The sequence below is a fragment of the Pinus tabuliformis genome, chromosome J (assembly GCF_031772625.1).
Source record: "Pinus tabuliformis cultivar Carrire ecotype Pingquan chromosome J, CPIR1, whole genome shotgun sequence".
Lineage (NCBI taxonomy): Eukaryota > Viridiplantae > Streptophyta > Pinopsida > Pinales > Pinaceae > Pinus > Pinus tabuliformis.
The window spans coordinates 1,493,838,346-1,493,982,524 of NC_142295.1; positions in this window are offsets into that span (position 1 = coordinate 1,493,838,346).

Below are 144,179 nucleotides of genomic sequence, written 5' to 3' on the forward strand. Positions count from 1 at the left end.
TTCCTGAAGAAGCCACTGATCCAATTAATCTCCATAACCTTCTCCATCTTGTATAAATACTTGTTTAATCGATGAATGGAAGCAAGTTGTGAAATTTTCTGAGTTCTGTGTTTATGTGTCTCTGCTCTCTGATATGGTATCAGAGCAATATCTAATATGGTATCAGAGCTCAGGTGAGGTGAGCTGTGAATAGTGGTGGATTGTGTGTCACTTGTGAGTGTGTTTGTCCTGTTGTTGCAGCTATCATCGTGAACTAGAGGGCAGAGATCTGTGAGGCTGGAAGTAGATGTGCAGAACCGTTCAAAGCCGCGGACTTGGTGAAAGCTGTCAGTAGAAAGGAGCCTGCACAGAGTATTCGCTTGGCCTGTGGATGTCCTGGCAGCGCTGTTCGTAGGTTGAAGATATAGTTAGTTTGAGCGCGACGAAAGAGAGGAGTAAAGCCTGCCGTGGACCAGTGTTGTGTAAACCGTGAGGAGGAAGGCACGCCCCTGTCTAGAGTGGTGGAGCTGTGTGCTCATCGAGTTGGGAGCTATGCGTGTGGCTGCGTGTGGTGGAGCTGTGTGCTCATATAGTTGGGAGCTGTGTGCTCAGCCAGTTGTTGGCTCAGTCAGGTGAGCTACGGGGAGATAAAGGTTCTTCTGTGAGGGTAAGTTGCAGAGAGGGCAGAAAACCTGCGTGAAAGGCGCCTGTGTGTGAGTAAAGGGTGTGCTGCTGAGAAATCAGGCGAGATCCTGCGTGTAAGAGCGAGTCAAGAAGCCGTGCAAAGGAGGGCTCGGTGGTGAGCTGTGTGCTGTGAGCTTGGAGAACGACGTACTGGTGGTAAGCGTGCCGAAGAAGTTTGAGCAGTGTATGCTTCTCCTGTTTATCCGCTAAATGTTTCATTTTTAATAAGGCCTTCTGTGGATGCTTTTGAGGGATTCCTTGTTCCTGTTTTTTTTTGCTGCCGACTACTATGCAAATATTTGAGCAAGAAATAAATAATGTAATGTACGAGTGCCTGCAGCCAGACTTGTTTTGAATGCAGGGGTTCGGAAGTGGTAATTTTCAGGGGAAGATGCTGAAAGCTTCTTGTGTTTGTTGGACTCTCTCGGAGTTCGTGAGGTGTACATATTCAATCTGTGTTCTGTAGGCTGTTGCCTCAACGATTTTAAGGGTTGTTTTGGTTCTTTATAATATATATTTGGTGAAGGTGAACAACATTGTATTGGATTATGTGAGAAACTAGTCGACATTAGTATATAGTAGGGTTTAATGCTTGCTAATTTTGTCTGAACTGTGTTGAACTAATGGTTCAATGTGCTTTTGTTGAAGCCTCTGCAAATGCAATCATTTGTAATAGAAGGGTTTGATGTTTCCTTAAAAAAAAAATTAATGCATTTACACAATGTCATTAAAGTTGTGAAAGCTTTGCGTGTTTAGTGTTTAGTGTTCGCTGTTAGTAAGCACCTTTTGTGAAAGCCAGCCTGTGTGGAGAGCCAAGTAGAAGGTCACTGGTCTGATTGGAGGCGCCTGGAGGGCCAAGGAGAGCCGAGAGAGGCAGTGGAAGAGGCATTTTGTTTGAAGTGTGATAACGCTAGCTGATATGTCTATCTTTTTAGACTTTTTTGACAATGATCCTTTCGATGATCATTTTCTCAAGAACCCATTTGGGATTAGCAGTATTTTTGAGTTCTTGGACAAACAATGTCATGTTGAGAATCATGTTGTTGAAGAAATCACTCATGTTGTTGAGGATCATGTTGTTGAAGAAATCACTCATGTTGTTGAGGACCATGTTATTGAAGAAATCACTTTGAGTAAAACTTGCTTCTCTCATAACCCAATTGTTAGAAGTTTCACTGCTACTGTGGAGGATACTATCATGGATGTTGTACGGAGGCCGCTCATGTTCAAAGATGACTGCATTTTGGTGACTTCTTCGTTGGTTCCTCATGGAAAATGGGGAAAACATGAATTAGATTACCTTGTTCAAGATCTTGCATTGCATCCCAATCCAGAAGAGGTTGTTGACATCAAGTATGTAAGCAAGGAGCAAAGGAATTTCATAAGGAAACCCAGGAAGGTGAAGATAAAACTGTACCAGCGAATGAACAAGCATGGACCCTTTTGCAAGAAGACAAAAATGAAATGTTTTATTGTAAGCCTAGCTGAGACTTAGACCAGCAGGCAAGTTAAAGTTTAGGTGATTAAGAGTATAGTGTCTTGTTTATTGTGTTATAGTATATTTGTTATATAGTTGGAATTAAGGGGGAGTGTTGGAAGAGTTAAAAATAATGCAGAAATGGTTATATGGTTGTAATGCATCTCCTTAGTTTAGGATTTGTTCCTAGAGTTTAGGAGGTTGTTCACAACTACCTAATTTTCAGTGATGTATTTAATATTGTAATATTCATTTGATGTAATGTAGAGTGAATGAGAGAGAGAGTCTCCTCTTTGTTTGAGTGCAGTCTCCAGGTGTTGTACACACCTGTGAGCTGCAACTCCTTCATTTTATTCAAAGTCTGATTTTTATCTTGGTATCAGAGCTTAGGGTAGAGATAGCCTCAAATTTTGTTTAGGGATGTATCATTAGCTACATATTTGTAGTGGTAGGAGAGCATGTAAATGTATCTATGTGATCAGGTGAAACTGCAGTAACACCTGGAGCGAAGGGTCTCAGATGACTGATCATCTCTAAGCCGAAGAAAGGGTTGACGCCTATTTTTTTTTAGTAGAAGTAGGCATTGGTGCGGATTTCTCGCACACAGTCACGCCATAAAAGAGTAGAAGCGTATTGGCGCGATTTTTTAGAGAACGGAAGCGCCCATTGGCGCGGGTTTGAGGCTGATAAGCGCGCCAGGTAAAAATTAACTGAATTGGCGCGGATCCGTGGCTGTTAATCGTGCCAATTTCGGTGCACTTCATAAATTTTTCTTTTCTGCAGTTGGCGCGGATCCGTGACTATTCGGAGCGCCAAAGAGCCAACCTCTTTCTCTTTGAAAACCTTCAATTTTTCATTGCAGATCGGAGTTTCCCGGTGGTGGCACATGGAGATTTCTGCTCGGTGGCAGCAGATTTGATTTGCCCAGTGGTGGCGAATTGAGGTTCCTTGATCCGCTCAGAGGTAGCAGATCGGACCTGCCCGGTGGTGGCGAATTAGAGCTCTGTGATCTGCTCGGTGGAAGCAGATCGGTTTTTTGCCCGGTGGTGGCGCAGTGCAGCTCCTCAATCTGTTCGGTGGAAGCAGATCGCCTTTGCCCGGTGGTGGTGTGTTGGAGCTTGTTTGTTGATCTGTTCGGTGGTAGCAGATCGGTTTTGCCCGGTGATGGCACAGTGAAGTCCCTGATCTGTTCGGTGGCAACAGATCGAACTTGCCCAGTGGTGGCACAGTGAAGTTCCTGATCTATTCGGTGGTAGCAGATCGGACTTGCCCGGTGGTGGCCGATTGGAGTGTTCAGTTGGATAGAAATGAATAACAGTATAGAATCATATCTCCACGAGTTTGGAAAACTCGATGGATCGAATTTCTCCAAATGGAAATTCAAAATGCAAACTTTGCTGGAGAGCGTAAATGCATGGTCGATCGTTGAGGGAAATGAACAGAGATCTGGAACAGTGACCCAAGAACAAGATTGGGATAAAAAAGAAACGAAAGCAAAAGTTATACTGAAGATGTTCGTTAAGGACAATATTATGCCACATATCAGAGATTCTAAGTCGGCCGCTGATATATGGACAACGATCAAGAACTTGTACGAGACTCAGAATACAAATCGTGTTCTGGCACTCAAGGGAAAACTGTTTGCAATGAAGATGGACGAGAATGAGTCCATTGCTGGATTCATGGCCAGAGTCAAGGATCTGAGTGACAAACTGGGAGCTATTGGAGAAAAGGTGTCCGACTCAGATCTAGTCACACTCACATTGAACACAATGACTGATGAATATCATACGTTTATCTCAAGGCTGTCAGTGAGGGAGAAAGCCCCTTCATTTGATGAGCTGACAGTGATTTTGCTCCAGGAGGAGGAGCGACGACATAATCTAAAAACTCAGAGCAATGACCTGGCTCTGATGGCAAAAAGACGACAGTACAGAGGGAAGCAGCACCAACACCAACATCAGCACCAGCAACCGCAACAGCAGCAGCAGAAAGGGGCCAACACATTTCAAAAGAGATCATTTAAAGGTATGACTGATAATTATGTTAAGAAATGTTTTTATTGTGGAAAACTTGGTCATCAGATTAAAGAATGATATAAGAGGCAAGCGAATGAAAGAAGAAGCAAACAGAGGAAACACCAGGGCTGTTTTGTTGGAGAAGAGGAGGACCACAGCCATGATCTTCGACTACTCACAGTCGATTGTGCTCTTTCAGCATCAAAGGGAGATGAGGACGACATATGGTATGTCGACTCTGGCGCATCCTCACATATGACTAGTAAGAAGGACTGTTTTGAATTTCTTGAAGAATCTACATGTGGATCAAAAATTTATCTAGGAGATGACAGTGGGTATGAGATCAAAGGATATGGAGATATTCCTGTGAAGCTACCTAGTGGCGAAGTTAAATATCTTAAAAATGTATTATATGTTCCAGGAATTAAGAAAAACTTGATCTCTGTCTCAATGATTACAGACCAGGACATACAGGTGCAATTCTTTAAGAATGGTTGTGTCATTAAGGATAGCCAGATGGAAACAGTTGCAACAGGAGTGCGCATGGGGAATTTGTACAGACTGGATGCAAAGAGTATGCCACGACAAGCAACGGTTTCAGCTGGATCAACAGTCGAAAATCTCTGGCATCAGAGATTTGGACATCTCAATTTGCAAGACCTCATCTTACTTCAGAAGAAAGGTATGGTCGATGGACTCCCTGTTTTTCATAATGTCAAGCTGGAATGTGATGGATGTGCATTAGGGAAAATGCATAGAGAAGAGTTCCCTTTGCATGTCAACAGAAAGGAAAGAGACATTCTAGAACTAGTGCATACAGATATTTGTGGACCTATGCAAACTAGGTCTTTAGGAGGAGCATATTACTTTCTGTTGTTTACAGATGATTGCACTAGGTTTTCATGGGTGTATTTTTTAAGTAAAAAGAGTCAAGCCTTTCGGTACTTTAAAGAGTTCAAATCTATGATAGAGAACCAAACAGGAAAGAGGATAAAGATTCTCTGCTCGGACCAAGGGGGAGAATACAGGTTAGGAGAGTTCATGAACTTCTGCAAGCAGCATGGGATTATGCAACAATTCACAGTGCCACACACTCCACAGCAGAATGGAGTAGCAGAACGGAAGAACAGAACCCTCGTGGAGTGCGCGAGAAGTATGCTTCAAGGTAAGGGTCTATCAAATGGTCTTTGGGCAGAAGCTACTAATGTTGTTGTTTATTTAAAGAATAGGAGTCCTACTAAATGTCTAGGCTTCAAAACCCCCTTTGAAGCATTGTTTGGACTCAAGCCAGTAGTTAGTCATTTAAGAATATTTGGATCAAAAGCTTATGCTCATATACCGAAAGCAGATAGGAAGAAGTTAGACCCCAAAGCCTTGAAATGTATATTTGTTGGATATGGCACAGAGTATAAGGCATACAAGTTATATAATCCTGTGACTCATAAAGTTTTTGCAAGCAGAGATGTTATTTTTCATGAACAGGCTGAAGATGGAAAGGAAGACTCTAACAGTGATAGCCACATTCCATTGCTGATAGAAATGAACAGTGACGAAGATGAAGAGCAGGAGCAGGAGCAGGAGCAGAAACAGGAAGAAGTAGTAGCAGATAGTGTAATAAGTGATGATGCAAGCCCGGAAAGTGCTGAAACAGATAGACTTGAGGTAAGTCCTCTACCTAGAAGATCAGGTAGGAAGACTAGACTACCTGCAAGATTGAAAGGCTATGCTTTAATGTCCAAAATTTTAAACATTGTAGAACCTTCAAATTATGAAGAAGCAAGTAAATCAGATGAATGGAGGGCTGCAATGCATGAGGAAATTGAATCAATATATAGAAACCATACTTGGGATTTAGTTGAGTTGCCTGAAGGAAAAACCCCCATAGGATGTAAGTGGTTGTATAAACCTAAGATAAATGTAGATGGGAGTGTAGAAAAATTCAAAGCTAGACTGGTAGCAAAGGGTTACTCACATCAAGAAGGAATAGATTTCGATGACACCTTTGCCCCTGTAGCTAAACTAAATACAATTAGAATGCTAATTTCGTTAGCAACAAAACATAAATGGAACCTACACCAGTTAGATGTTAAGTCTGCATTTCTGAATGGAGAATTAAAGGAAGAAATTTATTTAGTACAGCCTCCTGGTTTTGTGAAAAAGAGGCAGGAGCATTTAGTGTGTAAATTGCATAAGGCACTTTATGGTCTGAAACAAGCACCCAGGTCATGGTATGAGAAAATTGATTCATTTTTTATACAACATGGTTTTCATAGGAGCCTCAACGATCCAAACCTGTATACCAAGATAAATAAACAGAGGAAAATCATTTTGATTTCTTTGTATGTGGATGACATGATTATAACAGGAAATGCAAATAATTTGATCAAAGAAATCAAGCAGCAAATGTCACAGGTATTTGAAATGAAAGACCTTGGAGATCTTCATTATTTCGTAGGATTGGAGGTATGGAAAGATTCTGGTCAAACTTTTCTAACTAAAGGAAAGTATGCCAGAACCCTGTTGGAAAGATTCAGAATGGAACAGTGCAAAACAGCAGCAACACCATTGCAGCAGAATTTCAAGTTAAGCAGTGACGATGGCACAAAACAGGTGGATGCCACTTTGTATAGACAGCTAGTGGGAAGTTTGATATATCTCACGACAACTAGACTTGACCTGGCATATTCTGTTAGTGTGCTGAGCCAGTTCATGTCCAAACCACTTGAAAATCACTGGATTGCAGCAAAATGTGTGTTGAGGTACCTTAGTGGTACTTGTAATTATGGTATTTTATACACTGACATTTCTGATGTTACTTTAGCAGGTTATTCAGATTCTGATTGGGTAGGTGACCTGGATGATCGTAGATCCATCACAGGTTACGCATTTAGTATTGGATCCGAGGTTATTTCATGGAGTAGCAAAAAGCAAAGCACTGTAGCATTATCATCATGTGAAGCTGAGTACCAGGCGTTGTGTGCAGCTACATGCGAAGTCATCTAGTTGAGGAGATTGCTTAGCGATACAGGTGAAGGACAGAAAGAAGCAACCAGCATCAAAACTTACAACCAGAGCACAATAAAGCTTGCATACAATCCAGTTTTCCATAAAAATACTAAACATATTGGTACTCAGTTTCATTTTGTTCGAGAAAAGATACAGTCTAAAGAAATATGTGTGGATTATTGTAACACTTGTGATAATTTAGCTGATATATTTACTAAGCCTCTAGGGCGAGTAAAGTTTGAATTATTTAGAGGGATGTTAGGAGTGCAGAATAACCCTTTCTCCATTAAGGGGGCGAGTTAAAAATAATGGAGAAATGGTTATATGGTTGTAACGTATCTCCTTAGTTTAGGATTTGTTCCTAGAGTTTAGGAGGTTGTTCACAACTACCTAATTTTCAGTGATGTATTTAATATTGTAATATTCATTTGATGTAATGTAGAGTGAACAAGAGAGAGAGTCTCCTCTTTGTTTGAGTGCAGTCTCCAGGTGCTGTACACACCTGTGAGCTGCAACTCCTTCATTTAATTCAAAGTCTGATTTTTATCTGGAAGGAACTAGAACTAATTCCAACTACCACCTTTATTATAGCACTCAGAATTCAACAGAAGGTTTAAATGCAGGTTCTAGAGATCTTTGACAAATGACAAAGCTTCCTGAAGAAGCCACTGACCCAATTAATCTCCAGAACCTTCTCCATCTTGTATAAATACCTGTTTAATCGATGAATGGAAGCAAGTTGTGAAGTTTTCTGAGTTCTGTGTTTATGTGTCTCTACTCTCTGATATGGTATCAGAGCAATATCTAATAATATGTATTATTCCAACTAATTTTGATGTAAAGGAAGTCGATAGTGGCGATGTTTCTCCCAAAAGAAATCTGTAAAGGCCAGACTTGTGTGAGAATAAAGTCTCATAAAGAGCCCAATCCATTGCCCTGTTTGTCTTAAAATCATTAATCAAAGAGGTTTAATCGTTTTTTCTCTGTTTTTCTAGTGCATTGGTTTCCATATCGATGTTTTTATTGAAACAGAGCTTTTTCATCCATGTGAAGCAAGTCCGTCAGTTTTACTGGTCATTCTACGCTTTTTTCTAATCGTTTTTGCTTTTCACTAAATTTACCAATAACTCTTAAAAACGCATGAGCAATAAAACCTATATTATGGTTAAAAACAAGAGAAAGGAGATAAAGATAAAGTTAATGTTAAAGTTAAAATTAAAGTAAAAGTAAAAATAAACTGATACATCAGCCGCTATTTGGAGCTGGCTTTATCGACACTGAATCCAAAAGTTTGTGTAATGTTTCGTTCTTGTGTAATGTTTGTAACTTTCAGAACAAGGGCCTTACACTCTCTGTTAAGTAATAACACTTTGCATTTATCCTTGTAATAATCTCGATAATCATTAGTGTCATAATCCAGATAAGCAGTAGTGCCCATTATGAAAGAACTCGTTGCACAAGAAGATAGTGTAATGGTCGCGATTAGGATAAGACCTGTAACGCCTTGGAGGATTGTGGGAAGGCACGCGCCCCTCTCGCTTGAAAATCGACTAAGTGTTGATGCGAGCACTCCATAAACAACGAAGGCATAAGTGATAATGTGCGTGCGGTTATGGAGGGTGCTCGCCTACTTATAAGGCGGACAGGCAGCTCGCCTTATGTATTCAAGCCGACCAAGGAGCGAACCATATGTTGGGTGAGCCGACGATGGATGGAGCGATTGGTGGGCGAGTTTGATGAAGTTTGGAGGTCGGCCGAATGGGGAGGCGACATACCATACGCACATATAAATAAAAGAGGATGAGCGTTCATTTGACAACAATCTCATCGCAAGTCTCTTCGCACAAAGGAGTTGTGCGCACAAGAGATGAGCGCAAGTCTACCGCAGCTCGCACAAAGGGAATGAGCCCGCCGAGCCGGGCAGAGGTTTCGGGTGCACGGTGGAAGAGTTTGTGGTGGTGCGCACGGGCGCCCACGCCGGTTACGCATTTGGATTGGGTTGAGGTTTGGGCACGGGTCGTGCACGGGTGCGCCCGCCCACCCAACGCCAAGGTTATGTGTATGTATTGTATTTCGGTGGATTATTAAGGCAGACCGTCGTGCGCTCTTGCACGGGCGGGCGCCCACTTGTATTATTAACGCCGGTGGAGCGCGGCTCCCGACCATTGTAATTCCTCTTATATAATAAAAGATCGCTTCTTTTATATTATTGTTGAGTTATTATCATTCTTATATTGTTGATGGTTTCCGCACATTAATAATATGTAATTCATGTTTATTATGAATTGTTGAAGGCGTAGTTCGTAAAGTTAGTTAACGATGGAACGCGTTATTAACTTAGGCGGTGCCGCACCTGGCCAATTAAACAAAAAGGAATTGGGGACGTGACAGGTGGTATCAGAGAAGTTGATTCGGGTATTGAAGCTGCTACACACCTTCACCGAAGTGAAGGTGGTATCAGAGCGGATTCAGGGTTGATGAAGCTTGATAGAGCAGGTTCACAGGTGGTGAAGCCGTTGCTTATGACAGGTGAAGCTGATTCAGGGTTGGAGAAGCTTGATGAACAAGGAAGAGTTATGGAGAAATTGTGGATGAATAGTCTGGGTTTCGTGGACTTGATGGTTCATGGTAAGACCATTCAAGCTATAGTGGACACGGGGGCCACTCATAACTTCATGACGACACGGTTGGCAAAGGAGGTTGGACTGATGATCTTTCCATCGAATATGGAAGTCAAGTTAGTGAACTCTAGAGCTAAAGTGGCGAGTTTGGTACACGAAGTACCTGTGCAGATAAAATACTGGAAGGGTCAGTTGGACTTCACAGCGATGGAGATGAATGACTTTGATATGATACTCGGATAGGATTTCTTGAAGGGCAACAAGGCTATTGTTGTCCCCTTCTGTGATGAGGTGGTGTTGGTTGAACAGTCACAAACTTGGACTTTTCCCACTCATAGGGAAAGGAAGGAAGTCAAGGTGTAGCATGATTCGACACTAAGTTTGGAGAAGGCTATGAAGGAGTCAGATATGGAGACATATGCGGTGATGTTCAAGGATGTCGAAGGTGATGGAGTGGGGATGCCTGTTCCAGCTGAGATATCTGATGTGCTAACCAAATATGCGGATTTGATGCCTGATGAGATTCCGAAGAAGCTTCCACCAAGGCGTTCAGTGGACCATAGCATTGAGCTTGAGCCAGGAAAGCAACCCCCAGCTAAAGCACCTTATCGGTTGTCAGGGTCTGAGTTGGAGGAGTTGAAATGACAATTAAAGGAGTTAACTGATGCAGGTTTCATTAGACCTTCAAGGTCCCCTTATGGAGCTCCGGTATTGTTCCAGCGGAAGAAGGATTCGAATGAGCTACGGATGTGCTGTGATTACCGTGCATTGAACAAGTAGACGGTAAGGAACAGGTATCCTTTGCCATTGGCTGCTGATTGCTTTGACAAGCTTGCGAAAGCCCGAGTGTTTTCCAAGCTGGACTTGAGGCATGGGTATTATCAGGTGCGGATAGCTGAAGGAGACGAGAAGAAGACCGCGATAGTAACAAGGTATGGTAGCTTTGAGTTCCTTGTTATGCCATTCGGGTTGTGCAATGCTCCTGCTACGTTTTGCACTTTGATGAACGATGTCCTACGACCATACTTGGATTCGTTCGTAGTAGTATACTTGGACGATATAGTGGTGTTCAGTGACAACATGGAGGATCATAAGAAGCACTTGGCGATGGTGTTCGAGGCACTGAGGGCAAATTAGTTGTTCTTGAAGAAGTCTAAGTGTGTGTTCGCTCAAACCGAGATTCCGTTCCTTGGACATATTGTTGGTTAAGGGTACATATGGATGGAGCCGAGCAGGGTGAAGGCGATTGAGGACTGGGTTGAACCGAAGAATGTCCATGAGATGAGGGTGTTTTTGGGCATGACCAACTACCAACGGAAGTTTGTAGAGGGGTACTCCAAGGTGACATCGACACTGACAGACTTATTGAAGAAAGACAAGAGGTGGAGTTGGACGAACAAATGTCAAGAGGCATTTGATGACTTGAAGAAGAGGATGGTTACAGCACCGATACTAAAGTTTCCTGACTTCGGGAGACCGTTTGAAGTGCACACTGATGCTTCAGATTTTGCCATAGGAGGGGTTCTTATGCAGGATGGGCATCGAGTGGCATATGAGAGTCGAAAGTTGCAGGATAGAGAACGGAGGTATCCAGTCCATGAGAAGGAGATGACTGCCATCATCCATTGTCTTCATGTGTGGAGGCATTACCTGATTGGGAAGCCGTTTGTTGTCAAGACTGACAACGTTGCAGCAAGTTATTTTGCATCACAACTGAAGCTTTCTGCGAAGCAAGCTCTTTGGCAGGACTTCTTGGCAGAATTCAACATGACTATCGAGTACAGACCGGGAAGGCACAATGCGGTAGCAGATGCCCTTAGCAGGAAGGGACAACTTGCAGCATTGGAGGGAGAAGACTGGGCAGCAAGGAGTAGGAGTCGAGTTCAGATGTCAAAAGAGATGCAGAATAAGATCAAGGAAAGTGTTGAAACCGATACTTTGGCGTAGAATATAGTGAAGCAGATAAAGGAAGGGAAGACACGAAAGTTCTTTCTACGAGACGAGTTCTTGTTCTTTGGAAATCGACTCTATGTTCCAAAGTCATATGGGCTCAGGAGGCACCTTTTGAAGGAGTGCCACGACTCGCCATGGGCTGGCCACCCAGGGATGCGTCGTTCTTTGGCATTGTTGGAGAGAGGATTCTTTTGGGAAAACATGCGGGAGGATGTGGAGGAGTATGTACATACGTGCATCATTTGTCAGCAGGACAAATCGGATACTCAAAGGCAAGGAGGACTGTTGCAGCCTTTACCGATTCTAGAGAGGCCGTGGATGAGTGTGTCGATGGACTTCATCACTCAGTTACCACAGGTTCAGGGGTATAATGGGATTATGGTCGTGGTTGATCGTTTTTCCAAGTATGTTGTCTTTGTTCCAACAAAGATACCTTGTGGAGCCGAGCGGACTGTGGAGTTGTTCTTTAAGAACATAGTGAAATATTGGGGGATGCCATTGAGCATTGTGTCGGATAGAGATCCGCGTTTTATCGGGAGATTTTGGACCACATTGTTCAAGATAGTCGGGACGGAGTTGTTGATGAGTTCGAGTTACCATCCGTAGACAGATGGGCAGACCGAGAGGATCAACGCATTGCTGGAGGACTACTTGCGACATTATGTGATGGCTGATCAGAAGAGTTGGCCTGAACTCTTGGATATTGCTCAGTTTAGCTACAATATTCAAAAGAGTTCTGCGACGGGGTATAGTCCATTTGAGTTGGTGAATGGACAGATGTCGGTTGCACCGCATACCGTAGTGACAGGAGGGTTCTTGAGAAGTCCTCATGTGAAGAAGTTCATGAAGGTTTGGGAGGATACCTTAGAGTTAGCACGGTTACGCTTGCACGATGCTGCAAGGAGGATGAAAAAGTATGCTGATCGTGGGAGACGGGAGGCACACTTCAATGTGGAAGATATGGTGTTTCTCAGGATTACCGGGGAGCAGTTTCAGCCAGCGAAGGGGATGACAAGAAAACTGACACGGAAGTATGAGGGACCATTCCAAGTGAAGAAGAGAGTGGGGGAAGTTGCTTATGAGTTGGAGCTTCCACGCCATATGCACATGAAGCACCCAGTTTTTCATGTGAGTCAGTTGAAGAGATGTAGACTTGATTCAGACCATCCGGAGAGAGTTGAACCGACGAGAGGACCAGCCGGGATTGTGGACAGACCAGGACTAGAGTTGGAGAAGATTTTGAGTCTCAGAACTACAGGAGTTGGTTGCCACATGCGACGGGAATTTCTTTGCAGATGGAAGGATGCACCGGAGGAAGACAGCTGGGAAACGGAGGACTCACTTTGGAGATGGAAGAACAAGATCGAGAAGTACGACAGGAAGTTGAGGAGAAGAGCAGGATTGTCGAGGGCGACAATGATTTCCAGTGGGGGAGGATGTAACGCCTTGGAGGATCGTGCGAAGGCGCGCGCCCCTCTCGCTTGAAAATCGACTAAGTGTTGATGCGAGCGCTCCATAAACGACGAAGGCATAAGTGATAATGCGCGCGCGGTTATGGAGGGCGCTCGCCTACTTATAAGGCGGACAGGCAACTCGCCTTATGTATTCAAGCCGACCAAGGAGCGAACCATATGTTGGGCGAGCCGACGATGGATGGAGCGATTGGTGGGCGAGTTTGATGAAGTTTGGAGGTCGGCCGAATGGGGAGGCGACATACCATACGCACATATAAATAAAAGAGGACGAGCATTCATTTGACAACAATCTCATCACAAGTCTCTTCGCACAAAGGAGTTGTGCGCACAAGAGATGAGCGCAAGTCTACCGTAGCTCGCACAAAGGGAATGAGCCCGCCGAGCCGGGCAGAGGTTTCAGGTGCACGGTGGAAGAGTTTGTGGTGGTGCGCATGGGCACCCACGCCGGTTACGCATTTGGATTGGGTTGAGGTTTGGGCACGGGTCGTGCACGGGTGCGCCCGCCCGCCCAACGCCAAGGTTATGTGTATATTGTATTTTGGTGGATTATTAAGGCAGATCGTCGTGCGCTCTTTCACGGGCGGGCGCCCACTTGTATTATTAACGCCGGTGGAGAGCGGCTCCCAGCCATTGTAATTCCTCTTATATAATAAAAGATTGCTTCATTTATATTATTGTCGAGTTATTATCATTCTTATATTGTTGATGGTTTCCGCACATTAATAATATGTAATTCATGTTTATTATGAATTATTAAGGCGTAGTTTGTAAAGTTAATTAACGATGGAACGTGTTATTAACTTAGGCGGTGCCGCACCCGACCAATTAAACGAAAAAAGAATTGGGGTCGTGACAAGACCAGTCTTATGAAATCCTACTTTATGATGGTCGTATTTCACATTATTTGATTGACATTTCTATCGAATATTTGATTTTGTGGATTTTACATTATTTTATTTGATTTTTTTTTATCGAATATTTATGTGTGATTTTGTTAATTTACTTAAAATATAGTTTGAATAGGTTTTAAATATTAAACGATATGTTTTTTTAAGTTTGAGAATCTGTTTTCATGATTAAACAATTTTTTTTGTAAGTTTGATAAGACTATATTTTTATCATATCTATCTTCTCACTTGGAGATTTGTGATTTGGTGAGATTTTATTTCCGTAGCCATTGTCAATTGAGTTACCCTAAGCTGATCATGTTTAAACATGTTGAAATCAGTTGATTAATTAATATAATTAAAACTAAGAATAATTAATATAATGGAAATTATGTATTTATAATTATTATTATATATCTATTTAAAGTATGGATTTAACAAGTGTTGATAGGAATCAAATTTCTTGATATACAAAAGAGTCTAAAAGATTTGCACGTAACTAGATAGATGGTTAAGATGAATTTATTTTAATTAAGCACCATATGTAATATTTTATTATTTAAATAACATTTTTGAATGCATAAATTGATTTAATGCCTTAAAAACATTGAAATATTTTATTTATGAATTTATATTAAAATATTTTTTTGATTATTATAATATTTTTAAAAACATGTCAATATTATATAATCCAGATAATGAAACATGGTATGTAACTAACTTATATTTTATATATATAATTGATATTGTAGTTTCTTTCGGTTTTATACTGAATTATTTTAAAAATATAAAAGTTATTTAAAAATAGGAATTTTAGAATTTTAATTTAATTATTAATAATTATTTAGTGGATAACAAATATTCTAGAATATTTATAAAAGTATATAAAACTCAAAAATTGAAATTTATTTCTATAGTAGTTTGTTACATGTTTTTACTCAAATTAAATAGATTAATTAAAAAAATGTTATATATGAATATATGTTCCATGAAGTGAGTTATTATTTTTTTGGCATATGGTATTGATAAGCCATGGTATTAGCCCATGATACTGTAATAAAACTAACCAAATAAAAATCTTCAGCATAAGTGTTTTGATATTTATTATATGATTCTGTTAATCATATAAACAATAAACAATGAAATGATTGAGAATTTATAATAATTTTAATTAAAACTCATCAAATATAATAATTTTAATTAAAACTCATCAAATATGTATATAAATATATATATTAAAGAAGTTGATATTTTATTATTTAAAAAAAACAAAGACACCGAATAAATTAACAGTCTTATTTTTCCTTTGAAAATTTGGCAATATTTTGATAAAATATAGCAAGGATTTTTGTCCGACCCGCCACTTATTGCTCTCCCTCGCGATTTGAATGAGTGGGGCGGCTGGGAAATAAACGCAGGTTTGAAATGAATAACTGCTGACATGATTGATAGAAATTCCAAAACGTACGCGCTAGACCGATGACATGATTGATAGAAATTCCAAAACCTACTTGCTAGATCGCTGACACGATTATCACAATTTGAGCATAATGCATCCTCTCACTGTCACAGAATCTAGAGGATCTGTTTTCTTCGGAAACATGCATACCTTTCTCCTTAAGCGAGCCGTGACCTCCAAGTTGAGATGAGTTGTGACTGTCGCTGTTATAAATAGACACATCATCTATGCTTTAATAACGTTAGTTGCCACGTGGCCATACAACGTGATACGGTTTCAATATTTTCATGATTGTTTACTAATCTGGATTGTAAAGGCGATTCCTATTTCCACCATACATTCATATTTAATGCGTTTTGACATGCCGGGATGATAGCGAAATATAACGTGCACTGTCATGACGGGAGGAAAAAAAAAAAACGCGCGTTATATTTCGCTCTCACATTAAATAAAAATTTGTGATGGAAATAGGAATGGCCAATTATAATGGGTGTATATGATTGTCTCTAATGTTGGAATCTTAATGTTGGAATCTGAATTATAATAGCAGCGAATATCATGGGGAGAAACGTTCCTACCAGTCAAGCAACTTCTGGATTCCCATCCTTTGCAACATGGTCTAATCGGTATCGACAACCAGAAGAAAGAACCGTAGGCTCGTTCTACTTTACTATGCGTCAAATAGTACACGTTCATCTCCATAAAATCTAGAGGAAGTATCATTTTAAGCCCATTTTATTGCTAGAAAATTCATTTTAGGGATAATTTTTCATGACTTCTCCGAAAACTTCTATTTTTCTAATTCCACTATGGTAAGAGATTAAGTTGGTTGATACTCATTACCCGCGCAGACTTGAAGGTTGAATGTTTTAGTTATGGAGGCATAATCCAAATTTCCAGTACTAAAGTCAATTAAATAGAGTTGTTGCTTGTGCTACGGAACTCGTTATGACGAAGTATGACTTCGATATCCGAAACGTTCGAGCTGTTGCTTTGTAAGCTATGTTATGCACTTTAGAAGTCACGGGTTCTTGTTAAATCTAATAGACCTCAGTGCTAAAGAGACTAAACGTAAGATAGTGAGCTTGAGTACTAACGAGACTAAGAAGTATGATAGTGAAATCTTAACCAAAAACCGATCCAAGTCCTCCCTTCATGCTGCTGCTTGCTTTTGCTAATCATAACCTTAAGCCATGCGGCCGTGGAATAAGTAGAAAAAAAAGAACAGAAGTGACCTATGCAGACGTGGAATAAGTAGAAAAAAAAGAACAGAAGTGACCTGTATAGCATAGATTTATTTTAATTTTGATTTTTGAATCAAGATTTATTTTATAGTCTATCACGAAGAAATGTGTAAGTTTGTCTATTTGCTGAGTGTTTTTTAAATACAAAATAAAAATAAAAATTAAGTTATAAATAGAAAAATAATATCAGCTATAATTAAAAAAATGAATATGTTCTAAATTAATCAAAAGTAAAAAAAAATGTTTTCAAAAATATCTAGTAAAAAAAATGTTTTCAAAAATATTCTCGCTAGATATTCAAATAAACTATTTGAAGATCTATGTTAACTAATTTATGTCAATATCAACTTTATATATATCTATATGTAGAAAAACAAATAATTTTTTTTTATGGTTTTATATACACTCTATTTAGCATTCAAAAATACAATTTCAACAATGAAAAATAACACATTGTATTTTGCATTCTATAAATGTTTACACTCGAAGAAATTTGATCTTTCTCCACTCATGTTAGATCCCTACTTAAGATGGATATCTGCTAGTGGATTTATCAAAAATCTAGAGGAATCAAATTTGTTAAAGCTTTCTAAAGTTGCAAACATCTTTCACAAGACAAAACTTAAACAGTTTGCACGGCAAGAAATTTGATCCTCTCAACCATTCAAAGATCCGAAGTTAAAATAGATCTATAATAGTTATCTATCTCTATCTATCTATCTATAGATATAGACGCACATTGTATCGACTTCATATTAAGAATGAAAAGAATTACATATCTCCTTCATTTTGATTAACACACAAATAAAATGTTCTACATCTACAATTTTTTGTAAGATTATAATTATTATACATGTAATAAATATCAGATTATATACATTACACAACCTAAACTTAAAAAAAAAATTAAAACCTCTTTCATTGATATAATGAAAAAAGTTATACTTAGTTCTTTGATATAACATGGCCCCAAATTACCTCAAAATACTTAAAAAAAAACATGGCTGAAAGCAACCATATGGTAGCATAAGATAAGAACAGAACAAAACAATAACAAAAATATAAAAACAACAACAAAACATCCTTACAAAAAGTTAGAACCATGAAGTGCCCTGAATCATATGAGACTACGCGACCTAAACTTGCAACTATTAGAGATATTAACTCTCCTTGTCTTAGGAAGTTGTAATTTAATTTAGTGTTGTGTTTCGTTGAGATATATATCCAAGGAGTGGAGTTCCAGCAAGAGCGACAAAGGAAACCACCGATGGATGGGTGAGAAAGAATGGGAACCTGAGGAGCCCACGCAGAAACCACAATGCTTGATCATTGATTCGGCTCTCAAAGCCTTGAGGCAAAGGTGGGAAACGTCTTCATCCTGGATGAAAATAAAAGTATTGTAGGACTCCGTAACTGTCCCAAATGAGAGTCGGCAGATCCTTGACCGGAATCTTCACAACCTTAACAATTATTGTGTGTCTTTCTCATGGAAGTAAAGAGTCTTCATCCTAGTTTCTTTGATGGATCACTCGACTGCAACGAGATCCGTAGGCTGTACACAATTTTATTTTTGCGACATATTTGAAGCTAAAGCTGTGCTGGTGCTAGATTTATCATCGTGGTCACTGTTATTCATTTTCATGCGAGAGTTTCGAAAGTTACTAAGCTACCAACAGGAATCTATAACTTTCTCAAGGTGGTGGCCGTTAAGGAATATTCGGTTCTTCCTGATTGTGCAAACAACATTAACAAATATTGCGTGTCTATCTCAACGATGTAAAGCGTTTCATCCTAGTTTCTTTGATGGATCATTTGACTGCAACGAGATACGCAGGCTGTGCATAATTATTTTGTGACATATTTGAAGCTAGAACTGCGCTAGTGCTAGATCCATCATAGTGGATCAACATCGTCACTTTTATTCATTTTGATTCGAGTTTCGAAAGTTACTAAGCTACAAGCTGGAATTGACGAGAAATGAGAAGCAAAGAACTAGGATAACAATGAACTAGAAAATAGAAATGTAGCAAACAATCTTCTCATCATTCAGTAATAACTAAATAAATTATATAAATAATTGAACCTAAGACTAGCTATGATAACGGGTAGATAAAGATGGGACAGTGAGATTAATTATCTTAACATCATCCGGTAATGTCTTCTCTTACAAATATTCGTAATGTCAACTCTTACAAACATTGGCACTTACAATGAGCAAGTGTTATCTCTGAAATTCAAATACAATTTTTCCCAATGATTTGTGAGAATGTTTGGAAGCTAATCTCCTAATCCACATAAATCAATAAATATATCTCCGTTAACAAGTTCTCGAATGAAGGAATGAAGTGAATGTGTCTGTCAATATGTTTTCTCTCTTCGTGAAACACATGATTTTTGGGTAGGCAATAACTAAGTTATTATCACAGAAAATAGAAGTTGACTCTTTTTGAACATCTGAAAGATCATTCAATAGTATTTATAGCCATACATTTTGATAAGTTGTAGCTACATAATCTTCCTCTACAGAAGATATTGAAACAATGGGTTATTTCTTCCATGCCCATGAGATCAAATTTGTTCCTGTTAGAAATTCAAATAGTTTATAGTCATAATATTTACTTGTGACTATTTATATATTTTTTCATTTAACATTTACTTTATTCATTAGGTCACTACAACACAAAGGGGGGTTTTAAGACTATATTTAAGACAATTTTTTGGTAAATTGTCTTAACTTGAGACAAAAAACAATTGTGTATTGTCTTAAATATTGTCTTTAACTGGGTGTCTCAAATTAAATCATGTTAAAATTAAGTTGTCTTAAAATATTGTCTCTATAAAGATAATATATAACACAAGCATTTTTGTCTCTCTAGAGACAATTTCATTTTTGTCTCTCCAAAAGACAATTTCATTTTTGTCTCTCTAGAGACAATAGTTGGGATTAAGGACATATTCTCTTTCAAAAGACAATGTCTTTGATCCCAACTATTGTCTCTCTAGAGACAATAAAAAATTACATTCAAAGATAATACAACATCAATTTTGTCTCTTTAGAGACAATATAAAATAATGAATCTAGAAAAATATCTCACCATGGAAATAAACCAATATTAAAAGTATTTAATTAAAAATAAACTACAATATTAATTCATATTCATATTAGGACACAGTGGAATCGAACCACCAACCTCCTCCTCATAAAGGAGGTGCTCTTCCATTAAGCTAGCACCCTTTAAAGAATTATGTGAGAGTTATTAAATAGTTAAAATAAAAATACATCCAAATTAAAATCAAAACACTTGAAATTATATCATTAAATTGAAAATAATACTTTTGAATGGAATGGTTGAAAACACAATAGCTCGATTTACATTAAAGTTGGACCCAAAATAATAAAACAAAAAAAAACCTTGCAACATAAATATGCAAAACACAATAGCTAGATTTACATTAAAGTTGAACCCAAAATAATAAAACAATAAAAGTCCCTGCGACACAAATATGCAAAACGCAATAGCTAGATTTACATTAAAGTTGGACCCAATAACTTTGAAAATAATATAGGCATGATGACCCTTGATTTGTTGCAAATATGCCAATAACTTTGAAAATAATATAGGCATGATGATCCTTTATTTTTGGGGGCTCCTTTCTCGCTAATGGTGAAGAAAAACATCATCAACGTCTAAAACCTAACATAATATGGAAGAGAACAATACCTACTCTTGCTACAAGGTATTTGGGATCACCGTGCCCTTCCTACTAGCTTTCAAATCCATCCAAATATCCTCTTGGATACAATCATCCTGCATCTTTTCAATGTGAGGAAGGTTCTCATGATCACAACACCTTTGACAAATGGTTCCCATGAAGCTATGGATCCATTTAGTGCCATGTTCACTCGCTATAAATCTACAACCTTCTCCCCAACTATTACAAGTTGACCATGAACTTGCGTTCCCTACATAAGATAACTATTGACTAGGTCTGATTAGGTCATCTCTATGGATCTAAGATTGATCACAATATCACCTTCTCATTTATGTTCTCACTCTCTTAGAGGCCCACTAGGGCATAAAACATATCCTTTATTGTTTTCTTCTTGTATACAGATGTGATTAAATGATCCTTTACGACATCCATGATCATCCACTTGGACTTAACTTCCGTCCTCATGTGCACTGCCAACCACTGCAGATCTATAGGTGAAGGTATGATATCCGAGATATCAATCTTTTAATAAGAGCATAACCCTTGGTTTCTATAATAAAAAAATGAGGCACCATCAAGTTTATCCTCGAATCTAAAGCTAGATAACACCATCTTTGAGATCCAATATGCAAACTCCTAGATCTGAAAATTAGTGCTTCAAATAAATATGGAAACCATCTAAAAACTGGTCCATCCTTCTGACAATTGTTTTACCACTATAAATGCTGGAGAATTTCAATTAGAAAAAGAGCTATGATACCATGTAAATTTTTCAAGCCTATGTGATTATTATCCTAATGTTCTCATGCTCAATAACTGAAAACAAAGTTGATTTAATAGTAGAAAATTAAATTTCTGAACATTTCATGAATCACACAATAGCTGAAAAAATGAAGAGTGGAAGAAATAAAAACACATATACAGAAATTTCTCATTCAAATCGACTTTTCATTCATTTGATCAAAGCTTACAACGTGACCTCTACACCCTGCTTTGAACCAACAATTATACCAATGGGATCCTAGTTTCAATAGAAGCCAATGGGATTCACAGATCCTATTTTCAAATTTTATTTATTTGTAGTATTAGAAGTGGAAGAAGTTTTCTATTAGAATATGCATCCTACTGCATAATCTTTATTTATTCCTCGATTGAATCCTTTCAAGGCAGTCAAATTTTATAAGATTCCTCTAGGTGCAAAGTAAACATAGGTTATCTTAATCCATTAAAAACTAATACGAATACCCGTCCTTAGAAACTCTGGGTATGTATGCCAAGTTTGTGCTATAGCTCTTTCCATCTTTGTTGTTTTTCATCATGCCAAAACTTGAAAGTCTCGGATCCCCATCATAAGAAACAAAATAGAAACAACTGATGAATCTCAAGTTGAAATACAAAGTAAGTTAGCTGTCAAGAACTGCTCAAGTGCTTTAGGCTATTCAATATCATCAACAACAATGGTCATATTATGATGAACTATTGGACAAAATATAGCACCAAAGTTAAAGAAACCAAACTAAATTAATGTTTTTTAGGAACAGTCCCATCAATAAAGAAGCAAATGAAACACTCTCTAAAAACAATCATTTTTGGTGGGAGTTAGATTGCTAACAATAGCCTTTTACGAGTAAATCAATAAAGAAACAAATGAAACGATCTCTAATAACAGTCATCTTTGGCTGGAGTTAGATTTCTAACAATAGCCTTTTACGAGTAAATAGAAATGCAAGTGAGATGTTACCCATTATCTTCAATATGGTACAATTGCAGAGTACATGGAAATGAAAGGTTAAATTTCTCCTACTTTTATATGCAATGTGATATAAGTGCAGAATATCATGATCCAGGTAACTTATTTGTGAATATCATTTGGCATTATCTAAAAGTTCTACATTTTCTAAAAATGCTACATTTTGGAGTTTTTAGCCGAATTCTAACAAAAACAAATTGGCGGAGTATTAATTTTTTTGTTTAAAATGGCTTTTTAACTGCGTATATGGGTTCAGAACCCTGAAAAACCCATGGGGCACTTGGATTGTGGAAATTTTACAATTCAAATTTGTGATTATATCAAATCGCTGCTAGATTCTAGGCGAATTAGACGAGAAAATATGCCCGAAAACCCTCATAAACAAAGAACAGATTGACTAGCCTACTAATTGTGAGGTTGGTGGCATATGATGAGAAGCCTCATATTCACATACCATGCATCACTAAGAATTGTGTTGATAGAAAGGCAAGATACCATCGAGAAATCCTTCTAAAACTTGCCAACAAACTTATCCAACTAAGTTTCTATAGATTCTACTACCTACTTTCGTTGTTTCTTCCACTTACCCTTCTTCTAATCTAGATTCTAGACATTGTTGATGCAAAATGACCATGGTTATGAGGAATGAAGCACTTATTTTTACTCAAGTCCTTTCCTAACTATGACGTTGACTCCTCACTTTTTCCATTACCCTTGCTAGGTCCTTTACCTTTTCCCTTATTTGTCTAACCAAATAGAACAAGGTTCTCGTAAGTGCCCTTATTGTTAGCTTTCAACTCCATCCAAGTCTCCTCTTGGATACAATCACCTTGCATCTTTTCAATGTGAGTAAGGTTCTCATGATCACAAACACCTTTGACAAATGGTTCCCATGAAGCTAGGAATCCATTTAGTGCCATGTTCACTCGCTTTAAATCTACAACCTTCTCCTCAACCTTTACAAGTTAACCATGAACTTGTGTGCCCTACATAAGGTAACTATTGGCTAAGTCTAATTAGGTCATCTCTATGGACCTAAGGTTGTTTCACAATATCACCTTCCTATTTATGTTCTCACTCTGCTAGAGGCCCACTAGGGCATAAAACATATCCTTTATTGTTTTCTTCTCGTATACATAGGGATCAAATGATCCTTTACGACATGCATGATCATCCACTTGGACTTAACTTCTGTCCTCATGTGCATTTCCAACCACTGCAGATCTATAGGTGAAGGCACGATATCTCAGATATCAGTCTTTTAATAAGAGCATAACCCTTAGTTTCTATAACAAAAAAATGAGGCACCATCAAGTCTATCCTCGAATCTGAAGCTAGATAACACCATCTTTGAGATCCAATATGAAAACTCCTAGATCTGAAAATTAGTCCTTCAAATAAATATGGAAACAATCTAACTACTGGTCCATCCTTCTGACAATTGTTTTACCACTATAAATGTTGGAGAATTTCAATTAGAAAACGAGCTATGATACCATGTAATTTTATCAAGCCTATGTGATCATTATCCTAATGTTCTCATGCTCAATAACTGAAAACAATGCTGATTTAACAATAGAAAAATAGATTTCTGAACATTTCATTAATCACACAATAGATGAAAAAATGAAGAGTGGAAGAAATAAAAACACATATACATAAATTTCTCGTTCAAATCGGCTTTTCATTCCTTTGATCAAAGCTTACAGTGTGACCTCTACACCCTTCTTTGAACCAACAATTATACCAATAGGATCCTAGTTTCAATAGAAGCCAATGGGATTCATGGACCCTATTTTCAAATTTATTTCCAATATTAGAAGTGGAAGTAGTTTGTTATTAGAATATCCATCCTACTGCATAATCTTGATTTATTTCTCAATTGAATCCTTTCAAGGCAGTCAAATTTTATAAGATTCCTCTAGGTGAAAAGTAAACAAAGGTTATCATAATCCATTAAAAACTGATACGAATACATGTCCTCAAAAACTCTGGTGGTGTGTATGCCAAGTTTGTGCTATAGCTCTTTCCATCTCTTTTGTTTTTTATCAGGACAAAGCTTGAAAGTCTGGGATCCACATCCTAAGAAAAAAAATAGAAACAACTGATGAATCTCAAATTGAAATAAAAAGTAAGTTAGCAGTCAAGAAGTGCTCAAGTGCTTTAGGCTAATCAATATCATCAATAACAATGGTCATCTGATGCAGATTTATTGGAAAAACTATAGCACCAAACTTAAAGAGACCAAACAAAATTGATGTTTCTTAAGGAACAGTCCCATCAATAAAGAAACAAATGAAACACTATCTAAAATAGTCATTTTTGGTTGGAGTTAGATTGCTAACAATAGAATTTTATGAGTAAATAGAAATTGCAACCGAGATGTTACCCATTATCTTCAATATGGTACAACTATTGAGTACATGGAAATTTAAGGCTAAATTTCTCCTACTTTTATATGAAATATGATATAAGTGCAGAATATCATTATCCAAGTAACTTATTTGTGAATATCATTTGACATTGTTTAAAAATACTACATTTTGGAGTTTTTTGCCGAAATATGGCAAAAAAAATTGGCGAAGTATTAATTTTGTTGTTTAAAATGGTTTCTTAGCTACATATATGGATTCAACACCCTGAAAAACCCATGGGGCACTTGGATTATGGAAAATTTACAATTCAAACTTATGATTATATGAAATCCTTGCTAGATTCTAGATAAAATAGACCAAAAAAGTTAAAACCCTCCTAAACAAAGAGCAAATAAACTAGCCTAATAATTGTTGGGTTGGTGCCATATGATGAGAAGCTCCATATTCACATACCACACATCCCTAAGAATTTTGTTGATAGAAAGGCAAGATACCATCAAGAAATCCTTCTCAAACTTGCTAACAAACTTATCCAACTAAGTTTCTATAGATTCTACTACCTAGTTTTGTTATTGCTTCCACTTACCCTTCTTCTAATCTAGATTCTAGACATTGTGATGAATAATGACCATGCTTATGAGGAATGAAGCACTTATTTTTACTCAAGTCCTTTCCCAACTATGACATCGTGTTACACTAAAAAATGTCACCATGGCTATTTACAGTTAGTATGGCTCTATCAACAGTCATGCTATCCTCCTGGGCAAGTCTTATGCCTCTGCTCTCCATGTCAAACTCCAAAAAGAGAGAAAGTCTTAGTAAATGTGTTTATCTCTGGGTACGCAGATTGTCTCGGCCTTACCTGCGTGTACGCACCTAATGTTCACAAAAACTGCGTACTTGTACGCTCTGTATGTAAAGGGGCAGGTGCGTACCCCTGTAAAGGTCAAAAGGCGCGAGTTTCATCTTTAAAAAGTTACTTGTGGTCATTTCTAGAGCATTCTAGAAGGTTGTTCGACGTGTATTGATCGCCTCCAGATGGTTCATGTACCCCTATGAAAGAGGAATTTATCCCATCAAGAGAGGAGCTATCCCATCCAAAAAGGGGATTATCCCATTGATGGTGGACCTGATTAACTTCCTCTTGAGGACTATAAATACAGGCATTGGGCCAGAAGGAGAGGAGGTTGAAAGCTAAACATTTCTAAGGGTAGATGCTGCTGGAATTAGGACTCCCATTTAGAAGCTTGTGAGGAGAGATTCCCATCCTTTCTTGTTTCATTTGGAAGTGGGTGAGCTTTGTCAAAGTAAAGGATAACTCTTGATGGACCCTGGGAGGGACTTGCACAACACCAAGGCTCAGGTTGTAATTGTTCCTTTTGTTTCCTATTAATGCAAATGAGTCCATTCTTCTCAATAACTTGTTATTTATGAGTTGTTTCATGTACTCCTTGGTCTATATGTTAAATATGTTTTATTTTATGAGATTATCAAGTGCTATTTAATCGTTTGATTGTTAGTGAATGCAGGTTTCGAAGTGAAGGAGGAGCTCATCCGGATCGGCGAGGCTGGACTACTACAACAGCGTTGGACTACAGGTAGGATCTAAACACTTGATTTCTGGTATGGTAAATGCATGTTTAGAGAAGGATTCCTCTTGTTTGTCTTGTTTGTCACTAGAGAGTCTTAGGCTCCTAGGGAGGTTGGTTGTGTCCACACTATCGACTCTTTCCGCCTGACAAAATGGCGACCATACTGGGGACTCCATTGATGTGAAAGTTTTTTCCTTTGTATGCAACTTTGATCTGAGAAAAGTCATTTATTTTCTGGTTTTTGGCTGTGTGACTTTGTATTTGGGTGGGCTAGCTTAGGGTTAAATTAGATTTAGTTTTTCTTGGTTTTTCTAGTAGTACGCACCCTCTGAGTATTGCACAGTGCATACCTGTACACACTGTTACTGTGCGCATAGAGCGGGCCCACGCCTGTCTTAACAGGTTGCCTGCGTACCCTGCTAAAAATTAAGAAATTTCCATTTTTTACATTTTTCCTCTTAGATTTTGCTTTTTCTTAGTTTTTACTGCCCAGATCCATTAGTCTCCTGTCAAAGATCTTCACCTGAACTTGTTTCGATAGCATTGAGTGTTTTAGTGGATTTCATAGAAGTTTAAGCCCTAGGGTTTGATTTTTGAGTAGGTCCTGTAGTGACTTTGGCGGTAGAAGTTGTCAAGCTTTAGATCTCTCTGGTTTTGTCAGCCTTCTTAGGAGTCGGACCTGTCATAAAGTCTACCTGTGAGAGCAACTTACCTTTGAGTTGTCTCTTTGGCGAATTTCGAAGTGCTTGTTGATTGAGTATTGAATTCCATTTTACAAAAAGAACAAAAAGATTTGAGTTTTGTTTTGACTGGTTTTTTGATTCTGCATTAGGTCGTCCTTGGCTTGATTGTGGTCAAGTAAAACAACCTAGAATCATCCTTGTAGGCTTTTGCCTCGTTAGGTTTGCTTTAGAGTAAATTTCCTTTTGATTTGCTTGTGAGTCAATTTTTCATAGATTTTATAGATTTTGAGATTGATTTTCGTTAAAATAGATTTATATGCTTTATTAAATAAAAAAAAATACAAAAACATCTCCTTTGAAAAGTTTTGTTTCAAGTAACTTTTGGAGTATTTTGAAAGAGAAAGAAGTTTTCGTGCACGTAATGAGTGGTCATGTTTGTATGCTTGGAAAGATAAAGAGTTTTATTTCTTTGATTTTCGTTGCCAAGAGAGTTGTTTTTATATAAATTTGCATTCTCTAAACTTTCTTAGCTAAGAATTTCATTGAAAAAGAAAAGTAGCGTAAATCATCTTAGGTGCATCTTTGTAGTGGTTGCGAGTCGAGTCTACACACCATTGGTTTCATTTCCGCTACCTTTTGTCTTTAAGAAAAACCATAAAATTAACGCTTAAAGTAAAATCAACTTAGTAACTTTTATTTACTAGGGCTCTGAAACACCAATTTAGATCAGGCTAGTGTCTTGGAGTAGGAGAGTAATTAACTCTCCAAGACAACAAAACCAAACAAGTAGCTTATCTTGTGATAGAATAAATCCAATTGTCTCATTTGTACTCTGGGAAAGCTCCTCTTAAAGGAGAAGCACGAGCTCGTGTCCGAACGAGTGAGGGGATCAATCCTCCCTCGTTGGGAACGACGCCAGACACGCACGTATTACAAACGGTAAACCTCGGATTAACCATTGTCGAGGAGCCAGGGGTCACTTATCGGTAAACCTTGGATTATTGTCAAGGAACCGGTAAGGGGATTGAGCTTGATACTCTGCCCTTGCGTGCTGTCGGAGTGTAGACTGTTCCCCCAGGTGCATTTGTTGCGGTTGGTAACCTTAGTGACCATTATCTTTAGGATTCTACCGAGGTGACGGTGGAGGGAAAATCCCACTGTACCTGGAGCAGACGTCGGCTAGACTCACTTGGATTTTCCGGGGGGTTCACTTCACTCGAGATGGTTAAAGTGGAGGAACTTGTGCCAGTCTATTCATTAAGCAGGTTGCCGGGGTAACTGTTCCACCCGCCACTTCTGTACTGAATCCAGCGATGTTGGGTTTCATTTCCAACTAGAGTTTTCGGTCTGGAAGGCTACTGTTTGTGTTTGGTTTGACGCCCTAGATTCTTTAGGCGTATGATTCAAATTTGTTTGGTTCTTTAGAGACTTTAGGTGATTTGTTTTGAGATTTTACTTTGTTTGCGTGTGCAGTAGTTAAAATTTTTTAGCTGTGGCGGAATTCCCGAGACAGTCCCGTAGACTTTGGGGCAAGTCACCTGAGATTGTTACCGGAACTGATTTGTTGAGGAAACTCCGTAGATCGCGGGGTGGACCTCCTGAAGACGTCCCGGGTCAGTACGAAGGATTGAAGGTCCTTGTAACTCCTCCTAGTGGCAGTAGAGTAGGTTCACCTGAAGAAGGAGAGTCTTCCTTGGTAGTCCATCCAGATTACCAAAGCCTAGAGACAGGTTATAATCCCGAAGCTGTTACAGTTTCCGAGCTTGCTGGTAGCTTTTCATCTACTAGTGATATAGGCGAAGAACCTGAAATATCTGAACCTGTTACTCCAACTTCTAGTGTTCCAGATTCACCAAGATTAGAACGAGTTATCACCGAAAATCTTCCTACTGGTTTGATTGCTATTGAAGAACTTGCTCTAGAGGAAGAAATAGGCGTCTCTAACCTTGAAGATCGACCTACTATTGATCTAAGGGAGCGTGAATCTATCTTTTACAGTCCTCCTAGAAGTACTACTTGGTACCTTTCGTTAACCAATTATTTAGACAACTCAGGGGTAGATTTTTCTCCACCTCGTACTCCTTTTCCACCTGGAGGTATTTATACTCCTGTAAATATGTCTGGTCAGTCGTCCGTGTTCACTCAATCTCCTGAATCTTTCTTGCACGGCGGTCCTTCTGTTCCCACCGGGTATCAATCACTTTCTGGTACCTTTGCGGGAGCATCTCCTCAACCCATTGATCATAGGTTATTAGCTGGAAACAATGGTAATAAACCGTTGGGTGTAGGAGACATTTATATGATGTCAGGTTCAGTTCCCGTTTCTCAACCTCAAGGTGGCCAATTACCGCCTGGGGGGCAGCCTCAATTAACGCCTGGGGGGCAACCTCAAGGTACACAAATTGTGTCTGGGGGGCAACCTCAAGGCCAGTATGTACCTATGGTACAATACATGCCTCAAGGTCAACCCCAGCCTCAATATGTACCCGAGGGTCAACCTCAGTATCAATATTTACCTCAAGGGTATCAACCTCAAGGTCAAGGTCAACCCCAGTATCAGTATTTACCCCAAGGTTATCAACCTCATTGTCAATACTCGAGTCAAGGTTATCAACCACCTCAAGGTCAGTCATATGTTCATGGTATGGGAACTGTACCTTTTAGTTATCAATCCTATCCTCAATCCGGTTATGGATCCCAGTATCCTCAACCTGTTACGGGTCAATACCCTGGAATGATAGTGTGGGATCCATCACAAGGTCAACAGGTGTTGCAGCCAAGTATACAGTTGTTACCTCAAATCGGACAACCCGTAGTTTCTGGTTCACCCCAGCAACCGCAACCTGTCCAGTCAAATGTTCAAACTTCTGTAACTTCGGTAGTTACTCAGCCGCCAATTGCACCTAGTACTCCATCTCAAACGGCTGCTGCAACTACCGCAACATCTGCCGCACTTACTTCTGGAGTATCGACAGCTCCTGTTTCTACTGTCTCTGTAACTACTCCGCAGACATCTTTACCCTTATCTGGATCTACGATTCAAACTATGGTTCAGATGCCTGTAGGTCAGCCTGGTATAAGTACGGTTGTCACTACTCAACCATAATTTGTTCATCAACTGTACCAGGGACAATACCAATATGGGCAAGCTGTCCAGCAGTCGGTTTACCAGTATCTACCGTATCCTGGGTACACTTATCAACAACCTCAACAACCCCAGTACGGTCCGGTTAATCCTGGTTTTCCGGGAGGATATAATATCCCTAATGCGATTCCTGTTCCTAGTTATCTTGGATATCCTCCTCCTGGGACTGGTCTTGTGACCCAGAGTTTTAGAGATCCTAACCGGCAATTACCGTTTATCGCAACTTTGGATTTACCAGACTTGACGCTCCTAACGAACGATCCAATTCAATATCTTCCGTTCTGGCCGCCAATGCCAAATAAGTTTCCCAGTGATATACCCAAGTTCGAAGGTAAGTCTGGAGAGGATCCGTCCAATCACGTGATGACTTACCACCTCTGGTGTGCTTCAAATTCTATCTCGGATGATTCGATCCGCTTACGTCTTTTCCAACGTACACTCATTGGTCTCGCGGCCAAGTGGTACATTGAGTTACCACGGGCCTCTTTTTACAATTTTAGCTAGTTAGCTACCTCGTTCTTAACTCACTTTCAGTTGCCGGTCAGATACGATAATGGCACGGAGTTATTAACTTCACTAAAACAATCGACGTCCACGTATATTTCTGACCACATTCATGAGTGGAGACGTCGAAGAAGGTTAGTGAAAGTTTTTATTCCGGACCAAATCTTAGCTGAATGGTTTGTTAAATCATTATTACCGAAGATTACTGAAGATGTAGCTAAGGCCGGAGTAGTTACTGAGGAGCAAGTCATTGCTCAAGCGCAGTACCTTGACTTAGTTTATACTCAGTCGGGTACGTTACACGAGAAGATCCTAGATCTTCCAAAATCGAATCAAATCGTTGCTGCTCCTTCGGGATCTCATGCCGCTGATGGTATGATTGGTACGGTGAACACAAAGAGCAAGAAGAAGTATTCCAAGAATTCTACTACTCCTATAATCACCTTGCCTGATTCCCTGACAGGAGAGTCTTCTCTTGAACTTTCCGCCGATATTCACGCTGTAGAGTCATCTACGGCCAAATCAAAAAACGGTGGAAAGAAGAAAGGAAAGAAGAAGGCTAAAGCAGACAAGGCTCCGAAGGAGAAAACAGAAAAGTCGGAAACCAACGACGAAAAGCGCAAACCTCGATATCCTTGTCTTATTTGTGAAGAGGATCATTTTACAAGAGATTGCCCTCATCGGGCCAAGGTTGTGAAAATAGTCAAAGGTTCTCCCACTCCTGCTGTGTTGAAAGATCCATTTCCAAAGCAGGAGAGTAAGATGATAGGTTCTTCCTCGACTGCCAGTGAAGAACCCATTTTGATGATGTCTCATGTGAGGATTGCGACTCGGTCGCAAGATTATGGTAGTAAGAATCCTGTTGATGGTAAGGAAGCAGAATCTTCTCATTCTAATCCATCAACCTCAGCTCCTGGTTCCGATCCACTACAGATCGAAAAACCTAACCCGAACTTAGTAATCAAACCGCCCGCTAAGGGTGTTCTTCGAAGGTCTTCTTTCAATCCACATGCGACAGCGGCCCAGAATTACAACATTGTTGAGGACTTAGCTGTTTCACCCTCAGCAATGTCGGCTTTAGAAGTGCTGCAATCATGCCCAGCACAACGAAAATTACTTTTGTCGGCTATCAGAGCTGTTGATGTTCAGGACCCGAATCTGATAATCTTCGATCTAGAAAATAGTACACCGCGCCTACCCCATCAAATGGCTTTCCAGATTCCAGTGATAGTAAAAAGCAGGCCTATTCATCGGACTGTAATTGATGAGGGAGCTTCCACGTGTATTATGTCGATTCAGTGTTGGAGATCGCTTGGTTCTCCTTCGCTGAACCAATCCCCGACCATCCTTAAGGCCTTTGATGGCCGCGGGTTCCGTCCGTTTGGTATTCTACAGGAATTGCCTATAGGGGTAGAAGGTAAAACCGTTAGTCTGGATGTGGAGGTGGTTGATGCCCCTCTAGACTACAACCTTCTTTTGGGTCGAAGTTGGTCATATGCTATGACAGTGGTTGTTTCATCGGTCTTAAGAGTAATAAAGTTTCCACATAATGGCAAGATCGTGACAATTGATCAGCTGACATACTCTTCATCCGACCCAGCCTCTTCAGAGAGTATCCAGCATGTCGGTAAGACGACAATCCCTTATAGGGACGTTGGCGTAGGTTTAGTTAAAGATTCCGGTTTACTGGGAACTTTTCCTTTCCCTCCAATCAACGCAGACCCTTCATTTGCATCAATTCATATGATTACATCAGACACCATTATTTACGACGATCCTTGGATTGTCCCGTCTGAATCTGAGATAGACTCATTCGGTGATGCTATGCCTTTGAGTCCATATGAAATTGCTTATGAAGCCGTCGTGTCTTTTACCGACTCGCGTTCAACCCAAATCGACCAAATGAATGTGGTCAGTGAGGAATCACTTTTCACATCAACCTCAGAACGGATAGCGTTTCCCGAAGTCGTGTCATCTGACGAGCGACTTCGCGAAATCCTAAGTGTAGATGATCTACCATGGGAAGATCTCCATCATAGATCTTCGTTTTTACCTGAGGATGATGCTTTTGAAAATGATTTTTCATCTATTTTTACCGCTGAATATGTCAAAGACGCTCAGAATCCAACGAAACATTCTGATTCAGAGTTGAATTTAGGGAATATTTCTCGCACTATTCCCATTGACATTTCAGTGAAGCCCGGAATTGAAGAAAACATTCATATAGGTGCCTCATGTACAGAAGATGAAATTCAAACTTACAAGGCCCTATTCCAAGAATTTTGCGATGTGTTCGCCTGGTCTTACGAGGAAATGCCAGGAATCGATCCTGCCATTTTTGTTCATGAAATAAAGACCTACCCGGACGCTAAACCCATCCAGCAACGGTTGCGTCAGATTCACCCTCAAAAAGCGGTTGCGATTAAAGCAGAAGTCGAGAATCTGTTGAAAGCAGGCTTCATTTATCCAATCCCATTAACGGATTGGGTATCAAATATTGTTCCGGTTAACAAGAAACAAGGAACAATAAGAATATGTATCGACTATAGGGATATAAATCGAGCTTGTCCAAAAGACAACTATCCTACGCCTTATATCGATCAAATCATTGATGATTGTGCCGGAAGTGAAATGTTTTCCTTTATGGATGGTTTTTCGGGCTATAATCAAATCAATATTCTACCTGCCGATCAACCAAAAACGACATTCATTTGTCCATGGGGGACATTTGCTTACTGCAAATTACCTTTTGGGCTTAAGAATGCCAGAGCCACTTTTCAACGGGCGATGTCTTATGCATTTCATGACATCAAGCACTTTGTGCAACCGTACCTCGATGACTTGCCTGCTCAGTCTTTACATCGAGCTGATCACCTTGTCCACTTACGAGCAATCTTTATGAGGTGTAGGCATTATCGTATTCGGTAGAATCCGCACAAGTGTGTATTCTGTATAGAAGCGGGTCGATTGCTGGGATTTGTTGTTTCAAAAGTCGGCATTTGCGTCGATCCCTCGAAGGTCAAAGCTATCATCAAATTTCCTCCTCCTTCGAGTTTGCGCCAACTCCAAAGTTTGCAAGGGAAAGCAAACTTTTTACGTCGATTCATTCCAAACTACGCCAAGGTCACTAAGGGTTTTACACGGTTGTTGAAACAGAATGCTCAATTCTTTTGGGACGAGATTGCCCAACAATCTTTTGATGCACTTAAGCACGCGTTGACCAATGCACCGTTGTTGCATCCTCCCAACTACAACCAAGACTACTTCTTATACCTCGCAGCTTCGCATTCCACTATTGGAATGGTGTTAGTCCAAGAAGATGAATTCGGAACGGAACATGTGATATATTATCTTAGTAGGACGTTAAACCCCACTGAGCTAAAATATTCGCATGTGGAGAAATTGGCCCTGGCAGCCGTTCAAGTTGTCCAGCGTTTTCGTCACTACATTCTTCTCCGTAAAACTACAGTTATTTCGGATTGCAACCCTATGATTTATATTTTAACTAAACAACTGCTAGGGGGCAAGTACTCTAAATGGATCGTTATCCTGCAAGAGTTCGACTTGGAGTTCGAGAAGTCTAAGTCTAAGAAATCCTTAGTTTTTGCGGAATTGATGTGTGATTTCCCGCATGATGACACAGAAACTGTGGCAGAGGAGTCCATTGCGGACGAATCTTTGTTTCTTATCAGTACTTTAGATCCGTGGTATGGGGATATAATCATCTATCTCCAAACCCAAACCTTTCGGCCTGAAGCTTCAAAGTCGGAACGTCGAAAAATTCGGTTTCAATCCCAGCAATACAGAATTATTGGAGATACACTTTATCGCCGGGGGGCAGACTTAGTTTTTCGACGTTGTTTAACTCACGAAGAGGCTGAGAGGGTTTTGAATGATTGTCACTCTGGAGCGTGTGGCGGTCATATGTCTGGGTATGCCACAGCTCAGAAGGTGTTGCGTGCTGGCTATTTCTGGATGTTTAAAGATTGTATCATTGCGGTCCGAAAATGCCACAACTGTCAAGTGTTTGATCGCAAGATGCGCGCACCACCTGCTCCTCTCCATCCTATAATTGTCGTTGGTCCTTTCGCCAAATGGGGTATCGATTTTATTACTTGTAACCCTCATTCGGCCGGGGGGCATGCGTATATCATCCTCGCGGTTGATTATTTTACTAAATGGGCCGAGGCGATGCCTACATTCGACGCAAGTGGCAAAACAGCTGCAGTTTTCGTATTCAATCACATTATAACTAGGTTTGGTGTCCCGCAAGCAATCATCACTAACCATGGGAGCCATTTTCGAAACATCATGATGACTGAGCTTACAAGCCAGCTTGGTTTACGCCACGATAGCTCTACTCCTTATTATCCACAAGCCAATGGTTTGGTTGAGTCTATCAACAAAGTTCTGGTTATCATGATCTGACGAATCATTGGTATTCATCGGTCGAATTGGCACAACATGTTATTTTCAGCGCTATGGGCATACCGAACTTCAGTGAAAACTTCAACAGGGTTCACTCCTTTCCAGCTAGTTTATGGCTTGGAAGCTGTGTTACCCATTGAATGCGAAATCCCATCACTTCAAATGGCTGTCGAATTACTCCCAGCTACTTCCGAAGAGGAGAAACGTTTATTATACTTAGCTCAATTAGATGAGACTCGACGTGACGCTGCATTGGCAATCGAGACTCACGCAAAGCGAATGAAAGCTCAGTATGATAGAAATGTGACCCCTCGAAGTTTTTCGGAGGGAGACCTAGTGCTATTATATGATCAAGCTAACGATAAGCTAGGTGCTGGAAAATTCGTTCCTATGTGGCATGGACCCTACATTGTAAAGCGAAAGCTAGCAAAAGGGGCCTTTGAGCTGGTAGATTTTGATGGGGACTCTTTGGGTAAACCCAGAAATGGACCTTACTTAAAGAGGTATTATGCTTAAATGATGAGTATGGAGAATTTTTAGTTAGGTTAGGTTTTCTTTCTAGCTAGTATGTTTGTTAGTTTAGATAGTGTGCTTAGTTTAGAAAGTGTGTTTTTCGTCGTTATTCTGGCTTATCTTGGTTTTACTCTTGATATTGCAGATGTCGACGCCTCTCCAAACGTACATTGGATTTGCCGATGGTGCTTGTCGTAGTACACAGAATATCTCTTCCGCAGCTTGGGTTATCTATTCGCCCTCTGACGAGTTAGTTTCTATGCATGGGGTGAGCCTCGGTCAAACAACGAACAACATTGCAGAATACAGTGCAGTGGTTGAATTATTGTCTGAATCTATTTCATTTTGAATTCGACGTTTGATAGTGAGGTTAGATTCTGAACTCGTTGTATTACAGCTTAATAGAGTATATGCCATTAGAAATCCTGTGTTATTAAGGTTGTTTTTGAGAGTGCACCTCTTGGAACGTGAATTTGATTACATTGAATATCAACATATTCCAAGGTCTTTAAATACATTAGCAGATGCAATTGCTTCTCGAATGTTGGACAGACATTTGCGATAATCATGCAAGTAAATTTAAAAACATTTCATCACATATGTTAAAACAAGATAAGCCGATAATAATGATATATATATATAGATAGGAGTGTGTCAAAAATATACATCGTCTTCGATCATAGGTTGAAAAACACCTTATGATCGGCAAAAATGATAAGTACAAAAAACCAAAAATGTCATATGTGTCTACAAAAGTGACTAGCCAATCACTGGTGGTGCTCTCTATACGAGACCACTGCTCGCGCTACCCTACACAGGAACCTCCTAAAAGGTCCTGGGACTGCGACCACATAGCGCTGAAGTCGAATAGGAATGTCATCTATGGTGGTCTCTGGTATACCCGTCGTCAGACGCTCTAGATCCTGTTCCAGCTCGGCTAAGGTCTTTGCGGCCACATCCTGTGGGGCTGGTGCTGGTACAACTGGTACTCTCCTCTCAAAAGCCCGGAGGTTGGCCGAACGCCGTGAACCTACATCTGCATTTTGAAAATTTGTGCTGTCAGTTTTGAGGCGATATATATAAAAACAAAAAAAGTACATAATTTAAAAACTTGTGAAAAATGGAATACCTCTGTCATCCCACTGTTCTCCCTGTGGAAGAACCATGTCCGGATCATTCCGAAAATCCATTCCGGCATAGGGAAAATCCTGAATAGCAAAGACCTGGCCCTCTAGCCAGTGAAAGTAACCATCAGGAAATCGAACAACTGTCGTGCCCTCATCAGGATGTCGGGCCATTACCGCAACCCATCTCGTCAACTTAGGCTCCCGAGGAGCCCCAACTGGAACAGTAAGATGCTGGGGGATTAGCATTGGAACTCTCTCTAAGGCAAAGCTCACAACTAAAGGCCCATATCCAAAGGTCTTCAGTTGTCCGTTCTTTGCCCTGGTTAGTTGGCCCTTCATATTGGCCAACACAGCATCGCACCAGTTGAAAATGGTGCCTCGGTAGCAATCTATCGCCATCCGCATTTGGGACCCGGTGGCAATGTGCAAGGCGGCTGCGCCGTAGAGTCTGGTAACAGTAAAGGCTATCACCATAAGTTCGGGCAGGGATATGTACTTGATTTCTATCCCTTTCTCCTGGTTTTGATTGTTGCACCACTCTAGCCGGAGGCTAGCAAGGGATTGGCCACCCGGCCTAGTCCCGGACAGAGTCAGTTGCTTGCCCCTATTAGGCAAGTCAGAGAGAAAATATATGTCGGAGGGCTCTATCTCGAGCTGGTTCTCTCCGATGTAGAAGCATTGATCCTGAATGTTCCACCTTTCAACCAGCCACTCAAGGAATGGCACCTGGCCCCTCATGCCAGGTATGGCCCAGTATTTGTACAGACCGCATGCTTTTAACGCATCAATAGAAGGTTGATGACCAATTGCGGCCAAATCAACGTCTTCGTGTTCTCTTTCTCTCCAATCTAGCATGGTGAGTGCCCTACACACCAAAAAACAATAGTTAGAATTCATTAAATAAAATTTGGTTGGTTGAAATTGGAGTTTGGGGTTTCAAAATGCGTGTTTCACGGGGTACGCACCCCGCGTTCAGAACACAGAGCGTCGGTACGCAGCTGGTCTGAAGGCGGGCTGCGTACCCCGACCTTTTTCCTATATACGAAAAAGTCGGGGTACGCAGGTCGCCCATAGGGCACCTGCGTACCCCGAGAAACATATTCTAAAACCCTAAACCCCCTAAAAAATCAAACTAAAACTTGAAATGAAATTCTAAACGGATGAAATTGAAGAGGAGGATGTTGTGGAATACCTGAAAGAGACGGCGCTCGATTCTGACGGTCGGATTCTCCGCAATGTCCACGGGAAGTTTCTTGCCAAAAGCCCTTTTCTCAACCTCAACAGTAAAATGGTAAAAAGTCTTTTTATAGGTTTTTTGGATGAATGAATGCTAAGTTTGTTTATTTTTCACCATGGAAAGATGTTTTTCAATGTATTTTTGCCTATCTTAAACAGGTATGAGTAATGTGTTGTTTTTGTGCAGGACAAAAGGATTTAGAGGGAAAATTGTCATTTTTCACGAACCAAAACATCAGAGTCATCTTTTAAGCCCTTTTCTGACTCCTAAAAATATGAAAAGATTGCCGAGCGTTTCTTTTACACTCGTTAAAACGGAACTAAAAGACGGTCCCCTTATAGCTCTTTTCTGACCGTAAAAACAGGAAAAGATTGCCGGGTTTTTGTCGTTTCAAACTTGATACAGAAATAAAACGACGTGTCCTTGATCGCTTTTTACTTTTCAGGTCAGAGACACTAATTATGAAAGTACTCCTTGGTCGTAAGATCAAGCGGTTCTCTCAGGTATTATTTTATACTTTTTCGGGCTTGGGAGACACAAATTTACGAAAACGTTCATCGTGGAGTCTTCTTTAGTTCTTTCAGACTCTCTAAAAATGAAAAACGCCGAGTTTCTCCTATACTGGGCTCGTTAAAATTTCACAGTAAAGGGCCTGTTCAATTACAAACAGGAATGAACCACTCCTTCCTAGGGTTCGAATCAAAACTAGGTTGGACTCATCCGAAGGATGAGCTTATAATCAAGCATATGTTATCCTCCTCAAGCTTGTTAAAAATAAAGAGGTACTTGCCAGATATGGTGGGGGAAAAGAGAGAAGAATGAACCGATTTGTCATCCTTTTTTACAGAAGAACCTTATCACCGCTCTTGAACACGACACTTTCCGTTCACCTGGGTTGGGAAATCCTTTGCCTTAAAAGTTGATCAAACCACTTTGAAAGTCTTCAACCGTTTCCGGGTATTAACTTTGGGTCAATCGTCACCAAACCATCTGTCGCGTCGTTATGTGTTCAAGAGGTCTCTGCAAATAAACCATTCATATGCAAAATACTTGTCATCCATTTGACCATCCCTGAGTCAGTCCTTACAGCAACATTTCTTCAACTTGAACAATGATTTCGTGTTGTGGGTTTGCCTGCAACGGGTCGCTTTCTATCGACATCAGCACATTATCTGGAAAGATGACTTAGAAATTGACAGTACCTTGAAGTCTGCATGCATCAATGGCAGGTTTCTCGCCTTTGACGACAGTTTACATCATTGACTTTCGATCAGAGGATTCCGTGACGTGTTCGACATCAATTCGTTCATTCACATTTCATGGATTGTACTGGGTATTTTGAGGACCATTGACATCACTGGTGGTCTCTCTCACACTTGTTAACGGTTTACATCATTGACTGGTAATCAAGTGGTTTCTACCATGCTCGACATCAACTCATTTATTCGCATGGCTAGAATCGTACCAATTCGGGAAGTAGAAATGAAGACCCTGGATCTAGTTCCCACCATCCAGGCTGCGAGGAGTTTTGTATTCATTATATAGTAGACCAATTATAAACAGATGGCTGCGTCCATACTGTGTCTACGCAAGTCTATGATTATGATGTACTGCAAGATCATTCCTGTATCAGAGTAGTTAGTCTGTTAGTTAAAGTTTTGATCTGAGTATGGGAATGCCTACCTCAGCGATGATATAATCTTATACATGTATTTTGTGTTGAAAATTGCAGGTTCTGACCAGGCTCTCCACGAGATAATCCTTGAAATGATAAAGCGCTTCACCCTTCCTAGATAATACAAAACCCTAATCTACTACAGGCTTTGCACTTTAGGGGGCAATCTGTACACTAAAAAATGTCACCATGGCTATTTACAGTTAGTATGGCTCTATCAACAGTCATGCTATCCTCCTGGGCAAGTCTTATGCCTCTGCTCTCCATGTCAAACTCCAAAAAGAGAGAAAGTCTTAGTAAATGTGTTTATCTCTGGGTACGCAGATTCTCTCGGCCTTACCTGCGTGTACGCACCTAATGTTCACAAAAACTGCGTACTTGTACGCTCTGTATGTAAAGGGGCAGGTGCGTACCCCTGTAAAGGTCAAAAGGCACGAGTTTCATCTTTAAAAAGTTACTTGTGGTCATTTCTAGAGCATTCTAGAAGGTTGTTCGACGTGTATTGATCGCCTCCAGATGGTTCATGTACCCCTATGAAAGAGGAATTTATCCCATCAAGAGAGGAGCTATCCCATCCAAAAAGGGGATTATCCCATTGATGGTGGACCTGATTAACTTCCTCTTAAGGACTATAAATACAGGCATTGGGCCAGAAGGAGAGGAGGTTGAAAGCTAAACATTTCTAAGGGTAGATGCTGATGGAATTAGGACTCCCATTTAGAAGCTTGTGAGGAGAGATTCCCATCCTTTCTTGTTTCATTTGGAAGTGGGTGAGCTTTGTCAAAGTAAAGGAGAACTCTTGATGGACCCTGGGAGGGACTTGCACAACACCAAGGCTCAGGTTGTAATTGTTCCTTTTGTTTCCTATTAATGCAAATGAGCCCATTCTTCTCAATAACTTGTTATTTATGAGTTGTTTCATGTACTCCTTGGTCTATATGTTAAATATGTTTTATTTTATGAGATTATCAAGTGCTATTTAATCGTTTGATTGTTAGTGAATGCAGGTTTCGAAGTGAAGGAGGAGCTCATCCGGATCGGCGAGGCTGGACTACTACCACAACGTTGGACTACAGGTAGGATCTAAACACTTGATTTCTCGTATGGTAAATGCATGTTTAGAGAAGGATTGCTCTTGTTTGTCTTGTTTGTCACTAGAGAGTCTTAGGCTCCTAGGGAGGTTGGTTGTGTCCGCACTATCGACTCTTTCCGCCTGACACATCGACTCCTCACTTTTTCCCTTACTCTTGCTAGGTCCTTTACCTTTTCCCTTATTTGTCTAACCAAATAGAACAAGGTTCTCGTAAATGCCCTTGTTGTTAGCTTTCAACTCCATCCAAGTCTCCTCTTGGATACAATCACCCTACATCTTTTCAATGTGAGGAAGGTTCTCATGATCACAAACACCTTTGACAAATGGTTCCCATGAATTTAGGAATCCATTTAGTGCCATGTTCACTCGCTATAAATCTACAACCTTCTCCTCAACTTTTACAAGTTGACCATGAACTTATGTGGCCTACATAAGGTAACTATTGACTAAGTCTGATTAGGTCATCTCTATATACCTAAGATTGTTTCAAAATATCACCTTCCTATTTATGTTCTCACTCTGCTAGAGGCCCACTAGGGCATAAAACATATCCTTTATTGTTTTCTTCTTGTTTACAGAGGGATCAAATGATCATTTACGACATCCATGATCATCCACTTTGACTTAACTTCCGTCCTCGTGTGCATTGCCAACCACTGCGGCTCTATAGGTGAAGGCACAATATCCGAGATATCAGCGTTTTAATAAGAGCAGAACCCTTAATTTTTATAACAAAAAATGAGGTACCATCAAGTCTATCATAGAATCTAAAGCTAGATAACACCATATTTGAGATCCAATATGCAAACTCTTAGATCTGAAAATTGGTCCTTCAAATAAATATGGAAACCATCTAACTACTGGTCCATCCTTCTCACAATTGTTTTACCACTATAAATGCTGGAGAATTTCAATTAGAAAAAGAGCTATGATACCATGTAAATTTTTCAAGCCTATGTGATTGTTATCCTAATGTTATCACACTCAATAACTGAAAAAACGCTAATTTAACATCAAAAAATTAAATTTCTGAGCATTTCATGAATCACACAATAGCTAAAAAAATGAAGAGTGGAAGAAATAAGAACACATATACATAAATTTCTCATTCAAATCAACTATTTATTACTTTGATCAAAGCTTACAACGTAATCTCTACACCGTGCCTTGAACCAACAATTATAACAATGGGATCCTAGTTTCAATAGAAGCCAATGGGATTCATAGATCCAATTTTCAATTTTTATTTATTTACAGTATTAGAAGTGGAAGTTGTTTTATATTAGAATATGCATCCTACTGCATAATCTTGATGTATTCCTCGATTGGATCCTTTCAAGGCAGTGAAATTTTATAAGATTCCACTAGGTGCAAAGTAAATAGAGGTTATCATAATCTATTAAAAACTAATATGAATACCTGTCCTCAGAAACTCTAGTGGTGTGTATGCCAAGTTTGTGCTATAGCTCTTTCTATCTCTTTTGTTTTTCATCAGGCCAAAGCTTGAATTTCTTGGATCCTCATCCTAAGAAACAAAATAGAAACAACTGACGAATCTCAAATTGAAATACAAAGTAAGTTAGCAGTCAAGAAGTGCTCAAGTGCTTTAGGGTATTCAATATCATCAACAACGATGGTCATCTTATGCATAACTATTGGACAAACTATAGCACCAAAGTTAAAGAGACCAAACAAAATTAATGTTTTTAAAGGAACAGTCCTGTCAATAAAGAAACAAATGAAACACTATCTAAAAACAGTCATTTTTGGTTGGAGTTAGATTGCTAACAATAGCCTTTTACGAGTAAATAGAGATTGCAAGTGAGATGTTACCCATTATCTTTGATATGGTACAACTACGGAGTACATGGAAATTAAAAGCTAAATTTCTCCTACTTTTATATGCAATCTGATATAAGTGCAGAATATCATGATCTAGGTAACTTATTTGTGAATATCATTTGGCATTGTCTAAAAATGCTACATTTTGGAGTTTTGGCCGAAATCTGGCAAAAAAAATTGGTGAAGTATTAATTTTGTTGTTTAAAATGGTTTTTTAACTGCATATATGGATTCAACACCCTGAAAAACCCATGGGGCACTCGGATTGTGGAAAATTTACAATTCAAACTTATGATTATACAAAATCCCTACTAGATTATGGACAAATTAGACCAGAAAATATGCCAGAAAACCCTCCTAAACAAAGAACAGATAGACTAGCCTAATAATTGTCAGGTTGGTGCCATATGATGAGAAGCCCCATATTCACATACCACACATCCCTAAGAATTGTGTTGATAGAAAGGCAAGATACCATCGAGAAATCCTTCTCAAACTTGCTAACAAACTTATCCAACTAAGTTTCTATAGATTCTACTACCTACTTTTGTTGTTTCTTCCACTTACCCTTCTTATAATCTTGATTCTAGACATTATGATGCACAATGACCATGCTTATGAGGAATGAAGCACTTATTTTTACTCAAGTCCTTTCCTAACTATGATGTTGACTCCTCACTTTCTCCCTTACCCTTGCTAGGTCCTTTACCTTTGCCCTTATTTGTCTAACAAAATAGAACAAGGTTCTCATCAATGCCCTTCTTGCTAGCTTTCAACTCCATCCAAGTGTCCTCTTGGATACAATGACCCTGCATCTTTTCAGTATGAGGAAGGTTCTCATGATCACAAACACCTTTGACAAATGGTTCCCATGAAGCTAGGAATCGATTTAGTGCCATGTTCACTCGCTTTAAATCTACAGCCTTCTCCCCAGCTATTACAAGTTGACCATGAACTTGTGTGCCCTACATAAGGTAACTATTGACTAAGTCTAATTAGGTCATCTTTATGGACCTAAGACTGTTTCACAATATCACCTTCCTATTTATGTTCTCATTCTGCTAGAGGCCCAATAGGGCATAAAACATATCCTTTATTATTTTCCTCTAGTATAAAAAGGGATCAAATGATCCTTTATGACATCCATGATCATCCACTTGGACCTAACTTCCGTCCTCGTGTGCATTTCCAACCACTGTAGATCTATAGGTGAAGGAATGATATTTGAGATATCGGTCTTTTAATAAGAGCATAACCTTTAGTTTCTGTAACAAAAAAATGAGGCACCACCAAGTCTATCCTCAAACCTAAAGCTAGATAACACCATCTTTAAGATCCAATATGTAAACTCCTAGATCTGAAAATTAGTCCTTCAAATAAATATGGAAACCATCTAAATACTGGTCCATCCTTCTGACAATTGCTTTACCACTATAAATGCCGGAGAATTTCAATTAGAAAAATAGCTACGATACCATGTAAATTTTTCAAGCCTATGTTATTATTATCCTAATGTTCTCACGCACAATAACTGAAAACAAAGCTGATTTAAGAGTAGAAAATTAAATTTCTGAATATTTCATGAATTACACAATAGCTGAAAAAATGAATAGTGGAAGAAATAAAAACACATATACAAAAATTTCTCCTTCAAATCGACTTTTCATTCCTTTGATCAAAGCTTACAACGTGACCTCTGCGCCCTGCTTTGAACCAACAATTATACACTCAAATAAATTACCTCATACAATAGTGTACAATCAAATCAAAGGGTGTAAGACCAAATCTGAGAGTGTATAATTTGTGCAAGAATAAAGGACTACCACAACAGTGTTATGGCCTGTATAACTGCTTGTACTAGCTAGTCACTTAGGGATATGTTCCCCTTCTATTCAAATGCACTCTACCCTCTTCCAGCTCTCTTGTTGTCTTTCATCTGTATTATTGACCTGTTCTATATCATCCTATTTGTGCTTTAAGAGAAAATAACTAATCTCTTCAATTCTAGCAACTAATATTCTCAATCCTAGTTGCTACCTATATCAATCATGAGATTTATGGCTAATATTAAATCATAATAAAAATCATGAGTTTCCTAAAACTAGTTCATTTTAAATAAAAATAGTCTCACGTTTGTCTTACTGTTTAAGGTGAAATTAGAAGATACAATTATTTTCCACTTTTTGTAACTGGTCACTAATAAAATGTCTCAAACCACTTCTTGCAAATTCACAATAATAAAATGTCTCAAACCACTTCCTGCACATTTACACTTATGCAAGAAATTACTGCTTAAGGTACCTTTCTCTACATTTTTTTCCAAAATCAAGTGATTATCCTTTCTAGTTGTTGCTTAAAGCAATGGTTTTTTGAAGAGAAGGTTGTAATCAAAGCATCTTAAAAAAAACAGCTAGCATTCATTGTTGCCATGCCTAGAAATCACTTTTTTTGTAAGTTTTTTGGTAAAATATTCCACCTTGTCAAACTCTGCTTCTTCATCACCAAAAAATCAAATTCTATGAGCCATTTTCAATTATTCACACAAGGTTGGAAGGATTGTGCTCTAATACCACTGTAAATTTCTCATCTAAATTTTTCTTTTCTTTTATCTTGCCAAATAAATTTAAATAATGACAAGCAAAGGTAAATTTCTTGAGCCTTGAAGTAAGAAAATACATACCTATAAAATGCTTAGCACTTGAAGATTGTACATTTTCTTTATTTTGAATAGAATGTATGATTTTTCCTAGAGAAAAAACCATACTTATAAAAAGTAGAAATAATAGAATAAATAAGGACTAAATCTGCTATTACATCAACAAATCAAATCAGAAGTTATTATAGCAATGAGAGAAATGACTTAAGCCACCTGGAAATGGCCCCTTGTAATTTAATTCGGATTTGAAGCTGAAGTACAATGGGCACTAGATGAAATACTTTGACTGTTGGATTATAACAAATAGACTTTTATACAAATGATTGGTTTCACGTTTAAGATGAAGTAATTGTGAAGCCTCCAATTGTTTTCAATGATCAGGAACTGTTGAGAGCAGATATGTAGTTAACATGTTGCCCAAATACCTGCTAAAAATCTCCCAATAGATCCAAGTGATTGAGAAAATTATTGCGACCAGTGATCGAGGGAAAATTACTTAATGGAATGCACCCAAGTAACTAAGTTGATTATTCAATCCAATAGGTAAATTAGTGGATTTCCATCCTCTGTTGGATGAAAGTGTATATATTTTCACCCTCAACCCCTCCAGAAATATGATTTTCATCCAATCTCTTCTCTTTAGCTGACAAACTTAGTTGGTTAACATATAGTCTGTAAAACATTCTTAAGTGCAACTAGCATGTGAAACCTACTTCGTAAAACCTACCTGATTAACACCTACTTAACAGAAAATCATTAAACTTTCCCAAGAGGCACCAAATAACACCAAACAACAAATACCATTATGGCAAGCAACCCAAGCATGATCAGCAACCATGAGCCTTTTATCAAGCCAACCTCAAAATTTTGAAATATCCCCTAAAATGTAGGAAATGGCCATTTATTTAAGAAAATGAATTAACAAAGCATTAAAAAGAAATACCTACTCCTACCACATTTCTGCTCATGCTCATCACCTCACCAAATGGGAAAGAGTGCACCACAACGCATTCCCACTCATCTTCACCGTATGTCACAAAATCAATAATTGGGCCCGCAATAATCTACTTATAAAGAGGGGAAATACTATCATTAGAATAACTTATGACAACATTGCCTAAACATTTCAAAACATATGTCCTAGATTTTCTTTTTTGTTGCCAATTTTAGTTTTTTAAGATTATATTTTTTTAGTTTTAGATTTATAAGTGAGTCCTAGAATGTTTATAACCCAAAAACCTGTATGCTTTTTAACTCTTCAAAGAATACACTAAAAGCAATGTTATCATTGAGAGGAAATTTCCCTAAAACATTTGCAACACATTCCTATTTTGGGAAACACCCCAGAAACATTTATGCGGTATACCATATATCATGCCAATTTCCTATCAAAAACATTTTCACTATGGAAATTGGGTTGGAGAAAGTTTCTAGTAACATAATTGCCAACATAAGGAATTTTGCTACATTGAATTGCTATGTATTAACTAATTCCCAGCATAAGATCCTTTTTAAGCAAATAGTTGTTCGCACTTAGATATTTACATCCAGTGACATAAGTTTATGATTATAATTATAAGCTGACATCTAGATGACCTTAAAAGAAACTATCAAAACATAAACAAATTTCCTTGCAATATTTGTGAATTGCTTACAAACTATATGTTGAAAATAAGGAAAATAGGGTTACTGATTACAGTTTGATCATATGCATCAATACCTTCATTGTCAAGAAGTAAGAGATTGTATTCAGTTCCATCTAGAATAGTCCTCTTCAGTGGAGCACTCCACATCAAAAGGCCGTTTGTACATGGTCGGCGTGTGGATGCAACCTGAAAGCCACTGCTCCTTCCAAGAAGCTGTCAAAGATATGGACATAAATAACATTGTGAGATTTTAACATGATAGATTAGAATGAGCTAAAATGTTTAATTAAATCTAAAGAGAAACCTTTTTTTATCGCAAGTATTCAAAGCCAGGAAAGGTTCCTTGGAAATTGTTACAGAGGCTTATCACTTCATACACAACAAAATAATATTTAAATCTACTTTTCAATCATGTGATTTAAAAACGACATGGAAAATTAATAACAAAATATTACAGTTGATGATATCAAGTTAATCAACACTGCCTAAAAAGTCATTTCCATTATGGCCCACAAACATGCAAGTTTTAGTGCTCATGATAAATAATAATGTAGAAAAGAAGGAAAAAATGCCATCTATAGGCATCTCTCAGTTGTGCAATATCCCACTCCTCTAAACTTTATCTCCATATACTATTTCCATATTGAAGTGTCTAAACCTTCAATAGAACTTTTAAACTACTGAAATGTCAATATGAAAAAACTAACTCCAACAGAACTAATATAACATGAAACAACCATACAAACTGGAAATGCCTAGGTCAGTCATGCACTAAGATAAACATTTTTTACTTTTTTCATTATATTTATTTCTCAAGAATTTTCCTTGCTCTTTTCAAGAAAAATTTAGAGGTTTATTCTAACTGGTTTGGTTGCTCCAAAAGGTTTGGGGTCCAGCCACACCTGGTTCAGGTCTGACTGAGTATAAATCAGATAAAAAAGACAATATTTATTTTTAAATAGTGGTCCTACTTTTCAAATAGGAAGTTGATTGTCTAGAAAGATATTTATGATTTTAATAAGTAACCCAGGTTTACCATTTCATAACAAGTAATATCAATTTTACATAACAATAAAACCTGTTTTATCAAAATTGTTTAAAATGAACACACAAGGCGAGGTAAATACAAGATAAAAAGGCTAATGTGACAGAAATGGTCAGAGCGTGATAATTTGTTATTTATAATATCTTTGATGTAAAGTGTATCACTCCAGCTAATTAAGCTCAAGTTTCACATGAAGCTAACATTCTAGGTCAGCTTGCATTTTAAAGTGAAAATCGCATACCAATAATATACCTCAGGTAAATTAGGGGTGGCATGTGTGGGGGATCATACTAGATCCCAATGGAGAGCTTGAACTATAATTTCCTTGGGGTCTAAAAAATCCACAAACAATCAAACTAAGGCCTATGCTCTTTATCAAAATATTCTCTTGGAAAAGAAAATCAAAACAGAGCCTTTGATAGTCAATAATCATAGGAGACTCAACCATAATTATCAAATTGATGGCCTTGAAATCAACCCCACTCAATAGCAAACTTGCTTCAATTATAGCCAAAATCCCAAAGGAGGTCTGCAGCCTACACCAGGTCTAAAAAGAACACAACTATCAGGCTGATTCTTCGGCTAGTGAGGCCATCAGACTTAAAATAAGTGCACTTTGAAAAAATAGGCAATGCCATTTTCATGCAATACCTTAAGCCTCTTGGGTTATGGGTATAAAAACATGTAGTAACATAAATACAAGTAATCACGATTTATCACATAGCCACTGTCAAGAAAGGAGATCAGACTTTATAGGACTAGCCCACCCCTCTCTCACATGCTTGAAATTAACCCTAGTTTGTCTCTTGAATTCCTCTACAAGAGTCTTCATTGGCAAGGAGTGATAACGAGTCACTAAGAGGGTGAAGCTAGAAGCATCACATGGAGAAAGGTTATTCAGCCAATAACTATCCCAGTAAGAGCCCCTCTTGGTGTCTAGGTATCCTAGAATTTTTATTTGTTGGGCCTAGTAACAAGGCATGTTCAATGCGCATTCCTTTGTTTTGGCCCCCAAAATCCAAGAGTGCATAGTGTGTGTTTCCACCGTTCTATTTGTTCATCTATTTTTCAATACCTTTCCACTCATGGATTTTTATTTCACACATGCCTTTTTGGTTCTCTAGATTTTACTTCTTACTAGTGGTTAATTCTTGGTGTCCTAGACTCTCTCCACTGGGGGTATAGTTCTCCCCTTCTTAGTGGGCACTGCTCACTCTGATATTCTCAATTTTGGCTTCAGAAAGCTCTATTCTCCTGACATCTTAAGTGTTTTGTTTTGTGATTTGCAAAGCAGGGAGCTCTATTTCATGTGTTTGAATCAAGGTTACATCTGGACAATTTGTGTGCAACAACTTGAGCTGCAAAAACCACTGTCAGGGGTCGGCATCAAGGTTTCTTTATTGAGTGCCACACTAATGGATTATACTGAAGCCCAAGAGTTTAAAAGGGTTCTTCAAAGACATGAAAAGTCCATATAATGCAACAAATATTTATTTTTTTAGTGACTTCTAGAGTACATGAAAATGAACACAAATTCACTACACAAAATATTATATTTGTGAATATTGTGGCCCGTCAAACATAGAAAATCAATGTCTTTGAGGTAGAATTTAATATCTTGAAGAATATGGTTATTAGTCTTAGTAAAGGCTCTCACTTTGCAGCTTCCAACCACCAGATGTCAACAAATTCAGTGCAAACACATTTTAAGAGGAAGAAACAATTCACTAAATGATGGAAGACAATGATTTTGGAAAACCAAACTCCTATCCTTCCAACAATGGGCAGGTAGAAGTCAACAGTCATAATGTCTTTCGCTAAATATCTATGTTTAGTAAAGTAATTAGGAGATTAGGTGGTTTTAAGTTGTATACCCAAGGAATTCTGGGATGTACAACTTTGAATCTCTGAAATTTTTTCTTTGCAGCATATGAGACCTGCTTATTTCGGTTGAATACACTAGACAACAATATTTTGTACTTTTTCTACAACATTTATGATATAAAGTTTCCTAGTTTTGGTTTTTCAACAAAAAATGAAATCGTACTTCAAGTAAATTCTCTGGCATAGGTGCATTTCAAGGCTTAAATAGTAAAATAATATTTTAGTCGAGGAAGTTTTAGGACAATTTAATATAACCCAATGGAATATAATAAATAAAAACAAGACTTCAGTAAAATACATAAACAAAGTTCCAATCAAACACAGGTTCTCATAAGATATTATCCTTTTCAGCCAGGTAAAATACTTCCTTCAAATAAATTTAGCCCCTATTCACTTTCTTTTAGGGATGTCCATATTAAATGCGATGTTACATATCTAGTTAGAAGAGAACAAAAAACAAGACTGAAATTTTTGAATTCACAGGATCCTAGGAGAAAGAATGTGTTAGCAAAAATTATTGCCAACAAAAGTATTTTCTCCTGTAAATCTTGGAAAACTTTTTCACTGATAAGCAGCAGTTACAAATATGCTTAACACGTGAATGATTGTTGTCTCCAATGTTTTAAGTAGAAAATGATTCCAGCTCAAAGAACTCAAGATTCAGGTCAAGATAAAATTTTCCAAGTGAAGCAGTATATCAATGTAATGCATAATATCACACAAGTAACATACATAAGGTAAAATACCTTGTTCATACACATTTCAAAGCTTTCATAAGAAAAATATCATCTTAATTAGGGTAATTCTGAGACAGCTAAACAAAATAACTTCAAACAAACAATGGCATGGATCTCATTACACAAAAATCAGCAAGAATATCGTTTCTGACAGAAAAAGTATTCTTTCAAAGTACGCCAGTGCATGGTAAGCTTCATTTAAAGATTTTTGGGGTTGTGAAGAAATCTAGGTCATAAGGAAAACCGAAATAAGGACTAGAAATTCAGAATACAAAGGCTTCATACAGAGATTAATTGCTATTGTTTTTTGTTACAAGACACGCATACACATAGAAAAGTAACAAAAATATAAAAATAAAAAAGCATCATTTAAAACCTGGCGAACTTGCAAGAAGACCGTGAATCGAGATAATGTACAATAAACATTCAGGGTATTACTATCATTATCATGTGTTCATAGTAGGGCACGTCAATGGCAGAGCTGGAGGAAGGGCAGTGAGGTTTGCACCAAAGCGACGAAGTATAAAAGGACAGATACTTGTTTCCATGGCCGCATCAATACTCTTCTCCCTCAAAAGTATAAAATCTTTGGTCGAAACCATTCATTTTGCCAATGTGGCCTTAAATATTTGCAGCCCTGTAAAGGCCACATCCTATGCCTCTGTGATGGATTTATTGCCTGCACTAAGGCCATGATTTTTAGCCAATGTGGCCAAGATTTGAGTATAAAGAGAATCATTGCCTTTTCCCCATTTTTGAGCTCTTTACTCCAGTAGCTTAACTCTGAAGAATGAGAAATGTTATTGCTGACACTAAGGTCATGATTTTCAGCAAATCTAGAAAAGATTTGAGTATAAAGACAATCATTGCCCTTTCCCATTTTTGAGCTCTTTGCTCTAAATAACTTAGTTTTGTAAAAGACCAGTTAGTGGCAACTGAAAGAAGGTGCAGAAAGAGCAACAACATGAGAGGATTTTCCCAACTGCATTAGTTCTTTCCACTACGAGAACTGGATAAAAGGACATGTGAGGGCCTTGGTATGAAGGCGCGTTTGGACAATCTCAGTTTTACTGAGACTTCGGCACACATAAAGGTTGTTGTTGGCACAAATAGTGTGGGGAGGAAATTTTCCAGCTATCTCTTTAATGAATGCAAGGTGGTTTCTTGATGTCAACTTAAGTTATAGAGGTGGTCATTCGCGAGCATTACATTGTTGACTGGAGGAGGGAGTATAATATACATTGCCTTTGATTATTTATTATTCTGAATTGTTCACTCTCGGACTGACTAGCCTACATGATCTTTTCTATCTATCTTGCTGAGATATACATGCTTAGGATATGGGGTTAATATTTCGGTATTTGGCTAGGGTATGAACTTTCTAACGTGGATCTAGAATGCCTATTGTTTACCTGGATGACCTGCTCTCCATATTACAAACGGAGGTTATACACATTCTGATGATTTTCTTTATTTCCATCTATATCCTAATTTGCATGATTAGGAACCATATTCCTCCCTCTATCAAGCGTCCAAATTCCTATCTGGACTAATATCCTTACTCTTGCCTACCCACACTACAACCAGAGGGAGGGATCTTGTCTGAGTCCTAAAAATTAATATGCGCTCTCGCAATATTCGGTTAATTTTTCATCATTTTTAGGCCATGCAAGGAATTTGGGTTCAGACTTTGTAACAGGTGGTGGAATTATTTGGGGTGTTGTTGTTATTGTTGCTACAAAGGATAAACGTCTTGGATCTTCCTTCTTTGGCTATGGTCGGAGGCTGGGTTTCTTGGATGTTCTTGTATGGGTATTGGTCCACTGTGATTGACAGGGATATTTCGGCTATTGGTTATCTTTTTTCCAGTGAAATTTCAATATTCAGAAGGGGGGAATTGGGACTACACTTAATTGAAAGGACTTCGACCACTATCCACATTATTCTCTGACAAGTTGTTTATGAAATTTTGGGTATTGGTAACTGAGTGTTGTAGGTCCAAATTGGGCAACCAATTTTTTATATGCACTCATCTGATTCTTTCCCCTTTCGGAATGCGATCTGACAGAGGTGACCCTTGATTGGTGGTATAAAAGTATAATGTTGCATGGGTTATTACATTGTGCCTAATGACTGGGGATCCCTGGACATTAGTGATGGGATTTTTTGTAGGTTACACCTGTTAATTTACCTACCACCCTGACGTGCTTTTATGATTGTATTTAATCCTCTATTTTTGCAACCCCTACATTCGTTATTGTGTGGTGCCTATGATGGATCCTTTTGAGTACATTGGCACATCATGCTTTCATTCATGCCACGCTAGAGGCTAAATCGAATCATCGGTTATTTTTCGGTTCAGAGTGGGATGGTGGGCCTTTGTGCATTAATACTTGGTGCTCGATGGGCGCCCTGATGGACTTGCCAGGTGGTGGACATGAAATCCCTGATTCACATGGGGAGATACATGACAACAGAGGAATACGATCCCGGAAACAACATTGATCTATCAAAGTCTCCACTTCAGCGCCTGTTCTTTGTTTTGGCCATGATGTTTTGATAGACCAGGTTAACAATCTGCAGAAGAGGGCACTTGTTGGTAAATGTTATTTTACTGAATTGGGTGAAGTCGAGATGAGGCATTGGGTTGAAACAAAATGGAAGTATCTTCTGGGTTATATGCCTTCGATGGTGCATTTGATGAATGAATGGTACAATTTCCATTTCCTTTGCCAGGAGAATTTATTCAAAATCAAGGCACTTCCATGGATTAAAGGGAGGGGTTTCTCGGCTCTACATTCTTGGTATGTCGGATTCAATATCCTTAAGGAGATGGCTAAAAATAAGTTGATATGGGTTAAATCGCCTGGCTTTCCAATTGAATTCTGGATTGAGCAAGTATTCATGGACATAGGAAATGTGATTGGAAAATTTGTTTACGTCGACCCATAGTATTTGGGAGCAAAGGACAAAAGAATTACTTGGATCTTGATTGAGAAGGAATACAGTGGAGGCTTCTTGGACCACATTGAACTTTAATGAGAGGGCACACATCTGGTTCAAAGGTTATACTTTTAGGGTGTTCCCTTCGATTGTCGCATATTCCATCACACTAGGCGTCTTATGGCTCAATGTCCACACCGGATGGGTGGACGACATATGACACAAAGGCAGAATTTCTTTGGTGCGAGAGATAAGAGTAGTGGACGTTCTACAAAACCAATGATTGGCCATGGGGTGACAAATCCTCTGGGTGGTGCACATCACTCATCTGGTACACCATATTATTCCATTCCATTCCCATCCTCTGATATACATCCTGTGAATTGTGTTGATTCCACTCCTACTATGTGTAATGTCCCTTAGTGAAAAGTAACTATTTAGGTTACTTTTACTACAGTGACTCGGTAAACCATGGGCTATGTGGAAAGCCCAATGGGAAATTTAAATGTGTTAAGTTATTTTAATTTTATTTAAAAGCTGGTTATGACAAGCCATGGAATTTATGGGGCAAGCAACTGCATAAAAAGTTTTCACATACCAGACAGTTAGGACAGTAAAAAGTACCATGACAATATTGTCTGGGCTATTCCCTAACATCAAATAAATACGGAAGCATATTGGACCAGTAATGCTAATGTCTACAAATATATCAACTTTACACCAAAATTGAGTAAAAATAAAGTAAGTACAATTAGAGTCAATTTCAAAAGAATGATTTTCTTTAGGGAACGCAATGGCCCCTAAAATATAGAAAAAGAATCCAGATTTTGTGAGTTATAAACTCGCAAAACTAAATCATAGAAGGATTCGCTAAACAATTTAGTTTATAATTGCTTCGCAGTTGGGGAGGTTTAAGTATGATCGAGAGCAGGATGAAAAGAGAATTTTAATTGATTGAAATGATTGATCCAATATCTAAAAGTGGAGACGAGTCACTAGGATGAATAGGAATAAAAGTGTGTTGAAATTCATGGACAAATTAATATGACTACAGAAAATTATATATGTACATAAATCTAATAAACTAAATGATACAGTTGAAAACTACTACAAGGAAACTCTTAACCAGATCCTTGCTGATCTAATGCTTTTCTTTAAATATTTTGGCCAACAATGTAATATGAAAATAATAACATAATATATATATATATATATATATATATATATATATATATATATATATATATATATATATATATATATATATATATATATAGATGAGTTAAATACACTCAACAATGAACGTGTATACTTCTTAGAGCCATTTCTTTAACATGGCTTGAAGAATGGATATGGATACAAATAGAAGGTGCTTGGAAATCAGTAGGTGGTCAAATAAGGTAACCAAAGAAAATGTGGCACACAATTTTACAAAAAAAAAATTGTGATAAAGAAAATTTTGGTATCGTACCCACACAAGCGCTCCCTATACTTGTTAGGTGATGTGCTAACATGAATGATACAGCATGTCACCAGATGAATACCTTAAGGAACTTAACATGACTTCTATAGGCATAAGTGAAGTCACAAAATTAGCATATTTTTACAAATCACTATGTCAAGATAACCACACTAACTAGATGTAATGAGGAAGCTAACAAGTACGAAAATGTAAAGGGAAAAGAACCCCATAGCTAATGCATCTAATACAAAACAAGGGACACATGTAATCCTCAGACACGTTAATCGATCATTTCCATAATAGAAAGGGATGAAATCCTAAGAAGATAACTATGAGAAACTCATAAGTGAGGTGTGTTGGAAAGCATGGTTACGAGACTTGGTGACAATTTTCTTGATTCTTTGGTGATTTTAAGCATGTCATACTATTTCAAGTTGTGCTCCTAGATTGTCATAATGGTTTCTCTCAATATTGACTTATGTGTTTGACTTGAATGGTATAATAAGAAAGATAAGGAGAAGAATAAAACAAGGGAACCAAATGAACTATAAAATCGTGATCCAAGATCTTTGTGTTAAACAACTAATAGACGAGTGATGTAGACCTCTTGGTCCACTCAAGTAAGGACAATGATAATAGTAATCGTCCTCGAACCTTGGTAATGTTGGAATGCAACATTATTTATATTATGGAGTTTTATGTTGCCTAAAGGACGAATCACTGGTGGTAAGCTAAAATGGGCAAGACAAGGAAATCTTCTGAGGAAGTAGAGAAGGGGATAATGATAAAACATATAATTATTGCAGTGTGGTATACATGACAATTCTTCTAATGGGACAAAATTGTGGTCATTAACAATACCACTGGAACTAATAGGTAAAACATATTAAAATAACCTGCTATTGACTAAAATGAAACCTAATTTTGATAAGGTGAACAACATGTGGAGGATATGTTTGTCATGTAGAAGAGTTTATGACTTGCGGCTAACTTGAGAATGTAAAAAAAAAGGGAAATTAGTAAGTATTGTAGAAGTTTGTTTTACCTATGTCGATCAGCTGTGTGTAATTATGAAAGATTCCAAGAAGCTATACAAACTGTGTTGGTGTTAGATGAGTCTTCAAAGATAAAATCTGATGTACATACTAGAAGAAATGACTTACATCTATTTACTGAATTTAGATTATTGTTCGTTAATCTCAAGTCCTTAAATAAGAAAAGGAAATAGTAACAGAGAAGTTAGGGAGGACTCTGCTTGACATTGGGTTAGATTTTGGGTCCAGTTGACATACTCAGCAACCGAGACCCGTCACTAAGACATCTAATAGTTATAGGAAGTCTAAATCATCAGATAATTATGGGAAGTCAAAAAAGGGAAATATAAATTCATTAATAATCGAAAACAAATGCACGAATGTTGTGTTCAAGAAATATTTTAAAATCAAACTTTACCTGTCTTTGTTTTTTTAAAAGAGGAAAATGGTACAGAAGTATGTAAAGACATACATTCTTTTCAATAGACTCAAATTAATACTAATTTTAAATAGGGTCACATAAACTATGTGATACAAACAAAATTGTAATCAAATCCTCGAAAGAGGAAACCCTTTGCAGGAAATGAACTCAATGACACCAGAGTACATATTTACATGCACGTTAACAAATTTTAATAAAACAACACATATATAACTCTTGAGGAGATGATAGACCTAAAAGAAATTTTGGAAATCATCCTCGTCAATGAATGTTCGTTAACCATTTACAATACTAAAGAGGAATTTTGAAGTCCAGTCTCAGAAAAATAATCTCTTAAGTCCACAACATTGTTTTAATGATGTGTACATTGGAAATTTGATCTTGGAAAGAACCTGGCAAAAGACTTATAACCCTAATGTGAGAAACTGTAAGTTGGGTTGAGGCCTTGCATTCCAACCCTTCAATTAGAACAACTAAAATTTCAGCAAGAATTTGGAGTGTGTATCCACTCCAAGCTGGAAATAGAAAACCCTAGCCCAAATGTAGGAAAAGCTATCCAACAGCCAAGGAATGTTCATCAATTAGTGAAGTAAAAAAATGTATATATTAAGATTTTGTGGAAAGAGAAGACTCACCTAGTAAACAAAATACCAGGTTCAAACTCTGTCCCTGTAACTAGAATAGCAAATAAAAATAACAAAGAGAAACATTATTATTCTACAGAAACTGATAAATATAAATAGTGTGTTACCTAGTTCGCTGGCAGAAAATCGAAGGTGCTCCAACTAAAGCTGAGGAGAACTACCATGGGCTATTGACTCGTCTAAACCCTGATCGAGCTTACCTAGGTGCCAAAGTTCAAAGAGACTAGGATTAAAACGGAAGTGCCCAAAACTGAAAAGGTTAAAAGAATTTCTTATAAAATATTGGTTGTGTAAAGAATGAAGGGAACTTGTGGTAGAACTCACTAGTCATGATCTGGGAAATAAAGGGAACAAGTGTGGAGATCCATTGTTTCTCTGTTGTAGTAGAAAATTCAGTTATCAAACAAAGAATGATGTAGGGTTGCAGCGGAGAAGGTTGCAGATCTCGCTTGGAAGGCGTGGAAGTGAGAATGAGGATGATATGACACAACAGGGAGGGGTAGCTCTCCATAACTCCTTGGTGATGCTAGTTACCGTGGATTCCTTCCCTTAGTCCTGCAAATCGTTGATCTAACGAAACCTCAGTAGCGCGAAACTTGATGACATGACTACCACCATGTATTCCAGTTGGTAGCCTCTAGAGTTCTCGGGAAAGGGACCACGGGTATTATCATGGAGAAATTGCATTCTTACCAAAGGTGAAGGTGTAACGGTCCTTTATATTGAATCTATAATTAAATATGATCACCATGTTAACTTAGGACTAAAGCCACAACTGGGATGGGTAATTTCGTCGTCATAGGATGTGTTTCGGAATACCCCTTTATTCTACATAAGGATGTCATGATGCTTGAAGAAATCTAAGTATTGTAAATATGGACATGAGATTAGGTTTGACGCTAGAATAAGAGGAATTGAATTGGAACTTAGTAAGATTATTAATGTTGGGAGTCTTTGAATGTAATTATTATAGAAAGTTAACTTCTATATGTAAAAGATATGATCGTAAATACTTTTCTGTGATAAAATAATAATAATGCCAAAAAACGTTAGTGAACATAGTTCCATGACAAATAAAATATCTTAAAAAAATTATATGTTCACCTTAGTAGTGTGTTTATTGGTGTTTTTTAAGAAGGTTATGTTACATTATGGTTCCTTCTTCCCCTTGTACTTTTGATGGTTTTGGTACCCCTATGGCTGATGACACTTCATTGTCCCTGTCAGATAAGGTTCCCCTTCAACCCTATGTTTTCCCACCACATAAGGATATATTACCACCTATTTTGATAGCATATGATGCTACCTCCCCTTCACACATTACATACATCCCTGCACTGCCCCCTCCCCCCTCCCGTCACCCACCCATCCCCAGTGACTAGGACTCGGCCTAACTTTCCTATTTTGCCCATATATTCTCCTACCGAATTGGGGATAACAATTTAGACTTCCTGCTCCAGAAGAATACCTTGGATCTTCATACTCTCACGATTCACAAACCACCTGGCTGATCTGTTGGGTTGTGTTATTCTTTCCACGACTAGCCCACGTAGTCCTACCTATGGTTTTGGACCCTATATTAGGTTGGGTGGTCCTACCTATGGTTTTGTGCATGACTTTCGCACATCGTTTTGGACGCGATGGTTTTCAGTCCATGGTTTTGGACGCAATGGTTTTCGGTCCATGGTATTGGATGCTTCGACATGTATAAATATGTATTATAACATTGAAAGGAAAAGTAATGAAAAATCAAGCTGGTAGTCTTGGTTTTGGGATCCAGGGGAAATCTTCGTGTATATGTGTTTTATGTGTGATGCTCTTGCATTGTTTATTTTCTATTTTTTAGAATTCGTATGCAGTTAATTTATGTACGGTGTTAAAACCTACATTTGGTATCAGAGCTATTTTGGCTTCAAGGGGACGCCTTTGTTTGCTAAGGGGTTTCACTTGGGCCTGTGGTAGACCCTGTTTAGTGGGAGATCTGCGAGATCGATTCTAGTGGTAAAAGAAGATGGTGAGCAGTGGAAAGATAGAGATCGAGAAATTTAATGGTCAGAGTTTTGAGTTGTGGAAACTCAAGATGGAGGATCTATTGGTGGATAAATATCAATGGATCGTGGTAGATCCGAGTACTAAACCAACGAGAGTGTCCGATGAAGAATGGAAGAAGTTGGATCGGAAGGCAAAGAGCATAATATGATTGTGTGTCTCAGATTCAATATTGTTGAATGTATCAAGGGAAGCTACGACGAAGGGTTTGTGGGACAAGTTAGGGATTTTGTATGAATCTAAGTCTCTGGTGAATAAACTATTCCTATGGAAAAAGCTATATAACCTAAGGATGAAATATGGAGACTTAGTGACAGAGCATCTGAACACATTTAATACTATGGTAAGTCAGTTATTATCTGTTTATATTAAAATTTCAGATGAAGATAAGTGCATCAGTTTGTTGTGTTATCTACCAGACTTGTGGGATAGTCTGGTTATTGCAATAGGTAGCAATGCAACTGCCTTGCAATTTGATGAAATAGTCTCATTCTTGTTGATGGAGGAGATGAGGTGAAAAAATATGGAGAGCCAGAACGGTGATGCCTTGTCTGTACGAGGAAGGTCTCAGAACAGAAACAAGAATAAGTCATCGAGTGGGAGATCTAAATCTAGAGGGAGATCTAAATCTCCAGGAAAACCTGTAAAGGTGGTTTGCTGGAAATGTGGAAAGGAAGGCCACTACAAAAGGGACTATAAATCTAAAGCTCCTGACAAAGGAAAGGGATCTAATGATGCTCCTTCTACAGAGGCGAAAACCACCTCAGATGAAGGTGGGGATGTGTACTTGGCTTCTTCAAGTACACATGTATATCATGAAGCATGGTTGATTGACTCAGGTGCATCCTTTCACTTCACTCCCCATAAAGAGTGGTTCTGCGAGTATGAGAAATACATTGGTGGTGATGTCTTCTTAGGGGATGATAGGAAGGCTAGAATCGTTGGTTGCAGAAAAGTAAAATTGAAGTTGCAAGGCGTAAGGGTTAGAAAACTTCCGGGTGTTTTTCATATTCCTACATTGGCCAGAAATATGATTTCTGTAAGCAAGCTAGATGATGCGGGTGTAAAAACAGTGTTCGAGAAGGATACCTGCAAGATGATTCGGGGAGCACTGATATTGATGCGGGGAGTTCGGATTGGAATTCTGTAAAAGCTACAATGTCGCATTGTTGTTGATAGGTGCAAAAATTCTGTGGTTCCTAAAAGTGGAACAAAAAATCTAGTGGTCTCTAGAAAGAAGACCATGACGTGGCATCAAAGGCTTGGACATATTGGAGAGAAGTGCCTTCGAATACTTCATGGTAAAGGTATGGTAGAAGGTATGAGTAATAGCTCTCTGAATTTTGATTTCTGTGAAAATTGTGTATATGGGAAGCAAAATCGAGTGAGTTTCCCCTTTGGTAGTAAGAGGGCGAAACAAACATTAGAACCTATGCATAGTGATGTGTTTGGACTTGTAAAGGTTCCATCACTGGGTAAGTATGTGTACTATGTATCATTTATAGATGACTTCTCAAGGAATACATGGATATATTTGGGTAAGTATGTGTACTATGTATCATTTATAGATGACTTCTCAAGGAATACATGGATATATTTCCTTAAGAAGAAATCTAAAGTCTTTGACAGGTTTAAATAATTTGAGGCTTTGGTGGAAAACCAGACAGAGAAGAAGATAAAGGTGTTGAGGACAGATAACGGTAGAGAATTTTGTAGTAAGGAATTTGAAGAATTCTATAAGAAGTGTGGTATAGCATGGTAGAAGACTACTCCATATACACCTTAGCAAAATGTTGTTGCAGAAAGAATGAACATGACGTTGATGGAAAGGGCAAGAAGCATGCTCAGTGGTGCCGGGTTAGGATAGGAATTCTGGGCAGAGGCGGTGGAGACAACATGTTACCTTGTCAATAGATTACCTTCATCAGTGTTGGAGGATAAGACTCCACAAGAGGTTTGGACTGGTAAGAAACCCTCTCTTTCACATCTGAGGGTATTTGGATGTGATGCATATGTACATGTTCCAAAGGAGAAATGAACCAAGTTGGATAGTAAATCTGAAAAGTGCATCTTTATTGGGTATAAGGATGGTTTAAAGGGTTATAAGCTTTGGAACCCAGTAACAAGGAAGGTTGTGTACAGCCGAGATGTGGTGTTCAGAGAGGTGAAAGATGTTATTAAACATGAAGTCCAACCAAAGGAACCTGAGAAGATAGAGTTTGAGCTAAAGGATGAAGAATCAAACTCTACAAGAGAGGAGGAATTAGAAGATGAAGAGCCACAAAATCTGGGTGTGAGAAGATTAGTTTGAGAAAGAAGGAAGCCAGAAAGGTATAGTCCATCTACTTTCTGTTCAATTTTACTTTATCTATTACTGATGATTATCCCAGAACTGTGAAGGAAGCAGTAGATTTAGAGGATGGAAAACTCTGGAAAGAGGCCATGGTTGATGAAATGACATCTTTGCACAAAAATGAGGCTTGGGATCTGGTGGAGTTGCCGGCTGGAAGGAAACCCATTGGTAGCAAATGGGTGTTCAAGAAGAAGACAAATGTAGAAGGAAAAGTGGAGAAATACAAAACTCGATTGGTAGCAAAAGGTTATTCCCAGGTGCTGGGAATTGATTTTGGTGATATTTTTTCTCCTATTGCCAAGGTAGCTTCTATTAGATTACTTTTATCTGTTGCTGATGCTTTTGATTTCAAGGTAGAACAGATGGATGTGAAGACAACATTTCTTCATGGGGATCTAAAAGAGGAGATCTACATGAAGCAACCTGAAGGTTTTGTGGTGAAGGGTAAGAAAGAAATGGTAAGCAAGTTAAAGAATTCCCTGTATGGGTTAAAACAGTCACCAAGGATGTGGTATCAGAAATTTGATACATTTATACGAGGACTTGAATTCACCAGAAGCAAAGCAGATCACTGTGTGTATTTTAAATTAATTGGTGACCATGTTATTTATCTGGTCTTGTATGTGGATGATATGTTGCTGGTTGGAAATGACAAAGAAATTATCCAGGATTTGAAGACCCAATTGTTCTCCAAATTCGACATGAAAGATCTTGGTGCTGCAAACTATATTTTTGGCATGGAAATTAAAAGAGATCGAGCAAAGAGGAAGCTATGGTTAAACCAGAGGAAGTATGTCAAGACAATATTGTAGAGGTTTAATATGCATGATAGTAAACCGGTGAAGCTTCCTATTCCTGTAGGTGTAAAGTTATCTACTGAACAATGTCCCAAGACACAAGAAGAGGAAGAGGATATGTCCCGTGTTCCATATGCAAGTGCAATTGGTAGCTTGATGTATGGAATGGTCTGTACTAGACTAGACATTGCACATGCAGTGGGAGTATTGAGAAGGTTTATGTCAAAACCAGGGAAATAGCATTAGATTGCAGTGAAGCAAGTTTTTAGGTTTTTGCATGGCACCAGTGATTATGGTTTGTGCTACCAAGGAAGACCATGATTGGATAGAGTTTTTCATATCCGTGGCTTTGTTGATGTGGACTAGGCTGGAGATCTGGATCAGAGAAGATCTATAAGTGGGTATGTGTTTAACCTATTTAGAGGTGTAGTCAGTTGGATGAGTAAGAAACAATTTGTAGTAGCATTATCAACTATAGAGGCAAAATACATGGTAGCCACTCATGCAAGCAAGGAAGCGGTTTGGTTGTAGAGATTGTGTTCAAGTATGGGGTTAGTACAGGGAGCTATAAGGATAGACTGTGACAACCAAAATGCAAATTTCTTGGCAAAGAACCCTGCTTACCATTCAAAGACAAAGTACATTGATGTTCAGTATCACTTTTTGAGGGATATGATAGAAGACAAAAAGGTGTCGCTGGTAATGGTGGACACTTTGAATAATACTTCAGATGCATTGACAAAATTTGTGAGCTCTAAGAAGTTCTCTTGGTGTAGAGAAACAATGGGGGTTGCAGGGTTGGATAAATGACGAAGCTCTCTTGTGGCCCCCTGTGGAAAGAAAACAACAAGTGGGAGAATGTTGGGTTGTATTATTCTTTCCACGATTAGCCCACATAGTGAACAGGGGGGTTAAAGGGGGGGCGGAGCCCCCCCTAAGTTGCGTTGATTGCGTAGTGGGGGGTCATGGGGGGGGGGGGGGGGAGTTTGAGGGGCGTGCGTAGCCCCCCTCTACGGGTTCTGGGGCAGCGCCCTGGGAATTTTTTTTTTTGGACCCTATATTAGGTTGGGTGGTCCTACCTATGGTTTTGTGCATGATCTTTGCACATGGTTTTGGACGCGATGGTTTTCAGTCCATGGTTTTGGACGTGATGGTTTTCGGTCCATGGTATTAGATGCTTCGACATGTATAAATATGTATTGTAACATTGAAAGGAACAATAATGAAAAATCAAGCTAGTAGTCCCAATTTTGGGATCCAGGGGAAAATCTATGTGTATATGTGTTTTATGTGTTATGCTTTCGCATTTTTTATTTTTTGTGTTTTATAATTCGTATGCATGTAATTTCTGCACGAGGTTAAGACCTACAACATCGCCACCCCATATTAGTCCCACCTCGGCAGGCAACATCATAGTCCATTGAAAATAGGGTTGAGATCTTAGACATTTCAGGGGGCGGCCTTGGTCTCTACCTTTTAGTCCATCTAACCTACTTGCACTGATTGACATACCCATCACTTCGTCCATCTCTCCTCGGGCCCTTAGAGAAAATATGGCTGCTTCTGGGCGGTCATGAATTTCATCCTTTGTATGAATATCTAGGGTCTGGGGGCTGCTCCTAAATACTTTGCCCTCAAAGAACTCTTCCTTTGAACTTGTCCCTATAACATCCTTCTATAGGAAACTATGCATTCGGCTCAACAAGTGATTACATATTTCAGGAAGATACTCCTTGACTGGCATATGGCGTCTATTGATGCTGTAGGAATCTCAGGGGGTCTAGTTGCTCTATGGGACCCAAGATGGGTCAATATGAAGGTTTTCTCATGTTTTTCGGGCATATTTCTTACTGGATATATCATAGGTTTACCAGGTCACATACATATACTAAATATATATGCCTTGTACAAGGACCAAGACTCATTCTAGAGAAAACTAGTTGCATTGTAGGTGTTGGGATTGGAATCCCTTGTCATGGTCAGGGATCTGAATTGTACCATTGGTTTGGATGAGGTTTGGGGGAGGTCCACAAAAGTAGATGCCTTGGCTAACCTGATTAAAGGTATAATCCTTGACTATAATTTTGTGGATATATGTCCCTCTAAGATTGGTCCTACTTGGGACAATGGTAGGATGGGTGATGGATATGTCAAAAAAAGGCTGGATCGATTCCTTCTACATGAACAAATAGTTGAGAGGCTTGGGTCTGTCCAATCGGGAATTATAAACAACTTTATTTCTAACCATAGACCCATTATTCTCAAATGGAGGCAAGGAGATCTTAGACATGGGATGCCATTTAAGTTTAACCGCATGTGGTTGGAGGACCTAGAATTTGATGGTCTGGTTCAGGATGTGTGGAACATGGACAAGGCATGGGATATCTCTCCCATGGTGAATATCCTGGAAAAATTACAGGCCCTTAAGGTGGCGGTTAAAGCATGGGATAGGAGGAAGAGAGCCCAAATGCAAAAAGAACTAAAAGATATTTCCGTGGCCTTGGATACTCTGAGCCCGCAATTGTTAATGCATAATCCCCTGGCAACACTTAGGGACAAAATTCATTCTCTGGAGAAGAAAAGAAAACATATCCTTCAAATTCGGGAGACTACATGGCACCTAAAGAGTAGGGCCATATGGATTCAGGAGGGGGATAGAAACACAAAATTCTTTCACAGATTTGTTAATCACAGAAGAAAGATAAATTCCATTTGGGAGATTACTAACTCAGAAGGGAATCGGGTATAGACATAGCAGGATATTTTTAGAGTGGTTGTCCAACATTTTGAATGAGCTTATTGTCACAAGGAGATGGACTATGTTGAGGATCCGATTTGGGGGGTGGATGTATATCCTACCATGTTTGATGATGCAATGAACACAACCTTATATAAGTCGATCACGACCTTGTTGACATATATCGATGTTATGCACTACTTTAAATGGGTTAGTAGCCTTGGATGGCTCTAACAATCATAGTTGAACATATATGATGTTAACTAAGTTAACCAACAAAACATGCCTTCGACAATGGTAACTAGACTTACACTCCATTTATTGCATTAAACAATCAAGTGAGGCTTTAATAATTGTAACAAAACATACAAGTTGTTGATCAAGTTAACCAACCTAACACACCTTTAATAGTTATAACCAAAATGTGCATGTTACTAATCAAGTGACCATTGTGTCATGCCTCTAATATGTGCATTTGAACATAAATGTTGTTGATGGGGTTGACCTATCTAACATAGCTCCCACAATTGTAGTCAAACATGCATGTTGATCCGGTTAATCTCCTAGATAATGTTAATAAAAAATACATGTTAATATCGAACCTAACATGTCACTAATATTGAAAATGGAATGTGCATATCAATGACTAAGCTAATTGACATGATATTTTGTTCACTGAGATGATTAACACATAACTCACTAAGTCAACCAAGTTGACAAACCATTGGTTTTGTCATCGAACTGGCATGCCTTTAATAGACACAACTAAATGTACATGATGTTTTTAACAACCCTTCAAGTTTTCCCTTGCTTCTATTCAAAATTAAGTGTGCCATGCAACTCTCAAAGTGACTTTGATACATATACAAATTAAGTTTGTATTTACTTGTTCGATTTGTGTTAAAGTGTTTCCTATTTAAAAGTCACAGGTTTGGATCCAAAGGAAATTAAGGTGTACACCTCCATATATTAAATAGTTAAAGCATTCAATGGAGGGCATGCCTTGTCTCACAAACAAGGGGGTCTCATATGTCAACTTGGCTGCTACCTGCATTATAACTTAATATTAAATAATATTCTTATTTTTTCTATTAATATGAATGCCTCTAATATTTAATATATTGTTAAGAAGATTACCCCTCGACTAATTAGTGAAGTATTTAATATTGGATGAGAGAGTTGTAACGCTGAAATTTTGGCTACCTCGGGTTAAATTTTGTGTTTGTATTATGTCAATACAAAATCAGATTTCGCACCTCTCAAGGAATCAATCAAAATCATTTACACATACCAATCAAAGGCATTCAATAGATGGTTAAAGTAGTAGTTGGAAGGAGTTCATTTTCATATCCATCCAAGGATTTAGGGAAAGAAATATACTAAAAACCCCAATGTTTTCTTGCATTAATATGATGAATAGAAATGTATTGCAATTAATTTTCTCAACTGAGCACAACCTGCAAGTGAATAACCTATCTCTCTGCTCACTGAGAAGCTCTAACCCAGAATTAGTAAATTTCTACCTCTGCTTGAGCCCATATTTCCTTGCACAATTCCTTGAGAAATTAGGCCCTACTATTTAGGAATTTTTACAAAATGGATTGCGAAATTCCCAAGGTTGATCATCTGACTGCATGCAACACCTGTACACTCAAGGCTAGTCTACAATTGATGTTACACTACCTTGGAATCTCCACCATAGCTAGGGAACTTGAATTCTCCATGCACTAGCTATTTTGGGTTGATTGATCAGTTAACTGGATGATCACTGAGTTTGATTGAAGTCCCACTGCATAATTGGCCTTCCACTAGTTCCTCAAGCAGTTGGAACTAGTTTAACTGAAAACAACTTGAGATAAATGACTTTGATTGCTACAAATTAGAAATCATACATGCTTAACTGAACTCTAACTCCTCCAACTCTAATTTACTAAGTAAACCGGGTGACACAAGCCATGTCACACAAGTTAATGGAATCCAAGTAGTCTGTTGATGTGGAAATTCAAATTTTCTCAATTTAATCAATGAAAAATCAAATTGAGAATTTCTTGCTGCATTTTTCAAGACTCCCTCTCTGCAAGAAAGGGATTATCAACCACCCCTATCCTGCACCTATGGAATTCGAACTTCCCTCTTGACAAAGATTTTGTCAAAATGTCAACATCTTACTCCTCTATCAGAATGGAGTGTAGAAACATCATCTACCTCTAGACACAGTCCCGTAAATGGTGATATTGGATATCTATATGCTTATATTGATAGTGAAATACAAGATTCTCAGAGATATTGATGCAACTTTGATTATCACAATTGGATCCATCATCTGACCAAATAGTCCAACAAGTATCTTTCTCATCCATATCGCCTCACATGTTGCTTGACTTGCAGCCATGTATTATGCTTTTGTCTAGATGAGCACCACAGATCTTTGCTTCCTGTCGTACCAAGAAACATCTTCGGACACAACACTAAAAATTCCATTTGATGTACTCTTTCGGTCTGATGGACTTTGTGCCCAATTTGCATATGTGAAGCCGCACAACTTCACTCCCTCTGCTCGTCTGTACCATAGTCCAAAATGGGTAGTGCCTGTGAGGTTCTGTAAAACATGCTTAGTTGCCCTCCAAAATAGTTTGGTTGACCTAACCATAGCTTGTCTTAGCTGGTTGACTGCACAACACATATCTAGTCATGTGTTCACAAGATACATGAGTGGATCCACTAGTTGCCGATAAATGGTAGCATCCCCTTCACCTGAAGTGGCATCCTCCTTCATCTAGTTGTTCATTAGAGGTGTTTCCATGGGTTTACAACTCTCCATGTCGAATCTCTGTAGTATCTCATTTGCACACTTTCCTTGAGAGACAAACAATTCCCCATCACCTTGTCATACTTTCAACCCGAGAAAGTAGTGCATGAGACCCATGTCCTTCATTTCAAATTCCCTTGAAAGGTCCTCCTTACAAGATAAGATCAACGACTCATCACTAGTTGAATTAAAATTATTAACATATAATACAATAATAAGCAATTTACCTTTTATCCACATCTGATGAGGTTTACATCCGCTTCACTTATGGTGAAGCCCAAACCGGTGAGATAACTATCGATCTTGGTGTACCAAGCACGAGGTGCTTGTTTGAGATCGTACAATGCTCACTTGAGTCTGCACACATGAGACTCTTGATCAAATGTCTCAAAACCTTTTTTTTACTCTATGTACACCTCCTCCTTAATAACCCCATTCAGAAATGTTGTTTTTACACCCATCTAGTGGATATTCCACCCCATCTATGTAGCCAGACCAAGAATTGATCTAATGGATGAGTACCTTGCTACAAGAGAAAAGGTCTCCTCATATTCAATTCCCTCAACTTGAAAGTACCCCTTGGCCACAACTTTGGCCTTATACTCCCCTATGCTTTATTTTGTTGCCTGCTTCACCTTGAAGATCCATCTTAAACCCACTATTGATTTATATGCTGGTCTTGGGACTGTTTCACAAACACGGTTCTTTGCAATGGATTCATATTCCTCCACCATTGGATCAACCCATACAAGTTGCTCTATTTCTTCCTCAAAATAGGATGGCTTAATCTCTATAAGCTCAATCATAAGAGCCATGTAGCCAATGTACCTCTCGAGTGACCTCCTTTACTTACGTAAATTTGAAGGATATCCCACATTCTTCCTCGCATCTTGCACAAGTCTATCAACTTCCTTAGTTCTTTTTCTGCCTTCTCTGGAGGTTTTGCTTTGGTGAATGAGACCACTCTCTGCTCCACAATTTTTCGTTGCTCTAAAACTTCCTGAGGTTCCTCTTTTGGAGCTAAAATCTCATCTTTTGGTGGGATCTAAAGCTCCCTCTCAAGAGAGAACCACATAGATTTCTCCTCATCAAAATTTACATCCCTTCACACAACTATCATTATGAGTGATGGAAAGTACACATGTTAGTTGTGGGGAGTTTCTGTGTAACCCACAAATACCCCCAATTCTGTGGTCGACTAAAGCTTATTCCTTGATTCTTTGGAGACATGGTAGTAAACAGAGGCTCCAAAAATCTTGAAGTGTGACACATCCAGATTTCTTCCCGAGAAAGCCTCCTCCGGTGTAATCATGCCAAGAATCTGATGAGGACTTTGGTTCTACAAACAGACTATTGTATTGCATGCCTCAACCCACAAATGCAGAGGTAGGCCTTGGTCATGCAACATCACCCTCATTGCTCCCAAAATGCTATGGATATTTCTCTCAACCACCCCATTCTGATGTGGGTTGTGGAGTCTTTTCAACCCTCTTCGAATGCCTTCTTTCACACATAAATTTTTAGATTCATTTAGCAAATACTCACCTCCATTATTGCTCCTGAGAGCCTTCACCTTCTTGCTAGTTTCTTTCTCAACCAGTGCCTTGAATTCTATGAACTTGGAGAATGTCTCATCTTTCTTTCGCATGAAGAGATCCAACACTTATGTGAGAAGTCATCAATAAAAAGGACAAAATATTTGTGTCTGGTAGTGGAGGCTATCAAGAAAGGTCCACAGACATTAAAGTGGATCCTTTCTTGGACTGCATGCGCTTTGTTGTCCCGATCATGGAATGCAGATTTTATGTACTTCCCCAAGGTACATCCTTTGCATACATCATGTTGCTCAAGTGCTCCATTAGGGAGGCTAGTGGCTATTTGTTGTATAATATTTGAGGTTCCATGATGCAAATGGCCAAGTCTTATGTGCTAAAGTTCACCTACATCATAGCCCTGCACTTTCTCTTCCTTAGTTCTTAATGCAACATAATCTTCCACGTCTAACTTATATAGATTATTCACACAAACCTCGATCTTCTTCACCTACCTCGTGGTTATGTATCTCAGGAATGTTTTTTCTTTATTGAAGTTCACGTCATAACCACGGTCTTCCAAAAATGCAACAAAGATTAGATTTTTCTTTAGGCCTAGAACAAACATGACATCCTTGAGCCTGAGAGGGGAGCCTGACTCCCTCTAAAAGGTGACTATACCAATACTAGTCATGTTTTACCTTTCGTCGTCCCCTAGCTTGATGTGCATCTAGAGATATTTCTCCTCCAGGTCACTAAAAAAATCTCTACACCCTATCATGTGGAACAATGCATCTGAGTCCAAGTACCACATGCTCCCCATCCCTATGTTGGACATGCATGTGATAAGGGTAAATTCAAGGTCAAACTATGAAGCCAGGGCTTCACCTGGTGCTCCTCCTAAGGTCTGATTGCTTGCCTTTTTCTGTGGGCACTTCATGGCATAGTGCCCATATTCATGACAATGGAAGCATTTGATTTTTGATAAAACTTTCTTCTTTCTATCTTAGTTGGATTCTGGTTTGGTTTGAGATTTCTTCCCCTTTCCCTTCTTTCCCTTTCCAACCAATGCAAATTTTTCTTCATCCTTGCCCTTGGATGAGGTCCCATCTCTGATATTCTGCCTTATTTTCTCCTGTACCAAATTGTACGATAAGTGTTCCCAATTTGGTAGTTTCTCCCTCCCATTCACTTAATCTTGATAGCTCTGCGAACTCTTGGGAAGGCCCAGAAGGATATTCTTACCAAGTCATCCTTTGAAAGAATAACACCAACTTCTGCAAGCTCATCACAAACTTGTGTAAACCTCCTGAGATATTGCAGGCTAAAGTCATTCTTCTACATCTTGATATTTCAAAGTTTATCCTTGAGCACCAACTTTCTATGGTCACTACTATTCTAGAACATATTTGTCAATGCCTACCACATTGCATAAGGATTTTCTTTTCCATGGAGATTGCTAGCAATGTGGTCCGTACTTCCTCCAAAATTATTATCCACAACTTGGCTAAATTTTTTTTCCACTGAGCAAGGTTTTGGGAATCAGATTCTACTGGTTTTGTAACATCTCCCTTGATGTCTCTAGCAATCCATTATCATCGAATACCTCCTCCATGCGATCCTTCCAGTCAATAAAATTAGAGTTGCCTTCCAAGGCATACTCTAGCCTCAGCCCGTTGAAGGTAATATTTTCAGTTCTTAAGAGATATTGCTACATTGAACTACAAATTCGAACCTCCTGAGAAACAAATTCGAAATTATTGCTCTAATGTGAATCTTGCAATGATACGATGTAGAAATTATGGTGTATATTTGCAATTGCTCATGAATTTTTTTCAAAATCATAAGACACAAACCTACTCTACTGCTCTACAGAAGTTAATTCACAATTTAGAACAAAAAATTCAGACATGCAATAAGAAATAAAACACATGCACACAATATTTTTCATGGGGAAAGCAATCTTCTAATAACTCCAATGCCTTCTTGCATCAATCTTATGAATATAGATGTATTACAATTGATTTACTCAACTATGCACAACTTGTAAGTGAATAACCTATCTCTCTGCTCACTAAGAAGCTCAAACCCAAACTTTGTCAATTTCTGCCTCTGCTTGAGCCCCTATTTCCTTGTGCAATTCCTTGAGAAATTAGGCCCCTATTATTTAGGTTTTTTTTCAAAATGGATTGCACAATTCCTAAGGTTGATCATGTGACTGCATGCAACACCTGTACGCTCAAGACTAGTCTACAACTAATATTACACTGCCTTGGAATCTCCACCATAGCTGGGGAACTCGAATTGTTTGCATGCACTAGCAATTTTGGGATGATTGATCACTTAACTAGATGATCACTACATTTGACTGAAGTCCCACTACACAACTAGCCTTCCACTAGTTCCTCCAACAGTTAGACCTAGTTTAACTGAAAACAACTTGAGATAATTGACTTTGATTGCTACAAATTAGAAATCACACATGCTTAACTGAACTCTAACTCCTCCAACTCGAATTTATTGAGTAAAATGGGTGACACAAACCATGTCATACAAGCTAATTGCATCCAAGTTGTCTGCTAATGTGAAAATTCATTTTTTCTCAATTTAATCAAGGCAAAATCAAATTGAGAACTTCTTACTGCATTTTTCAACAATCCTTTAGGTGAATCTAATCCATGTAGGCAATCTAGCACAAAAATGTGCTAATAACAACAACCAACGGATATAAGTAGCATTCAAAAGAAATAAAACAGTCAAAAAAGCATATTAAAACACAATTGATGGAGATCCTGAGAAGTACTTCAATTATGTTACCACCTATTAACGTTCATCGAAAGTGCCTCCATCGCTCCTCTCATGACATACACCTCTGTTTACAGCCTCCATCGCCCTAAATCCCATTAGTTGTTGTCAACTTCCATCGCTCTACTTCCCGAAGAACCCATCAATAGCATAAAGATGAACCCCTAATCCTTTACCCTTTTTACTACTGCGTCATATTGAAAATTTTAAGACAAAAAAATTATTTTCTCTTAAAAAATTATCTTAAAATTCCCCTCCATGTAGTAGTGTCAAATGAAACGACATACAAGTTGTCTCTAATCATATCAATAGAGATCGAAGGGACAAAAGAGTAATTAATGTTTGGGAAATCTTGCCAGGGAAAGTTTTCATGTTCTTCAGAGTCGGCTACCCCCACAAAATGAAGAGCCCAACAAGTCGTTGTATTTATATAAGATAACATGAATGGAAAGTGAAATAGCAGTGTTGGTATAGGCGCGATATAATAGTAGCTGGCAAGCTAGCAGACTTAGGGTACACTGTCAAAGTCAATTTTGTAGTTGTTAGATAATATTTTCTTAAATTGATATGTTTTTGTCTTAATTGTTAATTGTCTTAAATGGGTTTTGTCTTAAGTGCCCATTGTATTAAATATAAAGTTGTCTTAAAATATTTTTGTCTCAATCTGTTTTTATCTTAAATATAAAGTTTTGTCTTAAAATAATTTTGTCTTAAACTATTTTCGTCTTAAAATAAAGCTTTGTCTTAAAATAGTTTTGTCTCAATTTTTTTTTGTCTTAAAATATTTTTATCTTAAACTGCTTTTTGTCTTAAATATAAAGTTTTGTCTTAAAATACTTTTTGTCTTAAAATACATTTGTCTTAAGTTGTTTTTGTCTTAAATATAAAGTTTTTTCTTAAAATATTTTTGTCTCAAATTGTTTTTGTCTTAAATTTTATAATTTAAGACAATTCAGATGATATTAAATTTTAATGTAAAATAATTAAAATAAAAAGTGGCTTTTTAAGACAAAATATTTCTTTTGTCTTAAAAAAATGTCTTAAAAGTACCCTTGGTGTAGTGGTGGGTCATCAATAAATTATACAAATACAATACTTAAAAAGACGAGACACCATAAATTAAATTATACAAATACAATATTTAAAAAGACAAGACACTATAAAATAGGCCAAAGGCCAGGGAACAACCCACAAGGGTAAATCCCATCAATCCTTTCCTTATAGATTAATTGTAAACAAGAGAAATCCTATTCAAACTAACTAGTACTCCAAGTGCCAAGTTAGCCCTCTAGACTCTGCCATGATTTGCCCATGAAGCAATCAATCAATCTACCACATGCATGTCCTTAAGATGCCTTGTCCCACAGAGATATGTAGCTCACATTTCACAAGAATAATTGTAGATATTTCTACAAATCTGGCTCTAATACCATGTAGATTTTACTTGTAGATTCAACAACCTATGTGATATGCTAAAACACAAGACAAGAATCTACTCTAGTCTTCAGCGGAAACCAAAATTGATCAATGAAAATAATAAACAGAAAAGGAAGAATATTTGTAGGTTTGAACCCCATACAGAAATAACATGCATACTGATTATAAAAATAGAAGATAAACAATGGTGAGAGCATAAAACATAAAACAAATATACACAAAGATTTTCCCTTGGATCCCAAAAGTTGGACTACCAGATTGATTTTTCATATTCCTTCCAATGTTACAATACATATATACATGCCAAAGAATCCGTAAACCCCAATCCATTAACCCTGGATTAGAACATAACCATAGTTCCCTTGATCGAATCTACAAAATACCATGGACAGTAAACTATCAAGCCCAAAGCCATGTGCGAAATCCATGCACAAAACCATAGGTAGGGTCACCCACCTAATATAGGGTCCAAAACTATTTTCTCAGGGCATTGCCCCAGACCCTATACAAGGGGTTACCACCCTGGTTGTGACCCCCTTCGCGTGTGGGGTAGTCATGGAAAGAATATAACACAACCCAACATTCTTCCACTTATTGTTTTCTTTCCACAGGGGGCCACATGAGAGCTTAGTCATTGATCCAACGCCCATTGTTTCTCCACACAATGAGAACTTCTCAGTGCTCACAAACTTTGTCCTTAACCATATCCCTCACAAAGTGATACTGAACATCAATGTGCTCTATTTTTGAATGATAAGCAGAGTTCTTTGCCAAGAAAATTGCACTTTAGCTGTCACAATATATCCTTATAGGTCGCTGTACTAACCCCATACTTGAACACAATATCTACAACCAAACTGCTTCCTTGCTTGCATGAGCGGTTGCCATGTATTCTTCCTCTGTAGTTGAAAGTGACACTACAGACAGTCTCTTACTCACCTAACTGACTGTACCTCCAAATAGGATAAACATATACCTACTTGTAGATCTTCTCTGATCCAAATCTCTAACTCAATCTGCATAAACAAAGCCACAAATGTCCAATACTCTGTCCAATACTAGTCTTCCTTGGTGGCGTAAACCATAATCATTAGTGCCACGCAAATACCTAAAAAACCACTTCATTGTTTTCCAATGCTCCTTCCCTGGTTTTGACATAAACTTGCTCAATACTCCCACTGCATGTGCAATCTATGGTCTAGTATAGACAATTGCATACATCAGGCTATTGATTGCACTTGTATATGGAACACGAGACATGTCCTCTTCCTCTTCTTGTGTCTTGGGACATTGTTCAATAAATAACTTTACACCTATAGGAATAGGAACCTTCACTAGTTTACTATCTTTCATATTAAACCTCTGTAGTATTGTTTCAATATACTTTCTCTGGTTTAACCAGAGCTTCCTTTTGTACTGATCTCGTTTAATTTCCATGCCCAAAATATAGTTTGTAGCACCAAGATCTTTCATGTCAAATTTGAATGGCAATTGGGTCTTCAAATCCTGGATAGTTTCTTTGTAGTTTCCAATCGGTAACATATCATCCAGATACAAAACCAAATAAATAACATGGTCACCAATAAATTTAAAATACACATAGTGACCTACTTTGCTTCTCGTGAAGCTAAGTCCCCGTATAAATGTTTCAAATTTCTGATACCACATCCTTGGTGATTGTTTTAACCCATACAAAGACTTTTTTAACTTGCATACCAGTTCTTTATTACCCTTCATCGAAAAGCCTTCAGGTTGCTTGATGAGCACCAGTATTGTAGCAAGGATGTTGCAACTCCTTGGCTACCAGCTTTACTTTATCAACTCGGGGTTCATACAAACTTGGAGGTGACCGTGTTGTATACACAAGTAAAAGTGATGGTCTGCGTGCTGTCACTGTTCAGCTAGCAAGAGACCACTAGGGTTTTCAAGAAAGTCTTCTATGGATTCAGAAGAAGCGTGATTTCTTTATGGAATAAAGGTAAATCTGCTTTAAGAGAGAGCTACTCTACTGCAATAATGGAGAAGACTGAAATTTAATGCTAAATCAAACCATTTCCTAATTAACTGCTCAGAAAATATGCTTTGCAGGAATGCTAAATCAACATGAACCAAATGCTACTATCTAAGTTATAGAATTAAGAAGCATCAAACATCAGTAATGTGCAAGTAAAGAGACTGAACTAAATCTGTTTTTTCCTTTTTGTCTTTTCATGCAAAATCAAGTATGAAAACTAATTTCTTTTGTTGATGTAGCAGGTGAATTAAGGATGTTTGAGGATGGTTGGAAGGGTTGTGAGATGGTTTGATGGTGTGGGAGACCCTTGGGAGGATTTTGGTGACTTTATAGAGGTTTTCTCTCAATTCAACCTCAAAACAGGCCATTTCAGGAGAACCTATAGGATTCCCTGTAAACTTATAGGATATAGCTGAGAGAAAAGTGTGAGGTGTTAGAGGTGATGGAAGGCCTAGGAAAGGTGTTTGATGGGTGGAATTGAGTGGGAGAAGGACTAGGATCACTTAGAAGTCAACAACAAAGATAGGAGATGGTTGGATTTGCTCAATGTGCTTGGAAGAATTTCTATGAAAAATGATGAAAACTAGTGAAGGTGATGGTGAAAACAAGGGATGGCTAAGGTGGATGGAATGGAAGGTGGCTGCTAGATATGAAGTCTTAGTCTCCTCCTGAAGCACCTTCTCTGCATAAAACATGTATATCTTCCAAAAAGCTATGTAAACAAGAAACATTCTCATAAACTAGAAAAGCTGAATTAATGAACTATCTGCCTACATTATGCATGAGGAAAGTCGTTGAAAGGAATGAAAGCATGAATGAGATCTATTGCAAAAATGAAGATTAAAAACATGACAATGGAATCCTACCTTTCAAAACTAACCAAATAGTAATTTAAAGAAAACAAACTCCAAAGCTCATAAAAGAAATGGAAATATGTGTTTTTGGGGCTGCTTAAGGGTCCCTTCCTCAAGTCATGATCCTAGAGGGAGGAAGTGAGGCCGAGACACCTAATGACAACCTTATGGTGCTCCTTTTATCCAAGATAACCTACTGCTGAAGTAAGACACAAATAGAATCAAACTAATAAACAACCAATCTAATCTACACTACTTGTAATGGAAATGCATCTAAAAGAAAATTAACAATGAATCTATGAAACTACACTAAAAATACATAGAAAATAAAGAGGAGCCTTTGCTTCTAGGATTGGGCCCTAACCCAACAGCTTTAGCCCTCTAATTTAACTCAGTGCTGGCTCAAAACAAAACTCATTTTTATTACCAAAACAACAAATTACATCAATAAAACTTTCACAAGTTTGGAGCTCGAAATTAGCTTAGAGTTTTACAACAAAAATCTGAATCCTAATGAGACTCTAGGCCTCTTTACTTATACAACTGAATTCCCCAACGAATTCCTTAAAATCAGGGAGGCTCGGCTCCCGAACTCGAGACAAACAAGCTCTTTGTCTCTCACTTGCTTGATTGCCTTCTAATCCTCATGGCTTGGCTTCTTGCACTCCGAGCTGGTGTGATGGGTGGAGGAGTATTCAAATGGGGGATAAGTAAGTGAGGAGGATTTACCTCCTACAATCCCTCTCCCTTGTCCCATTCGAGTTTTAACCTTAGTATTTGCAAAAATTCCTTGATTTTCTCCTTCAATCCTGCATTCAATTCATATTAGTCCACTAGGCATAATATCCAACTCTAACTCATCTCATAAACAAAATATAATTAAAAACATGTAATAAGTTGTGAGAAAAGTTGGTTTTGCTAAGCTAGGAGGTGAATTAAGGCCCATATAATTACCCAATGATGAGGCTCATTATCACCCCCTACTGAAAGTGTTGGTCATCCTCTGAGAAACTCAATCAATATCCATATCCTTCATAGCTCTAGTGGCCTCCCTAACATCCCATGCCTCTGCTATGGTTTCCTATTCTTGTTCATAGAATCCGGTTTTCCTTTATACCTCCTCCCACTCCCTCCTTTCTTCTTCTTCCTTCCTTCCTTCTAGCATTCCTAAGAGTAGTGGTGGACTAAGTTACAGGCCAATCCAATTGACTTTCAACCTTTGCATATATTTCTTGTACATGGGTGTCTGTTTAGCGCTTCTCTCAATATTTGAGGAGAGTGGTTTCTCTCTTATCTTTAAGTTGTATGGTAATGTGTTCCATCTCATTAGGCAAGCATGTATGCTATCATCCCCTAATAGCATGAACATGTCCTCAAAATGTGAAATTTATTACTCTTGGGCAACAGGATATATAGGTGCAAGCTAAGGATTGTTTGCAATCAAATTATGAGTACTGATGAGGGCCATGGGATCTGATTTTTCAGCTTTGATCATAAGAGGTTAATTTTTCTCTCTTGCCAATATCTTCTTCATCGCTGCAGCCCTTAACTCCTCATGGTTCATCCACGATGCCAAAGCCATCAACTGTAAATCTCCTAGCTTAGCATTAGGGTCCCATACATTCATGTATGTTATGGCCATGTTGTGCAAATAAAACTTAGCCATCTTGGCCCTATCTTCTAGTGTGCTATGATCACAAAGATCAATGAACTGCCTGTAGTCCTAAAATGGTGTGGTGACTCTATATGCTAGGGTCTTGATTTGGAACTGCATCCACTGTTCCTTGAGTTACAGGGCATAAGATTTAGTTGGCATTCTACACTAGATTTCTTCCAAAGAGAGACTGGCCATACATGCCAATTGATTCTCTCTTTCATGCAGTTGTCCTCTCAACCATGCATTTTTTTGTCTCTAGTTGATTTTTAATTATGGCCTCTCTGTCTCCCAAGCTACTTTGCTCTCTACACATCTCCTTGAGCTTCTCCTCCATGTGCCCAATGTCTTCCACCCCATTTGATTTGGCGATCTGCATCCATCGGTGAGTTCTGGCCCTCTCCTTCTCAAGCTCGAAGAATAGTGGAATATCAAATTTTTTAGGTATGACCCTACCTCGTTCAATAATCCTGTAGTAGGAGTCCAGGTTAGGTTGGGGGCTGGGTTCTTTTGTCTCTGTGTCCTCTTCACTAGTTTCTTGTTGCTTTTGCACCTCCCTTTCCAATTTTTTTGCATCCTGTAGGTTCAGCAGAGTATCTTGTAGGACTGCTTTTGCTAACTATAGATTCTAATGTGTATCCTGAAGGATTGCTTCTCCCTTGGAGGAGGTTGATCTAGTCATAGGACTTCTCACAAAGGTGATAGGAGACTTAGGGGAATGCATTTTATCCATTTTTTTAGGGGAGTCTTCAATCAAAATAGGAATTTTGGTTGATGTTTGGGGTTCCCCTGTCTTATTCTTGTGATTTTCCTTGTCCTGAAATATAAGGGGGTCTGCCTCTGTCTTTTGCCTTTTTGCTTAAAGGGGGTGCTAAGAGCAGTGAGGGAAGCTGTTATCTCCCTCTTAGTGGGTTCTGGAGACACCTTAGGTGACTCCTCCTTGTTTTCTTTCCCCTCTTTTCCTTTTCTTTCTTCACCTATGTACTTCCTTTCTTTTTCCTCTTGTAGATCCTCAACATCTTTATCAATTTCCTCCTTAACATCCTCCTCTATTTCTTCATCACCCTCCTTATCTTTCTCCTCTTCTTCTTCATTTTCCTCATTTTCTTATGTTTCATCTCCTTCTTCATGCATCTCATCTTCATCTCCTTTTGTTTCTTCTTCTTCCTCTGCTTCAATCTCTTCCTCTTCCTCTTCACTGACAGGAGGACTAACATCATATGTGAGAGCTTTGATGTCTTCCTCTGCCTGCATGTCTCTGAAAGCTGACCATGTTATAGGAATTCTAAGGTTTAGTGGGCATCTTCTATAAGGATCCTAATTAACGCATGCTGAGCTAACAGTTGGGAATTTCCCTCTTGCACTTTGATGCTTGAGTCTATTAGTGATTGCAGAAGGAAGTATGGTATGTTGAGCCTATGGTGAGGGGGTGTTTCTGCTCCAAATCTCAATTCTTCAAGAGGCCTAAACTCATAGCCATAAACCACACTATACCTACCCTCACATGAAATGTATTTGATCAGTTGGTAGCTTACCTCATTCCACGGATATGGAAGACTTGCTCTCCTTACTCCATTTTTTTCCTCAGTGGTTTCCTCACCTTCTAAAAAGAATTTCCTTTTGGCAACCTGGCTATCTCCTTTGTCTTCCTTCCTCCATGGTATTCCTAGGGGAAGTGTGGTAACTCTGCTGATGAGCTCAGGAGTGAGTTCTATGGAGAGGCCTCTTACCACAACAGTGGCATGGATTCTAGTGAGTGGAATGAGGGAGAGAGAAAAATATCGGGCCACCTCATCATCACAGCCTCTGAATTTTTCGAAAAACCCCATCCAATTATGCCTGGTGAATATTTCTAGTACCTGAGGGTGTTGTTGAATTCTCACTGTGTTTGTGGGCTCCCTCTTATTAAACCCTCCCATCATCTTGGTTGGTGAGGATTTGAGGAGATGAGATGGTTGATATAATGCGGAAGTAAGAAATTGAGATGATTGTGTTGACAATTCTCTTGCACAGCTACCAAATTCACTTCAAACTAGAGGATTTTTTGGTCAATTTACTTGGAAAGAGGAATGTAATTACAGAGACTACCTATTCATAATGTTTGTTTTGGTCAACCCCTGAGATTTCCCCTCTGAAACTCCCCTTAGCTTATCCTGTAGACTGTCTTTGTGTATCCTGTAGGAATTCCTGTGCAATCTTGTAGGAATTCCTATGCGGTAAAATGATGGAGTTTTGCTTTCAGTAGGTTGCCTGGGTATGCGAGAGACTTGTGAGAATGAGCTTCGAAAGTGAATTCATGAATGCATGGGGACGATGATTATTTCCTCTTATGGTCATTTAGGGTGAGGTGGTGTGCTGGCAGAAGAGGTATGTTTCCATTTTTGGACTGTTGGTCCCCACTACCACCTCATCACTCCCCACTCCTCATAATCAGCTCCCACCTTATGCATCCATAGCTTCAACTGCTTTTGTCCTTCTCCTTCTCTATTTTTGAGTTGGCTACTGCCATGTGTGAGAGAACATCCTGTTTTGTCTTTGCTGACTAAGCGAAGGTGGCCAAGTTAAATGGCCACATTTTCGCTTATAAACCAGCATCCTCATGACCATTACAATTTTTTGACTACATGATGCACATGAAAGAGCGAGCAAGATACTTACCTGTGGTGCCAATACCTTGCTACAGTTATTGAAGACTGGAGGTGCTTGCTGTGTGTAATGGTTGCATGCTATTCTTCTTCCCTTCTTGTTGCTTTATGATGATCCTTTTGTTTGTGCAGGTACCTGTTGTTGAAGGTGGTGGTGGTGGTTCTGCTTTGGTGCTCCTTCTGCCCTTGGATCATCATGATGGAGGCTTGCTATTCTCATGATTTGTATTATGTGGGATAGGTTGCTACAGGATTTCCTACAGGATGTACTGTAGCTGCTTGTGCCTCAGAACTCTTAATCATACACTTTTCTAGGGTTGTGAAGATGGTTACATGGATGGAGATAAAGACTAGGAGTGTAGAGAACAAGGAATACTCAGGTGATTCTCTCTATTCCTCCCTGTTTCCCTTCTTTCAAAGACTATGTTTTTTTTTTTTTTGAAACTGATTTTATTTTTAAGGGTGAATGTAGGGGTGATGGAATGATGGTGAGTAAGGTATGGAGATGGAATGATGATGAAGGGGGTTCTATTTCCTTGGCATAGCAAGTCATTTTTCTTTCGGGTCACTTCCTATAGGATTTTTGGGTCATTGTGAACCTACAAGATCATCCTGTAGGTTTACAGGGGATCTAGTAGAAAACACAGTCCCATTGTAAATTGAAGGAAAGGAGTGGAAAAAATGAGAGAAATGGTAGTGATGAATGAAAAATGAGTGAAAATATAAAATGTGAGTGAAATAGGTCTCTTGGTGATCCTCCTTTGCTTTCTGATCATCCTTTTTGCTGACCTGCAAAAATAGAAATTTTCATGACTTTCCTCTCTTTTTTCTTTCTTTATTTTTTTAAATGACTAGGCTGCCTTTGAGAGGTTTTCATCCTAGCTGTCTTCCTTGGGCACCTCAAGAGAGGTTTTCACCCAGGGATATTTTATTCCCATTTTTTTTTTTCTGTCACTATTAGGCTGCCCCAAGAGGTTTTCAACCCGATAGTGGGACTCAGGCACCTCATGGAGGTTTTCACCTGAGCCCTTTCTTTTTTTCCAGTGATTTGGTGAGGCAAGAGCTGAAACTTCCTCCATTATCATCATTATTTTATTGATATCATCAATGAACTCTTGTCTTGACAAAGGTCTCTTATAGATTTTCAATCGATGTCTATTAACAAGTAAAGGGATGGCCTCTTCATTTATGGTTCTGATCTGCACTGAACCATTATCATGGAATATTTCTACAACATAAGGTCCTAGCCATCTTGTCCTTAACTTGCCCTTGAAGTCTTTATACCTACAATCATATAACAAAGCCTAATCACCTTATTGGAATTGCTTTTCCTTGATGTTCTTATCATGCCAAATCTTCCTCTGCAGTTGAGTTACCTCTGTATGTAGGAGGGTCTGCATTCTAAACTCATCCAAACCATTCGACTGGAAAAATATCTTTTTATGTGCACTACTGAGATCTAGATCTAGTTGGGATGCCATCCTTAATGTGTTATACTCAAATTCAATAAACAACAAGGCCTTTTTCCCATAGACCAGCTCATAGGGTGTGAATCCAGTGGTGGCCTTCCATGTGGCATTATAGGCCCAAGTGGCATCAACTAGTCTATCTGCCCAATCCTTCCTTATGCTACTTACCACTTTGGTCAAGATGCCCTTCAACGCTCTGTTTTTCACCTCCGCTTTCCCATTAGCTTCTGGATGATAGGGAGTGGAGGTTCTATGCTCGATCTTGTGCTGGCTGAGAATGTCTTCAATCATGTTGGAGGTAAACTGGCTACCTTGGTCTGTGACCAACTCTCTAGGGTACCCAAATTTGTAGAATACATTCTCCCATAGGAACTCAGCAACCTTCTCCTATGTTATTGCCTTAATTGCCTTGGTTTCAGCCCACTTAGTCAAACAGTCAGTGCACACAATGATGTACTATTTTTGCTTGTAAGGAGGATCAATAGGCCCAATGAAGGCCATGCCCCACTTGCCAAATGGCTCGAAAGTCACTTGAGGTTGCAGAGGCATTTCATCTCTTGGAGTAGGCCTTCCCATCCTTTGGCATAGATCACACTGATTGGTATATATTTTCACATTCTATTGAAGAGTGGGCCAATAATTGCCTGCTTGTAACACTTTGAATGTTGTCCTCTTTGTTGCAAAGTGACCTCCACAAGGCCCATCATGACAGGTCAGAAGGATGTCAAAGACGTCCTCCTCCCTGACACACCTTCTCAAGATTTGATCTGGGCCAAGTTTGAAGATATTTCCCCCAATCCAAGTGAAGTTGGTGCTCTTCCTTACTATCTTGCTCTTTTCTTTGGAGGACAAGTTCGGTGGGAATTGTGCTGAAACCAAATAGTTTTCTATATCAGCAAACCATGGAGAGAGAACTGAAATAGCAAATAAGTGTTCATTCGATAACTGGTCATCAACCATTCCTTCTTCACCTGCAGGCAAATTTAATTTGGACAAAAAGTCTGTAACAACATTTTCCTTACTAGACTTATCAACAATAGTTAGATCAAACTGCCGTAATAAAAGTAACCACCTTATAATCTAAGCATTCACATCTAGTTTATTCATTAAATATTTGATTGCAGCATGGTCAGTATGCACAAATGTTTGATAGGCTGTAATATAATGCCTGAATTTGTTCAATGAATGCACAACAGTTAGGGGTTCCTTTTCAGTCACTGTGTAATTTAGTTCAGCTTTTGACAAATTCTTACTGATAAAATAGATAGCCTAAGGCAAATTTTCATCTATCTGACCTAGGCCTACTCCTATGGCTTTGTGTGAGGCATCAGCATGAATATGAAAGGGGAGGGCCCAATTTGGGTCTCGGAGAATCGGTGCAGTGGTTAACTTGTCCTTTAGGATGTCTAAGGCCTCTTGACATTTTTTTGACCATATAAACTCAAAGTCCTTGGCCAACAAACCAAATAAAGGAGAGGCCAACTTGTTGAAGTCCTTTATGAACCTTTAGTAGTATCCAGCTAACCCTAGGAAACTTCTGACATCCCTCTGCTTTTGAGGAAGTGGGACCCTTTGGATGATAACTATTTCGTTTGGGTCCACATGCAGTCCTTGCTGAGATATTGAATGACCTAGCACGATTCCTACAGTCATCAAGAATTCACAATTTTTGGGACTGAGAGACAGGTTCATTGTAATGCATTTCTGCAGTACTTTGCCTAGGTTGGAGAGAGCTTCTTGAAAATCACAGCCATAAGGTGTAAAATCATCCATATAAATTTCCGCTTCATCATGCACTAATTCGGTGAAAATAAGTAGGACTGTTCTCTGGAAAGTGGCAGGATCATTGCATAAGCCAAAAGGAAGGACCCTATAGGAAAAAGTACCCCAAGGACAAGTGAAGGTGGTTTTATCCTGGTCTTCCATGCTAATCTGCATTTGGTTGTACCTGCTAAATCCATCTAGGAAAGAGAAAAACTTTTTTCCTGCCAGGTGATCTCGCACTTGGTCAATGAAGGGTAGAGGGAAATGGTCCTTCTTTGTGGCTTTGTTCAACACCTGTAATCAACACAAATTCTCCACTTAACATTTTTCTTTGTAACTAACAACAAAGGAGAGACCCACTCACTGTCGAAGATAGGGTAAATGAATCATGCATCTAGTAGTTTTTGCAATTCTTCTTTGACTATATCTTTAAGAGCTGGATTCATCCTCCTTTGGGGTTGCCGAACTGGCTTGCAACCTTCTTTGATGTATATGTGGTGAGTACACACTAAGGGGTGTACTCCCTTCATTTATTTGTAACTCCAAGCGAAGGCTTCTATATTTTCCTTTAGCGTGTTGCATAATTTCTCTTCTTAGAGAGCACAAGGAGATGGATTGATTTTCAAGGTTCTCTCACGGCCGAATTCTATGGTTTGGACACAGATTAGGTTGGAATCGGCCAAGCATAAGTCAATTGGATGATTTTTCTGGGTTTCCTTTACTACATTTTCTAAGGTAAATGAACTGGGAGTTGGACTTTGGAGTAGGTGTTTAGTCAAATCATCCTCATCTTTCTATCCTCCTCCCATGGTTGTTTCTAAAGTATAAAGTTGGGCGGAATAAACATCATCTTCTTCCTCCTCCTCCAACCATAAAGGTAAATCATTCTCTAGAGATGGTTGAGTAGGATGGTATAGGACTAACTGCTTAGACATATGCCCATTCTTGATGGTCATATTCCCAGCTCTGTAGCTAATGTAAGCATCAGCAGTGGCCAACCATGGTCTCCCAAGTATGAGAGGGTAACCAGTAAGCTTAACCTTAGGCTAGAGAACAATGAAATCTGTAGGGTACTCCCAAGAGTCAATGGAGACCATCACATCCTCCACAATCCCCTCAGGGGTTACTGTGGAGCGGTCTGCAAGTTGCAGAACCATTGCGGTCTTCCTCAATGAACCTTGGAGGTTGAGCTTGAGGATGGTGTCCTTGGTCATCACATTAATGGCATCCCCAAGATCGATCAAAGTGTGTGGGACAATGGTGCCATTGATGTGCACATCTACTACAGGGCTTCCAGGATCCAAATATTTTGGACAGATTACTTGCCCCGGCATTAAGTTGGACAGCTGTCCAATGACATTAATGGTAGGAGCATCCCTTCTTCGCCTCCCTGGATGCTTGAAGCACTTATCCTTAATCAACTTATTGTAAATAGGAACATCTTTTATTGCTTGGAGAAGTGGAATCTTTACACATAGATTTTTCAATTCTCCTAGAAGTTCAATCTCTTCTGGGATAGGCTAGAGTGGTTGGGTTAATCTCTCATGAAAGGGTGGATTCACTTTAAGACTGCTTTCCTCTCTTTCTTCCTCAACCTCCCTAGGTGGAGGTGGACGTTGGTTATCTAGGAGAACTCTCTTAGATCTAGGTTAATCTCCTGTATTTCCACAACATAAACTGGATATGATGTCTCTCCACTGTATACTTGCTAAGCTTGTCTATTGTTCAGGTTTGGATTTGGCTGGGAAGGCATTTGGGGTTGCTTGAGTGGAACAGAGTGTAGCATCTATGGTTGGGCAGGTGGTGGAGGCAATAAAGCTGGAGCATTGTTGTATTGGGGCCTCCACCCCTGGGGCGGTGCATTCCACTGAGGTTGTGGCGGAGCATAAGGTTGAAATGATTGGCTGGCTGGCTGGGAGTGATATTGAGATGCAAAGGACCAAGGGGGGGTTGTAGACGAGAAAGGATGAGCAAGGGGTCCCCATGAATGTATGGTTATGGTTTGGTTGGGGTTGTAATATGCATGGGATGACCCTTGCATGCCCTGCTAGTATGGTCTAGGCCCATGAGGTCTCCTTTGGTTTATGTAGCAGAGCTGCTCAGTGACCTATTTAGCTCCTTGATATACAACTTTGAGTCTAGGCAAAGAAGGGCACTTGTCTGTGGAGTGGGTTTCTTCACAGACTGAGAAAATTTCAATACAATTCAATGGGCATTCATTCCTAGGATGCCTCCTGGTGCATCTAGGACAAAAAATGGCCAAGGCTCTCTTTGCTTCCTCCTGCTTTCTCGTAATGTGCATAGTGTCCATTTGCAAGGCAAGGGTTTGCAACATCTCACTTTTGAAATCTTCCAACATGTTTCCAATTTCACCCTTGATGGATGAGTTGGAAGATGATGTACTGACCATAGGTTGACTACCCCTACCCTTCTTCCTAACTACCTTAGAATGATTTCTAAAGACAGTCTTGATATCCTCATAGGGTAATTGGTAGATATCTCCTCCTGTTAACAAGTGTAGAGTATCCAGAATATCCTCCCTTACTCCCCTAAGCAGGACCAACTTTAGTGACTCAGGGTCAAGTGTGCACCTGACCCTTTTGTAACTAAGCTGGAATATTTCTTTGTAATCCTCTAAGGATTCATCATTACCTATGGTCATCTTGAAAATTTCCTCTTTAGTATCCTTTGACCGACAGTAGTCTTGATATTTGTTATTAAAGGTTTACTACATCTGAGCCCAAGTTGTGATTCTATCCCCAGGTAAACCCATGAACCAGCGCAATGCTGCATCCTTCAGGGTAGATGGAAATAATTTTAACTTCTGCTCATCATCTGTATAGTCATAGGTTTGGCATATAATAACAAAGTCAAATAGGAAAGTTTTGGGGTCCTCTATGGTCAGACCATGGAAATGAGGTAGGGAAGAGGGGCTTATATTTTTCATCTTAGTGTCCCCATTGGTTTCCCTGATCGGGAAGGCACCATCAACTCTCTCTCTATTCCCTCTCTCATTTTTGTTTTCAACCATTGGTTCAGTAGGAATGGGTTCTTCTTCTTCTTCTTTCCCCGTAGGTTCTTGAAATATGTCAGGTTACTCACCTAAGGGTTCGTCCAGTTCATAGCCATCAAAGAAGAGGGAAGGTTGGCTGTTTGATTCAGTGAGAGTATTTGGAAAAAAAATTCCCTAAGTTGTCCCTATTCCTACGAGGCATGAAAGGAAATTTTTTTGGTTTGGTTTTGTATTTTTTCAAACTTGGAAAGTACTTTGCAGAATTGAAATTGCTGATTGAATGAAAACTACTAACTGAATGAAAAAGCTACTGCTAAATTGAAATTTCGCTTGCAAAATGGAAAGGAAAGAAGAAAATGGAAAATGGAAAAAAGGAAACAACTAAATTACTTTTGCGGAAATAAACTAATGGCAGAATATTGAAGACAAGAAATAGAAGAAAAGAAAGAAGTAATCAAATTTTACTCAGACACCTCCCCGAAAATGGCACCAAAAAGTGACGAGCGCCAGTATTGCAGCAAGGATGATGCAACTCCTGGGCTACCAACTTTACTTTATCAACTCAGGGTTCATACAAACTTGGAGGTGACAGTGTTGTATACACAAGTAAAAGTGATGGTTCTGCCTGTTGTCACTATTCAGCTAGCGAGGGACCACTAGGGTTTTCGAGCCAGACTTCTATGGAGTCATAAGAAGCTTGATTTCTTGATGGAAGAAAGGTAAATCTACTCTAATAGAGAGCTACTCTACTGCAATAATGGAGAAGACTTTAATTTAATGCTAAATCAAACCATTTCCTAATTAACTGCTAAGAAACTATGCTTTGTAGGAATGCTAAATAAACATGAACCAAATGCTACTATCTAAGTGATAGAAGTAAGAAGCATCAAACATCAGTCATGTGCAAGTAAAGGGACTGAACTAAATCTGTTTTTGCCTTTTTTTCTTTTCATGCAAAATCAAGTATGAAAACTAATTTCTTCTGTTGATGTGGGAGGTCAATTAAGGATGTTTGGGGATTGATGGAAGGGTTATGAGATGGTTGGATGGTGTGGGAGACCCTTGGGAGGATTTTTGTGACTTCCTAGAGGTTTTCCCTCAATTCAACCTCAAAACAGGCCATTTTAGGAAAACTTACAGGATGTACTAGAAACCTATAGGATTCCCTGTAAACCTACAAGATACAGTCGAGAGAAAAATGTGAGGTGTTGGAGGTGATGGAAGGCCTGAGAAAGGTTTTTTATGGGTGGGATGGAGTGGGAGAAGTTCTAGGATCACTCAGAAGTCAACAACAAAGATAGGATATGGTTGGATTCGCTCAATGTGCTTGGAAGAATTTCTATGAAAAATGATAAAAACTAGTGAAGGTGATGGTGAAAACATGGGATGGATAAGGTCGATGGAATGGAAGGTGGTTGTTGGATATGAAGTATTAGTCTCCTCCTGAAGCACCTGCTCTGCATAGAACATGTATATCTTCCAAAAATCTATGTAAACAATAAACATTCTCATAAAATAGAAAAGCAAAATTAATGAACTAACTACCTACATTATGCATGAGGAAAGTTGATGAAAGAAATGAAATCATGGACGAGATCTACTGCAAAAATGAAGATGAAAAAGATGAAAATGGAATCCTACCTTGCAAAACTAACCAAATACTAATCTAAAGACAACAAACTCCAAAGCTCATAAAAGAAATGGAAATCTGTGTTTTTGGGGCTGCTTAAGGATCCCTTCCTCAAGTCATGATCCCAGAGGGAGGAAGTGATTCCGAGACACTTGCTAAAAACCTTATGGTTCTCCTTTTATCCTTGCTAACCTACTACTAAAGTAAGACACAAATGGAAGCAAACTAATAAACAACCAATCTAATCTACACTACTTGTAATGGAAATGCATCTAAAAGCAAATTAACAGTGAAGCTATGAAACTATGCTAAACATAAATATACAAGAAAGAGGAGCCTTGGCTTCTATGGTTGGGGCCTAACCCAAGAGCTTCAACCCTCTGAGTTAACTTAGTGTTGGCTCAAAACAAAACTCATTTTTATTACCAAAACAACAAATTACATCAATAAAATTTTCACAAGTTTGGAGCTCGGAATTAGCTTAGAGTTTTACAACAAAAATCTAAATCCTAAAGAGGTTCTAGGCCTCTCTAATTATACAACTGAAGTCCCAAACAACTTCCCTAAAATCAGGGAGGCTCAGCTCCCGAAATCGAGAGAAACTAGCTCTTTGTCTCTCACTTGCTCAACTGCCTTCTAATCCTCATGGCTTGGCTGCTTGCACTCTGAGCTAGTGTGATGGATGGAGGAATATTTGAATGGGGGATAAGTAAATGAGGAGGATTTACCTCCTACAATCCCTTTCCCTTGTCCCATTCAAGTTTTAACCTTAGTATTTGCAAAAATTCCCTGATTTTCTCCTTCAATCCCGCATTCAATGCATATTAGTCCACTAGGCATAATATCCAACTCTAACTCATCTCATAAAAAAATATAATAAAAAACATGTAATAAGTTGTGAGAAAATTTGGTTTGACTAAGCTAGGAGGTGAATTAAGGCCCATATAATTACCCAATGATGAATCTCATCATTGCTTCATGTAGATATCTTCTTCCAGATCCCCGTGAAGAAATGTTGTCTTCACGTCCATCTTTTCTACCTCAAAATCAAAAGCAACAACAACAGATAAAAGTAATCTAATAGAAGCTGCCTTGGCAACAGGGGAAATAATATCACCAAAATCAATTCCCGACACTTGGGAATAACCTTTTGCTACCAAACGAGCTTTGTTTTTCTCCACATTTCTTTATGCATTCATCTTCTTCTTAAACACCCATTTGCTTCCAATGGGTTTCCTTCCAGCTGGAAACTCCACCAGATCCGAAGCCTAATTTTTGTATGAATGTGCCATTTCATCAACCATGGCCTATTTTTAGAGTTTTCCATCCTTTGAATCTACTACTTCCCTCACAGCGCATACAACAACCTTTCACTCTAACTGGACAAATAGGCAAAGGTTAGTAGTATCCCTATTCAATGGACTGACTTCCTTATAGTGATCATTGTTCTAGTAGTAGGATGAGATTCACAGTATTGAATGTTATGGAATTAATGAGAAGCGATATCACTGGCTACTACACAATAAGAGATTCAAACCAATGTAATCGGTACTTCATAATCAGATACATTAGAATCACATGCATAAGATGTACTCATAGTTAGTGTTGTACTATTACATATACAAGTAATGGAAATCAATGAAGCTCAGCTTGTACAATGTGTGTAATAAGCTAATCACTATCATAAGTAGTACTAATACACTAGCTCTATGTGATGTATAGGTGATCATAGTTGTCGTAGTAATCTCGTATTACTGATAGTTTAATGAACACTAGATTTGTGTTAATTACATTACTACTATTGCTTCTTTTGTGCTATTACATATGGTATATGTTGGGTCCCTATAATACTAGTGATTACCCCATTACTATTGTAGTTGTACCCCTTATTAATATTGTTGTGCCCCTATTGTCCCCATATTGTTATTACTGTGCCCCATAGAATCCCTCTATTGTTATTTTTGTGGCTTTATATTATTATTGTTAGGTCGGCTGGGTTATATTGTGACTCCTTAGAATCCTACATATAGAAAGGAGGTTTTTTCATTTAATCATCCAAGAATTGTTCATTTATGTAATGTAAAGGAGGTTGCCCCCTCAAAGAGGCTGAATTTTAAGGCGTTGATCTATCTTTTATATCTTTTTCTTGAGCTAGTTTCATAACATTTGGTATCAGAGCCTTGGATTCTAGGGTTTCGCTACTCCAAACAGGTCATCGTGGAATTTTCACTATAAATTTTTTTCTGCGACGTTTCAGAAGCAAAAAAAAAGCCCATTTGAGACGAAATTGCACTGAACCTTGGATCCGATTTCAGAGCTTTTCATGCTATATTTGCGGAGATATAATCTGAGGAAGTTGGTCTTTTACAGACTCCTGAATTACGTTCCAAATAGGTGACCTGGGGAAAATCATCATAACTTTCTCTCTGAGCATCGGATTGAAATTTTGTAAGAAGGTACAGAAAGAGGACAGACTGTAGTTTCTTGTATATATTTTTCAGAGTCAAAGGTCAAAACAGGGACACGTGGCACGTCGTACAAGTTCACTCCACTGAATTAGTCTATAATCAGGTCACTGTGGGAGATTTGGCATAACTCTTCATTGGAGAATCCAATTGGGGTCAGACTGGTGGCATTTGAAAGAGGACACAGAGGGCTACCGCAGGTCGCAATTTCAGAACTGGATGATCTGAAATTACAGAGATACATCAGAGGCAATATCGAGCTCCTACAAAGTGAAAAAAGGTGTGTAGATTTTTTAAATTTTTGTTTAAGCTTGGTTTGAAAAATTATTTTGAAGGAATTCAAAGGGCATAGTAGAGCATTAGTATCGGTAACTGATGCCCCAAGGAAAGAAAATGCAAACACCTAGTAAGAAATCTGAAATCTCTAGCATGACTCATGAAGAAGAGGAATAAATGCTACATGATATATCAAAATTACAAGACCAAGTGCAAAAAATTTCACTCTCACAAAAGCTAACAGAAGCTAAGATAAATGGCGTGGAATCTAAGATAAAGGAGGTGGAAGCCAAGATTGACGATTTGAAGATAGATTTGAAGGTAGATTTGACAAATTTTCTACAAGAAATACTTACTAATGGTGAAAGGGGAGTAAAGGAAACTCATGATGCGAACAAAGGAAATGTTAATCATGAATTCATAGACTCTAATGTTGGATCGAAGACGCACCATATTCCAAAAATCGATATGAGGAAGTTTGATGGCAAGGATCCGGAAACATGGATATTACAGATGGAGCAATTTTTCGATCTCAATAATGTGCAAAACACACAAAAGGTACGTATTGCAACTTTATATTTGGAACCAAATCAGTTTGTATGGTATCAATGGCTTTGCTCTTGTAAAAAAATTATCACTTGGGTTCAATAATGGAGCACATTGAGGAGTTCCAAAAATTGAACATAAGGGTCTAGAGGAGCATAGGATTAATGTGTTCATAGGGTCTTTAAAGGATAATATCCAACATGATGTTCGCCTTTGGGAACCTGATTCATTAGAGAAGGCATTCAGGTTAGAAAGAAAAATGGAAAGCAAAATTATGGCAACCAGGAACCATACCACTCACAACTATAAAGACAGAAGTGTTGTTGCTGCTAGTCTTCCACAACCTATAAGGTTGACACCAAAACAATTGGAAGAAAAAAGAGCAAAAGGGCTATGTTACAGTTGTGATAGCAGATACACTAAAGGTCATAAGTGTGCTGAGAATAAATTATTCTACATAGATTGTGAAGAGGAAGAAGAAAAGGAGAAAGAAAGGTCAAAAGAAGAGGATATACTCCAGGAACAAAGCCTAGATGAAGAACAAATGAATTCGACCGTATCTTGCAATGCATTGGCAGGAATTACCACTCCTCAAACCATCAAGATAGAAGGACAAATCAAGAAGAAAAAGGTAATAGTGTTGATTGATTAAGGAGGTACCCACAATTTTATTCATTGTAAGGTAGCAAAAGAATTGAATTGCTTCTTATATCCAGCACTAGAGTGTCAACTAATGGTTGCAAATGGAGGAACAATAAATTTCTCTGGAAAGTGCCATAATATCAAGCTATCCATGGGAGAATATGTATTGACTAGCCCAATGCTTTCCATTCCAATGGGAGGTGCTGATGTTGTATTAGGAGTCCAATGGCTACAATCCTTGGGTACAATAGCTTTTAATTTTCAAGAACTTTTCATGAAATTTTCTGTGGAAGGAAATGAATTTAAATTAAGGGGTATTGCAGGGAAACCGAGAAAGATAATCAGCTCTAACGGTATGACAAAGCTTCTAAAAAAGGAACAAAAAGGTGTAATTGCACAATTATGTTCGCTAGATGTTTCCACATTGGAATCATCTATTTCTCCAGATCTCCAAAAAGTCTTGGACAATCATTCCAAGGTATTTGATACTCCCAAAGGTCTCCCACCTATTCGTGATCATGATCATGCTATTCATCTGATTCCAGGAAGTGTTCCTCCAAACATAAGGCCGTACAGATATCCCTATGCCCAAAAGAGTGAAATTGAACGTATGGTTGCAGAAATGACAGAGGCTGGTATAATTCAACTGAGTCAAAGTTCTTTCTCTGCTCCAGTAGTATTGGTGCACAAGAAGGATGGATCATGGCGCATGTGTCCGGATTATAGGGAGCTCAACAAGCTCATTATTAAAGATAAGTTTCCCATTCCTGTCATTGATGAATTACTGGATGAATTGCATGGATCAATTTACTTCACCAAGTTGGATCTTCGTTCAAGATATCATCAAATCAGAATGAAGATTGAAGAAATTTCGAAAACAGCATTTAGAACTCATGAGGGTCATTATGAATTTTTGGTCATGCCTTTTTGCCTTACCAATGCACCTTCAACATTTCAAGGTTTGATGAATTCAATTTTCAAACCATTCCTTAGAAAGTTTGTGTTAGTATTTTTTGATGATGTACTAATCTACAACAAGTCTTGGAAGGATCATGTTGAACATGTTGACAAGGTGCTACAACTATTGGAGGAGAAACAATTATATGCAAAAAGATCCAAATGTTTCTTTGGAGTACAAGAGGTGGAATATCTGGGTCATATTGTATCTCATGAAGGAGTTAAGGTAGACCCTAGAAAAATTAAAGCCATTAAAGAATGGAATATCCCCACATCCATGAAGCATCTGCGAGGATTTCTCAGGTTAACAGGGTATTATCGCAAGTTTGTTAAGAATTATGGGAGAATAGCAGCACCTCTAATAACACTATTGAAGAAAGATGCATTTTCATGGACTCCAGAAGCAACAAAGGCCTTCGAACATCTTAAAGAGGCAATGTGCCAAGCACCTGTCTTAACTACACTGGACTTCACAAAAACCTTTATTTTGGAATGTGATGCTTTAGGAAATGGAATTGGTGCTATTTTAATGCAAGATGAAAGACCCATTTCTTTTGAAAGTCATCCAATCAAGGGAAAGTTTTTACACAAAGCTATTTATGAGAAGGAAATGTTGGAAATACTCCATGCACTTAAGAAATGGCGACCCTACCTAATGGGAAGGCACTTCAAGGTAAAAACAGATCATGATAGCTTTAAATACTTCTTAGAACAAAGATTATCCTACGAAGAGCAACAAAAGTGGGTCACAAAGATGTTGGGTTATGACTTTGAAATCATCTACAAAAAAGGGAAGCAAAATGTGGTGGCAGATGCACTCTCAAGAAAGGATGAGGATGTGGAAGCATTTTTGTGTGACATTTCTATTATCCAGCCAGATTGGATAAACGAAGCAAGGGAGGAATGGAAGAATGACGAAGAAGTGTGGGCACTTATTCGAAAGTTACAACAAGATTCCAGCATGTCAGATACTTTTAGCTAGAAAAATGATTCGTTATGGTACAAAGATTGCTTATACCTCTGTAAGAATTCCCAGCTAGAACAAAATATTCTTATGGAATTGCACACTTCTCCCTTAGGAGGGCACTTGGGATTTTTAAAAACTTACCACAGGGTTAAGAAGGAATTTTTTTGGGATGGCCTTAAATCAGATATTCAAAAGTTTGTGGCGGAATGTTTGGTTTTCCAAAAAAATAAAGTTGAAACAATTAAGACACCGGGTCTATTACAACCTTTATCCATTGCAAGCCAACGTTGGGAGGAGGTTTCAATGGATTTTATCATAGGTTTACCCAAGTCTGAGGGAAAGAGTGTCATCATGGTGGTAGTTGATAGACTTACCAAGTATGCACGCTTTTGTGCATTATCACATCCATTTAAAGCCAGTACAGTTTCTACTGCATTTATGGAAACAATTCAAAAGCTACATGGAAATACAAAGATTATTGTAAGTGACACAGATCCCATTTTCACTGGAAATGTTTGGACATAATTATTTTCTTGTCTTGGTACTCAGTTAGCTCATAGATCATCTTATCATCCTCAATCTGATGGGAAAATTGAGATAGTAAACAAATGTTTGGAAGGATATCTTCATTGCTTTGTGTCTAATAAACAGACACAATGGGTCAAATGGTTGCCTGTGGATGAATGGTGGCATAACACTTCCTTCCATACAGCAACAAAAATGACCCCATTTATGGCACTTTATGGGTATCGGCCACCATCCATCACATCATATTTAAGAGAAAATTCTAAGGTTCAAGCAACGGAACATCACATCGAACATCAACAACAAGTCCTCCAACTCTAAAAGGATAACCTCGTGTTGGCACAGAATAGAATGAAACAACAGGCAGATCAACATCGCAACGAAAGAAGTTTTGATGTAGGTGATTGGGTATTCCTACGGCTACAACCATATAAGCAAATGTCCCTCAAGCAAGCTAAGAAGGATAATAAATTATCACCAAAGTATTATGGTCTGTACAAGGTGTTGCAAAATATTGGTACTATGGCATACAAATTGGAGCTTCCTGCAGCTTCTCGATTGCACCTAGTTTTCCATGTTTCATGTTTAAAGAAGGTTATAGGCGATAAGCTCCCAATTCAAACAATATTGCCAGGTCTTGATGAGGAAGGAAAAATTATATTGGAACCAAAAGCAGTCATAGAAACAAGAACTCGACAGCTACGAAATCGATCAATTTCAGAGTATCTTATCAAGTGGAAGGACTTATCTACTGAAGATTCCACATGGGAGGATGAGAATTTTATACAGAAGCATCCAGAACTACTCAAGCATTGAGGACAAAACTTTTTTGAAGGAGAGGGGCATGTTGGGTCCCTATAATACTAGTGATTACCCCATTACTATTGTAGTTGTACCCCTTATTAATATTGTTGTGCCCCTATTGTCCCCATATTATTATTACTGTGCCCCATAGAATCCCTCTATTGTTTTTTTTGTGGCTTTATATTATTATTTTTAGGTCGGCTGGGTTATATTGTGACTCCTTAGACTCCTATATATAGAAAGGAGGTTTTGTCATTTGAATCATCCAAGAATTGTTCATTTATGTAATGTAAAGGAGGTTGCCCCCTTGAAGAGGCTGAATTTTAAGGCGTTGATATATCTTTTCTATATTTTTCTTGATCTGGTTTCATAACAGTATAAGTAGTAACACGTAGATATCGAGCTTAAAGTAGAGATTAATTCATAGTTACCCATCATGTAATGGGTAAGTAAATATGTCTACACAGTAACTTGAAGTTATTTAAGACTACGTCAAACTCTCCTTCAAACTTGAAGCAAAATTTGAAAGATTCCTGAGATTTTTCCTTTAAGGCTCTAGCCTTGTCCAGACATTTCCAAGCTTCGGAAAAATAGATTCTTTTCTCCAAGTCACTGAAAGGAATGTCTACCCCCTCATCAGGATACTATATTTGCCATTGAATGATGTTATCTAGCGTATTTGGAATATTCTCCAATTCTTCCTTGACATACCCCATCCTCTTTATATAATCATAAAAGTTATGAGTTTTATATTTGATTCTCTAAATGCTCCTAAATAATTATTTTTGAACCATACTCAATTCCTCTTGGATCTCAAGTGGTTTCCCTTTAACTCTTTAACTGAGTCTAGTTCACCTTGCTGCTGGAATTCTAGCTCTGTAATTCTTTGCTTAGCAACATTGAGTTCCAGCTGAGCATCATAGGCCTTTATCTTCAGCTTGGCAATATTATCACCTGTTGCTTGGTCCATGGAAATACTTGAAGCTACAATCATATCTGGATCAACTGTTGTGTCATGAATGAGAACCTCCTTAGTGACTCTCTCTCCCAACCTTATCATTTTTGGAAACTCTCTTGCTGACCTTGTTCTTCTTTCACTCATAATTGAATGTTTTCAATACCACTACTGGGCCAGGGGGGGGGGGAATTGATCCTTCTCCATTTATTCAATCTGACATGGTTCCACTTGGGATTGAGGAGTGGGGGATATCTTTGGAGGTGATGGAATGTCAGGGTGTTCAATCCTTTTCTCTTTCCACATAGCTTTTCCCTTCTTCTTTTGGAGTTCCTCATCTCTTTTCCTTTGAAAATGTTCATCTATTTTCCTTTGTTTTTACTACGTCTTGATTCTTTGTTCAGTTTCCAAATCCAATTATTTATCCAGGTCATATTGTTCTACTTTCCTTCTCTATTCTTTTGCCTCCTTTGCTGTTTTCTCTTCTTAAATCCTCCTCTTGAGTCTATTTTCTTCTTCTTTCTCCAATGCTTCCTTCAACTTCTTCACATGTTCTAACTCCCTCTGGAGCTTTTCAACTTCTTCTTGGACGTTGGAAATAGGTGAAGCATGGGTCTGTTTGGCTTTCTTCTTAGGTCCTTCACTTAGCTTTTCTTTAACCTCAGATGGATAAATAATTTTTTAGTTAATTTCATATAAATCAAGTAATTAAGTTCATTTCATATAAATCAAGTGATAAGGGATAAAAGAACCACTATTTTTAATTTTTGGAAAACATTATGTGTTTAGATTGAAAATTAATGGACAAAAGGAACAAATTTTCTCTCAATTAGCCATGCAAATCTAACTTTATCATGAGATGAAACAAATAAAATATATATTTTCATAAAACAAGCCAACATATTTTTTATCTCAACAAAGCATACACTGTGAGTCGAAAATCATTCCCCTGGGATTGAGCCAATACCATATTGTATAGAGGTAATTGTATTCTTAATCCAAATAGCCTACATACCTTTAACATTCTACCTTGTATATGTCGAACCTGAGAGTAGGGAAATCTTGAACCAAACTATTACAGGCACTTGTGCAAACCCAAGACAATACCAAAGGACATGCCCAGCGACGATCAAACAACTAATCAATTGAAATCTGTGTCAACTTCATTCATTTTTTTCTCTTGTATGTTGCAACCAGACCCATACATGAACACAAAAACCCTAGTAAATTTGACGTCCAAACATGCATATTGATGGTCGAGCATAAATCCAAGAGTATAAAAAAATTATACATAAAGGATGCATACTACCCATATTAATTTCAATGAGTAGCCTTTGATGGAAAATGAAAATATTTACCAATAATGGGAAATAAGGATGCATATCTTAGTTCATATGTAATATGGTTGCACCCATCTGTGTTAATTTCAGATGATGGTAAGAAGATTTTTCACTCTGCATTACAAACCCTAAACACTAGGAAGCTTAAAACTGATAACTCCCATCAAAACTGTAAATTTTGCATGCTAAATTATACAAACACACATAATTGAAAATTATTACAGCACCAATCACATTTGTGTCTATTAACTCAGAAAATAGAAATTACAACACCTCAAAGCCAACTGTCAAACTCACTCAAACCTCTAAGATGCATATCAATGATCTACCCTCTCTCCTTTATAGAAGAGGAGAGGTCCAAGTTACAATGCATGTAAATATACTAAGTGGAGCACCTCCTATGAATGTTAAACTAAAACACTTATCACTTAGGATAAGGTGTCCAGTTTGTATGACTAATTTGCCTAGAATAACATACCCACTGCCAGTGAAGTAAACCACCTCACTATCTTGTAACTCGTTCCTACATAGTATACATCAACGACCATGCAAGGCACTTTTCCTAAAACTAGAAATTCCCTCTAACCATGCACCTAGTATAAATATGGAAAACTACACTAGCATTATGATTCTTCTATCTTAATAACAACTTATTAACTCGAGAATAAAGAGCATAAACTAGAACAAAAGGAGCACTTATAAATAAGGAAAAGCCAACACTTTGAATAGAGGAACTCTATAACTAGAACATGTATGCATGCACCTTTATATTTAATTGTGTATGAAAGATGTTTCCCCCTCACTGAAGATTTTATGTTGTGGTTTCAACCGTGCACCCACCACATCCACTACAATCCACATAGGAATCAAGGCTGCCCAAACTCTGTTAAGTACACCAATCTTCCAAGTTGTTGAAGAATATACTGTTGTTGAATCTTCTCTTATAGAAGATAACTTTGTTGTGGAATCTGTTGCTGTTGAAGGAGAACATTGACTAAAGTGGTAATTTGGGAGGAAAGCGTTTTCCACAATATCAAATTTCTTCCTCAAAATCCAAAAAATATTCAAGGGATACTTCCTCTGTCTCAAAGGAATATTTCATCAATAACTGCATGCTCAGGATCAATAATTGATTCCAGGGTTATGGTACTGTCTTTGAGACATCAGACTGCTCTATCATGGCATCTTTCCTACCTTCTCTTCAGCTGCTTTTTTGCAGCTGGGAGGTTGTCATATAAATATAAGTCATCAATGCAACATGAGTTAGAAACTTCTTAGGAGGATTTCTCACTTGAAATGTAAATTTAGGCACTCCTACTTGTTCACCTGTAGCTTAAAATGTCTAGGTAAGCTGTCTTGGTTTCCTGATCGAGCTGGATGGTACTGAAGAATCTGTTCCTTCACTAGAGACTTATTGATTTGAATCTGATATCTCTTCTTTTCACAAATCATCCTTTGGAGCAAAAAGGTTTTCCTCCTTGTCAACCACTCTTAAAGGAAATTTCCTAAGATGCAAAATTCCATGCATCCTCATTACATTTCGTATCTCAAGTTACTGCTGCCTTCTGCTGTGATGTAAGATAGGTCCAATAAGTCTTTGAGGTCGCACTATAACCAAAAAAACACCCTTCATTCTATTAATTTTTGTGTAACATCGGGAGGTATTCACGCATGCCAAGAGGCCTCCTAAGTTAGCTTAGAAAAAATATGGAAATTAAAATAAAATACATTTTATGTTTTGGGTTTCATGTAGGCTCAAGAGGAACAAGTCGGTACCACCATGAAAGAGTGTGTCCCTTGGGGTAAATCCACTCACTCAACACCTACACTATTCATTGTGGGCCTCTTTCTTTGTGTCTTTATAGGTTACTTGTTGGTAGGTTTCAATTTACAGTGGCCCAGGGGCAAATTTGTTATTGTTCAAGCAATTGGCATTTAATTTTTGATGTTTTTATACAGGAGATGTTTTACTGTCAAGTCAATTAATTTTTATTAGCTTAAAACGTTGATGAAATTAAGCAAGGCATTGTTTTGTGTTGTAGAACTCAATTTCAACCAAAGCAAGTATTTGTTGGCCATGTTGGCAGATTAATATAGATGTTTGAAGGTTAGGTTTGCCTGTATAATATTTGTCTATTTTTTCTATAAAGGTCATGGATGTAACGCCTTTAGTTATTCTTGTCTTTTAATTTTTTTAACAAGTTCTAATGTTCTTTGTAGATAGTAAGGAAAATCCATCTGGGTAATTCCAAAGAAGGTGTTAATGTAACTGATTTAAGAGAAATCAAATTGTTGAAGGAGTTTTCACATCCAAATATAATTCAGCTTACAAATGCTTATTCACACAAACATAATTTACATATTGTCTTTGAATTCATGGAGAATGATCTTGAAATTGTTATAAAACACAGAAACATAGTTCTCTCCCCAACTGATATAAAATCCTATATGCAAATGAAATTGAAGGGGCTTGTTGTTTGCCATAAAAAATGGGTTTTTCACACATGATTAACCTCTCATTTGGTCAAAAAGATAACTGCTTTTTTTCTTCTCACTAAAGTCATTACAGTCAGAAGTATTCATTATTTGAATACAACTAGCCTAGTGTCCACACTTTTATAACTGAAATCTGTGTGTGTGATGTTCTTAGAAGCTAAAATCAGATTTAAAATAGATTTTTTCTCTTTAAATGATTTTTAGCTCACAACAAGAAAGAGACCAAAACAAGCAAAACATGTAGGGTTTTTATGCTAAAAAGTAGGATGATTTACCTTTCCACTAACTAGAATGAGTTCAAAAGTTTTACGATTTTTATCTACAAAAGTATATCTAAACTAGAAATCAATTCCCTGTCCTTTGGTACTGATTCATAGTTGTGGAGGAACAAATGTTGCAGTAGTAGATGTTTATAAAATCAATACAACAGATTGCAGATCAGCATGCAATTTCCAAGATGAACTCAACATTTCATCTCAGATCAAGTCTAGAGTTCATAGTGTTTGAACCATTAAGTCAAAGAGTCCTTTGTCGCAGGATCCTAGCTCCCGCAGACAAGTCTTGTTTGTTGAACATACATTTCTCAATATACTAAGTTGATACTTGTATTGAGCCTATTTCTTCAATTTCCATCTTATGGTAGTACATTTTTCCCTAGAAGGTTTATTTCCCAAAAAATTGGTGCAAATATCACATTCATTATTTTCCTAAGTCTTTGTCTGCTAGATAATTTTGTGGAAGGTGCTTGAAAACCTTAAACTTCACTGTGAAGAAACTGAAAATGGAAAGGTAGTAGTGGATTTTTTCAAATAGGCCAAAACTTATGATCTTGTGTTAATGGAAAAATAAATGTATGTCATGGATGAACATGAGGTAAATAAATTTTAATTCATTGGATCCATAGGTTTGTTTCATTTTGGATGCTTGTGAGCTTTTTATTTAGTCATCTCTATTCTCATATATCACAATATGTTTTATTGTGGGTTCACATTTCTATTAATTCTTACCTTGGAAAGTATTGGCTTTTACATTAGGCTACAAGACAACTGAGATCAATGGGATTTAAGACATCAATTATTGCATTTACCGAGAATGCTTTGCAATCTGATAAAGACCTCTTCTTCAAAAAAAGGTATGTACTACCTATCCAACATTATTCTTGAGACTTGATTTTTCTTTCCAATGTTGTGCATTATTTCTGAGTTATTTTGTTTAATAGATTTTCTTTCCCCTTTTCAACCTCTACCTAGAGACAAGCTTGTGCAATTACTAGCTTGTTATGGTGTTGAGAGATGTGCTAGCAACAAAAGGGGTTGAAAAGGTCATGCAACTTCATTGTATTATACTCATGTCCTTGTGGAAAAGGCTGGAATTATACTCATGTCGTTGTGGAAAAATGCATAGTAAGCCAAATCACAGTAAGAAAATGAGTTTTTTGTGTTTTAGTGGAACCATTTCTCCATTTTGCTGAAAGTGTTTCCAATTTCTGGGACCTTCTTGCAAGGTGTAGGATTGAGCAGAGTCTAGATAATGTAGTTACGTTTACTCATTAATTTGTAGACAATGCTTGATAATGATCTATGCTAAAATATTTTTATGGGAAAAAGAACCCCTGGATTTACTTCAGAATGCTCATGCAAAGTTCTTGCAAACTCCGACATAGATGGCATGCACAACTTTGAATATTAGAAGGGTAAAAAAATCCCGAAACACTATAGTGTGCTCTTGCACCTTTTGATGCAACTGATGGTTTACTTTTTGGCATACAAATAAGTTTTTTAGAGGCATATGTTTATGTTGTCACAACAAATTTATATGACTCACAAGGTGAGAAATCAAATTTTGGTGTAATTGTAGATTTTAGGTTTGATAATTATAGGTCATTTATAGGCTATAAATGTCTTCAAAGTTTCACTTCTAATTGAGTATTCAACTAAACATATTGAGTATCTTATACATAACTATTTTTTCTCCACCCACTTTTCATAGCTTCCATAACCATTAAGTAGGGACCTGTAACTTTGATGATATTTTCGATGTTTAGTAAAAGATTTGGCAAGACTTTACATAGTTTTATAATTTATTGAAAGTTGTAGAATTTAAAATTTATAAAGTTTCAAGGTCTAATTTTTTTAAGTATAATTCTTTAAAGGGTGCTAGCTTAATGGAAGAGAACTTGATTTACAAGCAAGAGGTTGATGGTTCATTTCCATCGTGCCCTAATATTCATATGGAATGGCAATGATAAGTTTTTGGTGAAGAAGGCTCTTTTGACCATCACCAATGAGCTTATGGTGAATTTTTTTGACCCTTGCCAAAATATTAAATGGTGATGGTTAATGAATGCCACCATATATATATATATATGCATCAATAGTGACGAACATGAAAGGTCCATCACCATAAATCACTGTTATTCACATGAAATGGTGACAACCATTATTTGTCCTTATAATCACTATTCATGATGAACCTTGAATGTCACCACCACCTATACTTTTGATGATGCGACTTTTGGTGACATTCAAGTTTTGGTGAAGTAGGCTCTTTTGATCGTCACCAATGAGCTTATGGTGGCATTTTTCAATCCTCACCAAAATACGAAATGGTAACATTGAACAAATGTTGCCATATATATGCATCAATGATGACGACCATGAAAGACCCATCACTATAAATCGTTGTTGTTCATATGAATGGTGATGGTCGTTATCCGTCATTATAATATTATTTGTGATAGAACTTGAATGTCACCACAACACTTATGCTTTTGGCGATGCCACCTTTGGTGACATTCAATTTTTTGGTGACAGAGGTTAAGTTCCATCATCATTGCTCATATGAAATGGTGACGATCAATATCTATCATTATAAATCATTATTGGTGATGAACCTTGAATGTCACCACAACACCTATACTTTTGGCGACGCCACCTTTGGTGACATTCAATTTTTTGTGACAAAGGCTCTTTTGATTGTCACCAATGAGCTTATGGTGACACTTTTCGACCCTCACCAATGCCCTTTTTTCTTGTAGTGTAGGAACATTAGCCTACCTATGTGGATTTGATGCTCTATAATCTGTCTAGATTGAAGACACTACACCTAGAGTTCTAATAGAATCCTTTGATGCATCTCATCTAGAATATGCCATGAATGACATATGTTGCACCAAAATATGTGCAATGTGTGTTATAACATTTCTAGTGACATCAAGGCAATCAGAAAGTTGAGCTACCTGGGAGAGGAAGGGGTGGGGGAATTAGGCATATGCCTAGGAGCATGTGGCACACTTAATGGATTACACCTATCATTTTTTTGAGCTTGGGTAGAGCCAAGACCAACCCCATGGAACTTACTCATGTCAAAATAGTTAACATGGAGGCCACATATGAACTTGGCCCAAAATTTTGCAAGGAAACATAATAGAACCTTGCTATTATTTCGTGGAATTTTATCAAAGACCATAAACCATCAAATCATTCAATTGTATTTCCATGGATCGAACATGCACCAACCCATGCAAAGTCGTTTCTTTCTTGAATTAAGCAGTTGGTTGGTTTTTGGGTCAATAAATGACCCCACAATTATTTCTTTGGTTATATTCCATTCTTTAAATTGTTCTTTACTAATACTAGTGGAGTAAAATTCTCTCATCCTGGCCTTATATTTAGTGATATTGGTTCATTTACCTTGGGTGCGATTAATGGAGGAAACAATACCCGTCAGGGATGTAGCTAATGATATTTATGATGATCTCCTTATGTTCCCAAGTTCTTCAATCAATATTCTTAATTCATTCAAATCATTTGTAATTTAGGTTTTTGGAATGTGATTTGCCTTTGGGTTTATATTTTGTTGCAAGTATATTGTGCAATTGTTTATTTTATTGGTTTAAATGTTTTCATCCATAGCTATTGTGATTAAAATAGTCTACATTAAAAAAAAAACATATCTTTAATTTTTTTTTTTTTACATTTAAAAAATAACAAAAGAACAAAGAAAGTTGAAAAACATACCTCCATAGGGGAGGTAGGCTTTAGCTAACAAATGCACATGTTTTTTGATGCCAAGTCGCTTGAGCATTGTGGGGTCTACAGTAAATAATAAATCCTTAGGCCCTTTTTGTATGAAAACGAAACGTTCATGCACTTTTAAATTTGTGTGCACATTCTAGAAATGCATATGTTTTGTTGTGTTTTATTTCCACCTCTTTTATCCAATGTGGAGGTTCAACAAGCATTAAACCTAAAATAAAATGAATGCATGAAAACTACTTAGGAATTCATGTGCATTCCTAAAATATAATGCTAATGCAATCATGTTGCACCAAAATTGGAAACCATGTTCATGCAAACACTTGTATACATCTTCCGCATTTTGTGACATTTTATTTAATTTTGTTAGTGTATTAAGGAGATGTATTTAGTTTTTTAGTCACTGACAAGAATGATTCATGCCTAGCTACTACTATATATTTCTATGGCATAGGTGCTTCGCTACTCCTATTTTATCACGATTCTGCTACTGTTATTTTGTCATGATATTCTTACTCTAATGATGTCACGATGTGGTTGCAATTTCCTATTTCTTGTGAATTTGAAGGATATAATTATCTTCCTTACAACTGATTCCGTTGAGCACAACAACTATGATAGTCCAAGCATGTGATCAAATGGTATAATGGATTTGAGTTTCTATTCGAGGGGAGGAAGTTGGAGTCATTATGAGAATGATTGTTGCGAGGGTATTATTTTGTAATATATTATGTAGGAAAGACATAATCAAGGAAACTAATGCATCACCTTCATTGTTTTAATATGGATGTTTGTAACTTCTTTCTTAATTGGCTGTTAGATAGAATGGCTTGAGAATTAGTAGATTATCAAGCTTATTCTTAGCATATTTTTCTAACTTAAATAGTTGAGAAAACATACAAAAACCAAGTCCTCTTAATAAAACGGGAGGCAAAAGAAATAATGATTATCTTCTATTTTGATATATTTCTTTAATTACTATACACACACATCTCTTATGGTTTAGAATATATGTGCATGGAAAAAGTTTATTTCATAGCTTTTGAAGGCACCCTACAACACTCTAGAGAGGTAGGGCCCACTTCTTACAGTAGGCCTTAAATTAATCAGCATAGGTATATTTATATTTATTTTTAATAATTTAAGCTAATTAATTTGATTTAATTAGCCATTGAATTGTGTGGTTTGTTGCAATTACATCCTGTTTATTTGTTGCATTATTCTTTTTGCCAATTTTACTGTTTAATTTCAATATAGGCACCACACATAGACATAGCTCTTTATTTTGTGATGACATGTTTAATTTTAGTATAAACAATAGGGCATAGGTGTAGCCCTTGATCCCTTGTTAAGTGTCTTAATTTCAGTGTAAATAAGAGGAGATAGTCATAGCTCTTGACCTCTTGTTGAATACATTTTCTTTTCTTTACCACATTCATGTTAGAGAAATAATGTTTGAATGCAACTTACAGCCTACGTATACTTTGCTTAATAACATGGAAATAACAAGACATCTCCTAATTTCATAAACTAAATTGTTTCTCAAGATAACTATTTTTAAAACAATAATTAATTAACCTAATAAGTATCACAACAAACATCACTTTCTAGATTCTTTATTGTACAAAACCATACCTTGTTATCATATGTATATGGATACAAAGCTATTAAATTAATAACACAACACTCATCCTTCTTTGTATCTACATATTATCATCATCCCTCCATAGATATAAGGAAATCAATATAATAAATATTAACTCATCTTATATCAATTTTCCCACTTTATTAAAGATTCATATATATATACTTATACCAAAATTCTTTATCTACTATCACACACAATACATAATAATACTCCACAACTATCCCTTTAAACTATTTATCCAAAACTCACGTTACACAAACACACACAAAAAAAACCTCACATAAATCATTAATAATAAAAATTATTTGACTTTAATTATTAAAAATACGTTTCAATTTTAATAAAAAATATTCTCTATATATTATATATCTATGATGAATCAAATTCAAAAAGTTCTCTTCAAGCATATGCCAAAATTCCATATAGTTATTTATTCATGATTATTTTGTTCAAATATTTACACCTAAAAATTAGAAAATAAATAATACTATGATTGCATTCCGTAGATATAAACTTGGTGCTTCATATCTTGCACTGGGGACAACACTCGAAACCCTTTATATATCCGTATACCTTTGTGGAAATTAAATCCCTTAAACCTTTTAGCTCTTAGTGTTTCATATTTTTAAATATAATATTTCAACATTTTTTTACTTTATTACGCTGTAAGGCGTTTCTCTTTGAAATGAATTGCCCTAGCCGTCACCGTGTCCTATTGTTGACCGTGGATTTGTGGTGTTAGACGATTGAATGAAGTGTGATCGTTGCTCCAACACTTATCCAAAACTAAATGGTTATAATGAGGAAGCGGGACGGACGCACTGCTAGCGAGCCATTCATTCGGAAGCAATGCGTGATATGTGTGGGCTCACGGATAAGCGTTGAAGGACCAGTTTTCATGTACATCTCTTCAACTAACTCGTCTATCAGTTTATTTTATTTTCTTTTCCATGTTTTTTGTGTCTCTTAGTGCTGACATGATTCACTACAACTTCGTGAGGGGGGATGTTTCATGTGTTTTAAAGTGGGCAAGTTCAGAGGGTAACTAGTTTTATTATTTTTTGAAGCACACACTCATTTGGAGGCCTGAACTTCACTTGTGGAGGACTCCTGGGCATTTGGTGCTGCAAATCTTGTTGTGATCAATGAAGATCAACTCTCTGTTCAGATCTGTTTATATTCTCGCTTGAAGTGTTCAAAGAAATCCAATGTAAATGGGATTTGATCTACCCCGTGTATTCTTGTTACCAATTTTACAAATTTGAGAGTAGTGCTATGCATTTTTGGGTTTGAACCTTCCTTGAGAAAATGCAGATATCTACTTCTTTGAATATCTCCTAAGCTTTCTGCCACAGCCTGACTGACTTTCAAGTAGAACTCATTTTCAAGATGGGGCATTCAATTTTACTGCATATTTTGATTCTGAGTCTCTCTCTTTTTAACAAACTCGAGACTGCAAAGGGACGTTCTTTACTGGTGCCTACCTCTGCGCCAGTTTCTTTGCATTTCGCACTGTCATCGGCTTCCCTACTTGATGATCCCCTGGAAAAAAGAAATGCATCAACTAAACCAGAAAATTCAACCGGTAAGAGCTTCAACGCCAACCTTTCCATTAAATTTTTGAAGAGTATATTTATGCTAAAAAATACAGCCTGTGTAAGATTTCTTCAGAAATTGAAATCTCTCAATTGGAATTGCTTGTTTGCATCTTTCTACAAGTTCTGAGAAGTCATTGCGCTTGTTCTTTTGATGATTTCAAAATGGTTTGCGTGTTCAGACACAGGTTCTCCAATGCAGATAGAAAAAAATCTCATCACATCAAAAAGGGACTGCTATTGGAAATTATCATACTGCCAATATTTGTTGGATGTATCATGATTTCCTAAGTTTGTACTTGGTTGTATAGAAAGACTTACAACTCTGCTCCTTCTTCACCTCAACCTCATGCATTCAAGCGAAATTTAGATTCAGACGCCTCAGGTTGGTATCACCACTATGTCATATTTTATCTCTTTCACTGTGTGAAACCAAACCCTCTGTTGATGTGTACACCAACAGGGCAGCCACAAGAGAGTGGTGCTTCCTATGGAGATATTGTTTGATTGGATTCGGGGCTGAGATTTGATGACTTCCCCTGTTGAATCTGTGTGGATATCTTTTGGATGTATGTATACATATTAACTATTATGCATTACTGCTAGTGCATTGGAATGGTTTCCATGACTATAGAAATTCTTCTCCTCTGTCAAACTATTATTTTTCGTGGGGGTTAACATAATAAACATCAGACTTGATTTCATGATCTGAATCATCTGATAAAATCAAAATTTTGGATTCTAACAAATTATAAAAATCCATGGGTGCGGATGACCTCTGTTTACATGAGAGTTCGATTAGTTACATTACGACTATTTTGATCTAGGGTTAGCTCACTAAGTTGCCTGTAATTTGAATTTTCACAGATGCCTATAGGGGTATTCCACTCATGCCTCTCCTGAGTCGTTTGAACTCCCGTGTTTCTAAGAAAAAGGGATGTGCAACTGCAATTGAATATTCTAAGCTGCTAACAGCTACAAATAACTTCAGCAGCAATAACATACTTGGAGAGAGTGGATTTGGGTGTGTATACAAGGCAATGTTTGATGATGATTCCTTTGCTGCTGTGAAGAAGCTAGATGAGGGTAGTAGACAGGCTGAGCATGAATTTCAGGTAGGTAATAAAAACGTTACAGGTATTATTTTGGAAGCTGGCTGCTTCTTCAAACTTAAGAAGATATTAGTGAAGGAATTTTCTGGGGGGGTGCCCTAAAGTTGCCCTTTTGAGTGTCTTTTCTTTTGTGGATTTGGTGATGCACTGCATTTAACATATTGCATTGTGCTTTTTTATTCTCCCTATAACTTTAGAACTTAGAAGAAGCTTTTTTGATTTCATCTGTTGGTATTGTCATTGGTTGCAGAATGAAGTGGAGCTAATGAGAAAAATCCGACATCCAAACCTTGTTTCTTTGCTTAGGTTCTGTACTCATGAAGATACACGGTTTTTAGTATACAATCTGATGCAGAATGGCTCTTTGGAAGACCAATTACATGGTAGCTTTCTCCAACCACTGGGAAAGTTCAATATTGCCTATGTTTTGAAGCCTTTTATTTGTTCAAACAAACTTGATACTACCATTCGTCATGGATAAACTAGTAGGCCATGAGTAAGCAGCCTTTCACAGCTATGCTTTGTTAAGAAACTGTGCTGGATTGCTTGTCAGGACCATCTCACAGATCCGCACTTACATGGTTTTTGCGGATGAAGATAGCCCTTGATTCAGCAAGGTAGTTCTAACACAGATAATTTGATTCCCTACTACTAGATTTTAGCAATTGAAATCACTTTTTCACTTGGTCCTCTGTCAACCTGGGAGCTCAAGCTTACCATGGTTTTCTTTCTTTTACAGGGTCTATCACACTTGCATGAGCACTGCAACCCTGCAGTGATTCACTGAGATTTCAAATCATCAAATATTATTCTTGACGCAAGCTTCAACGCCAAGGTGAGGGCAAGGTTTTCCAATCTCCCACTTACACTGACTGTAGTGTTAAAAATAGTAATACCATTAAATCTGCCTGGAAATGAATGTTTCTTATGTAATATTTATCAGTTAATTTGGGAAGATTCTTGTAAAGCATTAAGAAAGTTTCCTAGAATGTAATTGACAAAAGCCTTAGTAAATGTATGGCATGTGCATTGCATTCAATGGGAGATTCTGTGAGATGGGAATTCCATTGCTTTCCTACTGAATTTTTTTTTACTTTATGAACTGTTTTAAGCATCAGTTATTTTTTTGTCAAAATATTTTCATGTAGGACTTCAGTTTTTCTTTTCTATCAATTTCGTGACATGTGCAGCTGTTTGTATTAATTTATTATTGCTTATCATGAATTATACTTTGAGAAATTTCTAAATAGATTTATTTGTCCATCTTGGTTTATGTTCTTTAAAACACTTGGTCCGAAGTGAAACATTTCCTAAGTAGATGGTATTGTAGTCACCACTCTCTAACCACTGGCTATGGATGCAGCTTTCAGATTTTTCTCTTGCAGTAACAAGTGCTAACACAAATATTGATCTAGTAGGGACATTGGGATATGTAGCTTCAGAATATATGCTTGATGGTAAGTCTCTAATAAAGAAATTAGATCCAATTTTGAATTTCTCTCATTGTTCGCATATATATAGTGATATATAGTGTAGTAGAGATTAAAATATTAGTCCACCTACAATGATGTATTACCTGGAGTGTTGAAAGTATCTACGGGCCACAGTACAACAAATTACAATGCATGATCATTATAGATACACAATAGATTTCAGTTTTATTTTAGAGAACAAACATGTGTCTAGTAAAATGTTGAATGATATTTGTGGTTGAGTTTGAAACCAATCATAAAGAATCAAAATTTTCCAGTTGTCTTTATTTTGTATAAACATACCACAATAGATACATACCTGTAGCAGGGTCAAATTGGATGCCTTTCAATAAAACCAAAGTCATTGCTGCTTTAAATTTTGGTTCAAATACAAGTTAAAATCAATGTCTATCTCTTTTTAGTCTCGCAAGAGGTTACATATGAAAATATGCATTTACGTTGGACACATGACATGAAAATGAACCTTTTGTCATGTTTTGTCTACTATAAAGTTATCTCGCATCTTAAAAGTTGGAGCGTCCGTGTGAGAATTCATTATGAAAATTTCTCTCGTGTGCAAAATGATGTGTGTTTGGTATCCTACAAGTCTTCTAATTCAGAGGACACATACCTAGGGGGTCATGTGTTATGAATCCCACATGTTGGACATGGATTTGTAAGGACGAGTTCGACACATGTCCGGTTCATGTTTGGTATCTTACAAGTCTTCTAAGTTAGATGACACACACCTAGGGAGTCATGTGTCACAATTTCCACATGTCAGACATGGATTCGTGAGGACGAGTTCAGGGCATGTGCCAAACTCATGTTTGACATGTGCTCTAAATGTGTCCCAAGTTTAGGACACATGTTTGTCAAAAGTGGCCCATGGGTTTGAAAAAGGTGACTTGTTTGTCCTTTTTCCTCATTTCATTTAGTAGGTTGAAGTTCGTAGGCATTTCGGAGTGCATTTGAGGGTTAAAGTGTAGCTTTGAAAGGATTCCAAGTGCAAGACAATGGTGTATGGTGTATGTGCACATCAACCTCCGTCTTATTTCTAAATAGAGGGAAGAGTGGTTGAAGGGAAAGACAAAGATGTGGGATGCAAACTTGGATCTTAATGAACCAGTGCTAGAGCCATTCAATTTTGTTGATGGTGATCCAGTTGAGGGTTCATTCTCCACACCAACATATGCATTGATTGGATTGGATATAGATGAGGAAGAGAAGGGGGAGGATGGAGGAGAGAGTCATGGAAGTGATGCTGATTTTGATGATTCTAACATGGAGAAGGACTATTGACAATCATGAGCCATGAGATTCTTCCATTTATGGTTCTTGTATCTACCCTATTTTGTATTTTTCATTGGCATTCCCACTTGTACTAATAGTGACTCATTATTTATGTAATACATTTTGATTTTAATGACTTAATGAGAAACTATAGTTTATGGTTCTAATTTCTTGTGTTTGTCACTTGAACGTCATTGACTTAGGACAAGTAAGTACTAAGTAGTATTTAGTTGCATGATCGAATTTGTATCATGTAAATGTTATAGTTTCTAAATTCTAACAAAATTTGAATCTTTATGTCTATAATTTCTATTTGTGTAATGTGTTATTTTATTTTAAGGTATATATATAAACCCTGTTCTTCGTGTCTTGTTATTGGGGTCACCATGTCATGTGTTAGACACTTGTATTTTAGTGTCCTTCATGTCTCGTCTCATTATGTCATGTAACTTAGGTATGGAGTGATAACTTTTAGTGGTTGAAGACTTCTAGGGGATGACGTGAAACTTGATCAATATAGAGATGAAAAAATTTCTAATTTTCTTTTGAAAAAGGGAATAATTGATTTCTGCATTTGGTTGCTTTTGATGAGCTCTAGACCTTTACCAAGTCTTAGTGTGTTAGAATAGCATGTTACCTTATTGTTCAACCAACACCAATTCTACATTGTGCTCACCCTTTGGCATGTGCCTTTCTGTAACACATCCCCTACTATCCCTAGCCCCAACTAAGGGTAGAAGGAGGCAGTTATTAAGCTAACCCAACCTCCAAAGTCTTGTTATGGAAATGGGGTCTAAATTTTTCGACCTTTTTTGACTTTCTTAAGACTTAAAACAGATGATGTTGTTGTGTTCGTCTTGTCAAGACTTTTATGAAAATATAAGATTTGTCTCAATACGATTCTCGGATCAAAATATATGGCCATTCGAAGATTAACCTATCAAATAGTGTCATGTCGTCTTGATTTGCCATGTGGTGTCCACAAGCTATCCGAGTTAGCCACCTCATCGCCACATGGCAGTGTTACCTTAGCCATCGGCCGGTTCATACCGGGTCATAAATTAACCCCTCTCTATGACCACATCACACCGAGATTAAAATCCCAACAGATTCCATTGTGATTCCCCACTAAAACTGTTGGGAAAGATCTTCCGGGGTTACACAGATCCTTGGTAGACCTCCTCCATGCGTCCCATCGTCATTTGCTACTGCAGCACGTTTGAGCTCCACCACACCATGTCGTACCGACCCATTCTCTTCTGCGAGGCTTACAATCCGCCAAGGTTTCGTGGAAGTCCACCTGGCTACTCACCACCTCAACTCCACTCTAACCAACCATGTGGTTGTGGTCCCTTATGCCTGTGTAGGTGGGCTTCGCCGTGCCACATCACCCTGGGGACTAAATCTCAACGGGGTTGCACCTCACTCTAACATAAATCCTGGGGTACATGGTCTCAGGGTGATGTCACCCTCCACATGGCCCCACACTAGGTATGCCATGTGTCACTTAGATCCAGTCCACTTGGGACCACAAAACCCCTGAATTCAAGTAACATGTGTCTACCTTCCAGGATGTCACGTGGCTCTGAGTCCAAGTCACTTGCCACACTAATTGGGGGTCCTACTTGGCTCCCCAATTACCTATTCTTCCCCACTATATGTTATTTTTCCCCACTCTATGCCTTACGACATTTCCTTTGCAACATAAGGTGCAAATGCTAGTTTATTTATTATGATTTAATAATCTCAGGTTTTACAATTGATGTAATTTATAGGTGAAGTATTATTATTGTTTTTATTTATGGTTATAAAATTGTGGTCGAAAATATTTTTGTACTCATTTTTAATATTAGTAATACAATGTCTAATTTCACGGGGGAGAGCTTAACCGAATGCTCCTTTTTCAAGAAACTTTTACTTTATGAGATTTTAAAAGTAGATTAATTTTAAACATTAGTGTCATAATCAAGTTGAATGTTTTATAATATAATGGTTTAGATTTTCGACTCAAATTAACGGTTGAATCGACAGTGATTACAGTCATAGCAATGACGTGTACAATAATCAAACATTATGCCCATCCAGCTAATCTAATCTGATGATAACTGCACTCTTTCAAATGGAGAATCTTAAATTATGCATAAGAATTTGTCTACCTACCATATTAAAGCTTCAAATTGATTGAGTGTAATAGATTTCAACTTTATATTACATTTTAACATGTTTTAATACGTTAAGGTATATATTGTATTATAGAAAATAATTATCGGTAATTAGGTTAAGAGGTGATTTATAATTTTAATTTAGTTAAAGTAGTTATATAAATTAAAATTGTTAATAGACATAAATTTATTTTAAAGTATATATTGTATTATAGAAAATAATTATCGGTAATTAGGTTAAGAGGTAATTTATAATTTTAATTTAATTAAAGTAGTTATATAAATTAAAATGGTTAATAGAAATTAATTTAAAATAAGTATCAAAATATTTATTATTAAAATTAAAATGGTTCTAAAAATTAATTATATTATAAAATTATTTTTATTATTATTAATGAAAAAAACAATTAATATATAAAATTTCAACAAAAATATTAACTGTAGAGATTCTCTTCTATTTTATTATGGGTATTCTTAATTTGTAAATAGATTTTGTTACAATACTATGACTTACCAATATCATATGCAGAACAAATTATAACTTATTTTAGATGATATTTAAGCTTTATTACAATACTATGGATTATCAATACCATACCCATAAAAAATTATAACTTATTTTAGAGGATATTTGTTTATATGCAAATTGTTTTTTATGATTAATGAATTTAATTTAAAAGGAAAAACAAAAGCATGTCTATTTTAGAAATAAATCTTAGCCATTGATTTGTGTATACTACTAAAAATATTTTATGGAATTTAAATCCATCCCATCCACTTAATGATGATGATGATTAAGGTCCGCTAAGACCAAACATTGGTCTATCCGACCTAAAGAAACAAATTACTTATTTTGATTTAAGACTTTATTCCTATGGTCAAAAAGCTTGGAGAGAAGCCTCCCGAGCTCACTATAATTTTGACATTGTAAAAGGCTAGGAAGGTCAGTGTTGTAACAAATATTGTGAAACTGAGATCTAATGTGGTTGTACGTGGGGCAGTCTAAGAGGAAGTGGTTTTCATCCTCGATGTTCCTATTCTCACATATATGGCAGATCCTTTCCATCCATGGCGTTTTAGGAACTGCCCAATGCCCTGTTGCACTATGGAGCTCATGAGAATTCATTCTAATTTTTGCTATATTTATTGATAATTAAATTAAAATTGTGGAAGCTCTATTCCAAAATAGGCATGCTTATCCCCGGAGTTATTAATTCTTATTAGGTATGGTAGAGATTTAACATCTATGGAATGTGTGAAATATTCATAATAGTATTGGCACATCAAGAGTTAAGATTTATCTCCAAGTTAGTCATACTATTTTCATTAATTTATCTTAAATTAATTAATTAAATAAAATATCATATTGAGCATGTAGTATTGATAAGTCATGTTATTATAATAAAAATTAAACGAATTAAAAATATCCATGATAAAGTGAAATGAATTTCCATATTTAAAAATATTGTTACATGTTCTTTTTAAATTTATATATGTTTAACTTATATATTGAATTAATATATAAACAAGATGAGATTTTTTAATAAAATAAATATTTTGAATTTTTATAATAAATTGATATTTAAAATATCTTCTCATCATTTAATATATATAATTAATAAAATATTTGAAATTATCATAACATAAAAAATTAGAGATCATTTAATTTGTGTGAAATTTAATCGCTATTATATTAGAAATTCATATTGCAACTTTGAGGTCGTCTACTCGTCGGAGCCCTTCTTTTTCCACACGCCAATATTTCATTTGCCTTTCTCTTATGAAGCGGTTGGCATTCGTGCTGAAAAAGCATTCATGCTTGGCCACGTGGAGACCTGTTCGAGGGAGAGACATGTAATAGGTGATTTATAATCTGGAGTTTATTCTAAGCTATTACATTCTATGTGTTCGGCTTCCTTACAACTACACTCGGATTTTTGTATTGGAGCTTATATAAGGGTTTAAAATATACTTTTAAGGGAGATACCTTGAAAAACTATGTATTTTTGATTCGTTGAATAATATAAAAGCTTCAATTCACAAAAACAAAATAAATTATTATTATGTGAACATTTATCATGAATAGATACTTATCCATATTAATTAAACTATATATAAATATCTCTCTGAAAAAGAGGAATGTTTAAAAAAATATATCACTTGCATTTTAAATTTAAATTTATTAAAAAATATCAAATCTGTGAGCCAATAGTTATAATTAGATAATTTATATGACTTCTATAGATTGATATCACAGAATTTGAATGATGGATTTAAATTTATATAGACTAGAGAGGATATATATATATAAAAGGTAATATATATATATTTATGAAATTGTAATATTGTTAAAAGTATGCTTTGAAATATATAATTATATTTAATGCTTAAAAATACATTATTTACTTTAGACATGTAATTATGCTGGTAAGTGTGGTTTATATTGTATTTGTGCAGGAAGAATTTTAAAATTTATTATTAAGGAATATTCTTCGTCTCTTAACAAATCTGATTTACCACAGCCGGATTAAAAAAACTCTAATTGTGAGAGTTGCTTTTTCACAATTAGAGTTTTTTTAATCCGGCTGTGGTAAATCAGATTTGTTAAGAGACGAAGAATATTCCTTAATAATAAATTTTAAAATTCTTCCGGCACAAATACAATATAAACCACACTTACCCGCATAATTACATGTTTAAAGTAAATAATGTATTTTTAAGCATTAAATATAATTATATATTTCAAAGCATACTTTTAACAATATTACAATTTCATAAATAAATACAATATAAACCACACTTACCAGCATAATTACATGTTTAAAGTAAATAGTGTATTTTTAAGCATTAAATATAATTATATATTTCAAAGCATACTTTTAACAATATTACAATTTCATAAATAAATATATATATATAGATATATATTTTACCTTTTATATATATATATATATATATATCCTCTCTAGTCTATATAAATTTAAATCCATCATTCAAATTCTGTGATATCAATCTATATAAGTCATATAAATTATCTAATTATAACTATTGGCTCACAGATTTGATATTTTTTAATAAATTTAAATTTAAAATGCAAGTGATATATTTTTTTAAACATTCCTCTTTTTCAAAGAGATATTTATATATAGTTTAATTAATATGGATAAGTATCTATTCATGATAAATGTTCACATAATAATAATTTATTTTGTTTTTATAAATTGAAGCTTTTATATTATTCAACAAATCAAAAATACATAATTTTTCAAGGTATCTCCCTTAAAAGTATATTTTAAACCCTTATATAAGCTCTAATACAAAAATCCGAGTGTAGTTGTAAGGAAGCCGAACACATAGAGCTTAACCTCACTCTCCATTACATTACCCCTCAACATAGGAGACATAGAATACCAAGATATACTTGTAGCCGACAATTCATTAAGACATTACCACTCAATATAGGAGACACAGAATACCCACATAGACTCGTAGCAGTCATTTCATTAAGACAAAACAAAGAATGCTCATAGAGCTTAACCCCGCTCTCCATTACATTACCAACCAACATAGGAGACAGAATACCTAGATAGACTCTTAGGAGACACTTCCTTAAGACAAAACAAAGAACACTCACAACGGTGAAATATTCAAATAACAATACCCCCAGTCACATAATTTCCCGACTATCCCATGAACTCACTATGGTTGGCACTAGTAGTAACTGAAAAATTATTTGGCACTACATAAACAGACACCAAGACATAAGACATCAAGCTATAATATCCATAAATTCAAAAAAATTGTAAATAAGCATGTGTCTACTCCAAGGCAAGTCATTGCTGCAAGACCAAACATTCTAAATATATGTGTCTGCATGTGGTATTTTTAAGCTTGCACATGGTATTCTAACAAAACCTATCTGCAATTTAAGAATCCCCAAGGTAAAGTGAGTGTGAATCTCCATATTTAAGAATTTGTTACATGTTTTTTAAGATGTATATATATGTTTTACTTATATATTATTTCATTTACAATGTAATAGCTTAGAATAAACTCATAACTTAATTTATTTTCATGGTATATTTAATCTTAGGAATGTGACATGTACCATGAAGTAAGTGTTTTGAAGCTTATCATGGATTGATGCCTATTAACATTTACCAGCCATTTAATTCATATGGCTTCCCTAATTAAATATAATGGTCAAGTTGTTCATGAAAGTTTGATTACATTAATATGTTTAATTATGCTTATTTTGTGTTTAAGTACATACCTATTTATGTTTTATTTATGTCATTTACATGTGACCACATCTTTGTAGGTTATATTTTAAAATTACATGACATGCCCAATTTCATTCTATGAGATTTATGAGATATGGACTCATCGATGTAAGATTTTAATATGAATTATGTAAAATAAAAGACACACACATGAAAATGGGTATAAATATATCATCCCCAAACATGTTATGCTCTTGACCTGCGAGAAGATGCCAAGATACCAAATATGCAAAGAAATACAACCCAGAACACATAACAAAATAAAAAATAACAACATGTATTTTATTATTCAGAGATGAAAGCAATGTTCTCTTGCCTCTTCGAGGGGGCAACCTCCAATAGAGCAGTGCTCGATTATAGAATAAGACACGACGCTCCTCAATGGGGAGTCTCTATCCTTTATACAGGATTCATACATGCAATACCATGGGTCAGTACCATGGTTCTATTAATACCATATATCTAATACCATGGCCCATTTGCAAGTAACTGTGGTCCCTTTCTTTAAATGTGAGTCAACCACTTACAATTATTAATATGGGCTTTATTGACTCTTTAACTAACTATAACTATGACTCGACCCTATTACATACATAAGGGGGTTGGGGTTGGACCCTCACATGCCCTCCCCCATAAAAACAACCTTGTCCTCAAGGCTGAAGCTGCGGAAACTGCTGAAGAATAGTGGCTGGTTCCTAGGTTGCGTCTTCTAGAGAGGCGTCTTTCCACTTGACAAGGACTTCCTTGATAGTGCGACCGCACAGGTACTATTCTCGCGTGTTAAGAACCTATTTAGGTTGGAGCCAAATTGAACCTTCTTCATCCAATTCCGGTAGACTAGTTTGAATTCTACAATTGTTTCCTACCACTTTCTTGAGGCATTAGACATGGAAGACGGGATGGATTTTTGCAGTGGATGGCAAGGCTAGCTTGTAGGCTACTTCTCCAATGCGTTGAAGTATTTGATATGGTCCATAGAATTTTGGAGATAATTTTTGACGACCCTTGTCTTTGAGTGATGTTTGCTTGTATGGTTGCAGCCTCAAGAATACTTGATCCCCTTCTTGAAATGTGCCGTCTGAACGATGTTGGTATCCCTTTTGCTTCATGTGATTATGAGCTTGATGGAGATTATCTTTGAGGTGGGCGAGCATGGTTGCACAGTTCTGACGGAGATTATCCACTTCGTACCTTAGAGCATCCAGGGATATAAGAAGTAGGTGAAGGGGGGAGTTGACAATAAAATGCTTCATATGGAATCATCTTGGTGGTGGCATGATAGTTAGTATTAGACCACCATTCGGCTAGAGGTAACCACTGTACCCATAAACGTTTCTTTTCTGAAGTGAAACACGTAAGGTAGGTCTCCAGACATTTGTTGACTGCTTCAGTTTGTCCATCAGTTTGGGGATGATAGGAAGTGCTGAGTTGGAGTTGGGTGCCTTGTAGCTTGAAAAGTTCCTGCCAAAAGTTATTGGTGAAGATCAGGTCACGATTAGACATAATGGAAGTGGGCATGCCATGCAATTTGAAGATCTAGTCCATGAAAGATTGAGCCACCAAAATGGGTGTAAAAGGGTGGGGTAGGCCACAAAAATGAGCATACGTAGAAAGCCTGTCTACAACCACCATGATGGCTGACTTGTTCCCTGACTTCAGAAGACCAGTAATGAAATCCATAGAAACATCCGTCCAGATTGAGGTAGTTATGGTAAATGGTTGTAAAGTGCCTGGGGACTTGACTGTTTCTCCTTTGTGGCACTGACACACACCACATTCCGCTACAAAAGTAAGAATGTCCTTTTTGATGTCTGTCCAAAAGAAGGAACGATGAGTGCGAGCATAAGTCTTCTGACAGCCTAAATGGCATGTAGTGGGAGATGAGTGCCACTCTGCCAAAATGTGCCTTTTGAGGGTGGATGTCAGTGATATCACTACTTTGTTCTTGTAGCGAAGAATCTCATCCTTCCAAGAGTAGCCCGCTATGGAATTTGGATCTACTTGCAAGTTATGAATGAGTTGGGAGAGTGAAGGATGTGAAAACCATTCCTTGCGAGCTTCTTCAATCCACTCTGGAATGGGAAGAGAGATTGCTAGCAGGATGCTGTCCTCCTCAAATTGGTGTGATAAAGCATCTGCTACGACATTTTCGTGCCCTTTCTTGTAAATTTTCTCATAATCATATCCCAACATTTTGGATAGTCATTTATTTTGTTGTGGCGAGGATAGGCATTGCTCCAAAAATATTTAAGGCCTTGATGGTCTGTGCAGATTTGGAACCGTCGCCCTAATAAGTATGGTCATTAGGTATCCACTACATGTAAGATGGCCATCATCTCCTTCTCATAGGTAGATTGTCCTACATGTTTCCCACTTAGTTGTTGGCTAGTGAAGGCCAAGGGTCGACCTTCCTGCATTGAGACAACGCTAATACCTGTACCTGAGGCATCACATTCAATCACAAAATATTTGATGAAGTCAGGTAGTGCCAATACAGGAGTGGAACACCTGGCATGTTTGAGAGCTATAAACACCTGTTGTGCTTCATCATTCCAGAGGAATGAATTTTTCTTGAGAAGGTGAGTGAGGGGTATAGCAATGCGACCATAATTGTAGTCAAATTTGCGATAGTAGCCAGTGAGACCCAAGAATCCTCTCAAAATCTTCAACGTCTTTGGTTGGGGCCAATCCTGCATTGCCTGGATATTTTTGGGATCCACCCTAACACCTTCACGCCCCACAATGTGGCCCAAATACTCGACTTCTTTCATGCCAAAAGAGCACTTGGACAATTTGACAAATAATTTATGCTTCTCGAGCAGTTGCAAGAGTAGGTCTACATGCTGAAGATTTTTTTCCCAGGTGAGGTTGTAGATGAGAATGTCATCAAAGAAAACAAGGACAAATTTTCTGAGATATGGTTTGAGCAGGTGATTCATGAGGCTCTGAAAAGTGGATGGGGCATTACAGAGACCAAATGGCATGACCAGGAATTCATAATGGCCTTCATGAGTTCGGAAAGCAGTCTTCGGAATGTCTACTTCATTCATGTGTATTTCGTGATAGCCACAGCGAAGGTCTAGCTTAGTAAAGAATTGAGCCCCATTTGATTCATCCAGAAAATCATCAACAACCGGGATGGGAAATTTATCTTTGACTGTCAGCTTGTTCAGGGCCCTGAAGTCTGGACACATATGCCATTCCTCTTCTTTCGTGAGCACGATGACCACATGCAATGAATAAGGACTAATGCTAGGACGAATGACACCAGCTTCCATCAGTTCCTTAATGATTTTTTCAATTTCATTATTTTGGGCGAAAGGGTATCTATATGGGCGCACATTCGGTGGTTGTGCCCCTGGTACCAAAGTAATGCTATGATCATGTTCCCCTCTCGATGGTGGAAGCTCATGAGTTTTGTCAAAGACCTGCAGATGGTTGTTTAAGACCTGTTGCATCTCAGGATGAATATGAAGAGTAGGGGTTGGAAGGCCTGAATGGCATTAAATTGGGTGATAACTCCATGGTGGCCATTTTCTAACAAATTTTCCATCCGATGAGAGCTAATGATAGAAGGAGTACCTGCATGGAGTCCACGAAGGGTATGCGTGTGGTCATTCTGCTTAAAGCTCATATATAACTCTTGGAAATCCATTGTGATTGGACCGAGTGTGCGGAGCCATTCAGCACCCAAGACAATGTCACACCCACCCATATTGATGTCAAACATGTGGGTCTTTAGGTGGTAATCTCCCATCTGAAGTTTGATATTTTCACTACGGCCGTCACATTTCATTGTCCCCCCATCAACAATCTGTACCTAGAAATTAAAGACTACTCTGACAAAACAATGCACAACTTATACGACTCTCTAATGGATAAAGTTATGCGTTTTGCCACTATCAATCAAGACTACTACAGGGTGATGTTTAATAAAACCTATGATTTTGAGAGTTTGGGGAGAAGAAATGCCTGCCAAAGCATGGAGCGAGATAACTGGTTCTTCTGGTGTAGCTGGGAGCTCATTATCCTACTGGTTGTCCTCATCTTCTCTTCTGGTCCCTCAAAGGATGGGGCTTCCTCAGATGAACTGTGATCAGTAGCATCAATTTGAAAGAATTTGGGTTCCTTGCATTTATTCCCCGTGGGGTATTTGTCATCACAGTAGTAACACAATCCTTGCTTTCTTATTTTTTCCATTTCTGCTGGTGACACCTTTTGAACCTTAAGTGTTTGGGTAGTCCCTGGAGCCTGGGTTGGGTGTCCCTTGGCTATGAAATTTGGACGAGGCGACTGGACCGCTAACGTGCGTTCCACTTCGCGAGCCATTGTACAAGCTTCTAGCCATGTGGGTGGGTGGTGCATCCAGACATGAGCTTGGATGGTGTCTTTGAGACCACTGATAAAACATTCCAAGTAGAATTCATCTGCCAGACCTCCTGTGTGGAAGGCTAATTTCTCAAAGGTTGTAATATAGTCATGTATTGTTCCTGTTTGTCTGAGCTTAGTAAGATGACCCAAAAAATTGGATTCACGTTCAAAGCGTTCACAAAGGGATTTTGAGAACGCCTGCCAAGTAATTGGCCTTGCATAGCATTTTTTATGCCACTGCCACCATTGCCATCTTTCTTGGTCCAAGTAAAGGCCTCCCACACGTAGCTTAGTCTCATCATCTCTGATGTGATTCAGTGTGAAATATTGGTCCATTTGTGATATCCATATTGCCGGATTAGAGCCATCAAATTTGTGCATGCCCAGCTTGGGTGGTCGAGGGTGGGAATGTTGGTGGTTTCCATGGAAGTGAAGAGAATGATTAAATTCTCCTTCATGGTCTTCATTAAAAGCGTATGCCTCTGATTGTGCCACCAACTTGCCCTTTGTGACTGTGTCATTCAATGTATGGATCTGCCTCGTTAATTCCTCCAACTTGTTTTCAAGGGATTCCATCTTCTCATTGGCCATAGCTTGAGCTCTGGCTTCTACCATACATAGATTTGGTCGTCACTGTGAGAAAATTTGGGCCCGCCTGAAAATTGAAGCTGACAAGTGAAAGGTACCACCTCGCTCAACCCGTTGTCCTGATTCTGATGGGCTAAGTCTCTTATAAGCGTCCCGGGAGGGCCTTTGATTTTTTTATTTTTTTTATTTTTTTACTCCGAAAGGAGATTTACTCTTGGCTTATCAATATTGCAGTAGCCACTTCCCTAAAAAGTTAATCTTTCCCAATGTCCTGCGAGAATCACCCCAAGGTATAGGAGCCACAAGCCTCCCTGCACAAATGGTCTGATTTGTCTGTGAAACCCTCAACTGCAAAGTGTGATCAGGAATGTGGTAGCGGCCGAAGCCCCGCTGCTAGATCTGAATGGTATTTTGGTGGATCTGATTGTTGCGGCGGTGCAGAACCCAATCTACTAGATCTGATCTAGCAAAGAAGATGATGGACGATCTTCAGAGAGACAAGGGAACTATGGTCTCAAGGAGTGTCAAGTGCTATAGATCGCAATATACATAAGGGTCCAAAAAGAGTACTCAGCCCAATCTTTCAGAGCACTAACTAAGGAAGATCAACCATACCCTTAGCTGTAATACCCGACTACCCTATCATATGCACGATTAATCTCCTTGAGTGTTATTCTCGGTGTACTGTAGCAGCAATACAGCCGACGATTTATCTACGGTGAGGTTTCAGGTGAGCCTTGGGGGCCTCTGACAAACCCAGAGGGTACGTGGAAGATAGTCCGTGCACGGTTCTCTCTAATGTACTACTACTCGAAGGGGTACCCACAGGGGTTACAAGGGAGTCCAACAAGTGTGACCACCTCTTGTATTTATTGCGTGCATGCCTCCCCAGATCCACAAGTTTATGCGCTCAATGACAGATTTCGTGTTTTAAAGATGGCGGAACACGTCTCTAGCCAAAAAAAAAACAAATCTGCTACAATGGAGATACCACCGGCCCTGGAAAGTGTTCTGATACCACTTGTTATGCTCTTAACCTGTGAGAAGATGCCAAGATAGAAAATAAGCGAAGAAATACAACCCAGAACACAGAACAAAATGAAAAATAACATCATGTATTTTATTATTCAGAGATGAAAGCAATGTTCACTTGCCTCTTCGAGGTGGCAACCTCCAATAGAGCAGTGCTCGATTACAAAATAAGACATGATGCTCCTCAATGGGGAGTCTCTATCCTTTATATAGGATTCATACATGCAATACCATGGGTCAGTACCATGGTTATATTAATACCATCTATCTAATACCATGGCGCATTTGCAACTAATTGCGGTCCCTTTCTTTAAATGTGGGTCAACCACTTACAATTATTAATATGGGCTTTATTGACTCTTTAACTAACTATAACTATGACTTGACCCTATTACATAAATAAGGGGGTTAGGGTTGGACCTGTTACACAGTAATTTGTCACCATTTGTCACCGTCCCTGTTACCCCTTTCCCGCACTTTGGAGGACTCATTTCGGGAGCTGTGAGAAGTGACATAACTTGAAAACACTTGCATTATGTTCCCCTAAGTATGGACTTCATATGCCCTGAAGACATCTCCTGCAGAATATCCTTAAAAAGTCCCCTTTTTCTATTAGCACAGATCCACAGTGTATTACCCACGCCAATGGGGGAAATCCTCCAAAGAGGGCGCGCCAGTTGGCGCTCTGTCTCAGAGTTATACTCGTGCCAACCGAGTTTGGGAAAGCTTTTTAACAAACGCACGCCCGAAGGTTTTTTCCTTTCGACTCATGAAGCTTTTTAAGGATAATGCCAATCTCATGGATGTCGAGATTCATCGTATCTCCCTTTCCTCTATCCATAATAGCTTTTGAGGATAAACCCAATCCCATGGATGTCCTGATTCATCGCATCTCCCTCTCCTCCATCTATAAAAGCTTGTTCCATTGCCTTTGACAAGCTAGTTCAAGTATAGGGAGAATTATACTTTTGGAAGTCTGAGAGATTGTTGTAAGAGTCTTCTTTGCATTCATAATCAAACAGAGAGAGGCTTGTTCCCGATCCCGACAAGCTTTGCAAGGCATATGTAGCTGATCACCCAGCCAAAGGAGGATTTGACGTCAGAACTATGGTTGTATTCTTCTTTGTTGATTATCAATAATAGATGACTATCATTATGGTTCCACTCTTGTTGTTCATTGTGATGATGTTTGAGTTATATCTTTTCTGACCGATATATAATTGCATCTATTGGATTTTATGCTTGTATTTGTGTGGTTCTTTGCATGTGCAGGTGTCCATTCACGGAGATCGTGAGGATCGTGACCGGCCAGAGCAAAGGAACGGGAGTGTCGACTCTTCTACAACACTAGCTTTGGAATCCAAGTAGGCTCTCATAATCAACCTTTAATTTGCAATTAGGAACTTGCGTGATAGCAGTGTTTGATTGTTGCTAGACCCATTTTGGGCTAGTGGGGATCGCCTTTGTCCACAAAGGGGATTTACCTCTCCAACAATTTAGCGACTCCACTGGGGATGCTATTTGTTGTTTGATTCGTAAACTTTGGACGGAGCCTGAAGTACGACCAGGTAGCCTTCAAAACGCTATTGCTCTGCATTAGCGAAGTATATCAACGCCACTTCAGTCAATCTCCGGTTTGGTTTACGAACCGAACAACTTGGAGTTTGTCTTGCACTTTGGTTTTCTCTTGTTTTGCTTGCTTAGATAAGCTTTCTGGGTTGAATTTTTAAGTTGTCTCTTGCTGCCTGGTCTGTCTGGATACTGTTGATCAAGCCGTGGACTGCTTGTTTTTATTTTTAAGCTAGCAAACTTGATTAGCGCGATTTTTTCCCTGACAGTCGCGCCAGTGGGCGCATGTTGCACAAATACAACTCGCACTAATCCCTTAAAAGCACGAGTTACAGCCTAACAGTCGCGCCAGGCCTGTGAACTTTTCCAGTTTGCTTGCTTGGAAGCTTTCTGAGCTTGGATTTCTGTCTTGTCACATCTTTTTCAACTATTGGAGTGTGTCAGAGCTTTGTTTGACTAGTTTTGACCTTCATCCTTCAGGTGTTTGCCTCTTTCCATCGATTTCACATTCAAGCCCTAGGGCATCTAGTGGCTTTGTGCATCGAGCCTTCCGTAGGAGTTTTTGGTTCTTTGATTGTCCAGTCAACTTCTTAGCTACCTTTTGCACTTGTCTAGTGGTTGTCAAAACTTTTTATTGTGTTCTTTGAGCAATTTTACCTCTTTTTCATTTGGATTTCGCTTGGCTTCGTTTGGGCTTAGAGTACATAGCTCATTGAGGTCTTTGTGATTTTTCTTGGTTTGAAATATTGTCTTGGTGTTTCAGGGACTTGATTGTGTTTTCATTGAGTAAAAATTGTTTTTTTTTACTCTTTGTTATTATCTCTCAAAATTTGTTTAGTGCATTTTGCCATCGAAAAGAAAACGAACAATCTCTTTTGCATTGCAGTAGTTAATGGAAATTAGAGCTTTTCATTGTTATTAACGATTAGTGACTTTAAAGAAAAGTTTCGTTTATTGCCATTAGCTGCATTAGAGTCATTGTTGATTGTTTTATGATCATTTTGTTTGATTGAAAGATCTCAACTCTCTCGTAGCTAGCGTTCATCGAATGAAATGATATATTTTGGCATATAGCTTGCATTTTAGGAAATTGTGAGAGATTACATACGATAGGACCTGGAAAATGAAACCTAATCAAAGATCAATTGTAAAATGAACTGAATGAATCTAGAAACGCATTGGAACTTAACGCATACATCTAGAGGTCTAGGCTAGAGACGTGTTCCGGCGTCGTTAAACCTAGTCACTATTGTTTCACATTATGGTTGGGTGATTCCTCCTTTTGTGACTTGATAGTGTTCTAGCACGGATTTGTGCTCCCACGTACCGTCGAGTATATGGGGAGACCCCACTAGGTTATCATCCTTTATCCACAGGAAGTCGTGTCTGCCGCCTTACAAGCCGTAACGCACTGAACACAGCATTCGGGAAGATTGACTGCCGTACGGAAAGTCCTTGGTTTTCATATGATTGCCAAGGTGTATATGCAGTTTTACGGATTGTCTGGTAAACCCTTTGCCTAGTTCTCCAGAGTAGTCACTTTTGATCCTTTTCAGACTTCCTAAAAGAAAAGGTTCACCTGAGCATTTGTCACTTCGAGCTCACTAAACATTCGAAGGAGACTAGAGTCATCTTTTTGTCCTTTTCTCGACTCTTAAAACATGAAAAGGTCAAGTTCAGTTCCTTTGTCTTAAAATTTATTCGGCTGCGATTCACATTTACCTGGTTAGATCTTGTTTGCATTAGCTTGAGTAGGCTTCTTTTTCGATGGCAACCTTTCCGGGGTTCACCAACCCAGGGATCCCCTCTGATGTAAACCCTAGACATTTAGCTCCTTTTGGGAATGTTGGTGCTCCTTACATGGCAATGTTGTCCCTCCCAGGGTTAACTGTTGGGTTGCCTGTTTGGTTGTTCCCAACCTCTTTGGTCCCTGCCGTCTCAACTTCTGGTCAATCAGTCCCTCCACTTGAACAACATCATGTTGATTCTAAGGTGGACCTCTCCCCTTCTTCGCCTGTTTCTACGTCCTCATCTTCTACTTCGCCTGGTGAAAGTCTAGATTCGAGTAACCAAGTGACTAAGAAGAAGAAGAAGAAGACGAAGAAGAAGAAGTCTCCTAAGGGAGAGGCTAAAACTGCAGCTAGTCCCTCGAGTACACCTCCCATCAGGCCACCTTCTGATCCTCTGCGGACAGTCAAATTTCCTTGTAGATTATGCAAGGATGACCATCTTCTGCGCGATTGTCCTGGCATTCCCAGGGTCTTAGAAGTATGGTCTCACGATCCGGCCCACCCCTCATCGTCCTCTGAAGCTCACGACGATGCTACTCTATTAGCTGGAAATGGTAAGGGAAAAGGGAAGATTCGAATCCCTTGTAGACTTTGTGAAGGCAATCATCCCCTTCACCTTTGTCTGCTCATGGATAAAGCCTCTGTTGTCTTGGAAATTCTTACAGCTCCTTCACCCCAACTACCCGTTGGCTATCAACGTATTTCTGCAGCCGCAGATCGTCCCCCTGTTAACAAAGAGATTGATTCAGATCCTTCTCTTGTCCAGACTCCTCTTCCTGAACCAGGCTGTGCCAAGCCTGTTCCAGACCAACCATTGATCAGAAAGAGTGTCGACTCGAGTTCACCACCCGTCGACCACTCTGTTTCGGAAGAGCATAATTCCCATGTTCTTCTCGTCTCCTCATATTCTCCTACGTCTGGAAATGATTCTCCTATCGCAGCTGCTCCCGAGAGTCCTGCTTCGGTCCCTTTAGAGCAGGGGGGCAATCATATGATTATCCCACCAAGTAGTTCAGTCGTTTCCTTCGACTGGAGTCGTTTGACTACCTCCCGCCTTCCATCCCATGTGCCTTTCTAGGTCACGGTACACGCCTATAATAAGGCGATACCTGACACTATTTTGGATGAGGGTGCATCTGTCAGTCTTATGCTTGCCACTAAATGGCAAGCTTTGGGTTCCCCACAGCTTGTGCCAGTCGCGCCGAATCTGACGGCTTTTTACGGAGGAACTAGTCAACCATTAGGGATCCTTCCAAAGTTCCCTATTACTTTGGGAGGCAAAACCATCTATATAGACGTATCGGTTACCCAAGGTGCTTTAGGTTTCAGTCTTCTCCTTAGTCGTGACTATGTTTATGCCATGGGGGCCCTAGTCTCTTCACTTTTTCGTGTGGTTTACTTTCCACACGATGGAACGATAGTGACTATAGATCAATTATCGTTCGTTCGTCCCCGGGTGCCTCCTGCGCAGTCGTCATCCCCTCCTGGTTTTCATCCACCGGTTGCATCTGCCCCACCACAGATCAACTACATGGCCGCTTATCCCGTGCCTGGATCCAGTGATGCCGCCATCGTGCATAGTGTCCTGGGGGCATTGGGTCCTGACTTCCGAGATATTACCCTTCCACCCAGAGTGGCACTCTTGGAAGCCCCGACTTCCTGTTCATTCTAATGAAATTCAAGGAGAGCATAGTTCGTTTTCCTATGTCAAGCTCCTTAAAAAATGAAACTAGGACTGGCGGAGCATAGTTCGTTTCCTATGTCAAGCTCCTTAAAAAATAAAACTAGGTCTGGCAGAGCATAGTTCGTTTTCCTATGTCAAGCTCCTTAAAAAATGAAACTAGGTCTAGCCGAGCATAGTTCCTGATCTTGTGTCAAGCTCATTAAAAAATGAAATAAGGGTTATGAGGATAGTTCTTTTCCTAGGTCAACCTCATTAAAAAATGAAACATCTCCTCTTTTCCAAAACGAGTCTTTGATTAAGATCTCGTAAAATACAAGTCGAGTCTTTCATAGATCTCGAGAGTGAACCTTCATTCCATCCACTTTGTTGAATGCAATGAAGCTTGGGGGGCATGTACCTCATTTTGCGTTATTATGCTGGGGGCATGCGAACTTATAACAAGCATAGTTTTTCGTTTCAAGCTTGTGTAAAAATGAACCCATACCCGAATCCAAGCAAAGTTCTCCATGGTTCAAGCTTGTGTAAAAATGAACCTATACCCATTTTACATCTCGTGATTGCCGTTATCCGCTAAATTCTGTTAGATGAGCCTTGTTTGTTTCATTCCATCGCCACCATCTCTTTGGTTGATCATATGCTTTCACTTGGTTGTTTATCCTTTCCTAAGGAACCGCAGCGATGAGTGGTTTTATTAGCCAGCCTCTTGACCATTATATGTTTTGAGAAATTCCACCATTTTCGGAACCAGTTGCTACCCTTTATACCACTCGTTCCTCCAAGACAAGTCTCCTTTTAAGCTCTTTTCTGACTCGTAAAAAATGAAAAGATAGCCGAGTATTTTTCCTTTTTTGACTCGTTAAAGAGAATAAAAAAGAAGGTCTACTTTCAGCTCTTTTCCGACCGTTTAAATGTGAAAAGATCGCCGAGTTATCCCTCTTGACTCGTTAAACGTAAATAATAGGTGGTCGTCTTTAAACTCTTTTCCGACCATGTAAAAATGAAAAGATCGTCGGACCCTTGTCGTTTCAGGTTCGTTAACGATTACGAAGCAACGTGGTTTCGATTGCTTTTTACTTTTTCAGGTCGAAATCACTACTCATGAAAAGTACTCGATCGTAATGGTTGGGCGGTTCTTTCGATCATTGTTTTATACTTTTTTGGACTCGAGAGACACAACTTTATGAAAAAGGACACCCTTGGAGTTTTCTTTTCTGTTGTCTTTTCAAACTCTCTAAACATGAAAAGACGCTGAGTTCTTCCTCTGTCAGGCTCATTAAAACTTGATGACATTGGAGTCCGTCGAGATGACGCTTTACAAGCATATGCTATCCCCGTCAAGCTTGTTAATAAAATAACTGGGGTACTTGCCAGAAATGGTGGGGGAAAATGGAACCATAATTATTGTCGTATCGACAGTATGTCGCTCTTGAACATGGCACTTGTCTGCTTTCGTGTCTGGGTGGGGACATCTCATCTCGTTTTTCACTTGCCTCCGTGGATTTGGGTGATCCTGTTTGACCTCTCATTTTTTCATTGCCTCGTCACCATGACCTTTGATCCATTGATGTCAAATACTGCCAAGTCCACTGTCGTGCCGCCGATATGTTCAAGAGAAGTTGACCTCTGCAGAATAACAACCTCCCTCTGATAGCTCACATAATTCTGATCCACCACAACATTCTTCCTTTGTCTCGTGTCAATGATGTGGGAAACACTATGGCCCACCTTCGATCAAGGTCACTTCCTATCGACTTCAGCTCATTATCCAGGAAGCTGATCTAGAGACTCCTTTCCGGTGCCTTGGAGCCTGCATGCCTCAATGGCAGGTTCTTCGTGTTCGATGTGAGGTTTTCAACATTGGCCTCGGATCGAATGATTCTACGGGTGTTCGACGCCAGCTCACTGATTCACACGCCGTAGATTGTACCTATAGTACCTTGAGGGCCATTTTCATTACTGGTGGTACCTCTCGCGTCTGTTAACAGTTTTCATTATTGACTCGTAATCAGACGATGTTCATGCATGTTCGACTTCAACTCATGTATTCACATGCCTGAACTTGTACTTTTGTTCAGGTCGAGATGGAGCGCAAGACCCTGGATTTTGTCTGTTGGAATCCAGGCTGCAATTTTGTGGATTATTGTTACATGACTCATTCACTGGATGGCTGCGACCATGCTTGAGTCTATTCATCGATCCTCACCGGATGGCTGCGCCCATACCTTGGATCTAGATTATTATGTACTATGTTATGGATGGCTGCACCCATACCACATATATCATGTACTTGAGCTATCAGTTGTACCTCTCTATGCAGATTCTCTGGCAGCAGCTGCATGTGTTCTTGTAAAGCATTTCACCCCCCTCTCTCTCTCGGGCCTCATGCTTTAGGGGTCATCTGTTACACAGTAATTTGTCACCATTTATCACCGTCCCTATTACCCCTTTCCCGCACTTTGGAGGACTCATTCCGGGACCTGTGAGAAGTGACATAACTTGAAAACACTTGCATTATGTTCCCCTAAGTATGGACTTCATATGCCCTGAAGACATCTCCTGCAGAATATCCTTAAAAAGTCCCCTTTTTCCATTAGCGCAGATCCATAGTGTATTACCCGCGCCAATGGGGGTAATCCTCCAAAGAGGGCCGCGCCAGTTGGCGCTCTGTCTCAGAGTTATACTCGCGCCAACCGAGTTTGGGAAAGCTTTTTAACAAATGCACGCCCGAAGGTTTTTTCCTTTCGACTCATGAAGCTTTTTAAGGATAATGCCAATCTCATGGATGTCAAGATTCATCATATCTCCCTTTCCTCTATCCATAATAGCTTTTGAGGATAAACCCAATCCCATGGATGTCCTGATTCATCATATCTCCCTCTCCTCCATCTATAAAAGCTTGTTCCATTTCCTTTGACAAGCTAGTTCAAGTATAGGGAGAATTATACTTTCGAAAGTCTGAGAGATTGCTGTAAGAGTCTTCTTTGCATTCATAATCAAAGAGAGAGAGGCTTGTTCCTGATCCCGACAAGCTTTGCAAGGCATATGTAGCTGATCACCCAGCCAAAGGAGGATTTGACGTCAGAACTATGGTTGTATTCTTCTTTGTTGATTATCAATAATAGATGACTATCATTATGGTTCCACTCTTGTTGTTCATTGTGATGATGTTTGAGTTATATCTTTTCTGACCGATATATAATTACATCTTTTGGATTTTATGCTTGTATTTGTGATGTTCTTTGCATGTGCAGGTGTCCATTCACGGAGATCGTGAGGATCGTGACCGGCTAGAGCAAAGGAACGGGAGTGTCGACTCTTCTACAACACTAGATTTGGAATCCATGTAGGCTCTCATAATCCACCTTTAATTTGCAATTAGGAACTTGCGTGATAGCATTGTTTGATTGTTGCTAGACCCATTTTGGGCTAGTGGGGATTGCCTCTGTCCGCAGAGGGGATTTACCTCTCCAACAGGACCCTAACAAAACATATGGTGAAAGAGATGTGGTCAATAAGTTTCTCAAAACATATTCACAATGTTTCACATTAATTGACAACACTAATGGAATCAATGGCTACCACTTGTTGAATGGTGTTACATTACCAATTACCATGTCACTAACAAAATCCCCCCACATATGATCTTGTCTATTACTAAAATGTTCATTTAATGGTTACCTATTTACCAACAACTAAGTTTTAGGGATTGAATCGATTTTTTAACTCTAGAACAACCATTCTCTAACATTTAAGGACAACATGGTTTCACATTAAAATAGAATCAAACAAAAATAAGATCAATATCACCTTACGAGTGATTTTAAATCAAAGAATCAAGTGTTCGTTGGTCTTTATCCCCATAAACATATCTCTCTCAAAGACAAAGTCAATGTAACAACCTTGGTGAAAATTCCATATAATAAAAGATAAGAAAACAATAACCACAAATGAATGGGACACTTATTCCAAGGTGAATGGTGGGCAGGACATCCTAATGGGTGATCATTTGGTTGTTTATGGCTAAGGAAATTGGTAAAGGAAATGGCTAAGGTATTAAAGAGACAAAAGGTATTTTGGCACACATTAATTATGAAAATAAAGGAAAGTAGGAGTAAAGGAAGCTGAAATGTCGGAGGTTGCATGTGAGGAGGAAATTGAAGGAAAATAATGGAAAATGAAGAAAATAGATGCCTAATTAATAAAGAGGCTTCTGAGGATCAGTGGGCAAGTTAGTCAGTGCAAGACTTGGTTAGTTTAGCTTTGGAGCTCTCTCATTATTCCCTCTCTCCCTCTCATACTCTTGGACACTTAGAGTTTTCTTGGAGCACTTTGGCATTGGAGCAAGAAAGGAAAAGAAGGCAAGAGAAAGCAACGATCAAGCAGGGAAAGGCAGGATCAAGCAGCTACAACAGACTTCATTACAGGTATGAACTTGCATGTGTATTTTCTTTTATATATTTGGAATGAATGGGATTGCATGTGTTTCTTTTCTACCATGCCATGGGTTTTGTGATGTGTGACAATATTTTTAGCCTAAAGCATTGCCATTTTCTGATAACTTTGATGAGAGGGTTTCTCTCGTGCGATCTATGTGGGATGGCCGGATCAGATTCGAAGTTGAGTGGGGTGAATCTCCAAATTGACAAACACATGGTGGTAGTGGTCCCTAAACTAGGCTTAGGATGCACGAAGCCAGTGGCCTAGCAACCCCTAAACTAGATTGTGGGTTGCGATAAAGCCAAATTTTGTGCCTTGGTGGGCCTAGGAATCCTTGCCGATGAATGGCGGGATATACGGTAAAGCCAAGAGGTGGATTTTCTCTCCTTTGGGTCTAATTATTTCGAGATGCAATGTACGGTAAAGCCTGAGAGACTAGGAGGCACTCAAATTCCTCACAATGTAGGTAGAGAACTCTGGTGGCATCCACATCACCACAGTGTTTTTTGATGTGTTTTATGAGTCCCACATTCATGCTTAGAATATGGCATGGGGGTGATTGGCTGAAGAGAGACTTGGCTCAACCAATCTATGGTCAAGTGGAACATGGTAGTCCTATCACCAGTTGGTTCATTGCGTTGATTAATGAGATATTCATTCCATTGATTTTCATGTGTGTGTGTGTGTGTGTGTGTGTATGTGTGTGTGTATTTTTATGGCTGATATGTTCATTCTAAGTTTTTTACTATAACGCTGGTTAGATGTATATTTTGTGAAAATAGCTATGTATCGCTCTCATCATGTTTTTACTTGTATTTGAATGGATAAGGTACATATGACCTAATACATAATAAGGCAATAAATGACATGAGAAAATAATGGTTCATCGTGATTCTCAGATAAGTATGAGATCCCTACACTTAATTCTGATATTTACACCTGTAAGTTACATGTTGATGATATGTTTGACAAAATTTTTGTCATGGCTAGTATGGGTCTAGTTAAGGTCTTGATCAACTTTGTACTTTGCATCATTGTTTCCCTGTAATTTACTTGATTCTAAACTTTCATTCCATTTTTGTCAATGGCCTGGGCTCTGGTCCTGAACAAGTGGCTTAAATCCCAGGGTTGCTCGCACAGAACTGGCAACTTTAGTCCACAGTCACTGGCATGCAGGCCTATGAGAGAAACTTTAGGTATTTTGTCGCTCCCTTGCCCATAGCATGAAAGCGACTATGGCCTCAAAGGTCTAGAACAACAGTGGGACCTAGGGACAGGCTCTCTGAGTGGCTGACTTGTCTCCTGAGGGTTCTATTGATGACATTGGGTAACAGTGTATTATTGATGACATTGGATAACAGTGTGTGATCTATAGATTCCACTTCCTTAAAGTCACATAGGAGGTTAGATCTGATCATAGTAGTCGCTCCTCTCATGTTTACGCCAGTTGGCATGGTTACTTGGGTGGATGTGAGAAAAGGGTTTTATAGAGTAGTATCTGAGCATTGTTCAACTCTCGAATTGGATGGGTTGAATGTGTTAGTCATGCATGCATGTCAGTTGCATGTGTGTCTCCTACACCTAAATTTCATATGCTTGTTGCATTTTCTTAATGATTGATTAGGGTTGTAGTATGGTTATCATGGAGAATTTGATATTGATTTCACCAAATGTATTTGTCATATGGTTATATGTCACTTATATGTTGACTTTATGTTGCTTACTTACATCCTTGTATGTTAGGTTACATTTTTGAATATTTTGGATTACATGTATCAGCCTTGTAGGTTGATTACAAGAATTGATCTCTTATGTTCGACTACATGCGTCTATGCATAAGTGTGGTTGATTTGGCATTGCTTATGCACACTATTAGTTGTGTGTGGCAATGTGTTCAATGGAGTAATGGTTGTTGTCATGCATGAGTTCATGGTTTACTTGATATGGTCACGCATTGAGGACTAGACTCTAGCTAGAATGATGTGTGTATAGTTTAGTACTCATTTGTTATATGTCTATATACAATTGGTATGCATGTATGGTCTTGGTTATAGTTTGAATAGTAGGTAAAACATGCCTTGTGAAGTCTTTTTATGCAATTTAGGTCATCATGGTGCTATTGGTATGTTATGATGCTAATGTGTTGAATGAGGTAAAGCAAGAGATGCAGATCATCAAAGTTAAGTTGCAGCATTGGACCTCGAAACGAGAACATGTCATCATACATGTATTATATGACATGCAAGTATGTAGGCTAAGGATTTCTATATGCATTAGGGTTATATACATTAGGTTATGTAAATGTATTTTTATGGTATGGTTATGTCCCTGATAAATGATAGTTGATTAGAATAGTCATATGCACATGAGTCAGATAGGCAAGAATGATAGTAACATGTGGTTGTAAATATTGCTATTATTGGTTAGGTTAAATAACTTGATGATTATGTTATATGATATGTTGTTGATGAGTATGTTATAGGTTAACTTTTTGTTGCTATATGACAATTAGCTTGATGATTAGGTTTTATGTTGTTGATGAGCATGATATATAGCTTATTGTTGTTATGTGCTATTAACTTGATGATTAGTGTTATTTCATCGAGATCTTAATGTTGTCATTTGGATTGGTCATATGTGTGATGGTTATGTTCATTGCATTAAATATCTTGAAGTTATATGTATTGTGTTAACCTGGTTTGACCTGTGCAGATGGTTATGGTTGCAATATTCAGGTATGAGCTGAAATATTTGTGATATGGTGTCGTACTAATTTAGATTAAATGTACATACGTGATTTTTATGCATGAACGAGAAATCCTTATGAGCTTATGACGTGAACGTGTTAGCTATTTATTATTATGGATATCATGATTTATGTAAGAGTTGATATGTTGTGAAGTTGTATCATGTTAACCTACCTTTAGTGTGTAGAAAAGATAGGCTCCTCTGATATACATTAAGGTATGAGTTTTCTTATGTCATATATTTGGTGCTTGGTTGTTTGATTATGATGTCTATTTGGTATTTGAGTGTTTGGTGCCTAGTTGATTTATTTAACATGGTATGTTTGCAAGTTGGTTGAATGTTTGACGAATTGCATAATATGAGTATCTGTTCCAATGTCTTGTTTCAAGATGATTTTAGTAATACATGTGTTAAGACAGTGGATGGGTATGTGAATGTAGTTGATTGTTGTAGAATTTTTTCTAATGACTATGAGTTGACTATGGATTATGACATGATTGTTTGTGAAGGTTGTTTTCAAATTGATAAATATGATTGTCTGGATATTTGGAACATGTGGTTGAAATGTATGAGTGGTTGCAGGAAGCATGTCGGTATTAGAATGACAAGGTAGTGGTTGATGTGTTTATATCACTAAAAATCATGTGATGTGACAGTGCATAGTAAGCCTTGATAGCAACAAGGTAAAAACATAAAAAAAAGGGAATTGGGCAAGAATTCCTTTGGCTATGTTTGGAAACCCTAATTCCAAATGAATGAGTGCTTTACATGCAGGAAGTATTCTTAACCTTGATTTAGTCTAGCATTATGTGGATATGTGCTATAGTCATGAACATGTACTCGACAGATATATTAGCTAATCTCTAGTTGTAGGTGGATCTATCAAGGGAATTGGAGTCCCTTGAGAGATGGTGTGGATGTGTTCAGTGGAAAGAAATGTGCTTGGCACAACAAGATCAGGTAACTGATGTATTGTTATACAGTGAAAATTATGTGTTTATGGTAATATAATGCAGGGCGTTGCATGGCAAGAGAAATTTCCACAAAATCTTGAAGAAGGATCAAGTTGAGATTTCCTTAGGAACAATGGGGATTGATTCATGATGTTTGTTGCTAGTCTTGTGATTTTGGTCTTTTATGATTTGTTGAGCTTGATTTGCGGTTTTGTTTATATATGGTGTAAGGCCTTGCCACTTGGGTTGTGGTGTTGTTATTTGTTCCTGGTTTTCTTCTTGGTTGTTTCTTGTCTTTCCTTTTATGTTTTGAGTGTCTTGGGAATTGTTTGGGAAAGAAGAAAATTGATGGGGATTGGGGAGATATGTGTGGCACCAAACATGTTAATGTAAGTTTAAGATGAAGCTTTGTGCATTAATGAGTAAGCACAACAGAAGGTAAGACCATGATAGTTGGTTGGACTGGTTAGTCCATTGTGCTAAATTGATGGTGGCAGTACAAACATGGGAAAGGTAATTATGAAAGGTAAGGTGAATGGATTGGAGGAATCATATGCCTTCGCTATATTGGGAACTGTTGTTCTCGATGTTGCGCATGGTGAACATAAATAAAGGGTGTTCTCTTAACCTAGACCTTATGCTGTCTGGTAATTATGTTGTGATCATAATTATTTTGATGTTTATACATGTAGGTGTGTATGTATGTCGTGTTTTATAGGTTCGTTATGGATCATGATTATTAATGCTAACATTTTTATGTATACATGTATGTATGTATGTTGTTGTTTGACAAGATGATGATTGTTTTATGCTAATTTATATATATATATATATGTATCTATGTATCCATGTCACTGCTTGACAGGGTTTTCAGGGATCATTCTTGTGGAGGAATGATTGCTTACATAGGCGAATGATATGAAGAGGTTCCTAGTCTATGAGGAATCAGGTGGGAAGAGTAATCATGACAAACACATGAGGTCAATATAATGTGAATATGAATTTATATTGTATGCTTGTATTATGGCTGTGCTTATGTTATGGATAGGTTATACTGAGGGATACATCAACAAAATGAAAGAAGTGTGGTCTATGACATGCTCGGATAAGCATGGATAAGATAAGAAGCAAGGTTGCTTGATAAAGACGGAATGGTTTTGGATGTGTGGTACTATAGTTGTGCACATGTTGTATATGTTGCATTTGTGATACTTTGTGCATGTGGTGTTGTGCATACATAGCATGTGTACATGTTCCTTATGAAATGTTATGTACAAGATGGTACAAATAGTGTTGTGCGAATATCGCAAATGCAGTGTTGGGTATAGATGGTGCTATGTAGATTTTGGATATGAATTACTACGCACATATTGTACTATGTAGGTGATGTATATGCGGCATCGTGTGCATATGGTTCTATGCGCATGTTGATATGCGGTGTTGTGTACAAATGATGCTATGTAAATGTTGGATATGCAATTGTATGTATAGGTAGTGTTGTGTGCATGTTGTACATGTGGAACTATGTACATATGGTGTTGTGTGCATAATTGTACAAGTGGAACTGTGTGCATGTGGTGTTGTGTACATATTGTACAAGTACCATTTTGTGCAGGTGGTGTTGTGTACATGTTGTACAAGTGGCATTGTGTGCAGGTGGTGCTATGTACATATCTTGCATGTGGTGCTATGTACATGTGGTGTCACGTACATGTCGTGTGTGTGGTAATGTGTACGTGTGGTATTTTGTACACATTGTACAGTGGTGCATGGTACATGTGGCTTTGTGTACACGTCGTGCAGGTGGTGTCATGTTACATGTGATGTTGTGCACACGTTGTGCAAGTGGTTGCATTGTACAGGTGGTATTATGTACCTATGGTACATGTGGTAATGGTGTAGATGCATGTATTACATGGTGTTGTATGACGTGTGGTTGTATGTGTGTAACACACACTATGCGTATGTGCACCAAGTGGAGGGAAGGCACAGGATGTTTGCTGGGTGTGGCAACCGATCCGGTGTGTGTATAAAAGAACAAAGGAAGAAGTAAAGGTCGATGAAGGATAAGTATCAATATTGTATTTCATTTTTACTATGCATATGATTTATGATTCTAGTATATGATGATTACATGTAATCTATGGTTTATGATGGTTACATGTGATTTATGATTTTGATATATGATGCTTATGTTTTGAGCTACCTTGATGAGATATTTTTTATACATGTTGATTTGGTCCAATATGTTAGTTTGACTTCTTGTGATAGGAAGCGAACAAAATTGCAAGTGTACCTTATTGATGAACTACCAATGAGGTATGATTTCAAGTTATTTCAATTTATTTTAAATATAATGGAAGTTATTTGCTTGGTACAGGAATGCATGAAACATCGAGTTGGGTAATTGAAATTGACTGTAAGAATTTGCAACAACAAAAGGAATTGGAACATGTCGTAGTATGCTAGTAAAGAATTCAGGGACAGGGTTGTTGTGGGACACTGGTACCCAATAGTCTCCATTGATTTCCATGAGCATGTTATGACTTGTATGATAGTTGTATGTATCATAAGAACTCATAGCTGCTATATGATTCACCTGCAATATTTTTCTAAGATCATCTACAACCCTATTTTCCTTTATTTTAATGTACCATATCTCAAAGTCAAACTCGTTAATCATGGCTGACCATCTAGCTTTCCTAGCATTCATATTCGGTTGGTCAAACAGATAAGTCAATCCACTGTGATCGCTCATCCATACAAACCTCCTATCAAGAAGATAGTGTATCCACATCTTCAATGCATGTACGATCGCTTCCAACTCAAGATCATGTGTTGGATAATTCTTCTCATTCTGATTCAATTTCCTAGATTTATATCATACTACATGTCCTCCCTGGATTAGGACTCCACCATGTCCTCTCTTGCAAGCATATGTACATACCACAAACTCTTTGTCTGGATATGCAATCTTTAAAATTGGAGAATTTGTCAAGAACTACTTCAACTGCTCAAAATTAGTTGCACATTCCTCTTTCTATTCAAATTTGTTACCTTTCCTCTACAATGATGTAATGGGATAGCCAATTCAAAATAATTTCTTGATGAACCTCCTATAATAACCTTCTAACCCCATGAATGATCTAACTTCATCCACATTTCTAGGAGTTTCCCATTCCATGATAGCTCTTATCTTTTTCGGATCCACTGCTATGCCTTCCTTGGAAACATGTACTGAAATTTCCATGAAAATAACATTTATAGTTTTAATTTTTTCAGCAAAAGCACACTGCCACGATATATTTTCTGATGCTGTGTTGATGAACAAAAATTGCTTCCACTGATGAACATTTCATCGTGTCGATGTCGATTTTGAAATGCACGTCTAAGGCGAGATGAACATCAACGTTTTTGATCAAGCCATTTATTCCTCTTCACCGCCACATTTGCTATATCAATGGTTGTTTATGAAAGATAATGAAATTTGAAATAACTATATCTCAACAATTTTTATACAGCTATAATGCAAGATTTTTATATAAACAAGCATATCAGCTCAAGATTTATGTTATCGACACTAAGATAAGGATTAAGATTTACCTAAAAGCTAGCTACCATGTACATATCCATTGAATTCCCTGCTCGTATGCTCTCCTATGAAGTATACAGGACCAACGGGTGCCTACAATCAAGAAACATTTAATGCCTAACATATAGTTAAAACATAAATATAATCTTCTCCAAGATCGACAACAAGATTCCGAGTCGTCAGTGAAATCTGAGAGGAAAACTCAGACGTAATTAATTGCTGAGATATAATTAATTTCTAAGATTATTATCGAAACCCTATTCCATCAAGAAGTCAATAGGTCGAGCTGAAGGATAGGTAACAAGAGTTCCAATAATGTGCCCATGGGAGGCAAGGGCACCGATATGTCCTTCAAAAAGAATGCATCCCTACTGTGATCTGTTCAAGGGTCTTGTATTGTATTCACCTAGGTCTTGCTCTTATGTTAGCATTGATTTCTATTGCTGAAATAATGGTAAAATGGATTCCAATTAAGAAAGATAGAGATCGTTGGTTCAAGATTGTGAACTTCCCAGGTGTTCTATCTATTTATGGCAGTGTTGGCTTGAATTGCTGTGGTTGAATCAATAATTTGTTGTTTCTTTTCAATATGTTTTTGGATGTTGTTGGGTTTCTCATATTTGCATGAAACATCCAAGTTCAATGACTCTTTCATGCTGGAAAGGTTTAAGAGAAAAGTCATCATCATATGTGGAAAACTCCATAAACCACAGGCAATGGGAATCCATGTTTTGCCTTATAGCCCATATAGCCATCAACCAATGTTTTGCCTTATAGCCCATCGGGAATCCAATGTAATTTTAAAATCTTAGGTCTAGCCCATATAGCCATCAACCACAGTTAGGTTGGTTGGTTGGTTGTATGTACAATTTTTTGGTGAGTTGGTTTTATGTACAATTTTTTTATTACTTGGAACCTTTTTCACTTAAAATTTAGAAGAATGACTTGAATCACATGTATTAATTATTGAGAATGCATAATTTTAACATCATATATATTTTTAAGAATAATGAAACCATTTTGTTATTTAAAAAATGCAAATTCAGTTATAAAAAATTGCAATTCTAATCATTTTTTATAATTTTTAGACTTCAATATATTATCTATTTGATATTTTCATAATGTTATATTTCCTAACAACCATTTAGTTATCTATTTTTAAGAGTTTTATTTATTTAATAGAAAAAAATTATTGAAAATGAAATGTAGAAATAATATATTGTTGTCAATTAAAATGTATTTTTTTTAGTTGTTCATTATAGACGTGTTGAATAAATATATGACCTTCAATTGAAAATAAGACTAGCCCTTCAAATTTGATCACTGCTTAACCCCTCTCCATTACATTACTAGTCAACATAAAAGACATAGAATACACATAGAGCTTAACGCCCTCTCCATTACATTACTAGTCCACATAAAAGACATAAAATACACTCCATTAAGACAAAAAGACACACATACAGTTCATTAAGACAAAACAAATAACACTCAGGACAGTGAAATATTCAAATAACCATCACATAATTGCCCGACTATCCCCACGCCATGGTTGGCACCAGTAGTAACTAAAACACAAAATTACTTGGCACCACATAAGCAGACACCAAGACATATATGGGACCAACGATAATATCAACAAATTCAAAAAAAATAAATAAGTATATGTTTCCTCCAAAACAAGATATTTTAAATATGTGGCTACATGTGGTATTTACAAACTTGCCCATGGTATGGTAACAAAACCTATTTGCAATTTAAAAATGCCCAAAGTATAGTGAGTGAATCTTCATAATTAAGAATTTGTTAAATGTTTTTTGAAATGTATATATATCTTTGACTTATATATTATTATTTTTACAATTAATGATAATAACTTAAAATAAAACTATAATTTAGTTTATTTTCATAGTATATTTAATCTTAACAGTGTGAGATGTATCATGAAATGTTTTGATGCTTATCATGGATTTATTCCTATCACTATTTACCAACTATTTAATTCATATGGCTTCCCTAATTAAATATAATAGTTGTTCATGAAATTTTGATTGCATTAATATGTATAAATGTGCTTCCCTAGTTAAATATAATGGTCAAGTTGTTCATGACAGTTTGATTGCATTATTATGTATAATTACTCTGTAAGGCGTTCCTTTTGAGAAGAACTCCCTATGTGCTGCCATGTGTCATTGTGTGTGGTATATCCTGCGTGTTAGATGACTAGAAGATTTTGTATTGTTGATCATCATATATGTGGTGGAGAATATTGAGCTCAACTAACCGCAATAATTTGGGATTGACTGCCTACATGTCTCTTTAACCATCTTCATACATTTATGATCAACAACTAAAACCCAAGTGCATTGATGAGTTCGGTATTTGAAAGCCTTCGAGAATTGATTCCACATGAGAAGCTAGGTTCACAAGCACAAACAGCTACCACTAGTAACCAAACCCCAAGCACATTTATGAATTATAAAGGCCTTCAACCTGAGTTATTGAACCAAACTATTAGTGATCAAGCCTCAAGAAAAGATTCATAAGTCTCTCTCTTTCAAGTCACTACTACATAAAGGGGGGTTTTAAGACAATTTTTGAGTAATCTTAACTTGAGACAAAGAAAAACTTGTGTATTGTCTTAAATATTGTCATTAAGTGGGTGTCTAAAAAATTATTGTCTTAAAAAGATGTCTCTATGAAGACAATATATGACACAAACATTATTGTCTCTTAGGAGACAATTTCATTTTTGTCTCTCTAAATAAAATGCTCGGGATTAGAGACAATATGTCTTTAATACTGGTTATTGTCTCTCTAGAAACAATAAAAAAATTATTTGAAGATCACTTCTCTCTAGAGACAATATAAAACAATGAATCCAGAAATATCTCACCATTGAAATAAATCTATATAAAAAACATTTAATTAAAAATAAAGTACAAAATCATTGATTAATTCATGTTAGGGCATAGTGGAATCGAACTACCAACCTCCTACTAGTAAGACAAGTGCTCTTCCATTGAGCTAGTACATTTTAAAGAATTATGTGAAGAGTTATGAAAATCCTTAAAATTACATTTAAAGGCATTGATTTAAAAAAAAAAATGCTTGACACATGATCTGTAATCTTTATAAAAGACTATAATCATGCAGACCCTATTTTTGACTTACTAAAATAACTCAAGGGAGTTACCTCAATGTCACACCCGACAACATGGCCCACACAACTTGTGGAGTCTATTCAATGTATTTCTACAATGCCATATTATCAACACAAAAATGAATCTGAGCACGAAAGTAC